Source organism: Pleurodeles waltl, chromosome 1_1, assembly GCF_031143425.1.
Source record: "Pleurodeles waltl isolate 20211129_DDA chromosome 1_1, aPleWal1.hap1.20221129, whole genome shotgun sequence".
Classification (NCBI taxonomy): Eukaryota; Metazoa; Chordata; class Amphibia; order Caudata; family Salamandridae; genus Pleurodeles; species Pleurodeles waltl.
In genome coordinates this window covers 535,127,544-535,271,722 of record NC_090436.1, presented here as the reverse complement: position 1 = coordinate 535,271,722, position 144,179 = coordinate 535,127,544, and the positions used below count along the sequence as shown (strand labels likewise).

General features: G+C 46.0%; 1 long non-coding RNA gene across 1 annotated transcript; it reads left to right on the top strand.

The window, feature by feature from the left end:
• Positions 1-48,070: 48,070 nt before the first annotated feature.
• On the top strand, positions 48,071-105,196 carry LOC138285589 (uncharacterized). The gene is made up of 3 exons (XR_011201619.1): positions 48,071-48,134; positions 93,627-93,812; positions 105,015-105,196. It is a non-coding gene; the product is annotated as an uncharacterized lncRNA (long non-coding RNA).
• The last annotated feature ends 38,983 nt before the right edge of the window (positions 105,197-144,179 follow it).

Sequence of the window (144,179 nt, the reverse complement as noted above, 5' to 3'; positions counted from 1 at the left end):
TTTAGACGTCTACCCCGGTCTAATATTTGTAGCTGATTTTCTCCCTTTACGTGCTTCAAATGCAGACACACCTGTGGTGGAATGAGGTGTGTTTCTGTAGAACCACAACATAGTTTGAACTGATACACTGAGCTCACATCAGTTTTTTAATGGCCATCTAATGCATTCTCCCAATACTCAATTAAAATGTTCTACTAATCCATTCATTTGAGGTTGATAAAGGGAGCACCTTAAGTATTTTACAGAACTTTCTTTCAGAAATGATTCAAATTCCTCAGACACAAATTGGACCATATTGTCAAATACAATTTAATCTGGAAAACTCTGGTTCATAAACATGTCTCTTAGAAATGCTACCAGTGATTTTGAATTAGATTCTTGTACAAACTTCACATAAGGACATTTTGAGTAATAATCAATCAGAACATATGCATAACATAGATTGCAATTGAGAGAATTAAACAGTCCCACCAGATCAACCCTAATTTCTTCCATGGACCCAACGGACATTCTATGGGACTGAGAGGTGGTGTTACTGTTTTAAGAGTTTTGTCACAATTAGAACAAACAGTAACGTTTCCTATTATCTGTTCAATTTAATTGTCCATATATGGCCACCAAAAACAATCTCGCATTCATTTTCTTGTTAATGTGGCACCCAAATGACCCTTGTGGGCTTTCTTGATAATGGTATCCTTCAGTTTATCAGGTGGAACAAATTTATAATTTCTCATGCGTGCATTATCCTCAATGGTCAATTCATCACTAACTTTACAAAACGGTTGAACATTGACTGTCATTGCTTTCTTATGAGGCCACCCCTCTCTGATATATCTCATAATTTCACATGTCTTTATCATTCTCCAATTCTGTCTTCCGTTCTCTCTCTGAAAATACACACACCTGCTCCATCTCAACCGCAGCAGACAAACAACTTCCATCATCAACATCTTCATCACAACTGTTATTATTTTCAATTGGGAATCTGGACAAGAAATCAGCTCTGACATTTTTGCCTCCCAAAATGTGTATAACTTCAAAATCATAATGCATTAACCTTGCCCCAAACCTTGCAATCCTGAGAGTCTTGTTGTTGGTTCCACTAAGAATTGAGACTAATGGCTTGTGATCTGTTCTCAATACAAAGTATCTATCCCGCAAATAGCTTCTAAATTTTTCAATCACCCACAAACAAGCCAGCAGCTTTCTCTATAACGGACTAAGAAGTTTCAGGTTCCTTTAACAGTCTTGATGTAAAACCAATGGTGTTTTCAACATTATTTTTGGTTTGTGTAATTACTGTCCCCACTACTATTTTACTTGCATCTACTGTCAGACAGCACTTGAGTTTTTGATCTTAGGGCTTTAATACACTTGCCATAGATGGTTGCAGTTTTATTTCTTTGAACTCAACTGAACACTCAGCATCCCATATCAAACAACTCTTATCTTTCAACATATTTGAAATTGGCCTGACCTTTGTTGCAGAATCTGGTATGAATTGTGAATAAAATTCACACGTTCCCAAAAATGATTTGACTCCTGCTTTGTCTTTGGGTGGGGTGTAGCTTTGATAGCATGAAATAATGCTGGTTTTCGGAGAATACCGTCAGCAGCAATAACATTACCTAAGTACTCTACAGAGGACTTCAGAAATTGGCATTTTTCTCTCTTGAGAACAATCCCATGTTTCACAAATATTTCTAGAACCTGTTTTAGAATTGTGTTGGGTTCTTGTTGGTTTGATGCATGGATCAAGACATCATCCTGAAAAACAGACACACTTGAAACATCTTTGAGCAATGTGGTCATTATCCTTTGGAAAACTGAAGCCGCAGATGCTATTCCAAATGGCATACAGCGATATTGGAATGTTCCCAAAGGTGGTACAAATGCTGTCAAATACCTGGATTCCTTAACCAATTCAAACTGACAGTATACAGTTGCTAAGTCTCCTGTGGTAAAGGGCAGCAATGGCAGAAATGCACCTCTCATAAGTGTCCCACAGTGCTCCAGTAAACTAGGTGTATATTCAAAATGTCTACCAGTGGTGCTGTATGGTTGACCACCCTGCCACCCACGGGTAGCGGTATGTATTCTTCAATACATAATACTTTTACACATTACAACCAATGCACTCAGTACAGATTGAATGATAGAAAGTCAAAAGTCATATATATTTCAAACAGGTCTGTCCTGCATTGACAATTATTCTATTATTTCGAAATCCCAATTCCATTTATGCTCTCTGTGCAATTCTTCAATGAAGTTGGTTCGTACTTGACAGCCAACACATGTTTCGTCACAGACTTTATCAAGGCCATATTTCAATAATGTCAAAGGTCACATCCGTATCCACTGAGTGTCAATTGCGTAAGTAGTGGTGGCTTGTGAGTCTACACAAGTATATATGGAGTGATCTGTTCCTATGAACTTCCCAATACTCGCAACCACCAAGGTGTAAACAATAGTAAATTAGGTACGGGTCATGATATGCCCAAAATCAGAAGTCCAGTGAGGTCAAGACGAAAGCATACTGCGTCTTCAGCATTCCGACCGTGTGCAGTCGGGAATCCATGTTGACAAGTCTAATTTAGTGCAGACCTTGTCATCTTTAATAGTAGACATTTCACATATCTTCAGCAGAGGGTGTGAGTCTACCCAGATCTCCTTATTAAGTGCTCTCAGATCGACACACACTCTCAGCTCCCCATTATATTTCTTTGTCACAACCAAAGGAGAGAGCTATAATGAAGACTCAAAAGGCTTGATGATACCTTTGTTATGCAAACATTCTAATTCCTTCTCTAATTCATCTCTAATACTAAATGGTATTTATGTTTAACTGGTGCCGTGTTTGCTTTTATTTTGATATTATGTTTGAACCCCTTCAGTTTGCCTAGTTCACCAGAAAACACTTTAGGAAATGTGTTTAACAGTTCTTCAAATTCATCAGAATCTCTAATTACCATTACTTGTTCACTAGTGTCTGGTTGCAAAATCATCCTGAAGAGCCCTTGGTGAAACCAACCTAAAATTTTCAGGCCTTATTCTGCTAAATATATATTTCCATATATACCTCTCCCCCAAAATCCAAAACTTCGTCAGAAAACCTTTGAAGTTCAATCCTTCTCCCTTCATAGGAGACAGGAGCACTGTCAGGTGGAAAAAGAGTACATCCATCCCAATTACGACAAAACAATTCTTGTGTGATCATAGTGATCCTAGCTCCTGAGTCAACTAACAGGCGTAACTGTTTTTCACCCACTTGTACACATACATAAGGGCATACGCAATTTTCAGGATACACAGTTTGTACTGCACCTTCATCTACCACCAGTACCATGTCTTGCACCTCTCCAATCAGACTCCCAACCAAGTCATCACTTTCTTCAACCACTAATGTTACATTATTGCTAATGTGCTTCCCTCTTTGGCACACTCTGGCAAAGTGACTGATTTTACCACAACTTTTTCATTGAACACTTAAAGCTGGGGAAGATTTCACCCCTCTTTGGTGTAAAACATTCCCACACCAAAAACACGCATTCTTTTGTTTAGAAAATGCATTTGGGTTGCTATACCTATTGCCCATAGAACACTCCATGAGGTTTTGTACTAATGTCTTGTCTGTTTTTCCTTTCTCATCTTTGCTTCTAACCACACTGACTTTACTTTCTACTGTCCTTTCTAGTTCTTTGGTCAATTTTATGGAGGATTCAATGCTTTTCACAATCTTAATTGTCTCTGTCAATGTCAGGTTGTCTAAAGAAAGTAACTTCTGTTTGACAGATCTGTCTAGACACTGGCAAATAAACTAGTCTTGAATCAGTTGATCACCCAAAGTTCCAAACTGACATTCAGCCGCCAAATACTCTATGAGCAGATATGTAAGTATCCACATCTTCGCCAGTTCCCTGATCTCTTTTAAAAAACTTGTGTCTAGCCACAACTAAACTAGGTGGTGCGTCAAACCTGTTGCCTGTTTTCTTTACAGTCGATTCATATTCGTCCAATTTTTCTTCTTCCAAATTTAGAATGTCAGGTAAATGTTTAAATATAGCTTTTTCTTCAAACCCTATCGAATGAAGAAGTAGATACTTCTTCCGTTCAGGTCTAAATTGTGCAGCTCCAATTGCTCCCAAATAGGTTTTCAAAGCATCATTCCATTGTCTCCTAGGTATGTGTTGTTTTCCAGGGCTTTCCAAAAAAGGTGGTGGTGGACTGACAAGCTGCATGCTTAAATATAGTTTTTGGATACTCTCTTTACCTTTGATCAAAATACATAAATAGTTTCTTATTTTTATTTCTTGCTTGTAAACTCACCTAGTGATAATACCCAGTGTGTTTAATATTTACAGTACATACAACTTCACTATATATTTCCTTTCTTCTTTTCTAAAAGTTATGAAAAATTGATCAATCTTTATCAACCAAAATATCACCTTGCTTGCGTCCATGTTTCTATGACTGATTGGTCTTGTTCTATGTTCTGTAGTACAGCCTAGAAAATGGCCTCTGTTTGTATTTGTTTTCTACAGTAAGTAGAGTGCATGTAGATTGTACACGCTCATACCCAATGTTTGTCGATGCACGCTCTTGTATAAATGCAGCTTTCCGAATGCTGAATGATGTCAGAGCTTCTTCTACCCTCCGTACTTCATTGAATGCCTTTTATCCGTCAAAAGGTCACCTCGATCACGTCATTGATCACAGAGTTCTTCTCTGTTGTAACATCAGGTGCAGGACACTTCGAACAATGGCTGTGGGTTCACTTACTCTGAGGTAACAACTCGTCACCAGATGAAGTAGGTTGAAATCACAAGTTGGAGAGATGTCGATGTAATATTTATTCCTTTGTACTTCACATACAATGTCATCTCTGAGAGCTCGGACATGCACGCATTCAGCCGGCTCTCCAGAATAATGAACATTCCCAACTCCAGGGGCATCATAAGACTCATCTCTCTCTCAGCAAAGTAAAACTGTGACTAGCCCCAGTTCTACCCAGTATCATGCCTAGTCCCAAATAGCTGAGAAGGGGATCTGAGACTACTAAGGAGGAGAAATATGGCTCACTAGAGTAGCAAGAAGGTATGCAATGTAGGTGCTGAAAGATACAAAGCACCAATGAAGAGACTACCATGATTGTAGGCAGTAGCACTTGGAGCAGAGCAGCGTACACAAGAAGAATGTATGTAGCAAGCAATGGAAGGATTCATGAGGTAAAATGGAGGTAACACAGGGGAAAAGGGCAAAGATCTATAGGGTAACTGAACTAAAGGGAAAAAGTAACTAAGGTGAGGGTATGGATAAGGCAGAACAATTGTGGTATGTTACCAGGCACTGACACAGTGTCTGGTTTTATAGCCAGTGTCTCCAAGGAACCCCATCCATCACAAGTAAATGTATCCGTCAAGCTAATCTGCAGTATCTGGATCCATGTATGCACTCATCTTGACCTCTTCCAAATTTGAATGAGGTCCTGAAGCCTGCATATCTGAGTATCAACACTTTGTTAGCAATATTTTTTACATTAATTCTAACAGCATCTCTTTAAGGTACTGCAGCCTGTGGCATCAGACACTTGTGCATGATTGGGGGAATCTTTAGGAACGGCCAACGGTTCTAAAGCTGCATTGAGGAAGAGCTGTTGACAGCTTTTAAAAAGCAAGTGAATGTGTTCTTTAAAAAAAGAGACCTACTTGCTTTCCTATTTCCTGTTTACGTTGCTGCATCTTTGACCAACCCTACTCCTAAAGAGGTCTTGCATGCTACTTCAGTGTTTTTTGAAGATACCTCCAAAACTTTATTATTCTTTAAGTAGTGTTTTATTGTTTGTTGCAGTTAAATCTTCTTTTCTGAACCTTTACATTCATTCAGATTCATTTTTCCACTTTCTCAATGTCGGTATACCATTGCACATCTATCATTGCAATCAGTGCATGGCCTAAAGGACTGGGTTTAGTTTGTGGCTTTCCGCCAGTTTGTACATGAGGGCACTTGGCATAAGTAATTTGTCTATTTTGGTGCAGGTTCTATGAACACATCACAGAAACGTGTACATTTCATTAATCGTCATAGGCCTGTTAGCACAATTGTTCCATGATATATTTGGAGGATCCCGCTGCCTCTGATTGTTTCTTGGTCAATGTGCCCAGCCTATAAAGTATTACCTCAGCCATCATGATTCAGGTTTTGTTGATTCTGGTTATTTAATGTCCTATCGCTGTCAGAGTTCTGGAAGAGAAGTGCATCCTTTTTGCATTAGATACAGGACTCTATTTTGGGAGTCACCCTTTACCTCGCAGTCAGAACAATGACCTGCCTTTACAACGCAGTCACTACCACAACTGCGAAGCTACCACTCAATACTTTACCGCTGGAGTTATTACAATGACTTGCCTTAGAAGGCGCATTGTTAGACTACTGTTGGATTTTTAAGTCCAACACATTCTCTACTGTTGCGTAGACTGGAGTGGTAGAGTAATGCATTAGAAAGGCATGCAGTGTAAATGGTTGCAAGGTTCTGTCATACTACCCTATATTACTCGTCTTTCTCTTTGGATGTTAGTCTTGGCAAATACAATTCTTTCATTCTAAACCTTCTTTCCCAATTTTAAAAGATATGTACTGTTGATTTGTGCAGCATTATCACTGCTCCTTTTCCTAGTTCTGTAATTGATATTTCAATTGTCTGTTTAACTGCTGTTGAAATTCTCCAGACAGTCTTTTCAGAGTTGTTTTACTTTTTGGCTGAATAGTCTTTTTCTGAAACCAGAGGATTTACTCAGTGATTTGAATAATGCATCACATGTTACTTTTTAGGGGATACGATTTTAATCCCTCCTTAATTTGTCTTTGAGTTGTTTGATTTCCAAGAGACATTTCTCCAGGTGCTGGCCTTATCCGTATAATTTTTAACCAGTTCTTGTAAAGGTTACTGAACCATGTATTTTATTTGAATACATGACACAACTGTTGTGTGTTTTTAATCTAGATTACTGTACGTGTTTTCTCTTTTTTTAATTTGTTTTTAGTCCTCATTTACCGATTGATGGTGTTCTCACATCATACCACCAGAGACGGTCCAATGTCCATCTTATAAATTCACAGGGACGGTTAGCTGTGACTCACTTGAGTTCTACCAGATTTGTATAATCACAGGGCTCACCACCAGATGTTACTGTCCATGAGGACTAGGTCATCACCTCAAGACATCAGACGACATCTCCAGAGACTTTGCTATGGGGTTAAGAACTACATTGAGTCTATTAGTCTTTTCGACTCCCGCTAACCAGTCTCAGCAGGTGGGGGTACAAGGTTGTATCCACCTCCTACATATTTTCCTCCTTCCTAAGAGTATAAAGAAGAACAGTAGTTTTGTTTTTGGTTTTGAGAGGGGCTTAGTAATTTTAAGATTCACGCCAAAAAATTTAAGGTACATGCTTACCTTAATTGTATGTCTCTTGACAGCTGATAGAATAGAACTTACTCCTTCCCAGCAGCGGTATAATACTAGGCATAGCAAGAACATATGGATGCCATTGGCATTCTCCTCACTACACCTTCTGCATCTTGGAGCCACCGCTCTTGTAAACTTACACATTTTGTTTGTCCTCATATAAATTCTGTGGACAGTATAGAAATGTTTCCTCTTAAGGTAGCATCTTCCACAGTGGACTAAAGAAGTTTCAATAATATTTGCCATAAATCTGATTGTTCTGACATCGGCAAGTGTTCTTTCCAATATTGCACCAGGGCCTTCACCCTTTAGCAGCTCCCAATACCATAACAGTACCTCCTTCCTTAAAGGTGCAGGATTTTGGACTCTTTCTTAATACTCCCACTCATTGTCAATTGCGCTTTTACTTTTACCCCGCCAAGCCATTAGCTGGTAATATCTTAATCAAGAGATTACCCCTCCTGTGATATTTACTAGCACCTCCCATGAGAATAATTGTGATTGATCTTTCAGTTGACCCAACATAACAATCCTGCCTCCTTCAGTGGGAGGCTGAGTTTATCTTTCAAGCAATCTGGGGTGTTTGGAGAGTCCCAAATGTGGACATACATTTTATAATTGATCCCTAGGATTTCCCTTATGCTATGCCATATCTTCAGGTCAGCTCTAAGAACCTCTAATAACACTTTTAAAAATAAACTCAGATCTCCAAATTTGTATAGAAACTCCTCTTGATCATCACTCTGTAATAAAGCTGAAAACATTTTACCTCTACATGAATTGTCAGGTCTGGAAAGCAGCGTTCTTCAATTTAGAAATTTGAGGGCTAAATTATATATCAGCAAATCAGAAAGGGCTACACTACCGTTATCCAATCTCCTTCGGAGCTTCTTCAAAATTAGTCTGATACTCTTACAGGCCCATAAGAAGGTGTTCAACATCCCCTGAATCTTTAATGAGATGTCTTTAAGAAGGATAGCAGTATATCATTGAACAAATATGTCAGCTCTGGGAGTATTCCCATTTTAATCAGATTTGTACGACCATATTTTGTTAAAGGGAGGTTTCTCTACCCATTAAGCACCCCTCTGATCTCACCCATCACCCTCCTAAGATTGGCACTAGGCAGATCCTCCAATTTCCCAGTGATTGTAACATCAAGGTACCTGATGCTAGACTCCACAGAGCCCCCATAGTTTGACAAGTTCCAAACCTTCACCTCTCTGTGTTTGACCCAAACTCTCCAGCTAACTCTTCCATCTAAGGTACAGTGAACCCAGGGTCTTTAGTAGAAAGAATAATATCAGTGCATAAAGCCAACTTTTTTCCGTAGCTCACTGATTGAAAAGGCACAATCCCTATATCCTTCCCAAAGGCTCTATGCCTAAACCAAACAGGAGTCGTGAAAGGAGACTGCCCTGTCATGTCCCTCTAGAAATGTTAATGCTGCCTCTTAGAATACTGTGAACCAGGATCCTGGCTGAAAGTTCTTTATATATCTTTTTAATCCCTTCAGTTAATAAGGAGGGAACCCCCAATACCTCTATTACCTCCCATAATTAAAAACAAACAGCAACTATCAAATGCTTTGGCAGCATCTAACATGACTTTTGACAATGGATCCCTAATTATAGTAACAAGATCAATGGTTTATATCAACTGATAAATTAGATCATGCATTTGTCTTCCACAAAGAAACCCCTTTTGGTCCGGATATATGACTACTGCTGCTGCCTTTACCAATCTATTTACTATTGTCACCAAGTATATCTTATAATCATTATCCAATAAAGATATTGGGCAGTATAATTCAACTTTTTCCAGGACTTTATTGGATTTTACTATCAAGGTAATGCTTGTTTCATTCCAACTCAGAGGCATTTCCAACCCATCTTTACGTATGGGATTTAACCTCATCAATAACACTGGAGCTATCACATCTTTAAAAATTTGATAAAATGCAGCCAGAAGAGCATACGGGCCAGCAGCTTTCCCATAACTCATTTAATTCACCTGTTCAAACGCTTCCTTTACTGTTATCTCCTCCATTACAAACTCTCTATCCTCCCGTTCCCAAATTAACAGCTGTTTGGCCATCAACTATTTCCCCATAACATGCTGGTCTGGCTTACAACTCTCTGCTTATAATGATTCAAAACCTTTCCTGATAATTTCTCCTATGACCAAAGCATCCTCCAAGGTGTTCCCCTGCTCAGTTGTCTTTAGCTTACTTATGTAATTTCTTGTTCTATCTACTTTTGCTTTCCAGGCAGCAGTTAACCACTCTTTCTCCATCTTCATTACTTGCTAATTGAGAGGCATGCCATTTTGATTTTGCCCTATCCTCCAATTAGTTTTTCAGCTATTCTTGACTTTCAATCAGTGTATTATTCACTTTGTAAACGTCCTCTCTACATTCTACTCCTGAAACCAACTTTACTAGTTCCATGATGCCTTCTTCTTTCCTTCTAACTTCTTCTTGTAATTGCTATTCTTGTTTGAGGCTATCTTACGTGTAATTCCCTGCATATAAGCCTTAAAGGTATAGCATATTATGACTGCAGATGCTGTATCAATATTTGTTTAAAAAAATAGCCTGCTTTGTCTATGAGATTGTTTACAACCATGTTATCACTCAATAGTGTTCTACCTACTGTCCATCAACTCTTCACTGACACCTCAGATAACCCCAGAAATAGTACAACAGCTGAGAGATCAGAACAATGAGCCGGGATATGGCTTATGTCTACCATTTTACTTCTCCAAATATTAACTTCAAGGATAAAAGCAATTTTGAGTAACTATGATACTGTTTGCTATTAAAGTTATATTCCCTCTCTGAACCCACCTATATTTTCTGTGCATCAAATATACCATAAGCTTGGACCAACCTCATTAATACCTTGGCTACCTTGATCAGGTGAACTCTCCATATCAAAGAGGTGTCTAAATCTTTATCTAAGATGACATTAAACACCTATTACCACTGGTGAAGGGAACTCTACTATCGCTAAATGGATTGTCTCCAAAGCGCCAGTGTCATCACAATTTGGACCATAAAACCCACACATGTAAAAACAATCCTATCACATCTAAACTTTCTGACCACCCATCAACCAGCTGTATGAGTTTTATGGTCCAACAACTCTATCCCAAAACTTTTCCTAATTAACAGAGCGACACCCATGGAATTGGTTGATTGGCCAGAGCATTCTGTCTGGTGTATTCATTGTTGCCTCCCAAATAATATTTAACTTTCTGCCAGGGTCAAGTGAGTCCCCTGCAAAATTAGGATCTGGGCCGAGCTATTTCAAAGATATTGCAATATAAATTTCTGTTAGTATTGTGTACTCAACCAATTGAAACAACTATACATGCTGGTGGTGAGGGTCACCCACGAGCTGCCTGATGCACTATTACTGCGACCTGTGATGCACTATTACTTTTACCTTGCCAAGCCATTGGTTGGTGACATTTAAATCAAGAGATTGCCCCTCTTGTGATATTTATTATCACCTCCCGTGAAAATAATTGTGACTGATCCTTCATTTGACCAAGCTGACTCCTTCAAAATCAAAACCGCTTAACTTCTCATTTTGATTGGTTCAATTGATTAGTGTTGAATTCACAAATATTTAACCGTTCAATTCAATGCTTTATCATCCAAATGTTTTGGGATCATTGGTTTCATTTTGACCATGTGTAAGTCATTATTACTTCACAGTGCAAACATTCACCAAACCGAATACATTTTGGATTGCACAACCCTTCTTCAGGTGTTTTTCCAAAATGGCCAATATCCCATCACCATGCATTGAGTTGTGCCCGTGCCCATTAAAAGTTCTTCCACGCAACCCATTGACATGCAAGGAGAGTATCTGGACCTGCCTCATCTACCCGCCCTGAAAGTTTGTAAACTCCCCATCTCTCACACCAGTACTAAAGAGGACTACATTTTCTGTCTTTTAACCCCAAAGCTCTCCACCCAGTGCACCCCTCCACCAATCCACCCTACACTCCCCCGGGGGAACCTCCTCAAACTAAGTGGCATGTTTCTATGTGCCTCTATAGATCACTATGGCCCTCATTATGACATTGGCGGTAAGTGCCACTTACCGCCATGCTGACTGCCGTCAACATACTGCGACCGCAGCAGTATACCGCTACCATATTATGACCCACACATAGAAATCCACCACTATACAGACACACACACAAGTCCGCCAGACCAAAGGTCAGCGTTAAACTGCCGGTACCAAAACCCACACTGTTACACCAACAGAACTACGCCCACAACATTGTGACCCACGAATCACCGCAGCAGACATTCAACCGCGGTAAACCATTGGCGGTACATACCGCCGGGCTCAAACTACACACACACTAACAAAACAACAACGCATTGGACAATTCAAACTACACATACCTGACACACATACACACACACCCCACCCAAAAACCACTATAAAATACACACCCACATTACCCACAACCCTTTACCACTACAAAAAATTTACAACAGAGAGAGAGAGAGGCACACACCAGGAGCACCCACAGAACCAGAGCCACAGAACACCATCACCCATACACCATCCACGCACCTCACAGCACACACCCCAACACATCATCCCACACACACTCACACACACCACACACACTATACCTATGGCACCACAAAGAAACCCAGGTTCTCAGAGAAGGAGCTAAGGGTCATGGTGGAGGAAATCATTCGGGTAGAGCCGGATCACAGGTGCAGCAGACATCCACTGCAAGGAAGATGGAGCTATGGTGGAGGATCGTGGACAGGGTCAACGCCGTGGGACAACACCCCAGAACAAGGGATGACATCAGGAATAGGTGGAACGACCTACAGGGAAGGTGCGTTCCATGGTTGCAAGACACCAGATAGCTGTACAGAGGACTGGAGGTGGACCCCCACCTCCTCCCCCACAGCTAACAACATGGGAGGAGCAAGCCTGGGCAATCATGCATCCTAAGGGCCTGGCAGGAGTAGCAGGAGGACTGGACTCTGGTAACTCAAATCTTTACTACTTTCACCCCCTACCTGCATGCCATCACATACCACCACCCCTTCCCTCAACCCCATCATCCCACCACCTCACATACACCCCACCATCACAACCCACCCATCCCAGTACCTAGCACTGCATGCAACAACAATGCATGGACACCACTCACAGCCCTGCATGGACACCCATCACCATAGGATGCACACCAGTGACAATCACTTAGCCAACCAAATAATATCTCACACAAGCCAAAGTTGCCTTGGTAATAACAACCATAGAGGGAAACATACCCATGCACAAGATGCACACGCAGAAACAATAACACTGCATTTACATCCCCACAGGACCTCCACACAATTTCACCGGAGAGGAGGTGCCAGCAACATCCAGTCCCCCCACAGAAGAGGCCCACAATGATGACAACAGCTCTACACGCCTGGATCAGGATGACCAACCTGGCCCATCAGGGACCTCTGGACAGTCCTTTACCCAGGCACAGTCCCATCCCACCACAGAGCCTCCCCACTCCAGAAACACCACCACAGCACCCACACAGAGGGCCCATACCACTGTCCCCAGGACACATCAATCAGCAGTGTGTACACCACTACAGGGACCCCAGGCAACTCCACAAACACAGGACGATCGGGGACCTGGGGTCAGTGACAGTGGGCACACAGTTGAGGGGACAGAGGCACAGAACAACAGGGAAGCTTTGAGGACTACTGTGCGCCAGGGGGAGGACAGGCCCAGGGAACCGACTCTCCACGAGGCACTCACCAACATCCTGGGAGCTTACCACCATTCCCAGGAGACCATGGGCCAGATACTGGCCAAGTTGCAGGAGACCCAGAGGCTGCAGGAGGGACAGTACCTGGGGATCAGGGAGGACCTGAGGGACATCCACACCACCCTGGCCACCATTGCAGGGGTGCTGACAGACATGGCCAACACCATGAGGGAGGCAGTGGCACACCAACGGGCCCCTGACACTAGCCACACCGATGAATAGCCTTCGACATCCGCTGACACTAGTGAATAGGAGACCCTGCCACAGGAACAACAGGCCACCAGCACCCCACTCCCTGCAGAAGCAGAACCACCCCGCAAATGGTCCCTGCGATCCATGCAGAAGCCAGAGAATATTGCCAACACCTCCACCAGGAAATAAGACTCTCCTGATTGTCAACCCTTGTGTCCCACTCTATCACCCTGTCCACCTTCAATTGACATTGCTTCCCTTCCTATGCCCCCTAGGACAATGCACCTGTGATACCAATAGACTGGACTCTATCCTGGACTTTCCTCCACCATCACCCAAGCCCATTGCACATCCCCATTTACTTCTCAGCACTGAAATAAACACCCTTGGAAAAAACAAGTATGGAGTATGTCAAATGATTTAAGGATGTAGTTGTTTAACAATCTGTATACATTGTAAATAGACAGTACAGTGATGTATACATAGTTGTGACCTATAATGTGCTGCAGTCAATACACCAAGAGCCACAGGAGTGGCACAAATATCTGCAAATAGACATGTTAAAGGGTACAATAAGTGGCCTTTGTAATGGGAACAGCAGCCAGCCAGAGAAAATTCACTTCACAAAACAGCAATGGAAGGTGAGGTTATAGTGTCTTACCTGTGTGTCACTAGAAGTACTGTTGTGTTATAGTTGCTCTGTTGTCCACATCCCTTCCTCTGCCTCCTCTTCGTCACTGTCCACAGGCTCCGCAGCTGCCACATGACCATGTCCAGCCTCATCCTCTTGCAGAAAGGGCACCTGCCGTCTCAAGGTTAGGTTGTGCAACATGCAACATGCAACGATGATCTGGCAGACATTCTTGGATGAGTAGCAAAGGGATCCACCTGTCAGATGGAGGCACCTGAACCTGGCCTTCAGGAGGCCAAAGGTGCGCTCAGTGATCCTCCCTGTTCACCCATGTGCCTCATTGTAACGTTCCTCTGCCCTTGTCCTGGCATTCCTCAATGGGGCCAGTAGCCATGAGAAATTGGGATAACCAGAGTCACCTGCAAATATCGAGGGATACCTGTTACCCAGACACTCACCCTTTGGGCCAACCCCACACCCATATACCAATATACACTTGGTGGGGACCATGGGCTCATCTATTAGCCACACCCGGTGCCTCTGGAGTTGAGCCATCACATATGGGATGCTGCTATTCCTCAAGATATAGGCATCATGCACAGACCCAGGATACTGTACATTCACATGTGAGAAGTACTAGACCGCAAGGCACACTATCTGCACATTCATAGAGTGAAAGCTCTTTCGATTTCTGTACACCTGTTCATTTCTCCGGGGGGAAAAAGGCAATGGGGGTCATTACAACATTGGCGGTAAAAGCCGCTTACCGCCGTGCAGAAGACCGGCAACACACCGCCACGCCTGTGGAATTCCGCCACAGCTATTATGACTGACATCACGGAACCCGCCAAAATTCAGACACGCGCACAAGTCTGCCACACCAAAGGTCAGTGATAAACTGGCGAAAACAAAACCGACACCTTCACGCCAACAGAAATACGCCCACACTATCAGGACACACGAATCCACGTGGCGGTCTTTCAACCGCGGTATTCCATTGGAGGTACACACCGCCGCGCTCAAAATACACACACTCTTACAAAACATAGCCACATTGGACAATTCGAAATACACACACCTGATACACATACACACACCACTCCCACACACCCAATACAATATAAAACACACACCCACATCACCCACAAACCTCTACTACCAAAAATCGAGAACGAAGCACAGAGAGACACCACCAGCAAGTACAACAGCATCCACAGGCACATAACACCATCACCCACACAACTTCCACGCACCTCACACAACACACCACCACATATCACCACACTTATCACCACACACACCACCCCACACATAACCTACACCACCCCATGGCACGGCAAAGACAGCCCGGGTTCTCGGAGGAGGAGCTCAGGGTCATGGTGGAGGAAATCGTCCGGGTAGAGCCACAGCTATTTGGATCACAGGTGCAGCAAACCTCAATTGCAAGGAAGATAGAGCTATGGCGAAGAATAGTGGACAGGGTCAACGCAGTGGGACAACACCCAATAAATCAGGAGGACATCAGGAAAAGGTGGAACGACCTACGGGGGAAGGTGCGTTCCGTGGTCTCAAGACACCACCAGGCGGTTCAGCGGACTTGCGGCTGACCCCCACCTCCTCACCCACAACTAACAACATGGGAGGAGCAGGTCTTGGCGATTCTGCATCCCGAGGGCCTCGCAGGAGTTGGTGGAGGAATGGACTCTGGTAAGTCAAATCTTAACTATTACATCCCCCACCCTACCTGCATGCTATCACATACCCCTACCCTCGCCCTCAACCCTATCACGCCAACTCCTCACAAATGTACCAATATCACAAACCACACATCCCAACACCAAGCCCTGCGTGCAACAACAAAGCATGGACACCCATCACTAAAGCATGCCCACTGCACATACCCATACACCCCCCTAAACCATCATCACACAAGCTCCCACACATGAATGCCAGCACTGGGGTACACGGTCACCCACCCATTGCACACCATGCCACACACAGATGCAATAATCATGCCTTTCCACCCCTGCAGGACCACTACCCAACATCACCAGACAGGAGGGTCCAGACATGACCACTCCAGCCACAGAAGAGGCCCACAGTGATGACAGCACCTCTGTCCAACTGGAACTAGGTGACCAGCCCGGACCATCGGGGGCTTCAGGACAGTCGGTTCCCCTCACACAGGCACAGGCCACCACAGACCTTACCCCCTCTGGAAACACCAGCACATCACCCACCCAGCGGGCCCATACCTCCGTACCCAGGACACGTCAATCAGCTGTGTGTCCACCACTACAGGGAACCCAGGATAACCCACCACCCCAACAACAACAGGGACCTGGGGGCAGTGGCAGTGGGCACACGGTCCAGGGGACGGAGGCCCAGGAACACAGGGGAACTGGGAGGGCTGCTGTGTGACAGGGGGCGGACAGGCCAAGGGAACCCACTCTCCACGAGGCCCTCTCCCCCATCATGGGAGCATACCACCACTCCCAGGAGACGACGGCCATGGTAATGGCCAAGTTTCAGGAGACCCAGCGCCTGCAAGAGGAACAGTATATGGGCTTCAGGAAGGAACTCAGAACCATCAGCTCCACCCTGGGCAACATCATAGGGGTGCTGAAGGAACTACTTAACACCAGGAGTGAGACTGTGGCACTCCAAGGGGCCCCTGACACTAGCATGGACGAGGAACTGCCCACCACCTCGGCTAGTGGACAGGACGCCCGCCACAGGACCACCACACCAGCACCCCACCCCCTGCAGAGGGAGGACCACCCCACAAACGGTCCCTGGGATCCAGGAACAAGACAGAGCATAATGTCAAGACCCCCGCCAAGAAATGAGACCACCCTGATTGTCATCCCACTGTCCCACTTTGTCACCCTGTCCATAATTAAACTGCCCCAGCTCCACTTCCTATGCCCATATGGGCAATGCACCTGTGAGACTAATAGACTGGAGTCTGCCATGGACAGTCCTCCGCCATCACGCCTCACCATTTAACTTCCCCCTCCAATATTTTGCATTTAAATAAACACACCTAAAGCCCAAAATAATCTGGAGTCTGTCTGTGATTTCGAAATAGTGAATTTGCAATTACAGTGACAAAATGTTCTTGAAATGCTAATGTCAACATATCTATGTCACACAGCTTTAGTCCATGAGGAATCTAAGCAGATGACACACGTTGGGACCCGCATCTGTGAAACCGTAAGGGAAAGTGACAACTCAGTGACCATACACTGGGTGAAAACGACAGACAGTAGAGAGTATAGAGGTAGTAGTGTAAAAGTACATGTAGTAGGCAGGAATGTATTCTCACCTGTGTTTCACTGGAAATATTGCTGGATCACTGAGTCCCTGTTCTGCATGTCTTCTTCCTCTGCTTCATCCTCATCACTGTCCACAGGCTCCACAGCTGCCAAAACACCACCATCTGGACCATCCTCCTGCAGAAAAGGCAGCTGTCGTCGCAAAGCCAAGTTGTGAAGCATACAGCAGGCCACGATGATCTGGCACACCTTCTTTGGTGAGTAGAATAGGGATCCACCTGTCATATGCAGGCACCTGAACCTGGCCTTCAGGAGGCCGAAGGTCCACTCGATCACCCTCCTAGTTTGCCCATGGGCCTCATTGTAGTATTCCTCTGCCCTGGTCCTGGGATTCCTCACTGGGGTCAGTAGCCATGACAGGTTGGGGTACCCAGAGTCACCTGCAAATGGCGAGGGAAAACTGTTAGACACACACTAACCTGTAGGGATAACCCCAGACAACCATTCCCACTGTCTTGCTTCCAGGGGCTCACCTAATAGCCACACACAGTGCCTCTGGAGTTGACCCATCACATAAGGGATGATGCTATTCCGCAGGATGTAGGCGTCATGCACTGAGCCAGGGAACATGGCATTCACATGGGAGATGTACTGGTCTGCCAAACATACCATCTGTACATTCATGGAATTATAACTCTTCCGGTTTCTGTACACCTGTTCACTCCTATGGGGGGGGACCAAAGCCACATGGGTCCCATCAATGGCACCTATGATGTTGGGGATATGTCCAAGGGCATAGAAGTCACCTTTCACTGTAGGCAAATCCTCCACCTGAGGGAAAACGATGTAGCTCTGCATGTGTTTCAGCAGGGCAGACAACACTCTGGACAAAACTATGGAAAACATAGGCTGGGACATTTCTGGTGCCATGGCCACAGTTGTTTGAAAAGACCCACTTGCAAGGAAATGGAGCACTGATAGCACCTGCACTTGAGGGGGGATTCCTGTGGGATGGCGGATTGCTGACATCAGGTCTGGCTCCAACTGGGTACACAGTTCCTGGATTGTGGCACGGTCAAACCTGTAGGTGATTATCAAATTTCTTTCCTTCATTGTTGACAGGTCCACCAGCGGTCGGTACACCGGAGGATTCCGCCATCTCCTCACATGTCCCAGCGGACGGTGCATATGAAGGAGAACAGCGACCACAGAGTCAAACAACTCAGAGGTACGTACCCACAGCTTACCCAGAGCACCAATCATGCACAATAGGTGGCCTGTATGTGTGTTGAGACTAGGCCTAGGTATGTGTGACGCAGTTAGAAATTAGGCCATGTGGGCCCCTGAAATGGCGGCTGCCTGACCTCTAAAGTGGGACAATGGGATGTGAGGTAATTGCGCTGCCGTTGTACACCGTTGCGGTAGGCGGTTGGAGACTGCTGCGCAATGCTGCATTGGTTAACATTGGACCCTATGGGTCCCAGGAGCCAATGACGATGTACGCCGGCGGTGATGGTACACACCGCCACAGACGTGACCACCGCGGACGTGACCGCCATTTTCTATCTGTTCAATTACTCGATACCTGATCTTCGACAGGAGAGGACCTACACTGCAAGTGCTGCTGAGACCTCGGTCTGGAAGAAACAATGGCTCGTGCGTCTGGGGAAAGAGCCCCTGCCTTCACATCGGAGGAGTTGGAGAAGCTTGTTGATGGGATCCTCCCCCAGTACACGCTACTCTACGGTCCTCCAGACAAACAGGTAAGTACACAGGGAGCATGTTGTATGGGCTATGCCTGTGTGGAGAGGGCTGGATGTAAGAAGGAAGGGGGCAGAGTTCTGCGTGCATGAAAGACGGTGGGTGCATGTGCCACATGGCAAGGGTAGGGATGCTGGCCACTCACTTTGACGGTGCAGTTGGTAATTACTTCTCTTCTTCCCCGGTACATTTCATGTAGGTCAGCGCCCACCAGAAGAAAGATATTTGGCGTGCCATCGCCAAGGACGTCCGGACCCTGGGGCTCTACCACAGACGGAGCACCCACTGTCGGAAAAGATAGGAGGACATTTGCCCCTGGAGCAAGAAGACGGCAGTGGCTCAGCTGGGGATGGCCTCACAACGTGGGAGGGGTGCCCATCGAACCATGACCCCCCTGATGTTCAGGATCCTGGCGGTGGCCTACCCGGAGTTGGATGGGCGCTTGAGGGCATTACAGCAGACACAAGGGGGTGAGTACACTCTCATTCAGCTGACTTTGCGCTCAGTGGAGTTGTCTGGGTGGGGGAGGAGGGCTGTGGGTTTCCATAGGCCAGGGCGAGTTCCGTAGGCAAGGCCCCTCCGTAAGGCATGGCCCTGTGGCCCCCCACCCCACCTCTGTAGAGTGCCAAGTACAGCGATTCATGCCCCTGTGTCATTTATGTGTGCAGATGTCATCCATAGCCTTGTAGGCCATTTCCCAGGAATTGCACTGTAGAGCCCAAGAGCGTGGCGTAGTGCAGGGGGCTTCTGTGTCTGTCTTGTCCAACAACGGTAGCGGTAATCCATGCACTCAACATGTCTTTATTCTGTTCCCCCCCCCTTTTTGTGGTTTCCCTGTTCTTTTGTGCATTAGCATCATCAGGCGGAGGAGCAGTGGCACCGGAGCACGAGGGAGCTGCATCCCACAGGGCCATGGAGGGCCACACTACGGACTCAGAATTCACCAGTGGGACGGAGGGCGAGGGGAGCTCCACGGCGGGGACAGAAGCTGACACCAGCGACACGGACTCGTCCTCTGATGGGAGCTCCTTTGTGGTGGTGGCAACATCTGTGCCCCCCCCGCATCTACAGGTACAGCCGCCACCCCCCCTACCAGCACAGCCCTCCCAGCAGCCCCTCAGCCTTTGCCCCGTGCCCGCTCATCCAGGAGGGTGGGCATCACCTTCGTCCCAGGCACCTCAGGCCCTGCCCCAGTCACCCCTGCTGCCCTCAGTGAGGAGGCCATTGACCTCCTCATGTCACTCACTGTTGGGCAGTCTACCATTTTGAATGCCATCCAGGGTGTAGAAAGGCAGTTGCAACAAACAAATGCATTCCTAGAGGGCATTCATTCTTGTCAGGCGGCCCTTCACCGAGCCTTTCAAACTCTGGCCTCAGCACTGATGGCAGCCATTGTCCCTGTGTCTAGCCTCCCCCCTCCAACTTCCTCCACCCAGACCCAATCCCCTGTCCCTCTGCCTATCCCAAGCACACCATCAGACCAGCCTGCACACACCTCACCACACAAGGGAAGCTCAGGCAAACATAAGCACCACATATCCCACAGGCACTCACGCAAGCATGACACACATGCAGACACAGCAGCATCCACTGCCTCCACTGTGTCCCCCTCCTCGTCATCTCCCTCCTCCCTCCCAGTCTCGTCTACACACACCTGCATGCACTACCTCTACAGCCACTACGTCCCTCACCAGCACACCCACCAGCACACCCCGCTCACGTGCAGTCACCACCCCCACTACCATTCACACGTCCCCTGTGTCCTCTCCCAGTGTGTCTGTGACGCTCCCTCCCAAGATACACAAACGCAGGCACACACCCACCCAACAGCCATCCACCTCACGACAGCCTCCAGCGCATGGACCTTCACCCAAAAGTCACCAAACGTACACCTCCTACTACCACCACCTCTTCCTCCACTCCCACACCCCCTCCAGCTACCCGTCCCAGTGTGTCCCAAAAACTTTTCCTGTCCAGCCTTGACCTTTTTCCAACACCTCCCCCACCCCGTCCATCTCATAGGTCCCGAACTAGCACATCATCCACAACATCTCCGGGACCAGTGGTGCCTGTAGTCACAGGTATGTGGAGTGCACCGGCCACCAGGACAGCCAGTGTGGCACGGAGCCACAGCACAGCCAGTCCCCCCCCTGTGAAGCATCAGAAGTTGGCCAGTGCCCGGCGGGAGAGGGGGAAGACTCCAGCCACCCAAGCCGCTCCCAGGGGTCCCGGTGGGAGTGTGGACTCAGCTGTGACACCTCCCAAGGTGGGCAAGGGCCACAAGAAACCCGGCAAGTCTGGGAAGAGCAGCACGGCGGAGAAGACCGCCATCATCTCCGCTGCCCAGGAGGCCACCGCCAGCCCCAGCCCAGCTGCCCAGGAGGCCACTGCCAGCCCCAGCCCAGCTGCCCAGGAGGCCACCGTCAGCCACTGCCAAGCTGCCCAGGAGGGCCCCGCCAGCCCCATTCCAGCTGCCCGGGAGGGCCCCCGCCAGCCCCAGCCCAGCTGCCCAGGAGGGCCCCGCCAGCCCCATCCCAGCTGCCCAGGAGGGCCCCGCCAGCCCCAGCCCAGATGGGCCATGAAGGACCGCCAGCACAAGACCCGCTGGGCCATGAAGGACGCCAACTCAAGCACCGCTGGGCCATGAGGGACCGCCAACTCAAGCACCGCTGAACAGGGCACCGCCAACTCAAGCACCACTGAACAGGGCACCGCCAACTCAAGCACCACTGAACAGGGCACCGCCAACTCAAGCACCGCTAAACAGGGCAAGCACCGCTGAACAGGGCACCGAAAACTCAAGCACCGCTGAGCAGGGCACCGCTAAATCAAGCACCGCTGAACAGGGCATTGCCAACTCAAGCACCGCTGAACAGGGCAAGCACCGCTGAACAGGGCACCGGCAACTCAAGCACCGCTGGACAGGGCACCGCCAACTCAAGTACCGCTGAACAGGGCACCGCCAACTCAAGCACTGCTGAACAGGGCACCGCCAACTCAAGCACCACTGAACAGGGCACCGCCAACTCAAGTACCGCTGAACAGGGCACCGCCAACTCAAGCACCGCCGAACAGGGCACCGCCAACTCAAGCACCGCTGAACAGGGCACCGCCAACTCAAGCACCACTGAACAGGGCAAGCACTGCTGAACAGGGCACCGCCAACTCAAGCACCACTGAACAGGGCACCGCCAACTCAAGCACCGCTGAACAGGGCACCGCCAACTCAAGCACTGCTATCCCATGGGCGGCAGGGGCACTGACGCAACTGGGTCCGTCACAGGGTGAGTGATGCACTCTGGGCACCTGTCCCCCTCCAGAACCAGTGGAGACATGCATCCACTACCTCTGTCCTTCACAGGATGAAGCACTCTGGACATCAGTCCCCCTCCAGAACCAGTGGAGACATGCATCCACTACCTCTGTCCTTCACAGGATGAAGCACTCTGGGCACCAGTCCCCCTCCAGAACCAGTGGAGACTGTTATCCACTTGAGAGACTGTGGCTTTGCACTCCCCAGGATATGGCAGTGGCCAAACCACCCACTGGAGAGACTTAAGAGACTGTGGCTTTGCACTCCCCAGAATAATGCAGTGGGCAAAACACCCACTGGAGAGACTTGAGAGACTGTGGCTTTGCACTCCCCAGGACTGAACAGTGGGCAACCCACCCACTGTAGAGGCTTGAGAGACTGTGGCTTTGCACTCCCCAGGATTGAACAGTGGGCATTGAGCTCCCTCGTGGAGCTGGCGTCGTGCACTCATCCGGCTGAGGTGCCCCCCTTTCCCTTCCCCCTGAGGTGCCTGTTGTATTTCTATCTGATGCCCCTGCAGTGTTCTCTCTGTTTTGATCTGGTATCGAGTGTGGGCCTCGCCCATGCATTTTGGGCCCAGTTGTCCACGGACTATAAATGGTGCAAATCCTGGACTACTTTTCTTGGTGTATATTTTGTTAATAGTGTATCTATGTATATTTTTGCGTATTGCATTTTAATAGATTACAATGGTTACACTCATTTCCTTTTGTCTTTGCATTCTTCTGGGGGGGTTGGGGGGTGTAACTATAATGTACAGATATGTATTAGTGTGTGTGTTATAGTGGGTGAGGGTGGGGGTGGGGGTGTTGCGTATGTGTGTCCCTGTTTTTTGCCTCCCCCCTCCCCTGTGTTGTAGGTGCAGTACTCATCGTGGTCTTCGCCGCCGGCATTCGTGCTCCTGGTACAGGAGCAGGAAGACTATCGCAGGTAGCATTTGGAGTTCCGGGTCCATGGTGTCCTCGTTCCTCGTGGAGTGTGTAGAGGTGAGCGTTTTTCCTTCGAAATTCCTGTTTCCGCTGTGTTTTTATCCGTGGTGAATCTGCCCTGGAAAAGGTGGTGGATTGGCCTGTCATAATACTGTGGCCAGTACATTGTCTTCCGCCTGTCTGTTGACAGTGACCGCCGCGTTGTTTGTTTGTACCGCCGTGGCGGTCGGAGTGTTAAAGTGGCTGTCTATGTTGGCGGTTTCCGCCACGGTCGTAATTCCAATTTTTTTACAGCTGGCCTGTTGGCGGTCTTACCACCGCTTTAACGGCGTCCGCCAGGGTTGTAATGACCCCCAATATGTGTACCATCAATAGCACCAATGATGTTGGGGATATGTCCGAGCGCATAGAAGTCAGCCTTCACTGTGTCCAAATCCTCCACCTGGGGGAAAATGCTGTAGCTGCGCATGTGTTTCATCAGGGCAGACAACAATCTGGTCAGTACTATTGAGAACATTGGCTGTGACATCCCTGCTGCCATGGCCATTGTCGCTTGGAAGGAGCCACTTGACAAGAAATGGAGCACTGACAGAACTTGCACAAGAGGGGGGATCCCAGTGTGGTGATGGATACCTGAGATTAGGTCTGGCTCCAATTGGGCACACAGCTTTGGATTGTGGCCCTATCAAGTCTGTAGGTGAGGATAATGTGCCTGTCCTCCATTGTTGCCAGGTCCACCAGGGGTCTGTACACTGGGATATGTCTCCATCTCCTATTCATCCTCAGCGGTTGAACTCTAGGGTGGAAAACGGTGAGCAGATGGTCATATTCAAACATATCCTCAGAGTAAAATGCCTTTCATGTTGTGACAGAAACAGTATGTTAACGTGTAGTCCGGTAAATGTGCCTATGTCTGCTGTGACGCAGTTAGGTGCCATGGCTTGTTCCCCCCTGAAATGGCGGCCGCCTGACCTGTGTGGAGGGACAAGTGGAAATGAGGTAATTCCGCTGACGTTGTGCGCCGTTGCAGGAGGCGGTCGAGGACCGCGGTGCAACACCTCATTTGTTATCACTTGGCCCTATGGGTTCCAATAGCCAATGGTGAAGTACGCCGGCAGTGACGGTACACACCGCCGCGGACGTGACTGCCATTTTCTATCTGTTCACTCACTTGCTACCTGACCTTCAACAGAAGAGGACCTACACTGCAAGTGCTGCTGTGACCTGTGTCTGGAAGCGGCCATGGCTCGAGTGTCTGGGGAAAGGGCCCCTGCCTTCACTTCGGAGGAGTTGGAGAGACTAGTGGATGGGGTCCTACCCCAGTACTGATTACTTTATGGTCCTCCATACCACCAGGTGAGTACACTGTGAGCATGATACATGGGGCATGAATGCATGGAGTGCTGTGTGTGTAAGCCTTGTGTAAGGGGGGTGGCTGAGGGGTCCTGGGCATAGTGCTGCATGTATGGTGGTCAATGTCTGTGCGTAAGGGGATGGGAGGGATATGGTGGGCCATGAGTGTAACAGGCCGGATGGTAGAGCTGATCCCATTTCCTATGTATCATTGTCTGCAGGTCAGCGCCCATCAGAAAAAGGGTATTTGGCGTGCCATCAGCAAGGACGTGCGGTCCCTGGGGGTCTTTGACAGGCGGACCACCCACTGTTGCAAACAATGGGATGACCTGCGCCGCTGGGCAAGGAATACGGCAGAGGTCCAGCTGGGGATGGCCTCCCAACGAGGAAGGGGTGCCCGTCGAACCCTGACCCCCTGATTTTACGCATCCTAGCAGTAGCCTATCTGGAGTTGGATGAGCGCTTGAAGGAATCACAGCAGCCACAAGGGGGTGAGTACAGTTTCAGAATCTGAAAATTGCGCGTGGTGAGGTGTTATCTGGGTGGGGGTTGTGGTCCTGTGGGTGCCCCTTGGCCAGGACGAACATGGCAGGGTAAGTCCAATGTTGGGCAGGCTCGGATGCACTCCAGCCCCAAATATGCTAGTGGGCATCTACTACTGGGCAGGGTCCTGTGGGCTTCAGGTGTGCTGCTATTGGTGTTAGGCTTTGTACTCCATGGCCTGGTGACTAACATTGTAACTGGTAGTGCATGGCCTAGTGCATAGGCTGTTCCCTGTGTGTTGTGTATGCCAACTGTGGTGTTGTTGCTGGCATTGACCAAGTGTATCCTCTGTCTCTCCCCCATTTTTGTTTTGTCACCCTGTCCTTGTGTGCATTAGCATCATTTGGCGGGGAGCAGAGGCACTGGCGACGGAGGGAGCTGCATCCCATATCTCCCATGAGGCCGAATCCACCGATGGTGAGGGCACCAGTGGGACGGAGGGCGAGAGGAGCACCACGGCGGAGACTGGAGGGGACAGTTTGGACAGTGACACCTCCTCCGATGGAAGCTCCCTGGTGGTGGCGGACACCTCTGGGACCACCCCAACTACAGGTACAGCCGCCACCCCCACACCAGCACTGCCCTCCCAGCAGCCCCTCAGCATGTTTCCCATGCCCGCTCACCCAGGATAGTGGCATCTCTTTTGCCCCAGGCCTCGGGCCCTGCCTCAGTTAGCCCTGCTGCCCTGAGTGACGAGGCTATTGACCTCCTGAGCTCCATCTCTGTTGGGCAGTCAACCATTGTGAATGCCATCCAGGGGTTGGCAGGGCATTTGCAACAAACGGATGCATTCCTGGAGGGATTCACTCTGGCATGACGGCCCAAGAGAGATCTTCCAAGCTCTGGCCAACTCCCTGATGGCAGCCATTGTCCCTGTCTCCAGCCTCCCCCCTCCAACTTCCTCTACCCAGTCCCATTCCACTCATGCCCAGCCTATCCCAAGTACACCATCAGACCAGTATGCACCCAAATCAACACACAGAAGTGGCTCTGGAAAATACAAGCACTACACTTCATCCCACAGGCACTCACACAAGCACCATCCAGATGCAGATACAACAACATCCACTGCCTCCACTGTGTCCCCCTCCTCCTCCTCGTCCACCTCCCTCTCAATAGCATCTCCACTCACACCTGCATGCACTACATTCTCATCCACTACCCCAATCACAATCACACCTCTCAGTACACAGCCCTTAATGGCAGTCACCACCCCCACATCCATGCACACGTCCCCTGTGTCCTCTCCCACTGTCTCTGTGCCCTCTCCTCCCAAAGTACACAAACACAAGCACTCAGACACCCAACAGCCATCAGTCCATGCACCTGCACCCAAACACAGCAGACAGACACCTCCTAGAACCACTTCCTCTTCCTCCACTCCCAAACCTTCACCCTCTTCCGGCCCCAGTGTCCCTAAAACATTTTCCTCTCCACCCTTGACCTATTCCCTGCCCCTCCCCCTGTCCTTCACTTCTGGCCAGGGTGGTCAGGACCCAGGCTAGCACCTCAGCCTCCCAGTCCTAGGCCACTGTCGTTTCTGCAGCCACTGCAGTTGTGAGAGGCTCAGAGAAGACACCCATCCACACAGCCAGTGTGCTTGCATCAGCTGCCAAGGGCAAAAAGGGAGCACCAGCTGGCAAAGCCAAAAAGGGAGCACTAGCTGGCAAAGGCAAGGAGGCACCACCAGCTCCCAAAAGCAAGGAGGCACCACCAGCTGCCAAAAGCATGTAGGCACCACCAGCTGGCAAAAGCAAGGAGGCACCACCAGCTGGCAAAGGCAAGAAGGGGCCACCAGCTACCAAGGCCAGGAAGGGACCACCAGCTGCCAAGGGCAATGACAAATGCACAGTCGCCGCAGGCAGGATGGATATGGAGCCTGGTGCTGGAGCAGCATCTGAGAAAACAACACCAGCCATGGCACTTCAGCCGTCAGAGGCTGCAGGGGATGGGCTGAAGCCTCCCCCCACCACCGGCATCACCGCCGGCAGCACCGCCACCAGCACCACTGCCAACAGCAGCAGCCCCAGTGGGCAGCCACCCGAGGCTGCAAGGGAAGGGCCGGAGTCTCCCCCCACCACCGGCAGCATCGCTGCCAGCACCACCCCCAGCACCACTGCCAGCAGCAGCAGCCCCAGTGGGCAGCTGTCCGAGGCTGCAGGGGAAGGGCTAGAGCCTACCCCCACCACAGGTAGCACCATCGCCAGCCGCGCCACTGCCACAACTGAGCAGCCATCACCGCTGGTGGGCAATGTGTAGTCGTGCCTCCATGGGCTGTAGTGTGTCCTGGCCCCTGCAAAAACTGAAGGTGTGACACCCAGGTGAGAGACTGTGACCTTGCACTCTCCAAGATCTGCATCACAGGGCGCAAAGCCCCCTCCAGAACCAGTGGAAGAAGGCATCCACTCACCCCCTCCTTGCCAGGATGAAGCACACTGGGCGCAAAGCCCCCTCCAAAACCAGTGGAAGAAGCAATCCACTCACCCCCTTCTTGCCAGGATGAAGCACACTGGGCACAAAGCCCCCTCCAGAACCAGTTGAGAAGCCATCCACTTGAGAGACTGTAGCCTTACACTCCCCAGGACCAAGCAGAGTGGGAAGACCACCCACTAGAGAGACTGTGGCTGTGCACTCCCAAGGACCTAGCAGTGGGCAGACCACCCACTAGAGAGCCTGTGGCTTTGCACTCCCCAGGACCAAGCAGTAAGCAGACCACCCACTAGAGAGACTGTGGCTTTGCACTCTCCAGGACAAAGCAGCGGGAGAGACTATGGCTTTGCACTCCCCAGGACCAATCAGTGGGCAGACCACCCACTTGAGAGACTGTGGCTTTGCACTCCCCAGGACCAAGCAGCAGGCAGACCACCCACTAGAGAGACTGTGGCTTTGCACTCCCCAGGACCAAGCTGCGGGCAGACCACCCACTAGAGAGACTGTGGCTTTGCAGTCCCCAGGATCAAGCAGCGGGCAGACCACCCACTTGTGAGACTGTGGCTTTGCACTCCCGAGGACCAAGCAGCGGGAGAGACTATGGCTTTGCACTCCCCAGGACCAATCAGTGGGCAGACCACCCACTTGAGAGATTGTGGCGTTGCACTTCCCAGGACCAAGCAGTGGGCAGACCACCCACTAGAGAGACTGTGGCTTTGCACTCCCCAGGACCAAGCAGTGGGAAGACCACCCACTTGAGAGACTGTGGCTTTGCACTCCCCAGGACCAAGCAGTGGGCATACCACCCACTAGACAGACTGTGGCTTTGCACTCCCAAGGACCAAGCAGTTGGCAAACCACCCACTTGAGAGACTGTGGCTTTGCACTCCCCAGGACCAAGCAGTGGGCAGACCACCCACTGGAGAGACTGTGGCTTAGCACTCCCCAGGACAGAATGCTGGGCATGTGGCCCCCTCCAGGAGCAGTGGTGTTATGCCATCTTCCCACTGAGGTGTCCCCCTTCCCCCTGAGATGCCTGTGTATTTTTGACCTGATGCCATAGCAGTGTTCTCTCCATATTGAGGCAGGAGTCAAGTGGGGCCTTGGACTCTGTGATATGGCCCTGTGGCCCATGGACATTATGACCTGTAGTTGGCTGCAGTCAACACACCAGGAGCTATAGTGGGGCACAAAAATCTGCAAATACAGATGCCAATGGGTACAGTGAGTGGCCATAGAAGTGGGAAAATCAGCCTGCCAGTGACAATGTCAAACACAAAACAGTCATTTAAATTTGAAGTTACACTGTCTTACCTGTGTGTCATTAGAAGTAATGTTGAATTATTGCACTTCTGTTGTCCTCATCCTCATCCTCTGCTTCCTCATCTTCACTGTCCACAATGCCCACTGCTGCCACACGGCCATCTCTTGCCTCCTCCTCCTGCAGAAAAGGCCCCTGGCGACACTAGACAAGGTTGTGCAACATACAGCATGCCACGACGATCTGGTAGACCTTCTAGGGTGAGTAGCACAGGGAACCTCCTGTCAGATGGAGGCAACAAAACCTGGCCTTCAGGAGGCTGAATGTCCTCTCTAGGATTCTTCTTGTTCACCCAGGTGCCTTATTGTAACGTTCCTCAGCCCTTGTCCTGGCATTCCTCACAGGGGTCAGTAGCTATGAGAGGTTGGGATAACCAGAGTCACCTGCAAATATCGAGGGACAACTGTCAGCCACACACTTACCCTTAGGGCCCACACCATACCCATACACCAACATCCACTGGGTGGGAACCAGGGCTCACCTATTAGCCACACCCTGCACCTCTGGAGTTGAGCCAACACATATGGGATGCTGCTATTCCTCAGGATAAAGGCATCATGCATCAACCCAGGATACGCCTGGCACACTATTTGCACATTCATAGAGTAAAAGCTCTTTCGATTTCTGAACACCTGTTCATTTCTCTGGGGGGGGGGGGCAAATGCAATATGTGTACCATGAATAGCCCCAATAATGTTGGGGTTATGTCCCATTGCATAGAAATCCCCTTTCACTGTGGCCAAATCCTCCACCTGGGGGAAAACGATGTAGCTGCCCATATGTTTAATCCGGACAGAAAACACTCTGGTCAGCACTACTGAGAACATTGGCTGTGACATTCCTGCTGCCAAGCCCACTGTCACTTGGAAAGAACCACTTGCCAAGAAATGGAGCACTGATAGCACTTGCACAAGAGGGGGGATCTTGGTGAGATGACGAATAGCAGATATCAGGTCAGACTCTAATTGGGCACACAGCTCTGTGATTGTGGCCCTGTCCAGTCTATAGGTGATGATAATGTGCCTGTACTCCATTGTTGCCAAGTCCATCAGTGGCCTGTACATGGGGGGATGTCTCCATCTCCTATTCATCCGCAGCGGGTGCAATCTAGGGTGCAAAACTGTGAGCAGCTGGTCAGTATCCCATATTTCCAAACACTACACTTCATTGCATGTTGTGACTGTAACAGCATATTGTTGGATAGGCCCAAATGGTGCTTATGTGTACTGTGATGCAGTTAGGTGCCATGGCCTGCCCTCCCCCTGAAATGGCATCCGCCTGTCCTGTTAGGAGGGACATGTGGAAATGAGGTAATTCCGCAGACGTTGTGAGCCGTTGCAGGAGGCAGTCGAAAACCACAGTGCAACTCCTTTTTGGTTAACATTGGGCCCTATGGGTCACAGTGGCCAATGGTGATGTACGCTGGCAGTGACGATACTCACCGCCGTGGACGTGACCACCATTTTCTATCTGTTCACTCACATGCTACCTGACCTTCAACAGGAGAGGACCTACACTGCATGTGCTGCTGTGACCTGTGTCTGGAACCTACCATGGCTCGTGTCACTGGGGAAAGGGCCCCTGCCTTCACCGCAGCGGAGTTGGAGCGACTGGTGGATGGGGTCCTACACCAGTACCAAATGCTGAATGGGCCTCCAGACCAACAGGTGAGTACACTGTGAGCCCAATGCATGGGGCATCAATGCATGGAGTGGTGTGTGTGAAGGCCTCATGTAAGGGTGGGTTGATGAAAGGGTACTGGGCAGGGTGCTGCATGTATGGTGGGCCATGTCTGTGCGTAAGGGGATGTGAGAGTTAAGGTGGGCCATGAGTGTAACAGGCAGGACTGTCTGATTAATACCTTTTCCTATGAGTATTTCTCTGCAGGTCAGCACCCATCAGAAAAAGGGTATATGGAGTGCCATCGAAAAGGATGTGCGGACCCTGGAGGTCTACGGCAGGTGGAGCACCCGCTGTCGGAAACTGTGGGAGGACCTGAGACGCTGGGCACGTAAGATGGCGGAGGCCCAGCTGGGGATGGACTCCCAATGAGGAAGGGGTGCCCGTTGAACCCTGACCCTCCTGATGGCCTGCATTCTGGCGATGGCCTATCCGGAGCTGGATCAGCTCTTGGGGTCATCACAGCAGACACAAGGGGGTGAGTACAGTGCCCCAGTTACTCCACCCACTAGAGCGACTGCGGCCTTGCACTCCCAGGACCAAGCAGTGGCGAACCACCAACTAGAGAGACTGTGGCCTTACACTCCCCAGGACCAAGCACTGGTCAAATCACCCACTCGAGAGACTGTGGCCTTGCACTCCCCAGGACAGAGTAATGGTCATGTTGCCCCCTCCAGGACCAGTGGCTTTGTACCATCTTCTGGCTGAGGTTCCCCCTATTCCCTGTCCCCCTGAGGTGCCTGTGTATTTTCGACCTGATGCCCCTGCAGTGTTCTCTCCGTGTTGTTGCAGGAGTAAAGTGGGGCTTTGGCCTATGTGATGTGGCCCTGTGGCCCATAGACATTGAGGACTGGGCAGTGTCCCTACATTTGTAAATATGTATAAACGTTTGGATTTTGATGCACTTATTCCTAGTATTTTTTCATATTACACTCACTTTCTTCAAATCATTTTAACCTTGCATTATTTCGGAGTGGTACGGGGTTAACATGCAATGGTACTGCAGCTGATTGTGTGTATGGTGTTGGGGGTGTTACGTGTTGCGTGTGTGTGTCACTCTCTTTTCCTTCCCTCCACCTTGTGTGTTAGGCGGCAGTACTCACCATGGTCGTCTTCGCCAGTGTTGATGTTCATAATGCAGCAGAAGGTAGACGAGCATGGGGAATATGTGCAACTCGGGCTCCGTGGCATCGTGGTTGTTCCCTGAGTCTCCATGGGTAAGTCCTTTGACTTCTGAGATCTGCTTCCGCCAGACTTTTTATGTCATTGGTATCACCCCGGAAAAGGTGGCAGATAGGCCTGTCATAATAGAGTAGGCGGTACATTGTCTTCTGCCTAGCTGTTGGCGGTTACCACTGTGGTGCTTGTTGATTCCGCCGTGTTGGTCGGTGTGTTAAAGTGGCTGATAGTCTGAGTGGTTTCCGCCGTGGTCATAATTCCATTTTTGTGACCGCCGGCCTGTTGGCGGTATTATTGCCGCTTTATCACCGACTTTCAGGGTTGTTATGAGGGCCTTAGTCTTTTCCTGGTGCAAGATATGACTACAGTAATGGCTTTCAATTAGTTCAGGTGTTAGGTGATTTCAGGGTTCAGGGATGTCTTACCCTGTTTCCCTGCTTTATCAGTCCCCTGTAGCTTCGCTATCCTGACCCATAAAGGGTATCTTTCCCCTGTAAGGCACCTACCTGTTCATCCCAGAAGGAGGGGGGATTTTTCGCTTCTTCCATGCAGCCCAGTTGCCTACATGTGTAACCTGCTGACCTAAAAAGAGAGCGTCTGTGGTAAAAGGACGGTAAGGCAACTAAAGTCCCCACAAAAAGAAGCAGGTGCCTTGTGCCCACTCGACTCAGCTCCAAGTTCAAGGAACACGCTGGCACCCCTGCACTGTGCTATTGCTACTGACGTTCGCTTTTAGGGCAGCGGTGTATTAATGACATCCCACAAGTCTGTGGCTAATATCAGTTTGCAAGTCCTGCACTCTTGTTTCACTCCCCTCTTAACATACAGATGTCCACAAAGTTCCCGAAACTATTGTTTCCCCACTCAGGAGAGAATGCAAAGGCATTTGGCCCCCGAGAGCACCGATCCACGGTGGCTCACTCAGTGTGCTGCCATGTTCTTCTCTGTACATGCTTTCTACAGATATGTTTCCATTCATATTTATATGTAATGAAAGGGGCTCTATGAATATATAATGGAGAAAAGCCAGCCTGTTAGATCTGTTACCCTTGGTGTAGTAGCCCTCAAACATTTTGCCTTCACCCCCTCTTTTTGTTAAATTTTTTTGTTGGCATTAGGACTTATCTCTGCTAATCATCAGTAAAGAGTCTATGCTGTCTCCCTAAAAGCATGGTAAATGTGGTTACACCTGATTGGTACATTTAATTTATTTATACATCCCTGTACTATTTTATTACATGTGCCCAGGGGCTGTAAATGAAATGCTACTCGTGAACTCCAGCACTTGTGCCACCTACTAAAGTATAAATGTAAAACATGTCTTATGCCTGCCACTATAGCCTTTGGTGCAGTTTTAAACCGCCATTTCAACCTGGCAAAAAAACTTTTGGCAGGCATAGACCTTCCTTTTTAATACTCATATGTGATCCCAAAAGTAGGCTCTGACCACTCCTTGGGCAGAGTGCATGGTATCTAAATGTAGGACATGTGTACTTAAGTTTTTCCTGTCCTGGCAATGAACACCTCGTAAAGTCGTGTTCCACTGTTGTAAGGCTATCTTTCCCATAGAGCAACACTGGGTTAAATTATTACACTTAACAAATTATAATTTCAGTTTGGGAACGAATAGAACAATATTGTTTCCACTCAAATGAACTGTAATTTAAAATCCTCTTTAGCGGTTGAGTCGCATTTTAAGTTAGTATTCTGCAAAAGCCACTATAAGAAAGTTGTCATTTTTCTGCCTCAACCAAATGTGCCTTTCTTCAAGTATCCAGAGTCATGTGACTGTGAATGGCTCTCTTGTGGTGTTTTATGTGTTGCTTCCAGACATAGGGACAAAAGGGCCTTTGGTATGGGGCAGGGTGTAGCTCTCCTGAGCATAATGTCCTGGAGTTTTTTACTTACCCCATCTTGAACTTCAAAGGGTAGCCTCAGGGCTTGCCCACCCTCTTCCTGACTTCTAAGGGCTGCCTGCCCTGACACTTAAAAATGCAGCTCACACCTATGCCTGCCTGTTGTTTGTTATGTTGTATAGTTTGGAGCCAAAACCAGGAAAGGGGCACGGTGTTGTATTAGAGGCAGGAGTCGTTCCGGTAGGAGTTAACAAGTATATTGATTTAAAGAAATTAAATATAAAAAGGCTGCCGCTGTTGTGTCTTCTAGCCTCCTTCCGCTCCCTTCAACCGTCCTGTCGGAATGCCCGAGGCACGAAGACGCGACCGCGGGCTGCACGCAACAGTTCGGGTTCGGCACGCAACACCGCGCGCCGAACCTACAAACACAACACACGGTTAGACAAAGGGTTGGCACTGGGGAAAAAAGTGGCAGCTTTAGAACCTCTCATCAGAACACTCAAACCTGTGGAAGATTCAGAAGAAGGACTGCCCTGTTTTCTGAAGAAAGAGATTGTGTCTGCTTGCTTTGAACCTGGGCTCCCCGGAAGTCACTCAATGGGTCAGATGGCTGTGCTCCTGTTTGAGCTACTGGGACACAACCAGTTTTCAGAGGCCTTCCCCTTAGCTGCGCTGCTGAACAGCACCAAGTAGATTTGCTTGGAACTGACTGAGACTTGCTGCTAGATTAAGTACTGCTATCCAAGATGGAGCCCCAGGTTTAGACCCTTTGCTGGCATCAGACAGCCCTCCTACCTTAAAAAACAAGTCCTGAGCTCCAGGTGAAGATCCAGAAGTTTCTTGGCTCTTTGCAACTGAGAACAGACTCCTTGTGTCACCTGACGAGCATCCACGAAGCCTGGCAATGTAAATCTTAAGCCACAATCTGCTCTTTGCATCCGCTAGGAGATCGAGCACCAATGGTAGTAGTTTGTGTCAACACTTAACGTAAAGCTCCTGTGACAAACAACTCTTCGTGCTGAACAGCGACCAACCTGGACTTTTGACCTGCTCCTTGAGCCAACTGTCTGTGCTAAGCTCTGCTACAGCTTCCCACGTGGACTTGGACTCAAAGAACGTAAAATAGTTTGTAGGACAAATCTGGTTTCTGTATCTGACATTGGCTCCTTTATGGTTGGCCTCAACGTTTGACTCCAGTGCAACCAGATAAGGGGGTCTGTGCTTTTTGGTGCAATTTTCACAAAACACATTCAGAACTCTGGTTCTTTCTAGTAATTTGATTTCTGTCATTTTAGTATCATTTTACTTATTAGATTTGACTCTGTATTTCTAAGTTGTGTTATGCTTTCAGTTTATTACAGTGTGAGTGCTGAATAAACACTTTACACATTGCCTCTAAGTTAAGCCTAAGGATTATGCACAGGATTTTTAGTGACTTTTGTGGTTCACCCTAACAAGGATTCTGTTTATTACTTGAGTGGGGCATCCAGTCCCTCGACTAATAACCCAATTTCTTACACAGGTCCATGCAAGATTTGTATTAAACCGGTGAAATCAAGGATTTCACAGCACAAAATATCACTGAAATTGTAGCCTTGTCAGAGACCAGTTAGAGCAGAAAATGTCTATTTGGAGACAATTTCTCCTCACACCATTTTCCTGCTGTAGTATTGCATAACTTTTAAGTGCTGGGCATGTCTTTGCATTCATTTTCAACGCAGGATTTTGGCAAGTTTCTTTGGAAGGATTTTGAGTAACATAGTTTTATGACATTTCACAAAAAAAGTTGATTTTGCCCACTCTTCACCAGCCAATAGGAAGGCACAGTAATACCTATCAAAGTAAATTCAAATACTGTTGTTTAATTTGAAACATCCTTGTACTGGTAATCCTATATCAGAAAGCACTAACCTTGTACTCTGGATCGAATGAGAGCAATGGACTCTTCCGGCCCCCACCTCCTACACCTAACTGCACACAATAGGACTATAGTGGCCAATAGCAGAAACTGAAAAAGGCAAAGAGAGAAAACAGATATACTGGATATCATCAGTCTGGCTCATCTATCTGCTGGGCATGGACATCTGCAGGTGGAAGTGGATATCTTAAGGCAAAACAAGATGCTTTATTACTCTGTCAAGAATGTTCTTTATCTAAACTAACCAGTAAAAAGGATATACCTTAAAAGTATTTCCATGTAACCGACACTCTGTGTTCTGGTATGAAGCTGATATTTCTGAAAATTAATCATGATAGCTTAAGGTAACTATGTGTTGGAAATTTCCAACTTTTTGTGGAATCCCCCATATTTGTGCATAAGCTGTTTTTGCTGCTCGTAGAACTCTGCACAACTTACCCTTGCTGACCAGTAGCAAAGTGCTTGTTCACCCTTTTTCAACATGATGATATAGGCATACCGCTAATTAGCACATCTAACTTACCTGTAAGTCCCTAGCATATGGTATCCAAAGTGGCAGTCATCATGGAATGCGAGTGCTTAGTGGATTCATGGGACATGCACATTGGGGACATGCTGCACCACTGAGCATCAAAAGTGAACTATTTTTTTCCAGTGGGCCACGGACTTTTGTGTATGATGGCAACCATCTTGTATATTTATGTAGAATTTCACTCATGGTGTTCGAAGGCATTCCTTGGCATATGGGCTACAATGTTGCTATAGCCAGATTTTGGTCCATAAATGTTGGTTTTTTAAACATCAAGGCTTCTATTTCCTGAAGGGTTAGATTACATATACTTTGATTTACAGAGAAGTATACTGAAGTTGTGTATGATTTGAAAACAAACTGAACAGTTTTGTGTATTCGTTTAGACTCTAAAAACTGGGGTTCTATACCTTGCTAAGACCTCTTGTGATACGAAATGGTACAATCTAATAGGATATTTCACAAGCATGAAAATGCTATTGCACCAAGTTTATAAGGTATTAGTATTCCAGTATGCATATGTATTTTACTAACTACAGGCAAACACAGGATGTTAATGATGCTACTTGTGTTCCAGTTCTACAGTAGCAAAGTATAAACTATACTCAACTTTCACGAACAGCGTATAGTGAACCAGCTTAAGGTAAGTATTCTAAACACTGGGAGATGTGTAACCGTATCAGCGTATCCATGTTAATAATAAGCTGTCAAATTCCACTATAATCTGAAGATCCTCCTTGACCCTAGAAGTGACAAAGTATGGTGTAGAATCCTGTGTCTCTTTTTTATCACTTATCACTTATCCCATTCCCCTTTTCCTGCTTCTACCATTGCCCCTCATGTTCTGTCATCCTTGGTCATTGGCGGGGATGAAAAGAGGTGGGAATCAGTGGACTATCGTAAAGGAGGACTGACCTATATAACTCCAGATCTGCATGAGCATGTAGATTAGCACTCACTTGTACAAGGACACAGCTTCCGGAGACCTCTGGGAGCACACCAATGCCATGAAAGAAGGGGAAGGTACTTGGTTAGCACAGGCACTCCAAGATTTGCTTCACGAAGAGAACAAATGTTGACGGATAGGTGGGTGGCAGATAATAGTTTAGAAGTCTAGGTTTACAGTAATTACCTTTTTCCCCTTTCTATTGGAAGGGTGGAGGGAAAAGGCATGTTGGCATGTTTCAAGAAGCAAGGTTGGTATTTGTTGTAATAGTGGGTGGTCATTACAGGGCAGGTGGTTGAAGTGGTCTTTCAGGAGTCATTTCAGGGACAAGGTGTCCAGGTAAAACCAGGAGCAATATTTTTACCCAATACTGCTTCACTGGGGCTGATCTCCAATTTGGATTAAGCTGAGCAGATGGCTGCACCTCAGTGAGGCTCCCGTGGCTTCACAGCCTTATCCCCCACCATCCGCTATAATATTAATTTCAATGCCAGAGGGCTAAATTTGCCGCATTGTGCTGTGGGAGGCCGAGGGGGTCATTTACTGGCACTTATTCTTCCAACTAGGCACCCAGTGAGAGCGCAGCCTACAGCAATAAGTTGAGCCAGGGCCTGCGCTATTGAGGCAGGCCAGGCTTCCAAAGAATTTGGGGCAGCGGAGGGATGCTGGGTGGCCCTGACCAGCGCGTATTCTGATCCGACCCCTGCTGCCTGACAGAGGGTCTTGGCAGTGAGAAACGGCCTGCAGAAGGACCACGGAAAGAAGACGTGAGGCGAGACGTGACCGAAACTGGGGACGTCCCCTCCAACGCTGAATGCCTCGGCCTGACAAACTCCACAGGGAGGAGCACCCAAGGGACCTGATGCTGGTGAAGGTTTCTCTGTTGCCAAAGGAAGAATACGGCCATTAAGGGTCGGGCTGCTCTGCAGGGAAAAGTGGTGCAGCCAGCAATGGGGAGCCAGGTCTGTGCCTGTGCACTCTGAGGTGGGCCCGGCTCATAACTGACACCCAATAGCAGAGGGTTGAGGGGTGGCATCGCACCCGAGCAAAGACGAGGCCTGGTCCCCACTGCCTGGCTGGTGACTGAGATGGGCTGGGACATCCTCCCCCCCAAATGTATCTGTGATGAGGGCCTACAGCACACCAAGGCAGGACCTGAAGCCACCTCTCCACTCTACTTACAACGGATGGTGGCCCTGAAAGCGGGAGCAGCACTTAAGACCCAAGAAAGGTGGCAGCTCTCTTGATAGCTGAGGGAGATACAACTATAACGGGAGCCATGCGGCAGGGGTGAGTCAACACTTTAGACTTTTGGATGCCCAGGCTTGTTGTAGATGCCTGGAGCCTGCAGTGGTGGCCAGCTTTAAAGATATGGAGTGCCCGAGTGCCGGCTGATCCAGAGAATACATCTGGGTGGAGAGTGTGAGGCTGCGGCTTGGTGCAGGTGAAGTCCTTCTTGTAAAGGCACTGGTAAATAGTGCATTATACTGAACAGTGCAGTGCACAACAGCACCCTGACTAATTGGCTGCTGGATACTTGGCGCTGACCCGACCCTACATTAGCGGTGTGGGGCTTATTCAACTGTGGTGGGGAGCAGCTGCTCTGAGAAGGATTGTTGAGGGAGACCTGCGCACATGGATCTCCTCGATGGTGGGGAGCCCTTCTCCCTTAATTTGCTTGCTGCGTTGAAGGTGCCAAACTGGATGATCTCGAGGATCTGAAACTGTGCGCATCCTGCCGGCCCCACTCCCCTGTTTTGTGACTGCCACAGACTTGGGGGGGCCTTGAAGACTTGTTGGTAAGCGACTGCTGCAACACACAGATTGGTGGACAGATATCTGCTACTTGACATCCATCGGGTGAGGTGCCTAGGTGGCACACCTGCTCTCAATATGGTACAGGACAAATCATTATCCACAACTGCACAACAAAAGACTGACAAACATGCCAAACAGGGCATCCCCAGGTGTGAAGGTGGAGTGGCTGGTGGGGCCCCTGCATTGGAGGATGTCACTTAGACAGCAGCTCTCCTTGCAGGCAATTAATGATTTACAGTCACAATAGAGGGAAAGATGGGATAAGGTGGACTTTGCCCTGATCAGACAGGATCTCCGCAACACCACGCATAGAGCCATGGAGGTGGAAGGCCGACTCCCAGAAACAGAGGATACAGTTAAATCCCATGAAGAATGCCTGGTGAAATTGCAATGACTGCTGAGTCAACTTGAGGCTATGGCTGAGGAAGCAGTAGGATGGTCCAGGCATGATAATCTGAAAGGGATGGGCATCCCTGAGGGAGCGAAAGGCAATACCCCTACAAAATTCATGTGGGACTGACTGCTAAGGTGGGTTCCTAAAGAAAAAGACTAGGCGTGCTTTACTGTGGAGTGCGTGCATAGAGCCCTAACAGCTAGGCCATCAGTGGGTGCCTAGCCAAGGCCATTTAGAGTGAGTGGACTCAACTACACAGACAGGAATGCTGTCTTCACGGCAGCAAGATGAGTGGAGCCCTTGATGTTCCAATCCACTCCTGCGATGATCTTCCTGGAATATACGGTGAAAGTTCAACAGCAGCGGTGTTCATTTTTGGAGGCCAAAACTAAGTTGATGATGATGGGTCTCATATACATGCTTCTATTCTCGACCCGCCTAAAGGCTCTATTACAAGGCAAATCCTTTTTTTGACACAGCAGAGGCGGTCTGGAGTTGGATTGAGGAATGGCCTCCCAGATTATCATCCTCCTAGTCCTTTGCGCAAGGTGATGGCAACAATGAGACACAGAGGGACCGTTGGAGAAAGGAAAGATGAGGCCACTTCATCGGATGGTCGGAGAACTCATGCAGAACTCAGGAAACAGGCACAGGGACACCTGCTGGACCCACAGCAGGAAGACTGAATGTGACATGGTCGGTATCTTGGGCTTAAATGTTTGGGGGAGATTTAGTGTACAAATATAATTAATAGGCAAATTCTCCTCTATGTTGGGGCTCAATGTTGTTGGGGGGTGGTTCAGTGCAGGTGGCAATGTTTATCACAGTTTAGCCCTGATGGCTAGGTCCCTAGACACACCATGACAGGTACTTCTGGTCTGGGAGATATGGGGGGAGTTGGGGTGGGGGAAGGTTTTTTGATTGACAGGGTTGTTTTTTTCTTTATGGGCTAGGAGGGAGACTGCAGCACAGAAATGCAGAATTTCTTTGACGGCGGCAAGCGCAATGTTTAGGCATATCTTCGCATGGAAGATACCATTGTGTTGAAGAGTGACAATTCAACCCGCACCAGGCTGCCTACCCTAAGGGTGCTATCATGAAGCGTACATGTACTTTTAAATAAATTCAAACGAGGAGCAGTTCTCAGGTCTGGGCTGAGGACTGAGGCAGACATTGTTCTCCTTCTGGAAACCCACTTGATGGGCAATAACTGTCCATTCCTAGCATGTTGAGGGTATTCCTAGGTCTATCATGCAGGTCTTCATAGGGGCTCCAGAGGCACTGCCATCCTAATCAGAAAGCTGCACCTCACTGGTAATCTCACAAACTTGGCAAGATGGTTTAGGACATTATGTAGCAGTCACCGGGATTCTTCAGAGCCTGCCTATCTCAATAATAAGCATCTATGCTCCACCCCCACCCCCATTCACAATGGGCTTTCTAGCTATGCTTGGAGAGTTGCTAAAAGAGATGCCAGAGGCCCCTTGGATCTTTAGGGGGATTTTAATGACATGTGTGATGTACGTATAGAACGCTCCACCATTGGGGCGGGCGAGAGGTGGACCCACAAATTTAGCAACCTTTGTATGCAATCTGAATCTAGTAGACTTGTGGAGAACACACAACCCAAGAAAGAGTGGCTAAACTTTCTACTCCTGCGCACAAAAGATATTTTGTAGAATAGATCACTTTTTCATGCTTGCCGGGGAGTGTCATAGGTTGATGGAGGTTAGACATCTTGCATGGGGTGTGTCTAATGATTTGATGGTGAAGCTTACTCTGTCCTGGGGTACGAAAGGGGCGAGAGCTGGGTGGATACCTGATAGATAGTACCTCTAACAAGATGATTTCAGGAAAATATGCCGGCAGAAATGTGAACAATTCTTCATGGACAATCAAGGTTCTGTGCCCTCACCGAGAGTGATCTGTGAAGCCCAGAAGGCCACCATGAGAGGTCAAATCTTTAGCTACTTCAAAAGTCATAAAGAGAAGAGTGAACAGAAAGTTCAGGATATGGAAGGGGACATCTTAGCCTTGGAAAGTTGCCTTGCTACCTTCGGTCAGGAGGAATTATTGTGTGACTCACTATACACACAGACACTGCTGTGTCAGGAATTAACACAGGAAGCATGGGTAGCTTGGAATGCTATGTGCAGTAGAATTTATCAATGGACTGATACGGCTAGCAGGAGTTTACATTGGCTATGCACACCCCGGTTGGGGCCGGCTCCCGTCCCATTCTTGCAGTTGCGGGATGGCTCGCGAGTGGTGGGTAGTGAGCAGACGGTTCAAGCTTTCGCCACCTATTATCAAGACCCATGCCGGGCGGACCTGAGTCGGCATGCAGACCAATCATAATTTGTATGGGACCTACCGATTCCTATTCTGTCATTGAAAGACAGGAAGTCCTAGGAAGCAGACCTCATTGCTGGGGAATTGACGTCAGCCCTGGCCCAGTTGCAACCGGGGAAAGCACTGAGACAGAATGGGTTTCCACCCAAGTTTTGGTGGTTAGTCCGGCCTCAGGCGAGCCAGTCAATGCTGGAAACGTTTCACTAGGCATTGAAGAAAGGAGAGTTACCCCAAGACCTTAGAATTGCAGACATTGTAGAACTACCTAAGTCGGATAGGTCTGGGATATGCTGCAAGGATTTCTGGCCCGTCTCATTATTGAACACCGAAATTAAGATGTGGGCTAAGGTGCTGGCAAATCGCCTGGGAATGATCCAGCCAGCTCAGTCTGGGTTTATGCCAAAAGGGGCCAGCCGACACAACCTACAGCACATACACAGTGCTATCACCTAAAGCGGTTTGGTAGGGGAGCATGGAGCCTTGCTGTCAAAAGATTTTCAGAAATCCTTTGATTCAGTCGACTGGGCATATATGCTTGCCCTGCTTCAGTGGATTGGGTGTGACCCCAGATTTCTCTGTTATACACAGACCTTAGAGCCAGGGTGAGCATGGAGGGGTGGTCTCTGACTGGTTTCCATTGAGGACGGGCACCCGTCAGGATTGTCCCCTATCCCCACTGTTATTTGCAGTTGTGATTGAGTCATTGGCTGCCTGGGAACGCATTGACACATTGTTTAGAGGCTTCCAGTGGGATGACGTGGTAAGCAACAGGATATCGCTCTACATGGTTGATGTGCTTCTATATCTGGAAGATCCAGACTTATCTGGGCCTCAGGCACTGCAAATATTGGATGTGTTCTGTACATACTCAGGATTTACCCTATAGCCTCCTGCCCAAATGATACAAAATGGGCATCCGAACTATTGATTCAACCTGATGGGTTTTGATAACTGGGCGTGTTTTTCACTGGAGGTGCAAGGTGCTCCTTTGAGAGGAACTTGGCTCCACAGCTGTAGAGACTGGCAAAAGACATTAAGTTTTGGATGGCTATTACTGCTGGCCATGCTGTATTGCTCAGCCATCTTTGAGATGGTGGCACTACTGCGGCTTCTGTAGCATCCACAAAATCTTCCCTTTCCAATTGTTAAACTCTTTTTTAAAAAGGTGAATGCACAATTGCAAACACTGCTTTAGGGTAATGGGGTCTCGCACATCTCCCTGGAGAAGTACTGTTGACTGGTGTTCGAAGAGGGTATAGCCACACCCGAAAGGAGCCTATACTATTGAGCCACACACTTTCTCATCATCAGTGACTGGTGGTTCAGGGGCTTCACAGACCCTGCTTACACTCTTGAAGGGAGAGCTATGGGACTGCAGGCCCTGCCACATTTGCTGAATGGGGGTACTCCACGAGGGGTTTTGCCTTTTATAACTGGGGTGGTGCTGGAGGCATGGGTGGAGGTTAGGAAAGCCACTGGCTGGATGAACAGGCTAACACTAGAAAAAACACATTGGCGTGGAACCTGCCTTCCATGGCTTGCGTCCCTACAGGGTTTGGCAGCATGGGATCTTATAGGGATTCCGACTTTGAAGGATGTTTTGGACAACGGGATATTGATATCTTTTCAGGAACTGCAGGAGGAGTATGCCCTCCACAGCAAATAGTTTTTTCAATACTTGCAACTTTGCCATGCACTGGCACCTTTTTGTCAGTGGAGGCTAAGCTCCTACTGACAAATAAGACAGGACACAATGATCCCAGATGTACAAAATGCTGCTAGGAATATGCCCGGTGAATGAGGGTGGTGCGCAGGGCCTGGGAGAGGGACTTCGGAGAGCTCGAGGACGATGATTGGAGGGAGTCATTGGAGGCACCCAGGGAGTCAGCCATAGCCTCACAGTTCAGAACATTCCAATGAAAATTACTTCACTTCACATACTACACCAAGGCTCAGCTCCACTGTGTGGTTTTCTTTCTGGATAGGGACTTCTTGTGATATGAGACATCCCCTGGGGACTTGGCACACATGTTTTGGCACTGCTCTGCCCCCTCTCATTTTTGGGTGGAGTCCTGGGGAGGTTAGAAAAAGTATTGGACTGGAGTGTCCCTAAGGACCCCAAATTAGTGCTCTTACATATCACAAATGATCTTGGAGGCACATAATACCAAAAGGCACTCATGTGACTGAGTCTTGTAATTGCTAAGATGGATATTGCAAAGGCATGGAAGGAGATGGCGCTCCTTTGGTAGAAGGTTGGGCCAAAGGCATTGATTTCTGTACGGGGCTGGAGCAATCCATATACAAGGCACAGAAGTGCCCCAAAAAGCATTTTAAAATATAGAAAGGCTGGGCGGATGCATGGGGAATACGCCTGGAGCCATGCCCAGACAAGCCATGGGTGACCGAAAATCTAAGGGGGGATCCATGGGGCATTAGATAATAATATATGCACTAGATGTCAGGGGGCGGGGCAGAAGGGAACTGTGGCCTAGACATGATGATTATGATATTCCTTGTTTCTAAGATATGCAATGTTGTTACACTGACTAATACTGCTGGTATGCCTACTCTCGAATGTTCTGAATGCAAGGGGCTATGTTGCCCCAATGTACTTGGAGAAAATTCAATAAGGAGTTTATATAAAAAAAGAAAAAAGACAGGAAAGGGGCAAAAAAAGTGGTTTGAGAGCACAATCTTAGCATCACCCATATGCTTATTGACTATGTGTTCTAGTTTTGAGAGGTCCTAATGATGGAGGAAGCCATGGCCAATCCCTACTCACAAGAGAGATAACAGGAACCTAAACAAGAGAAAAGAAACCCATGGGGACTGTGAATTACAGTACAAGACTCAGCTTAAAACTTCATATTCCCAGAGGTGAAGAAGTGAGAAATATTTATATTTATCCCTGTGAAAATAAAAGGCTGTGAAAGTGGTAAGATCTTTACTTTTGGTGTAGCTGTAAAGATTAAACCAATCGAGTCCAACCAGAATGCTCTTTTCATTGTAAGATTCTGAGTTAAATTTGTTCCAGAATCAAATGGAACATCAATAATGGTAGATCTAAATCTGAAAATGTATTGTAAAACAAACTTAAGTTTACCATATTGAGGAGAAATTGATTTGGTTAGGCTATGCTTGGATTGTAGCTGACGAAGAAGTAGAAAACCTTCATCTTGGAATAATTGGTGATCTAATAAAGATGTTTATCTTTCCACTAAAAAAAAAAAAGAAATCCTTAGTACTAATCTTAACATTATTCTCATTGTTATTGTTTATTGCAAAATCGTAAAAAAATCCTAGTGTTCCAAAACTCTTCTGGCTAAAAAAGATTTTTTATTGATAAATTGAAAGAGCGCCATGAATTATGTACCAGCTGTTACCTTCAAACTGGCTTTTGGCTGCTATCACGAAAGACTACTAACATGAATCTTAAAATAATGAAAAACAAAAATGGGGCAGATGTTCCTATGTAAAACCTTTGCCTATGAATTCTTTGTTTCAATTAATACCTCATATATTATATTAAGCAGTACCCTCCGGACATGATTTATGGTGCATAAGTATGGTGCGAAACAATTGCCCCCTACTACAAAAAATACTCGTTTTAATAGTGTCTGAATTGGAAACTCGCTTTAATTATGAGCAGTGGAATGCACGACGGGTGCTGCTGCACCTGACGCATTGCCATATTGCCGCCGGCTCGATTACGGGTCAGTTGCAATGTTAAGGCTCTGTTCACCGCAGGGCCGGCGCCCACCAGCCCTGCGATGAACTCCAAATAGGGCGAGCGGTGTATGGACCACACTGACGGTCTCTCGCCGGTTTGAGTTTGGAGGGCAGCCTTTGCCACCTACCAAACTCATAATGAGGGCCAAAGTCTCTGATTTATATATGTTAAGTTTATAATTAAATCACTTTAAAAAACTGTTATTATTTGAGCGCACAGACCTAAAAATGTATAAACAATTTGAATTAAAATGTAATCTGCATAAACTCAATACAGAATCTGTCTCTACACAAGAATAATCTTTCTTGAATGGATTTTGTGATATCTTGGATAAACACAGTTCAAATCATAGAATAACCAGAACTGGGGACAATGAACATCCCTGGTGTGTTCCTATTTGGCAATTAAGAAACGAAGAGTATGCCCCATTTCAATGCCTCAAGCATAAAATTTATCCTAGTTTATTGAATGCATTCTTGGAATCCAGGATAAGTGCAAAATAAGTAAATGTGAGTGTAGCGGCCTTAATGATGTCATTTAAAAAATACAAACATTAGTTAAAGAACATCTCCTCTTTAGAAACTCAGACTCCTCACTCTTAACACGTTGGGAAACAAATGATTCAAGTCTCATTGCTAGAATGTTTGTACTAATCCTGTCTTCAGTATTAATAAGGGAGATGGAGCAATACTTTTAAGATAAAGCAACATCCCTATCTGATTTGGGTATTACAGAGCATTCCTCCTGAAAAGTAACCCAAAGCCTTCTCTTTATTTTTCATTTTATTTTATTGCTGAAGTAGAAACACATTAGTAAATTAATATTGAATGAATATAATTAATTATTTCAATGTTGGTGCTTTAAACCAAGGAAAATGAATTAGCTAATTATACATTTATATGCTAGTACAATTAATGTATACTTAAACTACATGAATAGAGGCATTCAATGCATATCCAGCCAATTGGTAAAATGTCCCCAGAATTCCATACATTCTGCTGCTATGGCTTATCTCTTACAGTTTCTATTTTATATATATTACACATATTTACCCATCAGTATTCAAAGGGAAGACGTTTAAGGTCTACCCAGTGTTTTGCTATATTTAGGGTGGCTACTGCTAACTCTTTGTGAGATTGCCCTATGTTGGCATTAAGGCCGAACATTATAGTGCTGATGTTAAATTGAATGTTCTTTTTGGGCTACACATCTTTGTTTATAGGACATCTGGGATCAGTATGCATCAAATGTATTGCAAGATGCAAACACATGTAGATCATCCACTTTTACACCCGTGGGGCAGTGAAAATTTATTTTACTTTCCCATTTATGTAATCTAGCTGTTGCATAATATAACATTTACAAAGCTCAATAGGTCTGAGGTTGCAAATTAGTAGTCATAAGTGTCCCCAATTCCTACCAAATCTACCCTACAAATAATCAGCTGTCACCCTCATCTTCAATGTAAGTGCCCATTGAGCTGCCAGGTCTGCATTGCTCTTAAGCATGTATTCAGCAAGAAAAGGATATACATGTTTCATTGTAGCAGACTCAGGCCCCAATTGCAGTTTCTCCATGTATTTCTCATTTATGGGATCTTAGCTAAATTCAAGTCTACCTTGCTAATGTTCTGCAAAAGAAATCCCTTATTTTAAATACATAAAGAATCCCCTCTAGACAATGTAAATTCAGTTTGTTTCAAATGTGCATGGAACATCTGGCCCAATCTACAGTGGCCATGTTGTGCCCACATGTGATGAACAAGAAGTGACATCTCGAAGGATTTTCTTTTTTTTCTGTTGAAAATCTGTTGCTTGATCTGCTTTTTTAGTTGGGAGTATGTTCAGTACCTCTAGCTTTTCTGATATCACTTGTATTACTCTATTGTTACCGCTCACCAATTGTACCCATGAGACTGTGACTGATGTATATTTACTTTCTACTATTTAATGTATTTCTGTTGCTAACCACAAAAGGTGACCTGTGAGAATCCGTTACTTTTGTGAACCATCTACTAATACCCTGTTTTGTACATATAGGATTTACCATGCAAAACCACCTCTTTTCCTACTTTTATTTAGTAAACAAGTGGAATCCAAGACTAGTAATTACCGACCCGGTGACGCAATGTCACGTATGAACTATGTACATTATGTTACTCTTAATTTTACTCTACCATATCTCTGGGGGTTAGATAACAAACAATGGTTACCTAGATGCTTCATATCAATGGTTACTAAGATATTTTTTACACCACGGATAATTGCTTTTCGATTACATGTTACAACTACCAAAATGAATATTTTTTTTTACCTCTGGACAATACACTATCTCCACGATTTACTAATTATGTTATGGTACCAGGAACTGTGTACTAAGGTTGTGTTATACTGTGAAATTAATTCTAAAGCACTACTTCCCTCTCACTTGGGGTCCGCTTTTATCACACACTTTCCTACCAGGTGTCCTCTATACTTACCTGTTTCTGCCATACTTTTAATCTCTCCACTTGCTGTCCGCCATCCTTCCAACATGGCTGCCCTTTTGGCCCATCTTTGAATACTTCCAGATACGGAAGCCATCCGATTCTCTCTCACGGCGCCCTTGACGCCTGCTTGCTATTTAACCACCGCCCGATTCAGTTTCACTAGCTTCGCTCTTCATACTACAAGGTGCTATAACACTTGCTAATGGTAAGTTATTGGCTGTGAGGCTTTGTCTGCTTGATTACGCCTTCAATTCTAGCATGGTGTCCTTAGACTAGTGCTTTTTACCACGTTAACCTGACCCATTGACTCAGTGCTTAACGAGACTGGTTTTGGCTAAACGACGTTTAGTGCTTTTCACCGCGATAACCCAATCTAATGTCTCAGTCCTTTACTAGACTATTTTCGGCCACACGCCGTTCCCATGGATTTAATTAATTTAATCTTTTACACTCCTTATCATGTGTCTTAGTTCATGAACCTTGTGCCGCTATTATTTTTCACCTGCACTCCACAACACTTTTCCCCCACTTTGTCGGTTTGAATTTTTCACGCAGTCCGACTTCTTTTTACCTTATTAACCTTATCTACCATGATTATCTTACTCAGGCACACAGTCCTTTGTTGGGCCTGTTTGTCCATTAACACGCCCTTTTCCCAGTGCTGATGCTGCTTACTCTCGTCAGCCTGTTGCCCTAGCTGACGCTTTTTTGCCAGTGCAGACCATACTGACCATGCACTTTTTTCTAAGACTTACCAAGGTCCTCTTAACCTTCGGCGTGCCTAGGATTTACTTACCTGGTACTCTTGGATGATACTGTTTCGATTAAAATTAACGACTATTTATTGATCGACACACGCAATCAGACTCCCATTTCAACACCTGTTTGAACACAGGTAGCATTGTTCTACTCTCGAACTTACTACTTCCACTCCTTCCTTCTGTATATCAATCAGTACTTACCTTATTATTCCTTTCTTCTTTTCGCCTTCTCTCCCTCCTTCTTCTTTTTCCTTTCTCATTCCCTCAGGTTCCTCCCTTACATTCCCTATTAAGTACTCCTTCCATATACTGCCAACATAGGTAGGCATCTTTACCTTCTAAATTGCACTTTTTTCAAATGTTTTATCTCAATTACTGTATTACACACTGGGTAGCAACGTAACATTGGGACCACGGATGAATAGCACATTGTTCTTAGTCAGAATACACATATGTGTAGATATGATATACCCACATCCTTCTATCTGCCGGTTTGGGCTCCACTCTTTGTTTGTCACTATTTAAGTGAATCTCACGATCATTTGTTACACACTGTTACCTCACGTTTTTACACTGGTTCTGTTTGCCGTGTCTATACGCATACATTTGCTCTCTCAGAATTGTTTTACCTATTGTTCCAGTCTACATGTACATATCTTAAACTTGGCACTGTATATTTCCTACAGCCTTGATGAAGTCACAGTTGTGACGAAACACGTGTTGGCTGTTCCTGTTTGACTGTATTCTGGGATTTACGAATATTAATCCGAATAAAAGACCTACTGGAACACCAAGAGGAATACTGAATGTTTTACTAACAAAACTGCTACACACAAGCTGTTACTCATACTTTTCAAAGTTGTACGTTGTTGAGTGCTGTGGTCACTTCTTGTTCATTATATGCTGTGTATTTTTATACACTATACTGTGCCTTCAGGTAGTAGGGCACTTGGCCGCGTGCACCTATTCACACTATATTTTACCACTGCGGACACAAATCGGATGTGTGATTTTCTGCCATTTCCTACCTAGTTGTTTTTTAGTCTACATCTGTGCCCCCATGTGTCAGCAGCTATGTTGAAACATCTGTGCCCTGTCTGCCAGATACTCAGACCTGTCTTGTCTTCCTTACATTTTACTCGCTTAAAATAGTTTGGATCAGAGATTTTGCACGAAAATCCAATAGCATGGAAACCCAGACACAGCTGACAGATATAGCTAGAGAGCTGAGAGTGTCGTACCATGGGGTCCATATGACGAGAACAAGGGTTTACGCGTAGCAGCCCAAAGATAGAAGTGGAAGTGGATTTTTGGAATTGGCAAGACACCTTTGAAATTGCAAAATGTAATAATTTAATTGCTCAGGGTGCTCATTTATATTCCCATATGGAACTATACACCAAGGAATCAAGGCGACAAAAAGTGAATTTGTAAGACCAATTGGTAAGGATCTAAAAATGCAAAGAAGTTTTGGAAATCTAACCACGTTGATGGTATTGCAGCTTGTGGTCAGTAAACCTGCAACCTGTTCGGGATCCACTTAATGGCACAATATTTTTAAGATGAGATTCACAGTTATGTCTATCTGTCGCTTCTACTCTAGGAGAAATGTTAATTCTTAGCTATAATGCATATGGAATAATATGACAATCGAAGTAGTTTTATACTAATTATCCCTCTAGTCTTAGAAATCTTCAATTTATACCCCCGAAATGTACACAAATTGGGCTACAGTTATTTCTGTAACCGTGACAGCCGGTTCGATATTTTGCCTACAAATTGTAACACCGTCCCCTAGGCGTCTAATTTAATTTGTTTACCATTCTGCTCTACAGATATTCTATCCGGAGTGTTCGCTGTTGCGCGCAGACACAGCTCTGATTATAGGGAAAAGAATGGCGGAGATGCAGGACATCACTGCTCCATATCAGCCCAAGGGTCTGACGTGACATCTATACTTACGATCCTGGCTCTTGGAGACTTATATTGTGGATTAAAAATGCCATATGTTTGGGGTCAGAGCTCAGTTGTTTCATTGCTGTCCATAGATATTGCGACAATACTTCAGCAAATGCGTTTTCGGCGTTGAGGAGGTTCGAACAAGCTTCCTTTTCTAGCCCTTTAACTGCATCTAATGCTGTGATAGCCCTATTTTTACGTAGTAGTAACAGCTAGAATATTGCTTCGTGGAATATATCCCGTTTATTATTTTAGAGGCTGCAGGCAAACATTTTAGAATTTTAGGAAAACAATGATGCGTTCACGTAGTTTAAACAATATGATCCCTCTCCCATTGCTAGTTTAACTGTATTTAGAAACATACCAATATATACATACAGAGTTCCTCTATAAGTGGCACTAATTACTTCTAAAAGATCAGATATCAGAATATCTGAACAGGCCTCATAGAACTCGACTGGCATAAAATATTCCCCAGCAGATTTCTCCCTAAGCAAGTTGGTTATATGCATCATAATCTCCTTGGCTGTGATAGGTATTCTCGTATTAATATATTGTGTTAAACATTGACTAGTATTGATCGAAATACCTCAATAGTTTTTAAGCTTTTTATTCATTAATGGTGTGCCACTGACTATCGGATCATCGTTCCCCTGCAGCCCTTGATGTAATTTACCGAGCAGTTGTCTTAAATCATATATCGAAGAATGTGCCCATCGACTGATTATCGGCATTTACACGAGTTTGATAAGGAAGATATACAACGCTGCTTTCTCTTTTAACTGTTTATGTGATTGCGCAAAGAAGTTCAATATTTTTAGAGAAATTGTTACAGAATTGATTGATATTTCTGTAACAGCTTTGATGTGTTCATTTCCTCACAAGTGCATTTGCTTACAGAAATTGATGAATTCTGGCTTGACTTGAACCAAATCTCACCACTCGTGTTGGAGCGGAATTCATACTGGTAGCTACATATTTTTGATTAACTATATGCGCCTTAAATACAGTGTCTCGTAATAATATCTGTTGAAAAGTCTAGTGAGGTGTTTCGGATTGTTATGCTGGGGAAAATATCCATATTCGTTTATGGGAAAGCAACACATGATATTAAAACAAAGTCTACCCTGTAATACTGCTTATGAGGATGTGATTTATATAGAAATCCTGGTTTCCAACTTTGGAGAGCACTCCGCCATTCATTTAAACCTTCCAAATGCTGTTAGTGAGTCTGCAACACTCATTGTGCCACCCACCAAAGTGACCTTTTAAAACATGTCTCAGGCCTGCCACTGCAGCCTGGAGTGCAGTTTTAAACTGCCATGTCAACCTGACAAAATAAATCTTCTGTCAGGCCTAAACCTTCCTTTTTAATAGTTAATACATATGACACCACTAAGAAAGGGAAAGGTGGGCTATATCTAAAAAAGTTGGACATGTGGGCTTAAGTTTTACACGTTCTGTTAGTGAAACACTCCTAAAGCTGTTTTCCACTATTGCAAGACCTGTCTCTCTGATAGGCTAATATTAGGTTAACTTATTACACCTAATAAATGATAACATAAGATTAGGAGCAGATAAGAAAATTATATTAACATTCTACTTGATTGATAAGGTTGTATTTTAAGTCAGAATTCTGAAAATGTCACTTTTAGGAAGCTTGCATTTTCTTGTCATAACCATTTGTGCCTTTTACCAGTATCTTGGATCACATGACTGGGATTAGCTTAGTTGCTGACCTTTAGCCATTCCTCTCTGACAGTGAGACAAAGGGAAACTATGTGTTGGCAGGATGTGCTGTCCTGCTGGGAGGGTTGGGGTGGATCTGTTTGCTGCCCCACTTACATTTCGAATTGCTGCCTCAATCACACACACACAAAGGAACTTGACACCAGTCTTTTGTCACCATAGACTACTTGGAGCCTTGACAAGGGAAATTAAGAACTTTCCAGAAACAGAGGTGGAGGCAGTATAGGGAGTCACCTCAGTTCAAAGGCTGGAACCAGGTATAACTATTGGACCTTGTGAGCCACTCATCATATGACTTCTGAACCTGTGGAAGGCTTAGAGGGAAGACTGTTTTCTGCCCTGCTGCTAGAACGAATACCTGCTACACTGCTGGTGGAAAGACTGCCATGCTGCTCTGCTGTTTGTGGAAAGAAGCTTAGACCTGCTCCTGGAATCCAGGTCTAGCTCAGTGACACCAAGGGCTATATGGCTGGTCTCCTGTGCGAGCTACGGGGACAAAAAAAGCTTCAGAGACCTGCCCTGCATCTGCTCAGCTGACCAGAACCAACTGGATCTGCCTATTCCCTGCTGCTGGCCTATCCTTTAGGTAGTCCTGATCCTCAAGAGGTACCACCAGCTCCTGATCCCTTGGATGCTATCAAAATGTATTCCTCGTTGGCCAACTGAGGGTTTTCTAAAAAATGACACAACCTGACACAACTCGATTCAGAATCTTGTATTGCAGCACCCCGCAGCTCCTGATCAGTGGCCTCATTGGAACAGACACAGAGTGATGCAACTCAATGCAGGACTCCTCATTGCAGCATCTTGCAGCTCCCAATTGGCAGCCCCTTTGGAACTCATGGCAGTGTGATGAAGGACCTTGCATCTCAGCCCAAGTACAACCAGGAACACTGACCGGCAGACCAAACTTGGTCCTGTACCCAGCCGGCCCTCCCTCACATTCAGCCTGCACTTATGACGTTGTCCTGGTCTACAGCAACCAGATAACCACAGTTGATATTTTCTGCTTTTTGTTGCTCCTTTTATGTAAGACTTTTGACATATACCCAGTTCTATTGATTGGATTTTTTTCACTCTGATGTCATTTTATTCATTAAAATTGACTCCAATTTTCTAGATTCGTATGGGATTTTTCTTGTGTCATGTTTTCACTTTATTACTGTTTGTGTGCTGCTTAAATACTTTACACTTTTAAGCGTAGCCTAACTGCTTTTGTGCCAAGCTACCAGATGGTTAAGCATAGGTTAATTTAGAGACCTTCTTTGCAGGGGCATCGCCAGCGCCCCACTTTAGCAGCCACAGTGGGGAGTGGGGTTTTTCATGAGCCTCTTCCGTCAGCAACTCAGCAGACAAAGGCTCATGAGTAAAGCTAATGGATGAGAATGTGAGTGAGTGCGGGGATAAGTGAAATGGTGGATGAGTGGGTGAGAGAAAGGGTGGATGCATATATGCATGAATGAATGAGTGAAAGGATGTATGTAAGAATGGATAAGTGAAAAGGGAGGAAAGATATATGTATGGATAGATGGATGTGTGAAAGGTGGATGGATGATGAGTGAAAGGATGGATAGATAAGTGAGTGAAAGCATGGATGGAGCTAAAGGGTAAAAGGCTGGAAGGATGGATGAATGGATGGATGGCTGTATGGATGGATGGACAGGTTGAAAGGGTGAATGGATGGATTAGTGAAAGGAGGGATGTAAGGAGAGATGAGTGAAAGAACGGATGAATGAGGGAAATGGAGGATTTTTGGATGGCTGGATAAATGGGTGGACGGATGACGAGGGAAAGGGTGCATGGATGGATGAGTAACTGATAGAATGGATGTGTGAAAGGATAAATAAATGGATGGATGGATGTGTGAGTGAAATGGTGGATGGATGAGTGAAAAGGAAGCTGGATAGAGGTTTAATTAGTGACAGGATGGATGTAAGGACGGATGAGTGAAAGGAAGAAAGGATGGATTAATGAGTGAAGGGGTGGATGATGGATGAGTGATATGGTTGATGGATGGATGTTGAGAAAGGATGGATGGATTGAAATGGTAAATGGATAGTGAATGGATGGATGGAGTGAAAGGCTGAACAGATAGGCGGGTTGAAAGGGTGGATGGATGGAGAGTGAAAAGATGGATGAGTAAAAGAGAAGATGAATGGGTGGCTGGATGAAAGGGTGGCTGGATGGATGGATGAGGGAAAAGGTAAATGGATGAATAAGTAAGTGAAAGGACGGATGAGTGAATGGGTATTTGGATAAATGGATGTTTGAGTGAAATGGTGGATGAATGGGTGAGCAAAAATGTGGATTGATATAAGCATGGTGGAATGAATGTAAGTATGGATGAGTGGAAGGAAGGGTGGATAGATGAGTTAAAATGTGAATTGATGGATGGATGAGTGAAATAGTGGATTGGTGGATGAATCATGAGAGAAAGGATGGATGGGTAAATGAGTGAAAGGGTAGATGGATGAGTAAAAGGGAAAATGGTTGGATCGATGAGTTGATGGATGGACTGAGTGCAAGGGTGGATGGATGGGTGAGTGAATGAATGGATGAGTTAAATGATGGATGTAAAGATGGATGAGTGAAAGAATAGATGAATGAAAGGGAAGGTAGATGGATGGCTGGATGAAGGGGTGGACAAATAGATGAGTGAAAGAATGACTGAGTGGCAGAATGCAGGAAAGGGTGAATTGATAGGTGAGTGAAAGGAAGGGTGGATAGTTGAATGGAAGTGTAAATGGATGGATAAGTGAGTGAATGGTTGGGTCAAAGGGGGGATGGGTGAGTGAAAGGATGAATGGCTAAGTGAAAGGGTGGATGGATGGATGGATGAGTGAAAGTGAGAATGGATGGACGAATGGAGTGAAAGGATGAATGGATGAGTGAAAGGGTGGATGGATGAGTGAAATAATGGATAGATGAATGACTGAAAGGATGGATGCATGAATGGATGAAAGAGGTATAGAACACTGAAAAGATTGGTGATTGAATGAAAGGATGAAGAGTATTGAAAATAGATGGATATGTTTGGATATGGATGGACTGATGGATGAATGGAATGGTGACAGACTGAATGTTGGATGAGAGACTGAATGGATAACAAAATGCAAATGTGAAATGGTGGATATCAGCAGGTGGATGGAAAGATGAAAAGATGAATGGGTAGATGCTTGTGTGGATGTGACTAGTAAGCTCTTCTGGGGAGGGTAGTGATGTCTTGCTTTGCTTGCTTAGTGCCATAAGAGCTTTTGTTCTAAGTAAGGGGTATTTTAACTTTCTGGCTACTCTCGTGCTTCTGTGGTTCACCCTGTCAAGGATTGTGGCTATTATTTGAGAAGGGTTATATATATATATATATATAACCCTTCTCAAATAATAGCCATCTTCTCAAAGATATAGGCTATATATATATATATATATATGCTATATATATATATATATATATATATATATTCTCTCGTGCTTCTGTGGTTCACCCTGTCAAGGATTGTGGCTATTATTTGAGAAGGGTTATAACCCTTCTCAAATAATAGCCACAATCCTTGATTGACAGGGTGAACCACAGAAGCACGAGAGTATATATATATATAGCCTATATCTTTGGCACCATTTTAGGAATCTTTAATGTTTGATGAAAAAAGGAAAAGGGGCCAGGGTAGGGACATCCTGACCCTTAGCTCTGGTGGTGGGGCCCCAGAGGGACCCACCCAGGGATGAAAAGCATTTGTTTTATTAAACATTAAAAAACAAGTGTTGGCTCCCATGCTTGTTTCTGTGAGGCCCCTGGGTAGGTCAGGTCCTGGGGGCATTTACATTTTTCATGCGGAAGCCCTCTGGTCCCTCTGCAGCCCCGGGGACTGCCACCTCCCTGAGGCTTTGAAAAAGTGAAATGCGAGGGGCTGCCCGGGCCCCCCACAACCCTGGGGACCACCACCTCCCTTGGGCTTGAAGCAATTGTAATGGGGGTCCCCTCACACCTCCACCAGGCCCCGTGACCCACCACATCACCGGAGTTTAAATCAGTATAACACTGGGGCCATCCAGCCACCCACAGGACCGGAGACCGCCACTTCACTGGGGCTTTGCTGAATTTGTGCACAGGGCTGTGCAGCTCCCCTGTAGCCCAAAGGAGCAACATTTCCACACAGCATTTCTCAAATTGTATACAGAGGGGAGGCGCGTAGCCCCCTGCAGCCTCAGGGATCACCACCTCTACGGGACTTTTCTCAAAATATGTGCAGGGGTCACACCGCCCCAGCAGCCTCGGGACAACCACCTCCCCAGGGCAAATGTTAAAAAAATAAAAGGGGTCAGTTTTGGACCCCAGCAGACCCAGGGACCACCATCTCCCTGGGGCTATTTTAGTTAGAGGGGGCAACTATAACTTGTGCCCATGCCATGCACTGCTAATTACGCCACTCATGACATCTTTGATACCATCATTGATAATATCAATGTAACATTTGTAGTAACATTTTTGACGAAAAAGCTGCATGGCAGGGGAAGGGCAAGTTAAAACTATCTTAGGCTACAAGTTAAATTTACTTGAGATAATTCTCCCACATGAGCATGGACTCTCCAGTCACTGCCCAGCACACAAAGATCAGGAGTACAACGGCAATATCCAAGGGATGGATTGCGGTAGGATCTGTTCACGCCCACATCTCTCCTATTGTTATCAAACGCACATCATCAAGAGACTTTCATTAGGTGAAAGTCATGCTTTCATTGATATCGCCTTTTACAGGGACTCTTTGAATCTCAGCAGTTCTTCCTCGTTCGTTTTATAGTACATTCTGTTGCCAAATGTATGCAGTCGACAAGTGATGTATGCAGTTAGAGAAGGATAATATTTCTTTTTACAACGCAAAGCATATTTCAATGAATTTACAAAAGATATCTTTTGATTGAAAGCCTTCTTTACCTTAAAAGCAACTTTTATTTTACGTTTTCAAAATCTTATTCATTCTCCCATTTTTCAGACGAGGTTGCTTCAGCCATCCCACGCTTTGTAATGTTCTCATGGATTTAACGTGTTAAAATGCTGCCCTCTTGTGTTTACAAATAGAAACAAGAGCTCCGTTTTAGATCTGGAACTCGGCTGCGTTTCTTACACAGCACCTTAAATAGATTCCGTTTTCATTTATATTTCAAGGTTCTATTGTAAGCACTAATATGCAGTTAATCATGAAATCTCACTGTTGCTTTGTATCTGTAAAATCAACAAATTGTGAATGCATGGATACGTGTTTTTTTCTGGACCACTTAGGCAATAAATACTACGTATTTCACACTGGTTAATATCGGAATAGTTAATTTACGCTAATCATTATGTCTCTTTTGTTCAGTATCACAGTAGGCATTTATTATTGTTTACAAAATGTCTGTGCCACAAATTATAGATACTCTTGCGTTAGGATATCGTTCCAAGATATCAGTTACACCTTGCTGGGGTGAGGAACAGGGAGCTTTATCAAAGCTGTACACAAGTAGCTTGTAAGAACAGATAATGCTGCCCATTTCCGCCATACCTGGATGGTTGTGATAGGGTACTCTATGGCCAAGATTGATACTTTTTGACGTAAACCTGCGTTAGTGCAGGTTTGAGCCAAATAGTATAGTGCTGGCTAGCGCCATTCCAGGAAGCCAGCTGGGTGCCATATTTAAGGAATGGCGCAAGCCGGTGCTAAGGCCTGGTTAGCATCAAAATAAATGGCGCTGGGGAGGCGTAGGGAAAACTGGAGGTTGTATGGGAAAGAATGGCCCTAGTCAGGTTAGAGTAAAAAAAAATAATAATACTCTAACCTGACTAGTGTCATTTTTTTGATGCTCAACCCCCATTGCCATGAGTCCTGTCCTAGTAAAGACAGAAGTCATGTCCCCCAGCCCAATGGCCAGGCCCAGGGGACTTATGTCCCCTGAGCATGGCCATTGGGCACACTGCCATGTAAGGGGGCCCAAGTTAGGCCCCGCTATGACACTTTAAAAGAAAAATCAAAAACATACCTGGACTTACCTGGGATGGGTCCCCCATCCTTAGGTGTCCTCCAGGTGTGGGTGGGGGTGGGTGGGGTGTCCCTAGGTGTAGGGAAGGGCACCTGTGGGCTGTTTCCATGGTCTCTGACCATGGAAAATGGCCCACAGTCCCCTAACGCCTGCTCATTCCCAGGCGTTAAATAATGGCGCTAAGCAGGCTTAGCACCATTATTTAAGGCCCTCCTTCTCCCGTGCCTGATTTTTGCATGGGAGGATAAATAAGGCGCAAGGGTTTTGCCCGGAAACGCGTACCTTGCATCTCATTGACGCAAGGTAGTTTTCCGCAGGCAAAAAATTACATGAAATCCAATATTTTTACGCTAGACGGGTCAAAATATAAATATGGAGTTAAGTTTGCGCCGGATTTGCTTAAAAAAAAATTATGCAAATCTGGTGCAAACAGAGTATAAATATGAGCCTATGTGAACTCGTCCATGACAAAGTACCTCAACAGCTGTTTTGAAAGTCTGTGGTTGCATTTCTGTGCTACAAAATTGATAGTAAACTTCTTTGAAACTATTTACATGCATGTATACCCCAGCAAGAGCTTACACTAAAAAGCAATGTGAATCAGAAAGCATCATGTACTTCTGGTGTCATGATTAGGGGTGGGTGAAGAATTGCCCTCCGCCGGCAGAGTTTGCAGAGCTCTCCCCGATCCGCGCAGAGCTCTGAAAAACTACATGAAGTGACGCAGAGCGGAGTTTTTTCTCTTGTTCACGCTCACTAATGTTAAGTTGGTGAGTGCGAGCAAGAGAAGTTGCTAAGTTGGCAAGCAAGATTTCTGAATGCAAGGTATTGCGGTAGGCTGCAAACGTGTAATTAACTTGCAAAGAGGGCGTGACTAGCCAGGAAATGCTATTTTATTTCTGCTTAAGTAGGCTGCACGGAACCATTTGTTGCCTCTCACAGATGCCTCGTACTGGACCTCATTTAATACATTAACTAGTTGTCTTCTATAAGGATCCCTGCGTCATCAGCGTTATTCCTCTTCTGGGAGCCTCCAAGAAAACAGTTTTATTTCATCATCTTGTTTAAGTTAGACAGCCGCCATTGAATTGTCAACACTTTTTAATAAACTCAAATTTGTAAGCAGCCCGAGGAGCCACTCCACAGATACACCGCATTAGAATAGAAGTCGGTAGGTATATTAGTGAATGTGCCTCAACAAAACTGACCAATGCAAAATCGACTCCAGAAAACCCTCTCCCTGAACAGTAATGAGCAGTAGGATGATAGTCATTGATAACAGATACTGATTAGTCCTTCAAAGTCAGATTAGTACAGTAGGAACACAAAGGAATGGGCAGCAATTTCTGTCTCCTTACTTAAATAGGAAAAACAATGGCCCGAATTTAAGAAAAGTGGCACTGCATTATATGCAGTGCCACTTTTCTTGCGCCCATCAGCACCCCCCTAACATCATCATGTGTGTGCTGTATTAAACATACACTATGGCGCAGGTTAGGGACAATAGAGGCTTAATTTTTTACGCTATTGCAGTACATTGCAGGATTAGTGCCAAACATTTTGCCACTAATCCTGCAAGGCACATGGGGGCCCATTAGGAATAATGGTGTGCCCCTTTTAACGTCTGCTATGTGCAGGCATTAAAAATAGCTGCTAAAAATGCACAGTCAAATCTGATAGATTCCACTGCACCATTTTTGCGGTCCTCCTTATGGGGGAATGCCCCCCTTGCATAAATTATGCCTGGCGCAGCCATAATGTGACTTAAGGGGTTACAAAGTGGGGCAATGCATGCTGTGCACCACTTTGTAAATTTGATGCACCATATTTGGGCTTGTTGAGCCACATTACAGTCACAAAAAATGATGCTAATGTGGCGCAAAGAGGCGCTAGGCCTTCTTAAAGCTGGGAGAACTTATCTGGAACATAACAGCAATATGTATATCAATAAGATGTCCACCTCCCCCTAAGAAGTAAGGGCATCCAAACCTGGATGTTACTCTAAGATCCTGATAGGCTACAGCCTGAGAACACTTCCACAAACGTTTACATGGGTGTGTGATGCGATTGTGCCCGTTATGTGGTGAAGCAACGGCCTCCAGAAATAATATGGTGTCATTCCTTCAGAGACCAAAACAAAGAAATAATTAAGTCACTTTGTGGGATGTGTTTTGGTCAACCCTCGTCCCAGTGTGTTGGAATGCTCTAGAGAGTTTTCAACAACTTACACATGGGGTGCAACTGGATAAAGATTCTCCACTGAGTTGTATAACATTTACAGATCACAAGCATGCCTGCTTCTGGAAGCAACTGAGGATAATCAGAGTGCAAGGATGTGATGCACAAGATCCCACAATTCATGTGACTGCTATTGGGGATGGTCACAGGTTTGATAGATGCTGTCATGAAATGTCAGTTGGGCCGGAAGAACAGAGCGATGTAATAAAACCCGAGATTTTTTGAAGCAATAGGAACAGCACAGCCCGAACTGCAAGGTACGGTCCTCCATGAACTGGAACACAAGCAACCTAAGACCTAATTGGGGCTCTTCTGTCGGTTGTAGCTTGGCTCCAGTGCACTTTGCTACTTAAGACGTTAGGTCAGTCACACAAAAGGTGACGAAAGGAGTGTTTGCAATAAGATAACCACAATTGGTCAATCCAGGTGGTGTTCCAACCCATCAATAGCTGCAGAGTATTCCTGATGGCATGATTACTGTTGAAAAAATGACTTCCCAGTGCGGATCACAAACAATTTTGCCAATGATAACTGATGCATATGTCTGCTGGCTATTTTGATGCAAAATTTTGGCAGAGCGAGAGGTTGTTAAATCATCTCTCCTGAAGCTTTCAAATGTCTGAGGGTAGATCGCAACCTCCATAAGGATAGAAAATGAAGAGTTCCGTTTATTTTAATATGACTTGCTTATGTTTTGCAAACTCAATCTGGTCGATCGGTTTATAAGCCAGAACCTGTAGCCATTATTCCCAATTTAATCTGGTCTAATGTTTCATCACAACTTTAAAGGGTGGACCATGGGTACTTGCACCCCAGCCATGTACAGTTTTTTTAATCAAAAATGTCACTGCAAATATTGCAGTGATATTATCAATGATGCTATCAAAGATCATGAGTGCTGTAATTTAAGGGCTAATTAGCAGTTCTTGGCAACAGCGCAAGTTATAGTTACCTTAGGACACGAGTTATAGTTACTTGAGATGACTCTAACTATAAAAGATTAATTTCTATGGTTTTGTAGGTTTAAAATGTGAGCCTAACAATAACGTACCCTGTAACCTTTGTTTTTTAAGTGAATTTTTGTGTTTCTTTTAAATTCTATTTCCTACCTATAACTTTCTGGTAACCTACGTTTTTTTCCAGAGAATTTCTATGTTTTTTTTAACTTAAAGTAATTTTCATTACTATTCGCTATTCCAACCACTGCCGCGCATGGCCTTCAGCTGTGGGTAGTGGTGGTTGGCCATAGGGCCTGGCCGGCAGCCATACCCTGCAGCCAACCCAGTGACCACCCAACCCCCTTTTAGCTGTGTGTGGGGAGAGTTGGCTGTGGCCTGTCTCTCTGGGTGTGAGAATGTGTGTGATATGGTGTATCTGGGGGTGAGAGTGGCTGTGAAAGTGTCTGTCTGGGTGAGAGAATGGGTGCGACAGTGTTATAGTGGGTGCATCAGTGTCTGTGAGTGGGTGGGTGAGAGTCTGAATGGGTCTGTGAGTGGGTGCGTAACTATCTGAGTGGGTCTGTGAGTAGGTGATTGAGGGTCTGACTGGGGCTGTGAGTGGGTGCACAAGGCTCTGAGTCAGTCTGTGAGTGGGTGCATGAGTGTCTGAGTGGGTCATTAATAGAAGGGAAAATCTGCTTTATAGTAGTCTTTGGAGAGGCACATGAAGTAGCATACTGTTCTTTGAGCCAAAGCTGGTGATCATTTTCTTTTTTCAGGTTTTCAAATTGCCTAGCAGTAGTTTCCATCAGCTGCTCTGTTACCTCTTCTACCTTAAAAATAAACAGAATGTCTGGTTCTGGCAACAGTGAAATATGAATTGATGAAAAGAGCCCATATGCGAGATTTCTTGTGTATGTTACAACATATTCATCATAGAAGTCCGATATCTGCCTTTTAATCTGCCAAAACTGCTCTTTTAGTGTGTGTATGTCCATATTGTTATCAACCCCACTCACAATAGAAAAGGGTTTGGCAGAGCTTTTAGGGATTGAGACTGGAGTATTATCATCCAGGTTGGGAAGAGCACAAGCCTTTTGAGTTAAACTAAGGAATTCCACAGTCTTTACTGATCCCTTAGATACAGGTTCTATCCTGCTGACTTGAAAGCTCTGAGGGTAGGTCTTTATAAGAGTCAGCACTGCACTTTGAATTCTGAGAAACTGACCTAGATGGGCTAAAGCACGCGTCAGAAAACTAGGAGATCCGTAGGGTGGCTTCTTGGACAGAGTCAGGGTTCCTTGTTATAGCAGAGTCCTGGAAATGAACTTGAGATGCAATAGTCTGAGGCAAGGAATTAACCGTCTTTTCTTGAGTGCGAGTTTCTTGTGCAGAGGTAGCAAAAGCACTTCCACAGTTCCGAACATTCTCACTGGCTTCAGCTAATAGATACTGCAAAAACTCATTACGTCCTTGTAGTTCTTCTATGGACAGGGACTGGGGGGTCACAGCCACAAATAACATAATAGTCTATCATTGAAAGATTAGCAAGCCACTCAGTGTAGTACTGAACTTGCCAGTTATGGTTTTCTTTAACAAGTATATCCTTTTAACCAAGGTCTCTTTTAGAGGTTTTCAGAGAATGTATAGGTTTAGAAAGGGGTGTCTTAACATTATAGGAAAACATCTTATGTCTGTGTGTGCCTTTACTGCCTGGGGAGCTTGAACTTTTTGCTGCGTGCATTCTGTCACGGTTTCGGGCGGGTCTGATCAGGACTCTGGTTGGGACACTCCTTGAGGTCACCGAATATCCTAAAGAGGTAGTGTACTGGGGCAGAAGAGCAGCTAAAGGCATACACGGAAAGAACAGCTATGGACAGGCACAGGAAACAGGAAAGTAAAAGCAGAGCAACCCTTGTGTGAACAAACAGGAAACGGATTACTAATGGACAAACATGCTGGGGTTATACACAGAGTAGGGTGCAGAACCTCCCACGGTGATAGGGAATGTCAATGCCTCTGTGCAGTTTGCTCTTACAGCCAGTCACCCTGCCAGCCCCATAGAAAGGAGGCAGCAGAAGTGAAGGACAGGGGTGGAATACAGGGAGTAGGAATAAGCAGTAAACAGGACTGGGGAACAGAGAGCAGGTTCGGGCTGAAACAAGGCAGGAGGAGGACAGAGAAACAGAGAGCAGGCTCTGGAAGAAACAAACAGGTGCAAGGCTAAGAGATAGGGAGCAGACTCTGGCTGGAACAATCAGGAGCAGGGCGGAGAAACAGGAAACAGTTTCAAACTGGAACAGAACAGGAACAAGACTGGAACACCATCCAAAGTGGTCTGTAACACAAAGGAATCAAACTCTAATGCACAACGGGAATCTTGAGGAAATGGCTGCATATAAGCAGTTCCAAGCTGCAGAAAACCCCAGGTGGAATCACATGACTGGGCTGCACAGGAGAGGTCTCAGGTGTGTGTAGTTTCAGACACTCGCAAGTCCTGGAGGAGAGGATCCGGTGAAAATGAGCAACAGGACTTCTCCCATAGAAAACAATGGGAAACAGAATCCAGGCTTTCCTGACTACCAGGCTGTGCATTATGGGATTTGCAGTCCCAGGAAGCAAATGTAATACTACAAAAGCATTCCCTTGCAAAAAGAGAAACAAACAGGAGGCAGCAAGGGACTCTAGATAAGTGTTCAAGGTGATTCCCAGGCTTCCGACAGTCCCCTTACAGCGCCCCCCTAGAAATGGGACGACAGAGTCATAACAACCCTAGGTAGTCTACTTCTGTTTTATAGAATTCAGTATCTTCTAATTTGACATATAGTTGGTACTTACTCAGTTGTTGAAGTATGGTGTGTGCTTATTTTAGATTTCTGTTTCTGAGTATATAAGAATGTTGTCTATGTACATGATTCACTAGTCATCTTCTTTTTGTCCCCTTGTCTGACTTTCACTAAATGGTGTGCCCCTCTGAGATCTAACTTAGGATAGATGAAAGCATCTTTCATCTGATGGAGTAACTCTGGAATTAATGGGGATATCTGTTTTTAACAGTGATATCATTGGGAGCATGATAATCTATACAAGGGTGTAACTCATCCCCTTTTTGAGGGATGAAGAAGAGGGGTGAAGACACTGGAGATTTAGAATGACAGATGAAGTCATTCGCCACATACTCATCCAAATACTGATGGAGGTGTTCTTTTTCTTGTTATGTGAGAGCATATATTTCACTTCGCTCCTGGGACTAGGTCAATTCATCCATCAAACTCCTGATAGGAAGGCAAGGTTATAGCTTTCCTCTTATCAAAAACGTCAGCTAAGTAAGCATAATCATCTGGTAACCCATCAACTAAGGAGATACTCAACCCATTTGATAGAGTATCTTTGGCTTGAATATTATGAATGCCTCATACTATAGATGCATAACAGTGTTGTCTACAGAAGAGAGACCCAGGAGTTATGAATTGAATAAACCAATCAATGTGTGAGTTGTGTTTAACCAACCACGGTAAGCCCAAGATCAGTCAAAACTATGGTGTGATGGTAATATCAAAATAAATTTGTTCATCATGATTGCTGTCACAGATCATGGTCAGCATCTCAGTAATAGACTGTATAGGACCGGAGGTTAGTTCTTTAGCATTGACTGCTCAGATGGTTTCAGGTCTACCTTTAGCTAGGATTAACATACCCAGGGTTTATGTGAATTGGGTGTCAACAAAATTTCCTGTAGCCCAACAATCAACTAATGCTTCCACTTTCCAAGAAGGTCCAGAGACTGAGTGCAACAAGACTGAAATGGTTAAATGATGGTATGCAAAGCAAGGGTGAGAAAATTAGGTCTTCCTTGATACTGAACTCAATAGGTTCAATTACCAAGACCTCTTCAATTACCAAGTCATCTAGTTTCCATTGGTTCTGGGGACTGGATTACTGCTGCAGACGAAACTCCTGAGGTCACTTTAGGTTTCTGTGGCCGGGTTGGGCATTCTTTAACAAAGTGCCCGGTCTTCCCACAGTATAAACATTGATTTAACTTCCTATGCCTATCCTTCTCCTCTTTTGATAATGGTCCCCTGACTGACCCAATTTGCATGGGTTCTCCTAAATCTGGCGACTCTTTAACATGAGCATCCTTTCTGGTACAGTTTGGAAGATGATAACTTTATGCACAGAACCCTTCCCTTTTTCAATCTTTCATTCAGAAAATCTCTGGTTGAATTCTACCACTAAATCAATGAATTCTGTGCAGTCTTCGGGACGCTCCAACAACTGACAGAGTAAATCCTTTAGCTCATCTCTGATTCCTCACTAGAAAAGAGATTCACATTTTTTCTTCTGGCCAGTTTGCTTTGATGACTAGACTGTTAAAGGTGGTGATATAATGAAATATAATGAAATAAATCTGAAGATCCCTGTCTTAAACTCAGTAATTAGTTATCAGAATTCTGTAAAAAGGCACGAGGAGCAAAGGACTTTCTCATGAACTCTTTAAAACATCTGAAATTATACAACATTGGGTTGTCTCTGTCTACAAATGGTATGGACCACAAGGCAGTGTTACCCCCTAAGCATGAAATAACAAACAACACCTTCCATACACCATCTGGGAATGCCATTGACTTTGTCATAACAAGTAAATGGCATTGCTTATTAAAAATTCCAAATCTTTTATCATCTCTATAAAAGCACTTGGGGGAGCTAATGGAATGGGAACTGGAGGTACTACCTGGATTTATGTAGGAGCAGGAGCTGCTGCTCCATGAGATGTTGAGATTCCACCTGAATCAGTGAATCTAGGGGACTGAATGAATAATATATTTGTATCCTGGGAATACTTATTTTGAGTTAACTGAGACTGGATGGAGTCCATTTCCTGTTTCATAGCAGCATTTTCCGCTTGAATAGAGGATAGTACAATAGCCAAGTCTTGCAGCATGACTTGTGGGTCCAAATTGTCTAGGCAATGTGTTGTTATCATGGGCTTTGTGTTCTGTCAAGAGTTCTGTGGCATGCTCTTATCTGCAGCATACAAGGACGTTATACAGATGATTGGGACCCACTTCCTATCTCCCTACCTATTGTTCGGGATTCTGATATACTCCAGAAGGTAAAGTAAGGTTCCAGAAGGAAGGCCTTCCAGGATGATGTTCTCATAGCCTTGGCTCCCATTGTTGACCTTAAATAAAAGACAAATTATTACTTGCTTTACTCTTAAAACCCCCCATCCCTTCTATCATTCCTGTCTTAAATTTATCATAATTACTTCTTGTTTACTTTATAATTTGTACCTGTCAACATCAGGACAGTGCGCGCTGTACGGGTGACAAAAATGCAAAAACACAGTCTTTATGCAAGAGCATAATTCATGCATTGTGTTTATATGCAGTATGTTAACCTTTTGCATTGCAGAGTTTAACCTTGAAAAACACTATTAATGATGTTTGCAATAACTGTTCATTTGCAAGGTATTTCTGCAGGCTTACTGAGTGTGTTAGGGTGTGGTCCCTTTCTAGGGCCCTCTAGAAGCTTTCCCTGCAGCACGACTGGGTGTGGTTTGTGGGCTGGGCTTGACTCTATGTAAGGGAGCCAGCCCAGCTCCACATGCTCACTATTCAGAGGTCCAGATGCAGAGCAGCAGCAACTTCCTGAGCTCCTGCCTCGGGGGCCTACCTTGATATTCCAGGCCTGCCCTCATTATATTGGTGATCCTTGAGCAGGGCGGTAAGGCAGAGGTCGGGCTGGGCCCCCGACGCCCGTTCTCAAAGACATTCGAGTTTTGGGCCTAGTTGTGAAACTCTCTTTGTGCGTGAGTGTGATTTTCTGGCAATCGCATATTCATGTTAGAATCAGCAGAGTGCACAATTCATTTCTATCATATAAACCTTGGCATTCAGATCGCCAACAGTGTGCGTGATAATTTCATGGCATTTGCATATTCTTGTTCGAACCGGCAGTGTGCGCGATTCATTCCTAGCATGTAAACCTTGGCATTCTGATCGGCAACAGTGTGCGCGATCATTTCATAGCATTTGCATATTCTTGTTCGAATCGGCAGAGTGCGCGATTCATTTCTATCATGTAAACCTTGGCATTCAGATCGGCAACAGTGTGCGCGATCATTTCATGGCATTTGCATATTCTTGATTGAATTGGCAACAGTGTGCGTGATTCAACCCTGGCATAAAATGCTTGGCTTTTAGATCGGCAGTGTGCGTGATCATTTCATGACTTTGAAAACTTTGGTGTGCCGTATTTGTTGAGGTGCACACATTTATCCCGAGCTTTTGGATTAATTTGAAAATGCTTAATTCAAAGTGCGACATTCTTTGTGCATATAAAGTTCCTAATACAGTTTCTGTTGTTAACAGGGAATGTCCAGATAGCCTTTGTCCTCATGTAAAAATGAAATGTTTATTCTGAAACATTATTCAAGAAGGTTCTTGTATTCTAGACAGTATGTGGTATTTCATGAAAAGCTCATATGAAACATTGTATTAACCCATTCTTGATTTTTCCAGGTACCTAGATTTCTTGAGGTCTAGTTATAGTAATTTCTTAGGGTATCCATGATTACAGTATAAGAACTCTTAGATACCATAGTCTATTGAAAGTCAATGTGATTATATCTTGATATTGTGTTGTTTAACCTCTTGCTTTCTACAGGTCTCCTTCCCAGCTGTTCCCTACCTAATCCCCTTTTCCCCCACTTGGACTCTCTCAGGCTCTGTGATATATCTATCTGAGCTTTGGAGCTGTCTAGTGGTGGACATGTTGGGAGCGTGTGCAGGCCCTGAGGATCTGGTCTCCCTGACAGTACCTGTGAACAACTAGAAGGCTGCATTGAAAGTAGTAGAAGGCTTGATTTAAATTGTCACCAGAAAGCTTCCTGTCTTGGAGGAGTGTGTTAACAACTTGAGATGGCTACTGGTATCTAAAGAATGCAATACATAAATATAGATAAGCATACATGCATTCAAGTCTCTTATCTAACAAATGGTAGTTTGTATCTTATTTAAAGGGATAGAAAATCACATACTCATCATCCTGGATTCTATTATTCTTGCAGAGATATGCAAAGTTAAGTAACTGCTGCACAAACTTTTTTATTTTATACAGCTATACAAGTTTTAATAATTTCCTACAATTCTTAGGGGCAGATTTATGGATTTATTTCCCTGCGCCACTTAGCACCCCCCCTACCGCCACCATGTGTGCACTGTATTTAAAATATGGAGCACCATGGCACAGGGAAGGGGGCAATAGCATCATTTTTCATGACGCAGTTGATGTACTCTACAGGAGAAGCGCCAAAATGTTGGTGCTACTCCTGCAGAGCACATAGGGGCGCCTTTAACAACTGCTCTTGAGCTGTAAACCACAGTCTGAAAACAAAAGTTAATTGACAAAATCTGTTTGCAACGGAATTTGTTAACAATGTTCAAGGTAAGGATGAAAATTTAGAATACAATTTGACTAATTTGATGGCTTGTTAACATAGTACTAATGAGTATTGGGAACGTCGTCATGAAGAGCTTGAATGTATGTTGTAAAACGTAGGTGCATCTACTTGGTTTGTGACATTCATTTGTGCAGAGTGCCCATGGGATGACTTACTTGACTTTTTAAGACAAGCAAACTCAATATTAAGCGCATCAAATTGCATACAGTAGGACATCTTTGCTGTTTGGATCGTGCTAATGTTTGTAGATATTTCAATCACAGGTTGCAAGCAAAGCTTTCTTTCAACCTCTTGGTGAAGTTACATATTTCTATTGATGTAAAGTGTACCAAGCAAGAGGTGCTCCTCATTTTCACATGCTGTTATGGCTAAAAGATGCACCACAATTTGGAACAGAAAGAGATGATTATGTGCTGTCTTTCATAAAACAGTATATGACATGCGCCATTGCAAAAGACAATGGTGAAAGAAATCAAATACATTAAGTTATGTGGTTTCAGACACATAGATGTGGCAAGTATTATCATAAAAAATACAGGTGTAAAGGAAGATTTTACACATGGTGTCATTTTGATTTTCCAAGACCTGTCATTTCCAAAGGAAGACTGAACTGCTTTTTATCTGCAGTCAGGCATGCACTGACATGAAAATCACAAAAAATCACTTATGATCTCAGAAGAACAGAGGCTTCCAAGTATATGAATGACTCTAATCCTGTAATTCTGAAAATGTGGAATGCAAATATAGATATACAATTTGTTGCAGATAACTCCATTGCTGTTGCTAGTTATGCCAATTCATATAATACAAAATCAGGGAAGACAGAGAAAAAAGCGATGTCGTCAGAGATTTCTGCTGAAAAGTCTCTAACCAAGACATTTTACAGCTTCAGCTTGAAAATGCTTTCTCATAGATGAGATAAGCTCCAATGAATGCTGTGATCGGTTGTGCTCGAAGTTAAGGGGCATTGTTTGGGTAAGTCTCTTCCTTGCAAGCATAGAAAACAGAGTCTTTCTAGGAAATTCAGTAGGAAGCAGAGTGCGACCTTTCTATCCAAGAAGAAATCCACACCTTGCAAACCTATGTCTTTATGAAAAACTTCAACACACAGATATTGAAATAATGTAACAGAAAATGTAAATCAAGGGAAACATGCTATATTTGGTTGCAACAGCTGTTTAGTTTGGCACACAAAAGGAAGTTTAATAAACCTCAGAAAACGTAGTTGCCAAACTCCTGATAAAAGAGAATGTATCTATTTGGAACTTCTGCAACTGTTCAAGTGTTGGCATTCTGGGTTAGAGTTACTCAGACATTTTTACTGCTATTAAGATTTGTTCAACACTGTGTTAGACAACGTTTAGTGTTCAGTCTTTTCCTACATGAAAATGTTAATAGATGAGATTGAATGAGGGAAACAATTACTGGTGACATAGCTAAGGACAGTTCACAAAGCAGCCAAAGTTCAGGACCTCTAAGTCAAGATCCTATTGGGCAACCAATTATCAAAAATCAAACTGCCATAGCCATGAATGAGGTGGAGACTGCTATGCAACAAGCAAGACAAGAAAGTGTTGATTTGGAACAGTTGGTTGGACAACTGAACAAATAGCAGAAAGACATACACATGGGCATAAAGAAAAAAATAGAGCATTAGTTTCACCACAAGAAGAATGAATATAAATACTCATCATTTAAGCCAATACTACTATATATCAGTGTAGTAACAGCACCATCTGGATTACATGCACACAAAATTAAAGGAATAGTTTTACATTGACTGCTTATGCTACCTGTAGAATATGACAACAAACTGAAGTACCAAAAGTAGTTATCTAGTGAACGTTGTCATTAAGGTGGTCATTATGAGTATGGCATAGTTGGACCACCCCGCCGGCTGTGGCAGTGCGGCCACCGTATTATGAATGCGGCTGTGAACGGTGAGCAATTCAGCCACCCCCGCCGACAGCGGGGACCATCTTCAGACCTGCGAAAAGGCCCATCCCGCCCACCGTATTCCGATTCACCACACCATCACAATTTCCAGGGACGAACCACCGCCACACAAAGCCTGGCAGAAAGGAGCAGTAAAAAAGGAAGTACTCACCGTAGGGACACAGACGAGGCCGACGATGACATGGAGCATGAATTCGAGATCTTCCCAGGGCTAATCCTCGCAATTCATCTCCAGGACCTTGACCACAGACGAAGACGGCAACGGTGAGTACAGGTGCCTAGGACACAATGGAGGGAAGGGGACAATTACACACCACTACCACCGACACCGACATTCATGCACAGCAACACCCATAGACACACACCCTCCCCTCCAACACCCAAATGCACACACACACACAGAGGCCAAACAAGGTACTCACTCAGCACAGATATATACATACCTGACACATGCATAGAAATAAATAAGTGGATGCAAATACCTCCCATATTAAAATGCAGGACTATAGAATATCATTGCACCAACATGCCTGTTGGCCAGATATATTAAATGACTCTTGAAAAGTGAAACAAACTATGTACAAACAAGGCCATGGGCCAGTCCATAGAAAATGTCACAGTGTGCCAACAAGGCACATACTTGACTCCTACCACGACCATGGCCTCCACAGGGCAGGGGCATCAATGGGGCATCAATGGGGCAGGCACCTCAGGGGGCACGGGAGCGGGGTGGGGACTCAGGTTTGGAAGGGGGGACTTTGGCTTAGGAGTCAGAGGGGGTGGGTGTTTTGGCTCGCCCTTAAAAGGAGTGGGAGTGGGCTTGGACCGGGGGTGGGAGAGGGATCAGGCATCTTACAAATTTTCTTAGTGGCTGGGGAAGGGGCAGAGGACTGGGAAGAGAGGACTGTGGAGGAGCTTGAAGGGGAAGGACTGGATCTGGGGAGGCCACGGGAATGTTTGGTGACAAGATTGGATGGGCAAGTGGGTTCAAATAGGTCAACACCGGAAAGGCAAAGCTTTTTAGGTGCAGGTGGGGGGGCTTTGGAGACAGGTTTGGGAGTGGAGGTTGAGGGAGTGGTTGTAGGTGGTGTAGGTTTGCTGCGATTGGATGCAGGTGCATACTGAGTCAGCTTATGTTTGGTGGATGAATGCTGTGTGGATGAGTATGAGTGTCTGTATGTATTGGTAGGCGTGGGTGTAGAATGAGTGGGAGAAGGCAGGCAGCCAATGTAGACGGATGTTGTGGTGGTGTCTGTTGGTGTGGTGAGTGTGCTGCAAGTGTCTGTATTGGTTGTTGTGATGAGTGCAGGTGTGGTGTCCGGGGTGCATGTGTGGATGACTACTGTTGTGGTGACTCTGCTAATGGGGCAGGAGCAGTGACTGAGGGTGCAGTGCATGTGGTTGTGTGTGGTGAGGTGACAGACAGGGAGGAGGAGGGGGTGGGGGATACAGTGGGGGAAGTGGATGCTGTCGTTTTTGCAGTTGTATGTGGAGTGTGTGCATGCTTGTCATGGGATGTGTGTTGCTTGTGTGTCACATGGAGTTTCTTGTGTGTTGTCTTGGGTGTATGCTTGTCTGCATGTGTGCATGGGATGGGTGAGGGGAGAGGTAGAGGGAGGGGGGGACAGAAAGACCAGAGACACTGGCTGCCGTCAGAGAGGAGGCCAGAGCCTGAAAAGATCTCTGTAGGCCAGACATGGCACTGTGAAAGCCTTCCAGGTAGGCATTGCATTGCTGCATCTGGGACGCCAGCCCCTGGACTGCATTCATGATGGGTGTCTGCCCTACAAAGATGGATTTCAGAAGGTCAACAGTCTCCTCAGTGAGGGCAACAGGGCTGACTGGGGCAGAGCCTCAAGTGCCTAAGGCCAAGGAGGCGCCCACCCTCCTGGTTGAGCGGGCACAGGTAACTCAAAGGGAAGCTACTGGTAGGGCCGACCTGGTACAGGGGTGGCGGAAGATGGCAAAGATTTAGTGGTTCCAGAAGGATCCGCCACCACCCGGGAGCTGCCCTTCAGAGGAGGTATTAGAGTTGCTAACAGCAGAGGTAGTCACCTCCCCGTGGTGCTCCTCTTGCCCTCCAAACCACTGGTCCCCTCAGCATGGGTGGTCTCTGCATCCTGGGTCCCATGGGTTGCAGTATCCACACTCACTGGTGCCCCTTCTCCTTCGCCTGATGATGCTAATGCACACAAGGAGACAAGTTGACAGATAGGGTTGGGTGGAAAAAGAAAGGGATGAAGGCTGTCAATTACAGTACACATATGATGTAGGCACAAATGCGGTCTTGCACATCCCAAAAACTATCCCTCAACGCTACCAACTCCATGAAGGTAAGTACCTATGAAAGGAAATTCAGCTCCCACACTACACTGACACACTGATGCTATACTGGCCAACCACTTCACCATCCAGTCCCTACATCCTCTTCCAGGTAGACCATGGCAATCTGGGAGTGATCCAGTTCCACTACAATGTGACAAATCGATGATGTGGTGCATCAGATCCACAGGCTAACCCATAGGACCCAATACATGGCCACATTCCCACCCATATGCAGATAACTGCACAATCCCAGTGACTCAGGGGGCTAGTTGCATGCCCTCAACTGTCCATGACCCTGATACTACCTGCAACCCACCCTATTGCACCCAGCTACAAGTACAAAGTAAAAACAGAACAGTGGTGGTACCCACCCCCTAGTGGCTGCTGAGCTGCCTTCAAGCACCCATCCATCTCCGGATTGGCCACTGCCAGAATGTGGGTCATTAGGGGGGTCAGGGTTCGACGTGCACCCCTTCCTCGTTGGGAGGCTGTCCCCAGCTGGGCCTCTGCGGTCTTCAGGGGCCCAGCATCCCAGGTCCTCCCACCGCTTCCTGCAGTGGATGCTCCACCGGCTGTAGACCCCTAGGGTCCGCACTTCCTTGGCGATGGCTTTCCACATCCCCTATTCTGATGGGCACTAACCTGCATAGGAGACACATAGAACAAAATGCTTTAGGTCAAGCCTCCAAAATCAGATATGGGATAAAACACCACATGTATCTGCACCTCAAACAATGACTCCCAATCATGCCCCTGGACACATACATTCTGTCACACTTCACCCATCCATTGGAACATCCAACAGTAACACACACATGCATGCATCCACAGCTTTGGCACACAAGCCTAGGACGCTATAATGCCACTCACCTGGTCCCCTGGTCGGCCAAAAAGCTTGCCATACAGGGGTAAGACCCCGTCCACAAGCTTCTCCAACTCCTGAAGGCCAGGGCCCGTTCCCCTGTATCACGTGACATTTCTGCAACCAGAGGCAGGACACAGCAGCACACGTAGTGGAATAGTGGCCGTCTCAAGGTACAGGAGTCAAGTGGCAAGGGCTACACAAAATGGCAGTGAGGACTGCCGCGGTGTGCATCGTCACCGCTGATGTAGATCATGATTGCCCCCTGTTCCCCATGGACACCAATGATAACCAGTGAACAGTTGCACGGTTGTTCTGACCGCCTACCGCCATGGAGACTAATGCCAGCGGAATGATGTCTCTTCCACCTGTCCTCCACATGTGGGACAGGCGGCTGCCAGTTTACGAGGGCAACTTGTTTATACACAGTACAGGGGCAGTGTTTGTGGCGGAACAGTAATACCTATGAGAAACAAAATGCAATGTCCAATAGCATGGTAGCATCCAAGCCTACAGGTGTATATGTCCCTGGCACACCAATCTCAACACGTCATTAATGTGTACAATGGCTGCCCACAACATTTGACAGTAATGTGTGTGCAGAGTTGTGTATGAATGTATGTGATACCTGTATATAGACAGTTGACATTTGCACATCATTGTGTTTTTCTCCACCATAGCCATCAATCCATGTGGAGAGGGAAGGCTACATGAGTATACAGACCCCTTGTTGACCTGGCTACCATGGAAGAGCACCACATTATCTATCATCAGCTCTCATCTGAACTGTGCCAGAATTCGTGAGCTGTGTTCCCAATTGGAGTCTGCTGTACTGCCTGCCAACTGAAACCACTTTGCTATCCCTCCAACAGTACAGGTCCTATCTGTCCTACATTTTCTGGCTACTGGTTCCTTTCAGGCGACTGTGGGCTTGGCATCCAGTGTGTCACAACCAATGTTTAGCAACATCTTGTAAATGTCCTAAATGCCTTCTTGCAACACCTCCAGAGTTACAAACAATTTCCTCAAAAGACAGATTTTACCACAGTGAAGACTGATTTTTATGCGATTGCCAACATCCCTCATGTGATTGGTGCCACACATATTCCCCTTATACTCCCCAGAGCCACTGAGCAAGTGTTTCAGAACTGCAAAAACTTCCATTCCATAAATTGTGCAGGTGGTGTGTCTTGCAGATCCATACATCTCACAGGTGGCAGCAAGATTCCCTGGATCAGTCAATGATGCCTACATTTTGAGGAACAGCAGTGTCCCGCAAATCATGGCACAACTACAGGGAGAGAGAGTCTGGCTAGTTGATGGTTGTCACATGCACCCACTGTGCATGTGACATTTTTGCAGTGCTACCTGACTAAACACTTGGCATTGTACGACTGTGTGTCATGTGCTATCTTTCTCCCATCTTCCCAGGTGATTCTGGCTATCCTAACATGCAGTTGCTGCTGACACCTATGAAGAATACCAGGACAGGGGGGAAACCCGGTACAATGATGCCCATGGTTGTACTAGAAGGGTGATTGAGAGGATCTTTGGGTTCCTGAAGGCCAGATTTTAGATGCCTGCATTTGTCTGGAGGGGCCCAGTGCTACTCCCCAGACAAGGTGTGTCAGATCATTGTAGCCTGCTGTATGCTGCACAATTTGGCCCTCAGAAGACATGATCCACTACTAGAAGTAGAGGATTGAGCACTGCCATCCATGGGACCCCAGGGGATGGAGGATAGTGATGAAGAAGGAGATGGGGAAGATGTGGACTCCAGGAATCAGCTGATCAGCTTTTCTCCCAATGAGTCTCATGTCACTGTTCCACTGTGAATCTGACTACCCTGGGTAGGATTTAAGTTGAAGTGTTGCGTGGCTGCCTGCCCCTTTGCTATTGCTACATCATGGTGGAAGAGGTGATGTTTGTGGACAATACTGGCCAAAGTTGCATCATGAACTTGGCCTACCCCTCTCAGTACATTGGATCATTTCTACATTTACATGTATCTGTACATATATGCTTATGAATGATGGCTTACAATAGCATGTATTTTGAATAAATAACAACATCTGTTGGTGTGCTCAAACAGTGATTATTGAAGGACTGAGAAAATGGATTGTATAGTGCAAGGGAGTGGGTAGATGGTGAACAATATTCTCAGTGCAATGTCCACAGCTGCTGGTAGCACAGGGGCAGTGTCCATGGGGCCATAGGTGAATACAGATATGGCACTGAACAGTCTCCAAGGTGGCTCAGTGGCACACAAGGTAGACAGACAGTTCAGGGCAGAGCCACTTCCTGGCGGTGGGCTTGGTCTTGGCAACAGTGTCACTGGGGTGTCTGGGTCTCCAGCCATGGTTGCAAGGGAGTTACTGGGCTACAAGGGAAGGGGTGCTGGTGGCCTGTGAGTGCTCTGACAGGGCCACCATTCCACTGGCTGCTGCTGAGGTTGAGGGCTGGGCTGTATCCTGGTAGGTGGAAGGGGCCTGCTGATGGGTGGAGGACTCAGGCATGAAGTTGTGCGTCCTCAGCAGCATCCCTGCAATGGTGGTCATGCTGGCATTCAGTGGTTTTCATTGCTCCATGGCTGCCTGCTCGTGTGCCACCTGCCACCTCTGGTTCTCCTGCAGCGTGGCCACGATCTGGCCCATCCTGTCCTGGGACAGTTGGTATGCCCCCAGGACCTCTGAGATGGCCTCATGGGCTGCAGAGTCCGTCCTTGACCCACCCCCCTGGACCACTGATACCCTCCCAGTGGCCCTGGCTCCATGTGCCTGTGTCCCCAGCACAGGTCACCCAGTCCCACTTGTACTGTGACCTTCATCGTCCTGCCTGGCGGTGGGTGGTAACTCCACTCTCTGTACAGGTGGGCAGACAGTAAGTGGTCTGGTGACACTGGTGCGGGGTGCTGGACCACAGCTGATGGTGGTAGCTGAGTGGTGGGGTAGTCAATGGTGTCCTCGGTGGGGCTTCTGGGGGGTGAGTGTCCAGGGCAGTGGGATGGGCCAGGGTAGTCATCTAGTTCCAGACATCCAGCTGGACTGTTGTCACTGGGATCTTCTTCTGCTGGTGGACTGGCACTTCTTCGCACCTCTGGCCGGGAGCATGGGCAATGGCACCTGTGTGGTAGTTCAAATATTGTTTTGTGATACCTGAAATGTATGGGTATTTTGGCTTATGGATGATGGTGTAGTTGTAGTGTGTGCTGTGATGTGTTAGTGAATGCATGAGTGTGTATGTCAGTGTGTCAGTGCATGCATCAGTGTGTGCATGGTTGTGTAGGTGTATGGATCATTGTGGCATCTCAAGCGGTGGGTCATCAGGTGTTCAGTGATCGTGGCTGAGGTGGATGGGGCTGGCAAAGTGGCTGCAGATGGTGAAGCACCGCCAGTAGTTTCTCTTTTTTGTACCAGCCTCAGATATTCTCTTTCATGAACTGTTTAAAGATGTTTCCACATTGAGGTTGTACCGTGGCTACCGTGTCACGAGATAACTCTTTCCCGTAAAACATGCATTTTATGATTTTTACCTTAACTTCTTTCCCACTGAGGGGATAGTAAGAATTTACCACACCCCACTCTGTCTTTTGTTTAGACGATTCTGTGATTCCTCATCTTCCATAACCAGGACAGAATCCTCTTGTTCAGCAGATGGATTAGATGCAGCCATAATTTTCAAAATCTGCAGTTGTAACTAGTTAGAAGTCTCAAAACCAGGAATCTAATACCAATCAGTATAGCTGTCTGCACTGTTCTATAGAAAATAACAGGTTTTGGGTAGGGTTGATTTAAAGAAAGGGTGTGATGCTTAACAGAACAATCAAAAGAGAACGTTTGCATATGTCATCGTGCAAATTCACAAATCCAGTCTGTAGATATGCCAAGTCGTGAAAAATATAAACCACTCAACTATTGACTCAAATATGTCCACACTGACCTCCTTCATTACATTATTATACTATATATATTTATACATATATATATATATATATATATATATATATATATGATGCTTTTTGGAAATTCATCAGTGTCAGCTGTGCAGCCACTGAGCAAACTATCTTGTACTACCTGAGGAAGGCAGAAGCTGAAATGCTGTACTGGAAATATATTTTTGTTCTTTGGTGAGACCATCTGTTTGATAGGTATGTGTGTGAGTATATATATATATATATATATATATATATATATATATATATATTTTTTAAAATTTTGGCAAATGTGTGAACCCAAGTTTGCGAAAACATTTTGATCACATGGTTGGAATGAGAAACCACAGAGTTCTTGTAGGCCTGTCTCAGTCTGGTCCCGTGTAGGATCTGCGGAACCCAAGAATATTGAAAATAAATATATTCAAATCACTTTAATGAATTTACTACATGTGAGAGAACAGGGCTGATTGCAGAGGCCCCCTAACTTTTTGCCCCCATTTTCCACTTTTTGCTGGTGTTTTCCTGACTCTGATGGTGCCCTGGGTACTGCTAACCAGTCCCAGGGCCTGTGCTCTGTGTAAACTCAGTATGCAAATTAGGCTAATAATAAGTGGCTAAGTCATCCTACCTATAAGTCCCTAGTATATGGTAGGGCATGTAGGTTTAGGGACCCCAGCATAGGTAGTGCACCCATAGGTGCACCCCTGAGGTTCCCAGTGTCATTTTAAAGGCAGGCCTGCCTTGCTGGCTGCTTTTAAATTAAAGCTACATGCAAATCAAATTCGACTTTGGAATTAAAAGTAGTTCCAAAGTCTTAAACTACCTTATGTTTACATATAAGTCACCCCTAAGGTGTGCCCTATGTGCCCCTAGGGCTGGGTGCCATGTAACTATAAACAGGGAGCTTATAAAAATAGTTTTATAAGCCCTGGTGAGGTAAAACAGCCAAATTCGTTTTTCCCTCGTAGTAAATGGCCTCCATAGGCTAGAATGGGGAGACTTTATTTTAATTTTAAAAGTCCCCTTAAGTAGCAGATACCAGATGTTTGGTATCAAATTAATTGTTGTAATAAATCCCACAACTTCCAGTTGTTGGATTTAATATAACTTGTTCAGGTAAAGAGTTTTAAACTTTACCTGAAAAGTTGCCAACTTCAGCTCTGCAGTGTTTTTGCTGCTGTGCTCTGATTGACCAGCCTCTGGCAGCCTGGCTAGGCTGCCTTGATGAGGTGTGAAGTGGCCTGGCTCCACACAAAGAGAAGTGCCTTGGGGAGGAGATCTCCCCTCAGCAGATGGAGAAGCAGGAAGTGGGAGGGCTGCTAAACTGGTCTTCAAAGGTAGAGAAGGATATTTGGAGCAACCCAGCAACACCCTCACATCCTGCAAACCCAGACAATTAGGTGCCCCCTTGATTAGATTAGGAGAGGGCCGGAGAGGGGTGTGTTTAGGATTTTTAGCCACACCAGTGGGTGGGCTCAGCCAGATGTAACCTCCAAAAATCACTTTCAGCCATGATGGAGTTTTGAGGAATGTTGCTCCCTGGTATTGATTTTTGCCACACTTCCCAGGAAGTGGTCATCACAGGGGGAAGGACCCTGCACCTGATTGGAGAACCAGGACCCCCATGTTTTTCACCCAGGAGCAGAGATAAAACCGGCAGATCTGCACCCACACCTCAGATCCCTATCAGATTCCAACAAAGAAGAACTACAGGAGAAGAAGGACTGCCCTGCTGGACCCCTGACCTGCACCTGGACCCTGCACTCTGGAGGACTGCACCAGCTGCACACTTGGGCTTCACCACTAAAATGACTTTACCTGTCTTCTACTGCTACAAGAGGGGACTCCCTGTTTGCTACAGGTACAAAGGAGCTGCCCAGAGTCCCCTGCATCAAGTCCTGCAAGCAGAGCCCAGCTGACCAGCGTCCAGTGGCCATTTGAGGATTCTGACCGGGTGCATTTTAGGAATTGTAGTCCCAACTCCCAAGGAGCAACTCAGAGCTTCTGGAACCTTGGATCATGTTGTGGACACTTCAAGGACACAAAAAGGACCTCTGGAAGAAGATCCAGACATTTGGAGCAACTCCATAAGTTGATGAGGTGCATTGTGGGAGTTGTAGTCCCAGACCCCAAGAGACACACCAGAGTCTCTGAACCCTTGGCTGGTGCTGTGGACCACTTTCCTGAATCAAACACTTCTGAAAATAAGTGTGACAGTGTTACCTCATGGGTGCCCTGAACTCTGGACTCTGTTCCTTTCCAGTGTGACCTTTTTTTACCTTTTGAGCGCTAGTTGCTTCTATGCGGTAGAAAGCATTAATTCTTTAAAAAATTCATATCTCTGGTTCCCCTTATCCGATTTTATTAATTTTGTGTCATTTTAAAGCTAAAAATATTTCCTATTTTTATAAATTGATTTTGGATTTTTAAACTGTTTCCTGTGTTTTATTTAATTACTGTTTTGTGATATTTGAATGCTTTACGCTTTGTCTCCTAAGTTAAGCCTTGTCGCTCGTTGCCAAGCTACCAAGGGTTGAGCTAGGTTTAATTTACTGAGACCTAACTGGACCTAAGTGGAGGTTAGTGGCCTATTGCTAAGTGTAGGTACTTACCTGCCCTTACCAATAACTTAATTTCCAACACTACATAGTTTTCTTAAAACATTTTTTATAATATTGTTACTTAAACAAATGCAATTATTATTTAAAAAATGTAAATAAAACAAAACATTGTACCACAGATAAAAAACGTCATGAAAAAGTTGAAAACTTATAAAACAAAAAAATTCAACGAAAAAGGTAAAATATTTAAACATCTTAAAAATTCTACAAAAAGTTTCATTTTTTGAAAAACAAATCACTAAAAAAATACAAATAAAATTTTATAATTACATCAGATACATTTCAAAAGCCTTTCAAATTAAGTTGAAAAACAAAAGGTTACAAGGATCCTACAGTTAGGAAAATAAAATAAAACATAAAAATTTACTAAACCACCAAAGGTTACATAGACATTATAATTAGGAAAACAGGATTGAAAAAAACACTTAGAAATTCACTGGAAAACCATATGTTACAGGGATGTGACAGAAAAGTGAACTAAAAAAAACTAAGAAATTAACTGAAAAAACAAAGGTTACATGGACGTTATAGTTAGGAAAATAGAATTTTAAAAAACTTACAAATTCACTGATAAACCATAGGTTTCAGGAACATTATAGTTAGGCTCATATTTCAAATGTACAAAACCATAGAACTTCTGCAGTTATAATTACCTCACCCAATTATAACGTACACCCGACGTATTCTGCTTATGACCTCATGTATTACATCCCTTATGACATGGTAAGTGATGTCACTGATGACGTCTCAAATGATATCACTAATGACATCAGCCATATAACCACTCAGACACCCAGTCACACAACCACATAACCAATCGCACACACAATGATATAACTATACAGCCACTGAAAAATGCACACAACCACTCACTTACCCACTCACATACCCATACAGCCACTCACACACACCCATTATACACCCACTCAAGCACTCACACACCCAATAAAAGACCCATACAACCACTCTCACACCCACTCACAGAGCCACACATGCACTCACACACTGACACGCCCACTTACAACCACTTATACATCCACTCACATACTCACATAACTTGTCATACACCCACTCACACACTCAAATAACCACTGACACACCCATAAAACCTCCAGAATACCCACTTACATACTCATACAACCACTTACACACCCACTCACACACCTACACAGCTACCACACACTCACACAATGATACCGCTACTTATATACCCACTCATACACCAATATAGAACTCACAAACCCATTTGCATTCCAATACACTCACACACTCATTGAACTACTGACACATCCACTCACAAACCTCAAAAAAACACTGACACACACACTCACACACCTAGACAGGCACTTACACACCCTCTGAGAGACCTATCCAACAATCACAAACCCACTGACACATCCATACAGTCAGAGATATCAAGTCACATACCCATACAGCCACTCAGACACCCACTCACACACTCATGCAGACAGTCACACAGCCACCCAGATGACATTTGTTACAATTCATTTATTAGTACTATAGAACAAATAGTAATTGTATAGCAGCTTATTATAAATCTTAAAGTCTCAGAAACATTTACATAACAATAACACTAGCTGGGTGATGTCATCTGAGACGTCATCAGTGATGTAATTTGAGACATTATCAGTGATATCACTGGCCATCCATGGGTGATGTAATATGTGAGGTCGTAAGCGATGTATTGTGGGGTAACCATAACTGCTGAATTTCTATGGTTTTGCACATTGTCTACATTTTAAAAAAATCTACTTCCCAACTATAACCTTTAAAATATATATATATTAAAACAAATAGGCATAAATCAGAAGCAGTGCACTCAAGCTGCTGGTGCTAGTGGTAGGAGGTAGACCAATCCTCCTCAAATTATGATTCCAAAACAAGAAAAACCATTGCACTCCGTTTCTCCTGAAAATGAACAGTGTTTAATCCATGCCAACAAGCCAACAAACACATGTTTTATTTATATATATATATATATATATAAATATATATATATATACATACATATATATATAGATATGCCGCAAACATCCTACAGTTCTTCTGACCTCATCCACCAGCCAGACAGGGTGGTGCATGGCAGGGGGTGCAGGAACCCCTAAATATAATCAACAAATCTCTTTTCTCAATATCGAGAAAGGAAATGCCAGCACTCCAGACGGAATGATCTACATAGTTTTATTCGGCTCGACTAATGCGTTTCGACCTATATGGTCTTTCTCATAGCCAGTATCATTACCACCCTAAGGTAACTATAACTCGCGCCCCTGCCGTGCACTGCTAATTACCCCACAAATTACAGCACTCATGACATCTGTGATAAAATCATTGATAATATCAAGGTAATATTTGCAGTAAAATCTATGACAAAAAACTGTGCAATGCGAAGGCATGAGTTATAGTTACCCGACACGAGTTATAGTTACTTGAGATAACTCTAACTGGTGAATTTCTATGGTTTTGTACGTTATTGGTAGCCTACCTATAACGCTCCTTTAGCCATAGTTTTTTTTTAAGTGAAGATAGATAGATAGATAGATAGATAGATAGATAGATAGATAGATAGATAGATACTCATGCATGCATACACACAGACATAAACATAGATACATATAATATATACACAGCAGTTTGTAAGTTTCGAAATAGCAAAAGATAGTGAGTGAAACAGTGTCTACTGTTCCTCTGAGTAACATTTAGGAAATTAAGAACACCAGTAGGTGGCAGCGCAGTACAAGATAAACTTAATGACTCACTGTACATTCCTTCCACACACATATTTGATAGTTGACTTCATAAATACAAATATTGCCAATGAAGTTAGTGTTGGGTTACCTTTTACCAGCAAGCTGTAAATTCAGCCTCATAAACATCCGAAACTTGTAGGATAAACTTTAGCCTTAAGCGTTTCCTCATGTTTTTTCTGTACAAATTGGAGAAACGTGTTACGGGATTTCTTTTTTTTTTTTTTTTTTTTTAATATCAACCATTTATTAAGTGCGTTAGTCAGATACAGTTCTCTATGTAGATATCAGCCAACGTCACCATCTGCAGTTTCAGCTCTGGCATCCAACATCGAGGTCCAATATATTTTTGCATTTTCCATAGCAACACTGCCTGTTTCAGCAATTTGAAAAGACACAAAAGCAAGACTGAGATGGCGTGGTGTGTGGTGCACAATGTGCGTGCAGTCAAACCTTTTGCTTCGTGGTAGACAGGTATGCCTTACTTGAGTGTAACACTCTTTAAAGTGTGTGAAACTAAAAACATCACACAAGTTCAACAGTTTCTAACAGACCTTTAGCCTTCAGTTTGCTTTTAATGCATTATTAGGTCGAGCGCGCAAGCGCTTTGACCTGTTGCAGTCTATCTGTGGACTTTTAACAATGCCCACTGCACACCCATCACTATCACTCGCTCATTGACTTGCCTTTAAAAAATCCTTTGTTATCATTGGTGAATGTTTTACGTTTGTCCCTCCTTGGGGCAGTTTTGTTACCGCCTTGGGGACCGACCCTGTTACATGGTTAATTGAACTTTTGCCGATAGGTATGACTGTGAGCAAACTTCTTATTCCTTTTGTGTCTCTCCTTCAAACTCATGTGCATGGCAGCCATGGCGCTTTGGATTGACTTGTTTATGACAACTGTTTTACTTTTCATTTTCAATTTATGTGGCAAGAAAATTGCAGTTAGGAATTTACAACTCTAATAGTTCTAACTCGAGCAAATGCGAGACCCAGAGCATTGCAAATGCTTGCATATATTCTAACTAGTCAAGTTCTATCTTGAAATAACCAGTGAACTGATTCATGAATACAGCCTTCTCAAATTCCCCTGGGTTTATACGGCTCGATTTTGCATGACATTAGAGATTTTTACCCAGAATTATTAAGCCCTTGTGCTGTTGCAAAGTGTGCAAAGTGACGCAACACACTGCTATTTTATTCACTTTCCAGGTCAAAAGTTTTTTTTCAATGGAAATGTGTCCTTTTCTCAGTGAAAAAAATTGATATGTGCTGCCTTGTGTCACTCTCGATCAAGGTAGCATTAATGGGGCATGATTTAGGCATACCAGCACAAACGCCCATAGGTTTTGCCACAAACCCCAATCAACTAAGAAAGGTATACCAGGCATTTTAGACTGAAATTCAAATACAATTTGGCAGCATGCAGGCTCTTTCTAACCTCCAAAATATGATACAAAATTGTCATGCAAGCATACGTCTTTTAAAGTTGATTTAGTCTCTGTACTCTTCTTCAAACAAGGGTGTAATATAATTTGAAAGTGAGCCTAAAGTTATTAGTGACTTATGGGTGGGGTGCAAAGGCGAATGTGAATTAAGTCTGCAGATAAAACAAAAAATGTGTTGCTTAAAGGTCAGGGTTTGGCTGGTGTTTCATTGCACGGACAGTGATCGTCTTTCTTCTTCATATTACTATGGCAGTAATGTAGTATGGTGGCGCTAGGTCCATCACACTCTGGCGCTGAATTTAAAGTGCTTACCTAATGAGGAAGGAGGCATACGCACAATGAGTTGATAAAGGTATTAGACGAGTTTGGGGAGATCACAGGTCTTAGAATTAATACAGCTATGCCCTGTTTGTCCCTCTCTGTTATTTGCCACGTGACAACAATGGGGACTGACTATGCACAAGACTAGATTTGAAATTTGGGGCCTCATTTACAAGGCACAGGATGGGGCAGTAAGTGCCTTTCTGTGCTGCCCTGCACCACTGGGAAAGGGAAGAAATGTGCTATATCGACAAGATACAGCACATTTCTGTCACAAATTGCTGCCTAGCACCAATGCAGGCACCCTTGCACCATGGTGCAAAAGGATGCCTGCGTTGCAGGGATGATTGTGCTTGTGTAGAAAAGGGCGCCTTTCTGCACAAAAACAATCACAAGAGGTGTTTTCCTCTTTCTAAGTGTTGATATCCTAAAATGACATGAATGCTTATCATGCAGAAGATAAAATGATTGACAATAATTTGGGCCAGGTTCTGTTGACATTCTGCCGGACCTCTATCTTCTGGAACATTTTGCCTTTGTCCCCAAAAGGTTACTGTGACTGCGTTTTTTGTACTTATTTTTGGCCTTACGGGTGACCACCAAGAAGACATTTTTTGTAGAACTGCGTAGTCTATTATTTGATTTAATATGGAGCAATAGTAGGAAAAGAGTGGCGCTGGGTAAAGTACAGCATCCCCTGATGGAAAGAGGCCTATTATTATGCTGCTGCCCAACTGCAATAGTCAATGCAATGGCTGGTTGACACGCTTAACTCAGAGGGAACAGCTTTGCAGCAGGCAATGCAGGGGATCTCAATCATCAACTTGCTGTTGGATCCTGCTCACTCACCTCTGAGGTTGAGCAGGCTTGCAACCATGGCAGAGGCTAGTTGGCACAAATGCTTGCAAATACATGGACATTGTTTTCCGTATGCCCCACGGTTTCTTTTGTGTTGGTTGCCCTCACTTAAAGAAGTTGTCACAACATGACCACAGGCTGTGTTTAGATGATATGCTGGAATGCTCCCTATGGCAAACTCGTACACCGAGAATGGGCTCAGCATTTTTTCAGACCTCCAAGTGACTTACGAACTGGGAGCAGGTCTCTTACTGACCTATAACGCTTTTGCAGCTGTTCTCCATTGAGTGTGGAATTAGGAGTTGTGAGACCTGACACTGCGGTAGTGGTTCCCTAAACTTTTTTGCTTTTTTTTAGGATGTTTTCCTGATTCTCTGCAAGTGACCCCTGGCCTGGCGCACTTTTCTCCTGTAAAGTACACTGTGAAAGTGCACCCGCCCTTCCTGCATCCAGTAGGAAGTAGCACTAGCCAAGATGTGAACACTTGCACAAGGGAATTTTCAGACATACTGAGCCTGGCACAACTTTCCACAGTATGCACATTTATACACTGGTGTTTTTATTTATGCTTGACCTGTCACAGCAGGAGTGTATGGGTGCACTTGCAGGGTGCTCCTAAACTTGTGTCCAACCTGCCCCTGTAGTCCTGTGCATGCTGCAGGGCACATTTGCCCAGGGAGAGTAGAATCCAATGTGTTCTTACTGCCCATCAGAGCTGCTCTGCCCATGGGGTTGCATGGCAGGAAGTTTATAATTAATCCTGGCTGCAAACGTGGAATAGAGTGGAGCAGCCCCATAATGTTTACTATCATTGGATTCACACTGGCAAACCCCTTCTCATGGTAAAGGTAGTTGTGTGAATAATACCCTAGAAAGGCCACTTCTAGAGAGTGGGTGTTTCTATGTTCTAAAAACTCTTTTTTGTGTGTCTTTTGATTAAGCCTCATTTCACTGGAGGCAGGGGAAAAGCACATACATGAATTCCCCAGCAACAGCTATAAAACTTTGGTAACTGGAACAATAGATCTCTGCCATTTGAGGGCCTGGCTGGATAGACTGGAGGGACACTGTTCTGACACTTGGCCTCTTGGAGCCAGATCATGGCAACACTAAAGATAAAGCTCTGCATTCCACAGCCCCATGGCAGACAAGATTGCAATTTATGGGAGACATCTGTGGTTTAAAGGGGACCCCTTTGAATTCCCCCCCAACTTCAAAGGCACACTTGAGTATTAATACAAGTACCACACTTCAACAACTCAGAGATACCTGGACCGATACTGCTGGGCCGCATGGTGCACACTGCCAGAGGAATCTATTGTGCACAGGAGTATTTATTGAACTTGGAAGGTATATGCGCACCTTTCCTGCATCATGACTGGCCTGGGCAGATTGCCTGCTTCTGTGCGGCACTCTGAAGTGTGCTCTCCAAGGGCTTGTTGACCTGACCCCTGTTCTGTGGAGGTCTCAGGGACATCAAAGACCTCCTTTGAGGGATCAACACCATCTACTGGTGCCATCTGGAGAGCTTTTCCCTCCTCTGCACCTACATCATCTGCTGGACTCCACCTGGTAGCAACGTTGTGAGAGTAGAATAAGTATTGGGCCTGGAGACCGGAACTACCTAGTGTGGAGCCTTCAAAGTACTGCCCGCCATTAAGGAGTGTGGCCCTTCATCGTGGGGCGACTGCATGCATCAACGTCTTGTTTGGTGTGAGCAAGTTCACGGTTGTGGGACGCTGCATGGCCTGCTTTTGTCGAGTGTGTCACATTTCTCTTGTGGGACACCTGACTGCATGCTCATTGTGTGTGGTGCCAGAATGATAGGTTTTGACCCTCAGAGGTGGTGGTGCATCTCGAGCAGTGCTGCATTCTACCTAGTGTGGCACCGCTGAACTTGTGTCTTTGTGTGTGACTGTATTGTCTAGCGCGACTCAAGACATTGCACCACCAGACATTGTGCTTCATTCCAGTGAGGTACAGAATTGAAGTTCCTTGTGTGTGACTTGATTGTCTGGTGTCACTCAAGTCATTGCGCACCAGACATTGTGCCTCATTTAAGGGAGGTGCAGTATTGGAGTTTCTTTTGTGTGACCAGATTGTCTGGTGCAACTCAAGTCATTGTGCACCAGGTGTTGTTCTTTGTGTGGTTGTGTGGAATTGCCTGGTTTGACCCAAGTCATTGTACACCAGACCAGAGCCTCATTCCAGGGAGGTACTGCTTTGGAAACCTTTTCATGTGTGATCAAATTGTCTGGGGAGGCTCAAGTCATCTTGCTCCAGACATTGTGCCTCATTCCAAGACGAAACGGCATTTAGCACTTTACATGTGGGATCAGAATCATCTGATGCGACTCAAGCATAAGTTACTGTGCACCAGACGATATGACTCCTTCCCCTGAGGTACGGACCTGGTAACTCTTTGTGTACAACCAGAATTGTTGGGGCGGCTCAAGTCATCACGCCCCAGGCTTGTGCCTCCTTCCCTGGAGGTGCAGATTTGGTAATTCTTTGGGCATATGAGTGCCTGTTTGGGTGCCCCTGTGACTAATGTGTGGCCCCAGCGACCCCCCCATGATTTGCAGATCTCTGAGTGAACCTGCCAAATGGTGCCCAAACCTCTATATGTTAACTGTTGCCTGATCAGTTGTTACCTTTGTCTTCCCCCACCTTGTTCCTGAGAAGTGTTACTTCGGCCGCAAGAGGCCTTGTATTCCGACAGAAGGTTGCTTCATCTCCAGCTCATGGTGGGCGCCATAAGAGAAACCGGTTGGTTGGTGGGTGGAGTGAGGAGTGAGTGCAGTTGATTGCTAGAACAACACAGTGGTTTTGCCATATATGTTATTTTTTGCCAGAGGCCTCTCACGGTTGACATTGAGTTTTATTTGTGTAGCCCAGGCCACTGATCTAAGTAAAAGTGCTGCAAGTCTCAGTATGTACATATTTCTGCTAATAACGTGAACTGGGGTGCACCCTGCAACAGTGTGTTATTGAATTCGGGTAATCTCTAAAGTGATGATAATGTTTGGCACCGCAAGTTAGTGTTGGGAGGGAAAGTATTGTTTCTTCTCACGGGTACATACTGTTTATGATGTTTAACACAGTTGGGCCTAGTACTGTGAGTAATAATTCTAAATGTGATTTATGACCTGATTTACATGATGATCATGCTGTGTTAATAATGTGTGTATTGGCTACATATTTCATTTATATACACCTTGTGTGAAGTCTCTTCTGTGACACTCAGTATAATTATTGTGTGGAAGTGCTGTGCCACAGGTTTGCACATTGCCCCTTGATAAGCCTGATTGCTCTATGCCAAGCTACCAAAGGGTGAGCGCAGGTTATACAGTGAGTTTAATCATTCAACCCTGATGGAAGTGGTAGGTTCTGCATGGATAGGGCCTAACTTCAGCCAACCAGAACGTGCTGCCTCCAGCAGAAGCGGTCTTCTTCTAGCACATCCAGTGTGCTGCAATGCTTGTTAACTCACTGATGGGGTGATTGTACGACGGAACACCGACTTCCGAAACAACTAGTGCCTTAACAACGAGGTCGGAACACCGACCTCGTTGTTACTACTAATGCCTTTACCATGAATGCCTTAACAACGATATTTAGTTATAAAGACAATCCAGATAAAAGCATTAGTAATAGGCACCATAGATCCTGCATCCCTCACCCCAACCCCCCAACCCCACCCCAAAACCTAAAACCCCCTGACCCCCCACCCCTCCCCAAAACCAAAAACGCCCCACCCCCCCAACCCCGCCCCAAAACCTAAAACCCCCTGACCCCCCACCCCCTCCCCAAAACCTAAAATGCCCCACCCCCCCAACCCCACCCCAAAACCTAAAACCCCCTGACCCCCCACCCCCTCCCCAAAATCAAAAACGCCCCACCCCCAACCCCACCCCAAAACCTAAAACCCCCTGACCCCCCACCCCTCCCCAAAACCTAAAACGCCCCACCCCCCAACCCCACCCCAAAACCTAAAACCCCCTGAACCCCCACCCCCTCTCCAACACCTAAAACCCCCCACTTACCTTAATCGTCCCCTCGTCACCTGCGTCGTCCTCCTTAGCCGACCACCTTCTCTGTACCTTAACCACACATGTTCGTTGTTCAGAACATGCGTAGATAAGGCACAAAATAACGGAGTTGTGGTTAAAGAAAGCGTTGTTCCTCTTTCGTTAACCACGACTTCGTTATTAAAACTTCGGCATAAAGGACATTTCCCGATGGGGTAGAAATCAGTTGCTGTCTTACTCTGCACTACTAGTGCAGCATTCCACTGCCATCTTAGACACAAAAGTTAAGTGGCAACTATGACTGGGCCTGGAGCTCATCGAGCAAACAATGGGTGACAAACGTGGCATGTGTTAACCAAGTATCACTGAACCCCAGTCTTAAATATATGCACTTTAGTTATTTACACCAAGCTTTTCTCACACCTCAGTGAATAAATCCACACCCAGTGCTCAGCCTTTTTCATGACGTTTTGAGCATTAAACGCTTAGGCCTTCATAACTTTTTTCCTCAAAAGGAATCCAGGCAACTTTGTGTCCTTCTTTTAAACATCCTAGTGATACTAAAGGTACCAACAGTTTGTGAATTCTCCTAGAGGGAATTATGATAGTAGTCAATATATAGGTAATCAGAGAGGTTTGTTGCAAAAAATGGTAAAAAATGCTGTGTAAGATTGCTCGTGTTTTTTTCTGAAAATTACATAAGTGAAAATTTGTGGCGTCCTTGCAAGGTACACCACCCCGGACTTTCTCTGTTATCTAGTTTTAAAAAATGTCTGGGTTTGGTAGGTTTCCCTTGGTGGCAGCTGAGCCAATGCCCAAATACCACAACTACTGCTATTACTGATATCTACTTGTTACATTTTGAGACCTTTTGTGTCTCAAGCTCTAGGCCAGACCAAGCAAGTGGGGTCGCATTTTTATCAGGAGATGTGTAGGAATGCTGGGTGGTAAGAATTTTGTGGATTGCTGCATATTCCAGAAGTTTACCTTATAGAAATGTAAGGAAAATGTGTGATCCAATGCAAAGATTGAGGTTATTCAAAGCACTGTATATTAGAAAACTTTGTGGGAAATTTCTAGGTTTAGTAAGTTTTCCTGGGTGATGCTGCGTCAAGGTCCAAATAGTGAAACTATTCAGCGTAGCAAATAAGAAGAAATTTGGACTTACTACCACTCTTCTGGTCCACATGTCAAAACTATGCCCAAAAGAATCCACATTCTATCTTGCTTGCCATGGTGATGGGGTTGCTCTGCATATAGAGTCCTGGGGCTTTATGGTTGGGGGATAGGTGACAAAAGAATTAAGGTAAAGCCCTGGGGGAGATTGTAAAGCCTATTCCGGGGTAGTGGCACAACCCAATACTTGGGTGGGCTACCCCCACCCCTTCTTGTTTTTTAGATCTGGTAAACTCTCCTAGTCTGCATCATTGGGGGTTGGGGATTGTTGGGCCCATTCTGAAGTGGGGGAACAGAGATGTGCATGGTTGGCTCATCACTAACCCTACTTTTTCAACCTTTTGACCCTGGTGTCTATTGGGCTTTCTGCTCCATTAGAGGGTAGAATGGGATTAAAAACCCTCTGTCTGCCTCCAGGAGGGCTGAAATACTTTTGTGGAGAAGGAGCACCAGCCCATTCCCTCACCTCTAGAGGGCTTTCTGTTCTCAGGGGCAAAATTGGTATAAACCCCCTTTTTCTGGTCTCCAAGATGCAGAAACAATGTAATGCCTGGTGTGGGCACTCCACACAAAATAAGCAGTACAACTACCATCACCTGGTGCCTAGTGGGATTTGTGCCCAATCGAGGTGCAGATCAGGGTAAACACCCCCTATCTTCCTACTGGTTGGAGCAGAGAGACAGTTGTATCCATGTTGGGGGAAGTATAGGCCTATGCCCGTGGGTGCCACTCCCTCCCAAAAAACAATGCCTTGCACACCCCTCGGTGCCTAGTGTGCTTTCTGCCTCCCAGGAGAGTGAACTGGAAGTAAACACCTCCCATCCACCCCTTAAGGGATTAGAAAAACTGTTACACCCTTGCTGGGGAGGAGCACAAGCCCTTGCTCAGGATGTCTGCACTCCCCCTAAAAAAGGAGTCTTCCAGGTCTCATATTGCCTAGTGAGCTTTCTACCCCGAGGGGTAGATTTAGGGTAATCAAATTCTACCTATTGCGACAAAGAGTGATAGTCCTAGGAGTCTCTGGTAGTGCAGCTGAGTGGATCCCTGCTTGCGGATTGCATATACAGTGCTATCCGCATGCAGGTATCCCCTAGGGAAGACAGCGCTGGAAAGGGGGCTTTGTCCCCTTTCCAACATTGCCTCTCCTGTGTAGATCAGTTCTCATGTGGCAGAGTTATGGTCCCCAAACCAATCAGGAGTGAAAGAGGGTGACACCATTAATTAGGTCTTTTCTCTTTCATTTTGTCTGGATGTCACTGCATTATGCGTGCTAGCATTACAGCAAAATAAAAATAAAATCTAACTCAGGACACATGGGAAGCTCTTCTCTGATGTCCTGAGTTTGATTTCTGGGAAGAAAATGATTTTGGCTTTTTACCTGAAGCATCTTCATTAGTACAGAGTAGTATCCGTTGATGTTTTCTGCATACTTGCAGAGGGTGTCAGGACGTTGTCCTCCTCACGTAAGCAGTTGATTAATATAGACCATGTATTTAATATGAACTACGTTATTGGCTTAAATGATTCCTTATTGTTAATAATAATCTTGATTTATGATCACTTGCAAAGCACTACTACTCTTGAAGTTGAAGTTTTATTCAAACACAGAAATCACGGTTGAGCCATATGTCAAGTATGACCTCTAGTATGTCAATGTCAGTGTTTAGTCACAGGTTCCTGTCATGCTGTGACACAGCGCTTTACCGCAGCGTCCCTTTTACAAACTGCGGTCGGGCTGCCATTCCGAGTATTCGGAGCGCCAGCATTACCGTGGCCCTCATTTTTGTATTTCCTTTATGGCGGCGCGTTCCAGAAAGCACATTTCGTGCTCCCAGTCACGGCGCCATTCTAGCCATTTTTCTGAAATGTTTCTTTTCTTTACCTGGTGGGGAGGCCTCCTCTTCTTTTCTTCTCTTGTATTATTTTTCTCTTTTCACTTTGCCTTTTCTTTCTTCTGGTCTCCATATTGTCTTTCTTAGTGTTCTTTTTCCCGGCATGCCCTTCTCTTTTATACTGCTACTTTTCTCCTATTCTTTTCTATTAGGCCTTTCCCAATCCAAGATGGTGTCGCTCTTTTTCCCTGTTTTGTCACTTCCTGCCTCCTGGTATATAAGTTCTTCAGTTCTGGTCTTCTTTGCATTGCAAACACTTCCGCTTGGTGGTGATCCTCGCTCCTGTTTCTTCGTGCTTTCTCTCCAGTTTCAGTTGCTGTTTTCGAGTTATTCCATTTTTCCCTTTTTTTTAAATTATTTGTTTTTCCTCTTTTTCAGGAGTTCCTGTGTAGAGGTTTTTTCCCGCATTTTTTTTTTTCCCTCTGGGAATCCTTCTGGAGGGTACGGTCTGTTTAGGCGTTTTCCTGTCAAGCAGCACTGTGGCTACTAGAAAGTGTCAGCCTTATCTTGGTCAGTCCAGAACCAGCAGAAGACCAGATGCCCTTTCAAGTGCTCCAGCCAAAGGTGAGAAGCGACGTGCAGACCGTGATACATGCTCAATACAGTATGCAAGGGCCAGCATTATGTCAAGGATGACTCTATAAACCTTTGGTATTCAAGGGTCAACTTCATGCTGCCAAGCACAATACTTGCAAAAGAACAGTTGGTGGACGGAAGGTAGACCAAATCAAACATTCACCCCCAGTCACAGATCTGGGTTTAATCCATCAGTTTTTTTGCTCACCATGCCATTCCAGTTTGGACCCAGCCATATGCTGGGAGACACCACAGCATACAGTGACTGCTCAAGACACACATTAAGTCAACCACATCCCATTTTTCTCTATAAGTCGCCTGCATCAGTTGCACCAAAAAAGAAAACAATTTAGGCCACCCAATGGCACATTTATACAATGGGAAGCTGGCTAAAATGTTGGCCCTGGACCCCCTACGTTTTTCTTTTGTGGAAGGAGTGGGATTTTTAGAATTTGTGGCAGTCATTTGCTCAAAATGGAAATTTCCCAGTCGTATCTATTTTGCCAGAGTTGCTGTTGCAGTGCTCCATCACGATGTGCTGTATTTGGTTGGATAAGCTTTTCGGCAAAGTGCTGTTTATACTACCCACCTGATGACAGACATATGGACCAGTTGTCAAGCAACTGATTACATGTGTATCACTGCACATTGGATCTCTTTTGCGAGGGTTAGGAAACAGCTATCTGTAGGTCTCAGCATTGAAGACACTTTTAAGGGTGTTCAGCGGCATGTAATAGTAGCCAAGTTTACCAAGGAGAAATCCCATAGAGCTGCAAACATCTTGGAAGACTTTAACAGCAAGGTGTTTGAATGGCTGTTAACCAGAGGTCTTACAATTGGGTTTGTTGCCATGGACAATGGCAGTAACATAATCAAGGTCATGGCAGATGGTGGCTATTTTAGGGTCCTGATTTTGCTTCATTGCATCAACCTAATTGTGCAAGACTTTCTAAAAAAAGATGACTTAGGTGGTCATTACAAACCTGGCGGTCGGTGTTAAAGCGGCGGTAAAACCACGAACAGGCCGGCGGTAAAAAAAATGTAATTACGACCGTGGTGGAAACTGCCAACATAGAAAGCCACTTTAACACTCCGACCGCCATGGCGGTACAAACAAACACAGCGGCGGTAACCGCCAACAGACAGGCGGGAGACAATGTACTGCCCACAGTATCACAACCCACCAATCCGCCACCTTTTCCGGGGCGGATGCACTGCGAACAAAAACACGGCAGAAACAGGACTTCGAAGGGAAAACGCTCACCTCTACACACCCCACGAGGAACCAGGACGCCATGGAACCGGAACTCCAGATTCTGCCAGCCTTTATCTTCCTGCTCCTCTACCAGGAGCACGAACGCTGGCGGCGATGACAACGGTGAGTACTGCACCTACTACATGGGGGGGAACGGAAAAAACTGTGACACACACACGCAACACCCCCACCCCCACCCTCACCCACTACAACACACACACACTGATACATCATGATACATTACAGTTACACCCCCCAACCCCTCTTGAAGAATGCAAAGACAAAAGGAAATGATTTGAACGTTTGTAATCTATTAAAATACAGTAGTCAAAATATATATACACTATAAACAAATATATATACCAAGAATACAAGTCCAGGTATTGCACCATTAAAGTCTGTGGACTACTGGGCCCAAAATGCATGGGCGAGGCCCACACTCGATACCCGAACAAGACGGAGAGAACACTGCAGGGGCATCAGATAGAAATAAAACAGGCACCTCAGGGGGAAGGGAATGGGGCACCTCAGCCGGTTGAGTGCACAACACCAAATCCACGAGGGGGCCCCATGCCCACTGTTCAATCCTGGGGAGTGCAAAGCCACAGTCTCTCAAGTCTCTACAGTGGGTGGTTTGCCCACTGTTCAATCCTGGGGAGTGCAAAGCCACAGACTCTCAAGTCTCTACAGTGGGTGGTTTGCCCACTGTTCAATCCTAGGGAGTTCAAAGCGACAGTCTCTTAAGTCTCTACAGTGGGTAGGTTGCCCACTCTTCAATCCTGGGGAGTGCAAAGCCACAGTCTCTCAAGTCTCTACAGTGGGTGGTTTGCCCACTTTTCAATCCTGGGGAGTGCAAAGCCACAGTCTCACAAGTGGATGTCAATTTCCACTGGTTCTGGAGGGGGCCTTGTGCCCAGAGTGCTTCATCCTGCCAAGGACTGAGGTAGTGGATGTCAATCTCCACTGGTTCTGGAGGGGGCCTTGTGCCCAGAGTGCTTCAACCTGCCAAGGACTGAGGTAGTGGATGTCAATCTCCACTGGTTCTGGAGGGGGCCTTGTGCCCAGAGTGCTTCATCCTGCCAAGGACTGAGGTAGTGGATGTATCTCTCCACTGGTTCTGGAGGGGGCCTTGTGCCCAGAGTGCTTCATCCTGCCAAGGACTGAGGTAGTGGATGTCAATCTCCACTGGTTCTGGAGGGGGCCTTGTGCCCAGAGTGCTTCATCCCACCAAGGACTGAGGTAGTGGATGTATCTCTCCACTGGTTCTGGAGGGGGCCTTGTGCCCAGAGTGCTTCATCCTGCTCATGGCGGCCTCAGTAGCATCAGAGCTTTTGGCGTTCATGGGCCTGCGGTGCTTGTGGCGGCGGTGTCTTTGGCAGCGGTGCTTGAGGCAGCGGTGTCCTTGGCAGCGGTGCTTGTGGCGGCGGTGTCCTTGGCAGCGGTGCTAGTGGCGGCAGTGTCTTTGGCAGCGGTGCTTGTGGCGGCGGTATCCTTGGCAGCGGTGTCCTTGGCAGCGGTTCAGCTGCTGGCGGTCCTGTCTAGGGCAGTGTGGCTGCTCGCGGTCAACTCCTGGGCAGCGGGGCTGCTGCTGGCGGTCCTGTCTGGGACAGTGTGGCTTCTGGCGGACACCTCCTGGGCAGCGGGGCTGATGGTGGTTTTCTCCGCCATGCTGATCTTCCCAGACTTGCCGGTTTTCTTGGGCCCCTTCCCCACCTTGGATGGTGTCGCAGCTGTCTCCACAATCCCAACTGTACCCCTGGGAACAGCTTTAGTGGCAGGTGTCTTTCCCCTCTCCCGCTGGGCACTGGCCAACGTTTGATGCTTGACAGGTGGGGGACTGTCCGTGCTGTGGCTCCTTGCCACACTGCCTGCCCTGCTGCCTGGTGCACTCCATAATCCGGTGACTACGGACACCACTGGTCCGGCCGATGTTGTGGCTGAGGTGCTAGGTTGGGACCTGGAGAGTCGGGCACTAGGAGACTGACGGGGTTGGGGAGGTGAGGGAAAAAGGTCAAGGGTGGCCAGGAAAAGTTTCTTAGGAACACTGGGACGGGTAGCTGGAGGGGGTTTGGGAGTGGAGGACGAGGTTGTGGTCATAGGAGGTGTACGTTTGGTCACTTTGGGTGAAGGTGCATGGGCTGGAGGCTGTCGTGAGGTGGATGGCTGTTGGGTGTGTGTGGCTGCGTTTGTGTACCTTGGGAGGTGGGCTCACAGACACACTGGGAGAGGACACAGGGGATGTGTGAATGGTAGTGGGTGTGGCGAGTGCACGTGAGCGGGGTGTGGTGGTGGGTGTGCTGATGATGGACGTAGTGGCTGAAGATGTAGTGCATACAGGTGTGAGTGGAGACGAGATAGGGAGGGAGGAGGGAGACAAGGAGGAGGGAGACACAGTGGAGGCAGTGGATGTTGGTGTGTCTGCATGTGTCTGATGCTTGTGTGAGTGCCTGTGGGATGTGTGGTGCTTATGTTTGCCTGAGCTTCCTTTGTGTGTTGAGGTATGTGCATGCTGGTCTGATGGTGTGCTTGGGATAGGCTGAGGTACAGGGGTGTGGGTCTGGGTGGAGGAAGTTGGAGGGGGGAGGCTAGAGACAGGGACGATGGCTGTCTTCAGTGCTGAGGCCAGAGTCTGAAAATCTCACTGAAGGGCTGCCAGAATGAATGCCCTCCAGGAATGCATTGGTTTGTTGCAACTGCCTCTCTACACCCTGGATGGCATTCAAAATGGTAGACTGCCCAACAGTGAGGGACCTGAGGAGGTCAATGGCCTCCTCACTGAGGGCAGCAGGGGTGACTGGGGCAGGGGCTGAGGTGTCTGGGCGAAGGTGATGCCCACCCTTCTGGGTGAGCGGGCACGGGGCAAAGCCTGAGGGGCTGCTGGGAGGGCGGTGCTGGTAGGGGGGTCGCAGCTGTACCTGTAGATGCGGGGGCACAGATGGGGCCACCACCAGAAGGGAGCTCCCATCACAGGAGGAGTCCGTATCGCTGGTGTCAGCTCCTGTCCCCGCCGTGGAGCTCCCCTTTCCCTCCGTCCCACTGGTGAATTCGGAGTCCATAGTGTCACCCTCCAGGGCCATGTGGGATGCAGCTCCCTCCTGCTCCGGTGCCACTGCTCCTCCGCCTGATGATGCTAATGCACACAAGTACAGGGAGACCACAAGAAGGGGGGAGGAGACAGAAGAAAGACATATTGAGTGCATGCAATACCGCTACCATTGACGGACACGACAGACACAGAAGCCCCTTGCACTACGCCCCGTACTTGGGGACCACTATTCAATCCCTGGGACATGGCTTACAAGGCTATGGCTGATTTCTGCACACATGGATGTCACAGGAGCCTGACTAGGTGTAGGTGGCACTGTACCCAGGTGGGGTGGGGTGCCACAGGGACTGCCTGAAAAAGGGGACTTAACTAGCAAACTCGCCTTGGCCTAGGGGAACCCACAGCCCACCTCCCCCACCCAGACACCTACAATGCGCACTGAATCAGCTGAATGAGAGTGTACTCACCCCCTTGTTGCTGCTGTGATGCCCTCAAGCGCCCATCCAACTCCGGGTACGCCACCGCCAGGATCCTGAACATCATGGGGGTCATGGTGCGACGGGCACCCCTCCCACGTTGGGAGGCCATCCCCAGCTGGACCTCCGCCGTCTTCTTTCTCCAGCGGCGAATGTCCTCCCATCTTTTCCGGCAGTGGGTGCTCTGTCTGTGGAAGACCCCCAGGGTCCGGACTTCCTTGGCGATGGCACGCCAAATATCCTTCTTCTGGTGGGCTCGGATCTACAGGAATTGTACTGGGGAAAAAGAGAAGTAATTACCAGCTGCACCATCACAGTCATTGGCCCGCATCCCTACCCTTGCCATGTGGCACATGCACTCACCCGCCGTTTCATGCATGCCTCAATCTCACCCCCCTATCTTTCATCCACCCCACTCCACACAGGCATTGCCCATATAGCATGGTAACGGTGTACTTACCTGTTTGTCTGGAGGACCGTAGAGTAGTGTGTACTGGGGGAGGACCCCATCCACGAGTTTCTCCAACTCCTCTGTGCTGAAGGCAGGGGCCCTTTCCCCAGACGCTCGAGCCATTGTCTCTTCCAGACTGAGGTCACAGCAGCACTTGCAGTGTAGGACCTGTTCTATCGAAGATCGGGTATCGAGTGATTGAACAGTGAGAAAATAGTGGTCACGTCCCCGGCGGTGCGTACCGTCACCGCCGGCGTACATCATCATTGGCTCCTGGGACCCATAGGGTCCAATGTTAACCAATGCTGAATTGCGCCGCGGTCTTTGACCGCCTACCGCAACGGTGTACAACGCCAGCGCAATTACCTCATATCCCATTGTCCCACTTTACAGGTCAGGCAGCTGCCATTTCAGGGGCCCACATGGCTTTATTTTTGACTGCATCACACATACCTAGGCCTTGGCTCAACACTCATACAGGCAAATTTCTGTTTATGAATAGTTTAGAGTAAGCTGTGTTTACGTACCTCAGAGTTGGTTGACTCTGTGCTCGCTCTTCTCCTCCATAGGCACCTTCTGCTGGGGCATGTGAGGAGATGGCGGCACCCTCCGGTGTACAGACCACTGGTGGACCTGTCGACAATGGAGGAAAGACATGTGATCATCACCTACAGGCTTGATCGTGCCACAATCCAGGAACTGTGTGCCCAGTTGGAGCCAGACCTGATGTCAGCTATCCACCATCCCACAGGAATCCCCCCTCAAGTGCAGGTGCTGTCAGTACTCCATTTCCTTGCAAGTGGATCATTTCAAACAACAGTGGCCATAGCATCAGGGATGTCCCAACCTATGTTTTCCAACGTGTTGTCCAGTGTTGTCTGCCCTGCTGAAACACATGCGGAGCTACATCGTTTTCCCTCAGGTATAGGATTTCCCTACAGTGAAAGGTGACTTTTATGCCCTGGGACATATCCCCAACTTCATAGGTGCCATTGATGGGACACATGTGGCCTTGATCCCCCCACGCAGGAGTGAACAGGTGTACAGAAACCGGAAGAGTTACCATTCGATGAATGTGCAGATGGTGTGTTTGGCGGACCAGTACATCTCCCATGTTAATGCAAAATTCCCTGGCTCAGTGCATGAAACTTACATCCTGTGGAATAGCAGCATCCCTTATGTGATGGGGCAACTACAGAGGCACCGGGTGCGGCTATCAGGTGAGCACCTGGAACCAAATCAGTGTGAATAGTTGTCTGAGTCTGGGGATATCCCTAAGAGTTAGTGTGTGTCCAACAGTTGTCCCTTGCCATTTGCAGGTGACTCTGGTTACCCCAATCTGTCATGGCTACTGACCCCAGTGAGGAATCCCAGGACAAGGGCAGAGGAACGCTACAATGAGGCCCATGGGCGAACTAGGAGGATTATAGAGCGGACCTTCGGCCTCCTGAAGGCCAGGTTCAGGTGCCTCCATATGACAGGTGGTTCCCTATTCTACTCACCAAAGAAGGTGTGCCAGATCATCTTGGCCTGCTGCATGCTTCACAACTTGGCTTTGTGACGACAGGTGCCTTTTCTGCAGGAGGATGGTCCAGATGGAGGTATTTTGGCAGCTGTGGAGCCTTTGGACAGTGAAGATGAGGAAGCAGAAGAAGAGGACATCGACAACAGGAACTCGGTGATCCTGCAATACTTCCAGTGAGACACAGGTAAGAAGACAAACCTGCCTGCTACAGGTACTTTAAAACTACTACTTCTCTACTATCTGTCCTTTTCACCCAGTGTATAGTCACTGAGTTGTCACTTTCCCTTACGATTTTACAGATGTGAGTCCCACTGTGTGACATCTGTTTAGTTTCCTCATGGACTAGAGCTGTGTGACATAGGTATGTTGACATTACATTTGAAAGTGCATTTTGTTACTGTATTTGCTAATACACTAATACACAGACTCCAGATTGTTTTGTACTTTAAGGGTGTTTATTTAAGTGCTCAATATTGGAGGGGGTTGTAAAATGGTGAGGGTTGATGGTGGAGGAATGTCCATGGCAGAGTCCAAGCTATTGGTCTCACAGGTGCATTGTCCAAGGGGGCATTGGAAGTGGAGCTGGGGCAGTTTAAGTATGGACAGGGTGACAATGTGGGACAAATGGATGACAATCAGGGTGGTCTCATTTCTTGGCGGGGTCAAGGCATCGTTCTCTGTCTTTGTTCTGGATCTCAGGGACCGTTTGCGGGGTGGTTCTCCCTCTGCAGGGGGTGGGGTGCTGGTGTCGTGGTCCTGTGGCGGTGTCTCCTGTCCACTAGCGCCGGTGGAGGGAAGTTCATCGTCCGGGCTAGTGTCAGGGGCCCATTATTGTGCCACAGTGTCCCTCCTGGTGTTGAGGAGTTCCTTCAGCACCCCTACGATGGTGCCCAGGGTGGAATTGATGGATTTGAGTTCATCCCTGAAGCCCAAATACTGTTCCTCCTGCAGCCGCTGGATCTCCTGAAACTTGGCTAGTACCGTTGCCATTGTCTCCTGGGAATGGTGGTAGGCTCCCATGATGTTGGAGAGGGCTTCGTGGAGAGTGGGTTCCCTGGGCCTGTCCTCCCCTTGTCGCACAGCAGCCCTCCCAGTTCCCCTGTGTTCTTGTGCCTCTGTCCCCTGAACCGTGTGCCCACTGCCACTGCCACTGCCCCCAGGTCCCTGTTGTTGTTGGGGTGGGCTGGGTTCCCTGTAGTGGTGGACACACTGCTGATTGACATGTCCTGGGGACAGACGTATGGGCCTGCTGGGTGGGCGCTGTGCTGGTGTTTCTAGAGGGGGGTAGCTCTGTGTTGGCCTGTGCCAGTGTGAGGGGAACCGACTGTCCCGAGGTCCCAGATGGGCCGGGCTGGTCATCTTGATCCAGTTGGACAGAGCTGCTGTCATCACTGTGGGCCTCTTCTGTGGGTGGTGTGGACATTTCTGGACCCTCTTGTCCGGTGACGTTGGGTAGGGGTCCTGTAGGGGTGTAAAAGCATGATTATTGCATCTGTGTGTGCCATGGTGTGCAATAGGTGGGTGATTGTGTACCCCAGTGCTTGCATTCCTGTGTGGGACCTTGTGTGATGATGGTTTAAGGGGGTGTATGGGTATGTGCAGTGGCCATGCTTTGGTGATGGGTGCCCATGCTTTGGTGTTGCATGCAGGGCTTGGTGTTGGGATGGGTGGTTTGTGATATTGGGACATTTGTGAGGAGTAGGAGTGATGGGGGTGAGGGCAAGGGTGGGGGTATGTGATGGCATGCAGGTAGGGTGAGGGAAGTAATAGTAAAGACTTACCAGAGTTCATTCCTCCAGCTACTCCTGTGAGGCCCTCAGGATGCAGAATAGCCAAGACCTGCTCCTCCAATGTTGTTAGTTGTGGGGGAGGAGGTGGGCGTCCGCCGCAAGTCCTCTGTACCGCGATGTGGTATCTTGAGACCACGGAACGCACCTTCCCCTGTAGGTCGTTCCACCTCTTCCTGATGTCATCCCTATTTCTTGGGTGCTGTCCCACTGCATTGACCCTGTCCAAGATTCTTCGCCATAGCTCCATCTTCCTAGCTATGGAGGTGTGCTGCACCTGTGGCGGTTTGCCGCTCGGCGTATTATGACCGTTGGCTGCCCTCTGTCGTTTTTCCGACAGAGAGCCGCCAACAGACATACTTGCGGCGGCGGGGAAGTGGAGGTTGCTCCACCTCCACCGCCACGCCAACAGAACACCGCCGAGCTAATCACGTCCTGTGATTCTGCGCGGCGGTGTTCTGTTGGCGGTGTGGTGTTGGCGGTGCTGTCCACATGGCTCCCGTCCCCTCCCGGCAGATCGACGGAACAGGTAAGTCGATCGTCCGTTAGGGGAGGGGGGTGGAGGGGTGTTGTGTGGGTGCATGGGGGTATGCGTCTGTGTATGTAGGGGGGTGTGTGAGTGCGTGTATGCTTGCAGGGGTGTTGCGTGTTTCAGAAATGTGTGCGTGTCTGTCTGTATGTATGTCTGTATGGATGTGTGCGTGAATGTGTGAATGTGAGTGTACGTGTCTGAATGTGTGTGTGGGTGTTGGCATGTATGTCGGTGTGTGTGCGTGTATGTGTGTTGGCGGTGCCTGCGTGCGTGTCGTGTGTGTATGTGTAAGGTAATGTTGGGGGTCGGGGTGGGGGGGCTCTGCCACCTTTGGGGGGTGGCAGGGGTGGTTGGGGGTGTAGGGGATGGAGTCGGGGTGGGGGTTGGGGGAGACCCTTATCAGTGCCAGGGAAGGAATTCCCTGGCACTGATAGTGCTTACCGCCATGGATTTCATAGCGGTTCCTACTGCTGGAAATCCACGTTGGTAAGCCGGGTCACAATACCAGCTGCGGTATTGTGACGGCCGCCGGGCTGGAGACCCAGGTCTCCAGCCCAGCGGTCGTCTCCACGGATGACCATGGCGGTAACCGCCATGGTCATGATACTAAAAAAAAGACAGCCAGCCTGTTGGCGGTCTTACCACCGCTTTAACGCCGTCCGCCAAGGTTGTAATGACCCCCATTGTGTCCTCCAAAGAGTACATCTGTGCCACAATACTTGATCCATGATACAAATAAATAGTGCCTACTTTCATTCCTTTTTCAGAAAGGGATGTTTCACTATACAAGTTGTGGATTGTCCAACAATCGAAAGACCTGGGAGAGGAATGGATGGAAATTAAAGTCTCAGGCAGAAGTTCTGGCATGCAGCCTTTAACCTCCAAAGAGAGTAGTGCTGTTGTCTCACAGCAGCCAACACCAGCAACAAGAACACTGGCACAACAGAAAAATCAGATCCAACCTTTATAATGGCTTGGTTTCAAGGGGCAGGGCTTAAGTCAAGTGCAGAGGCAAAGGCAAAAGAGGGCGTGCAAGAGGCAGCATTAATGACTATTCAGAGAATGTTGCAGGACTCTATGGATAACCCAAAAGAGGCCTATGTGGGTCCAAACCCACTGGTCCATTGGTATGGGAAGATGTGCCAACGGCCAGAGCTCAGCTGGCTGGCAAAAATGTAACTGGCTTCTCCTGTAGCCAGTATGATTGCTAAGTGCAACTGAGGCAGTTGCAAGTCTCTTGCCTCAAAACATGGAGAGATTGATAATGATTAAAATGACCCAACACTTTATACCACATGACTACACTGTGCCTGAAACACGACAGGAGGAAGATGAGAGCAATTGGTCAGACACAAATGTGTTAGTTGACCAACTTCCGGGTGAACCCATTGAGGTTGAGGACAGACTCGGCTTTACTAACTGAGTAGACCATGATAGAACCTTCAGAATTCTGTTGAACGTTTTTGCCCAAAAACAAGAAATAAAATGACTATGGTTAGAGGAATATTATATATTTTGTTTGCGTCTGATTTATGCACCCCCACCACTTTAGGCACATGTATAACTGGATTGGAGTTGGACCAGTGTGCAGTGAAGATGCCTCCCCATTATTTTCAAGGACATTGGAGACAATGCCTGCCTCTGTGGCATGCCTATCCTTCTGTTTGTAGTTTTATTCCATAGCAGGTGTGCCCCAGTAGAGATCATTTGTTTTACAAGACTGACAAATTGGTAATGTGTTTCTTCCACCAAAAGAGAGCATACAACTGTGTGCAACTGTGCTTGGATTGAAACAAGTAACTATTGCACCAACAAGTGATATATTATTGAGTGATTGTGAGTGACGACTGATGATTCATGTGGTGGCAGTCAGTGAAGGAGAGTGTTCAACTAAGTAATTTGTAAACTTCATTTTCAATTGTTTGTTATGTTTGGGAGCTGATGGGTGATTTTGACTAAAGGTAATTGGCCCTCTCACACTTAGCTAGATTTACTTGGATGGTCTACTCCTTGCTGTACTTTGTTTCTGTTTTTCTGAAACCAGAACAGTCATCTTAATTAATCAATACAAATTTGCAGAAAATGTTCAAATTCTTTTGCTCTTCTTGTCATCAACAGCAGTGCACTACGAGTCTATCTCTCTGAATCTCATTTGGTCGGGAGTTGGTCTGACTAATTTGTTACAGCAAGTACTTAGGACAACACTACCTCAACAGCCAGAAGAAGGGAGTTATCTATTGTTACGCGAAAACGTACCAAGCAACATGATGATGACACTAAGCCCTGTGGACTGCAGAGAGGTGCTTTAATTTGGGAAATGCTGAGTAATATGCTGGCTCAAATAAATATCAAACTCCTTTATTATGTGATTGTGGTCGGGGGCTGTAACTGGAGACAGACATATGATGACTGATGTCACATCATCCATATCACATGATGGTACACTCGGCTAAATGTTATGACAGTTGTGAGACTGATCAGCCAGGTATATGCAGTTACTTGTCTGGGATTGATTGTAAAATTGCCTACACTTCTCAATTAATCACACATGATGAGGCATCACCATAACTGATTGCAGCAGCCTGGCCTATATCCTTCCTCTGCCCCTTGGTCCACTTCTCATGAAGCTTATCTTCTGTCCCTCTCCTTGACAGAATCATTACTATTTTACAATCCACAGGCCTTTTGTTTCCATATTCATGTTTATATTACCTTACTGGACCTGTTCAGCCATGCAACCAAAATGAACATTCATGATGCTCCAAGAAGAATGCAGATACACCACATAATTTGGTTTATATACAGTTTCATTTTTCTTTTAACAATCATAATTTTAGCAACTGTGTGTATTCACTCTTCTATACTTTTGTATTTTTTTAAACCTAGATGACAGAACATTTAGAATAACTTGGATCTCTGGGACTGAAGGACTGTCTACAATGCATTTACTTGACCTGTCATTCCTCCATTTCTTTCCACAACAAATATTATGATGACGTGCTGCTTATTGCCCTAATTAATATTGTTATTGTGTAGTGTTTGTCTTTGTCACACCTTTCCCATCTCCCTTTTCCCACCCATTAATCAAACCCCTAACTCTTTTCCTCCAGGCTGTGTAATTTATTGAGGTGTGACTTAATTTACATCATGAATGGGTCACACACTTGGTGGAGCGGATGTGGTGAAACTTACTGCGGGATCTTCTATTAGCTGAGCAATAGGCCACAACAGCCTCACTTACCCACCCGCGTATAAAATGGATCTATAATTTAGATACATAACATAATTTGTCAACAACATCATTCAGCTCTTGTGTTGTGTAAATACATAGCCTTGGCCACTCTAGACCCTGAATATCTTCTTCTGACTCCCAGATTTTGTAAGTTTAATTTTATTTAAATACTAGCTCCCCCTTGCTCAGAAGAAGTTACTCTTGCTATTTTTTGTGATAATATCAGGTATTTGTGTCAAGGTGGTATTCAGGTCTCAGACAATATTTGTAAAGTGATGTAAATTAATAACTTACTACCTCTGTGTTGTCTTTCAATCTAGTTGTGTGTGATGGATAATCCTTCTGATTAATCCTACAGTTGAGTTCACATAGATGGGAGTGGGACCTCAATTGTGATGGCTTCCCTGTTAGAGTGTTAGCCTGCTAATACTACCACCACCATTAGGCAGGCACTTTGGGAAACCCTGCAGTAAGGTTTTGGGAGATTAACAGAGGTGGCAGACATTGCTTCATATGTGCAGCTAAGAGAACTATAGAGTGAAGTGAACTAGTTTAGATTGTAACTAACCTCTGTTCTAATGAAGATTATTGTTTATCTAGCTTATTGTGGACAATATAGGCAATGGCATATGGTCAATATAGTTACAGAGGGTAGTAGGGCAAAGGTATAATATAACTAACTGGTATACACTTTGATAAGTGGATTAAAAAACTAAAGGCATTAAAAGGCAACAGTGCAAAGTAAGCTATTTCAGGCATAAAGTAAAAGACAAATTACCCTTTAATTTTTAATAGAAGTTAACTCACTGTCATCACCAGCAGCAGGCCCAGCTCTCTCCCCAAACAACTCCGTCCTCAACCAATGCTCAAAAATGTCCAAAATGTCCAAAGACAACTAGAAAAGTCTAACGTTCCCTTCCCAATGCCCACCCTCTCCACTCGCAACAAAGTCCCTCCCTGAAAATAAAAAAAATAAAAGCGAGCATCAGAGGGCTTCTTAGATGTGGGATTGGAGGCTTTCTTACCTCTTGACAAAGGTTTGCCACCTCATGGCATAGCAGTGCTAGCTGCCGAAGCATGCAACATTCAAACTGGTCCTAGCAGGAAGGGGGACAGCAGTGGTGGTTTGGTAGTGGCGCTGGTGATGTTGCTGCCATGATAGAGGCATTGGGAGCTGGTCAGAGGTACTGGGGCACTGGCAGTTGCTTCCTTCTGTTCCTTCTCTAGAGCTACCAGTCAGTGACATCCAGTCCAGATGGCCTCCATCCATTGCTGCCACAACCAGGCTGCTAACTCCTGCCGAGATGGTGGACCAGGAGGAGTAGCTATATTGAGAAGGAAAAAATTCTAAATAATAGTGGCACTGTAGCAGTACATTGCTGGTTCCCTAGGGCTATTGTAATTTTTTATATAATTAGTCATGGGGGTAGGGTGAAGTTTTCCTCATGCATGCCTTGCATAAAAGCACTGACTAACTGCAAGGAACTAAGCAGAAAAACACCAGATTAAAACTAAATATTTGTTTTTCTTTTAAAGGATTTCATAGTAAATAAAATCTAAGTAGACAATGTGTGTGTAGAAAGAACAATAAATTATATATTATTAATGAGGGAGGTAATATGCACTATACAGCACAACTATTCACGTTGTGCTAAATTAATGGTGGCATGCTAGTGGTTTGGGTACTTTGATATTCTCTGCAGCCTGCATCTGGGGCAGCTGTAACGGACAACTTATTATCTTACTTTAATTCCAAGGGTCCTGCTCTTCCCTGACTGCCTTTCTATTCTACCCTGACACCAAAGAAGCCAATGAATAATAATAACATTATTTAACAAGAGTTTCAACCTGGAAAGAAAGAATAAATAAATTATACAAAGCAAGACATGAGTAATGCAATGACCAATCACAAAAGTCAATAACGATCCTTCAGGGCAAGACAGTATGATTCAATAGCTTACAAAAAATAGTATATTTTGAAGACCAAACAGATAGGTGTTCCAAGTGACGGCACAGTGAAAATTTGATCTAAAGTGAACAATCATATCAACACATATACGTACAATATAATGCAGTGCACCAAATGCCCATTCCTCAATAGGTTACCGGATTCCATGTTTAGAGCTAAAAAATGCATGTACTATACAAGTCCAGTTTCGTGAGAATGCATTCTTGGATGGACGATAAGTAAAGTTGACGTTCTGATCCCTAATTCAGTATGAATCTATCAGGGTCATCATCAGGACAAACAAAGGTAGACACCTGCATGAAGCATAGACAACAAAGGAAGAGAAAAGAAAAAAAAGGGGAAGAAAGCCAAAACGTTCAGCTCAAGCCCACTGGAGAAATATACCAGCCATACAAAACATCTAGAAGGTAATTTCTCACCAGTCCAGACACAGTTATGAAGACATACTCCTTAAAAGACTTCCATTCAAGTTTCCTTCAATGGAAAAAAGGAAACATTACCATGCTGGATCAAAAGGGGACCAAATACCAACACAAAAAGAAAGAAAGGGAGAACAAAATAACAGAAACTGAGTCAAGTGATCTAGAAATGAATCTAGGAAGGAATAGGGTAGGTGAACAACTCATGCCACTAAGACGCCCCTCACCCCCACTGTAAGTGGAGTGAACAACCCTAGACTATTGCGCCTCAAGCTAAGCGACCACTTAAAGGTAAGTACCCAGTTTAAGGACCCTCATGCCCCAAGCCATTCCTCCAAGCTCTATCAGGGCGGATCTTGTGTCCAAAAAATAAATAAAAATGCATAGTACTGGGATTAGCAAATAAATCTTATCCAGTTAGAGAATGCATTGAACAACAATGGATGTAGGGTCCCAAAAAGAGGCTCACCATATATCTGCTGTATGGCAGAATAAGTGTATGGCGCGTCAGCACACTGGCCCCATACTTGGCAAACAAATCCGCGTCACAATGTGCGAAGGCAGGAGGGGAGCCGAACCCCTTTCCACAGGCATCCCATTCACCAAGACCGCTGACAAACCAATCTGTGGGAACTGTATGGTTCCAAAAATTAGGGGTGTGAGAGTTGGCAGGCCTGGAGAAGTTTCAGCCGATCCAGGCTAAAAGCACTCTAAACCCAGGAGCTCAGGTAGCATCTCCCTCCCGCTTAGGATTAGATCACTGCTCTCATTGCACCGACTCCTGATATCCTGTGGCAACAAGGGAATGCAGCGGAATCATCCCAGGAAGTCAAACATACGTGTCCCACAGATGAACAACTAGACCACTGCTGTCCAAAGATGACTAAATAATCCCATGCAGGGAGAGTCATAAAACTGTCTATAACTAGGAGCACTGGGCTCCTACCTTTATTGTGTGGAACTTGTCTGCTTTCTGCCTTTTTCTATTCTAGTTGCTCTCTTTTATGTGGGGCATTCTGTGGTTGGTTATGGGTTAGTGGATACGTTGGGTACAGTTCTAGGCACACAGTGCAAAAGAAAAACATTTTTTCCAAGTACTCTACCGGTCTGTGTTAGAGAGGGTAGTTATCCCTTTCCTTTTTTTTTTATTCCCGGGCCGAGCACTTTAACTTTATTGTACCCAGAATAGGGAATGACGTGGCCTTGGAGTTTCCAGGTCCTCTTCCACATCCAGCGGCCCCATTATAAGTACAGTTCTGCTCCCATTTATCAGGGTGGATACCTATGGTACAAAACGCGTGTAAAATGCAATGCACTAGCACAGCAACCAGAAGGACCCAGTTAATGTAATCACATAACAATACATAAAATAGTTTCTTGGTTTCAGACTGCTACTTTTGATGTAACATATGACTTGGAATAAGACGAGCATTAAACTGAAAGGACTTTCAAATAAAATACTGTTCCTCTAAAGATTAATGACCAGTCGTGCATTTCTTTGCTGATCAGGGCTTTGGCTTGTGATCAGAATGAAGAAAACTGTAAAACTCGTGCCAGATAACACGAGGAACAAAAAGAACTGCCTGAAGCGAAAATGACAAGAAGACAGTGCCAAGATAGAGATGTGTCTGAACCCAGGCACACAGCAATGGGACTGAAAATCAGAGCTGTGAGGACCCATAAAGGAAACATGTAACATTCTTACCTTCCTTCTGATGGTCTTCATTTCGAAATGAAACATTGTCAGTGGGGCAACCATGAAGGCTTTCTGTTGGTATAGCTAAAGCAGTACATTGTGATAGGTAGATACATTTGTAAGTGCAATAAAAAATTAGAAACTATGCTCATGTGTTAATAATATGGGGAAAAACAAAGAGAGGCAGAAGTGGGAGATGAGAGGCAATGGCTTAGAAAAAAATTCATGTCTTTCATATACCTTCTATGCAAAGAAACTTGACCTATATCGCCTGGTTTGGTAGTTGGAACGCGAGAAAGGGAAAGAACAAAATAGAGCGAGGAAGAGGGGTTCAAAGAACAAGAGTGGCAGAGAACAAGATAAAGAGAGAGGATGGGAGAAATAAAGAGATGAAGGGGGATATTAACAAACATTTTGCTTTGGGTTAGCATCAGAAAACTGACGCTAACCAGCGCAAAATGTATTTTTTGTCAATTGCTTTCCAGCGCAAAACTTGTTTTTCACTTTAAAGTACCTTAAAAGTAACGCAAAGCTGCTTTGCATTACTTAGCGCCGAGGGGACGTTACATAGGTGGTATATGGGCATTCCCAGGGAACTACTCATGCCTTTTGATGCAAAAACGTATCTACAAACAATAATAGACAGGGTTTTGCACCATTTGAAAGCAGGCATTAACAAGAGAAATGTTTTCATTTCTCCTTTCTTTCCGACTTTGCACACGTGCTGTACTGTGCAGCAGACAAACAATGTAAGGCAAGTTTTAAAGTGTGTCTACACATAGTATTTTACATTGAAAGGGTACCCTTCCAGTACAAAGCCTGTGCTAGACTTACACCTGCACCCTTGTACTATAGTGCAAAAGTGTGTGCATGGCTCACAGTTGCTGAAATCCGTGCCTGCGCTACGGAGAGGGGAGGAGACAGCCACATCTATGTAGAATGGCACTCTCCTGCTTCCTCACTGTCACGTAATTCAGCACAGAATTTGTGGCTGCTCCACTGTGTTCTGTGCATTGTTGGTAAATATGGGCCGAATTGTGAAAAGCAGTATGATAAAGTAAAAGAGAGGAGTAGTGGTTTGAGTGAGAAAGAAAAGGAGATTGTGGGAGATTGAAACAGAGATAAAGAGGTGCAAAGTTTAAGAGACATAAAGAGAGATAAAAGATTAAAAAGACAGTGGAAGAGAACAGCTGTTTTGACGATGCCCTGCAAAATAGTGATGCACAAGATTAATGTGAAGTGCTATATTTAATGCTCTATTAATTAAGTCGAAAATACGCAGCACAATACATTTTTCTCAACAATGATACAGAAATTATTAATTAATTTGAAAAACATGCAGCACAATTCATTTTTCTCAATGATGATACAGAAATAGAGTGTTCAAACTGTTTACTTGATTTTTGGGGGCTTTGAATTGACTAATCTCTACATGTAAATCCAATCACCCATACAACTACTGCAAACATATTTGATAGTATAATTCTGTCAATTTTATCATCCAGGAATAAATGAACCAAACATACCAACTGGGGTGGGTCAGAAAACCTGCAGAAAGGCTTCCTTCGCTCAACCTTTAAAACAGACTTCTTTCTTCTGACCACTCAGAAAAAAATCACTTCCTAAAAGAAATCTGACCTTATCACTATTTCCTCCTTTCAATCCATTCAGCTGAAAGTCCTCAGAGACTTCAACATAAAATTCATGAAGGAAGCCTTCTACAAACTTCACAACACATTAGCAATAAAGTAACACTTCAATAACCCACCCCACCCCAAAGGCACTGGAACCTATACTATCAGTATCCCTTGTTGTCCACTGCTGGGCATCTATAAACCTATCCTCTCCAGAACCCACAGTCCCTGCTTTAGATTAAAAATACAAAGCTATCAACCACTTATTCACTAAGAAGATCAGAAAATCAGATACAGCATCATTACACTTTCTACAGTCTCCTCACATCCAGCCATTCCCCATCAATTCATCACTCCATCAACTGTGTCTTTTCCAATCCAATCCTGCATGTGGACCTCTCTAATTTTTTAACTGTCCCAAGGCAACCTCCTGTGAAGCTGACACCTTTCCGTCTTCCATCTTCAAAGTACTCCAAAGAGAGTCCCTTACACACGTTTTGCACATTATCAATGCCTCCTTAAGCAAAAGAACATTCCTAGATACCCCTAAGATAGGTCAAATCTTTCTCCCGCTAAATAAATCATACAGGGCCAGCTGACCCCACAAACATCTGCCCTCCTACCCACCTTCCATTCAATGGAAAAATCACTGATAAAACAGTCACCACCCAACTACTGAAGCACGTTAACAAGATAAATCATCTATAGGCCTACCAGCCAAGCTTCAGACCATGCTAGGGCACTGAGATAGTCAAATTTCAAGGAGTCAACTACATACTCGTCCTCAATGACAGGAACGGCAACTGCCTTCAGGTTCTGCTTGACCTCTCTGCAGCCATCAGCACAGTCAACCACCCAGCTTTGGCCAATACCCTGAAAGCATTCATGGTATTTGCAGGCAATATCTCATCTTGCATTATCAGCCAGAACTAGTTTGTGAAAATACAATCCATAAAATCACAAACATTCCCTGTCTAATGCAGAGTACCCCCTGGCACCATCCTTTCTACCATCATCCTTATTTCTTGCATAGAAACTCTCAGATCCATTCTTGCAGAGAGCAACTTAACTATCCATCAATACACTCCAATACCATTCAACTCTGCCTAAAAACATTTTCACCCAAAGACATATAGATGTCAACTGACTTCCTGAACCAAAGGCCCATAGCAAATGTATTTTTTAGGTTTGCCAATAACACAAACAGCCTGAGTCTCCAACTTAAATTGAGTAGAGTACACCCGGTAACTGAAAGTCCATGCAAAAATAATCTGGGATTCACCTTCAACACAGAACTCACATTCAAGCAACACATTACGAAGAAGAGCCAGACAGTTTGGTCCCAACTCTACTTCTTGCAGAAAGGGAAGCTGTCTCTCACAGAAAATGAACTCAGAACAACAATACAATAATTGTATTTTACCATCTGAATGAAGGTAATGGCCTACTCAGGGATCTCCCTGCTTCCACACTAGCACCCTTAAAAGGCACATTTCATGCAGAAGCACAGCTCACTAAGGGTTTGACAAAATTCAACACTATCGCCCCCATATTAAAAGCCCTACATCTTCAAGATGAGCTGCACTTTAGAAACAAGGCACCAGCTCACCTGATAAATAAAGTAGGCATATCTGCAGGACAATGTCTTAGCAGGAGCCTGGACATGTATATGCTGTAGTCACTGCATTGCAAAAAGGTAAAAAAACAAGAAGGCAAGTCTTCTCTGTTCACATTCCCTGGATCTAGAATAGCATCCCTGTTGACATCAAATCGGCAATAACTCTCCTACAATTCAGAAAACAATTGAAGGCACACCTCTTCAACAAACACTATCCTTGACTGCACAGTCTACCTTTGACCTTCACGGAATAGTTGGAAGAGGGTCATTCCCACAGTTCAGTGGTACTCTGTTGCTAGGTTACCTCTCTACCAATACCAAGGCATACATACATACATACATACATGTAGGAGAACACATGTAGGCAAGATGTAAACAGGAAATCACCACCTGATAGTTACACTGCAGAACGAGTCAGGTTTCCTTTGTTTTAAGCCTCCAGGTGTGGAAGATCGATACAGGCTGAACAAGGGAAACATAGGAAGGGCAAATTGTGCACCTATTGTAGCAGAAGTTCGATAGATGTGATGATCTGATTTATTCGTTACCGAAGATGTAAACAACAAGTTAAACTCGCTTTTTGAAATTCTCTGGAAGAAAACACTTCCAAAGAAAATCTGAAACAGAAATGTTTTTCTTTATTCTACACATATGAGGAAATTCATCACTTTTTGACACAGAGCAGCAATCAATACATTGTGTGAAAGGGGGAGAGCAGAACAGGTGATATGGCACTGCTACTCTCTCAAAAAGTATTCGTATACTCACTAGCTGCCTAGAGCCATGCACAGACCTTTGCATCACTACCAAATTCTATGCTCAGACTTACTTTTAAACATTTAACAATTTCTTTGTCTGCTGTACAGTACAGCACACCTGCAAAGTAAGAAACGCTTGGAGAGGAAACAAAGCGTGTCTTCTACTTTGTGCCTAGCTCAAGGGGTAATCTTTTGGTGTAAAGCACTGTCTTGAAATTTTTGTGGATATGGCTTTGCATCAAAAACTATGGGTAGTACAGCAGTAATGCACTTGCACCACCCATAAGACGTTCTCTTGACACAAAGTAGTAGAAAGCAGAGCATACCACTACTTTGTATCACTTTTAGGCAACTTTCCAGCGCAAGCAAGTTTTGCGCTGGGAAGTAAGTCCCAACTCAACATTTTACATTGGCTTGCATCACTGTTAGTGAGTTAGCACTGGCAAAAAGTGTTGGTGCAGAGAACAAATAAATACCCTGTGGTACGTTACAGCCTATCATCAGGCTGCACAAGAAATATAATCCACTGATTATGTGTGTGTGTATCTGCACTAAAATGGAATTATGGTCATATATCGATGTCTCAGTTTGACAATAGAGCATGTGCCGGTATATTAACACTTACATAGCTTGACTTGTTATTCATGTGACGTGTCCTTGAAACTTAGGGGCTGATTTAAGAGCCCCTAGCACCTCCTTGTGCCACATTAGTGTCATTTGTTTATGCTAACGTGGCCAAAAGAGGCCAAAATTGCTGCACCAAATTTACAAAGTGGTGCAATGCATGAATTGTGCCAGGCATAATGTATGCAAAGGGGATGTTCCCCCGGTAGGAGGGCTGAAAAAATGGCTCGAAGAAATCTAAAAGATTTCTTTGCATCATTTATTTTGGCACTTTAGTGCCTGCTCAGAGCAATGGCCCTCAATCGGCTATGCAAGATTAGCGTCAATATTTGTGACGCTAATCCTGCAAAGCTCTGAACTAGCATCAAAAGTTTGATGCTAGTTCCCCTAACTACTGCCATGGTATGCCGTATCTTAGATATGGCGCACACATGGTGGCATTAGGCGGTGTTAAGGGGCACAGGAAACGTGGCGCTGCACTGGGTGCAGCACCACTCTTCTTAAATCAGGGCCTTAGAGAAATAAAGAGAGATGGAGAGAGAAAGAGAGAGAAGGGGAGGGGCCCATATCACAAGTAAGCACCTCATACTAATTCTCGTGGAAACATATGTTTCCGGTCAAATAGGTGTTTGGAGGCATGCTGCATACTGCATGAAGCATTACAACATGCAGAATTATCAGGGTGAAATTTTCAAAGTCATACATCAAGGAATACACCGGGACCTCAATGCCTACAGTTACCGGCTAACATGTGGAACTCAGGCCCATATTTATACTTTTTTAGCGCCGCATTTGCGTCATTTTTTTACGCAAAAGGGGCGCAAACTTGCAAAGTACAATTGTATTTTGTAAGTTTGTGCAGTTTTTGCATAAAAAAGCGGCGCAAATGCGGCGCTAAAAAAGTATAAATATGGGCCACAGTGTCCTAACACGAATGTCTCCATGCCATTCCCCATTTCCTAAAGCCTCTACATAGGGTTTATTATAATCCCCAGTAATTCTGCATTTCAGTATTATTGATATCAGTCATTTTAAGAGCCCGACACAATAATCTTTTATTGGCAATAACTATCAGCTCCTTCCGTTTGGGAATGCAGCAAATAGTAACTTGTTTAAGTAATTCTCGTAATCTGGAGACAGTCCTAGGTGCCTTTTGTATGATTTTGGCAGTATAGAAATAAGCGTCAAAGTGATTGATTGATTGAAAACAAGACGATATCCAAATCAAACTGGCAATAGACTGTGATGTCGGTTGTTTGTCAAGTTTGGTATATGTATATGTAAAACAAGAAAACCCATTCTACCAGTGGCTCTCAAAGTGACCAAAGGTATGTACACAGTGTATTTAGATTTGCTGTTAACAGCGTGTGCGTATACAATGCCCTGTGTGATACGCAGTGAGGCAATTTGGAAATCCTGGACGACTCCAAATAGTCCATTCACTCAAGTTTTACTATCAGCAGTTAGATATTGCGATATGTTTTTTTCACATGTCAAAATCTGGCAATCGCAGCTCACAGTGTATTATAGCACTCATTAGTAGCTCCTATTTAATTTTCAAAACTTTCCATGGACAGTTTGGCCCATGTTTATACTTTTTTAGTGCCGCATGTGCGTAATTTTTTTTACGCAAAAACGGCGCAAACTTACAAAATAATTGTATTTTGTAAGTTTGCGCCGCTTTTGCATCAAAAAATTGATGCAAATGCGACGCTAAAAAGTATAAATATGGGCCTCTGGGCCATATGTACGAACACTTTTTCCCATAGGCACAGAATGGGTAAAAACCTTTGCTATATCTGGCCCTTTGTGTCTTGCAAACAATGACAGTGTCTATCGGAGATGCGATTTGGGAAGCCATAATCATGAGAAGTTGTCATGCTGGGTGTTAAATTCTCGCATTACTCTTTCCCTCAATCAGCCACCTTTTTTTAACTCGCCTCCCTCACCCAAGACCAATTACCCACCCTCTAATACCTTACACCACCCCCCTTGATCTTTGAGCACCAGCCCCACGCTTTTGGCAGACAGCCATCAAAGGGGCATATTTAAGAAAAATGGTGCTGCATACAGTGAAGCTCCACTTTTCTTGCTCCTCTTAGCACCCTCCCTAACGCCACCATGTGTGCGCACTATTTTAAATACAGCACACGATGGCAGTAATTAGGGGAACTAGCGTCAAACTTTGGACGCTAGTTTGGAGCTTAGTAGGATTAGCATAAAAAATATTGACACTAATCCTGCAAAGCTGATTGAGGCCCATTGCTCTGAGCAAGCATTAAAAGTGCCGAAATAAATGACGCAAATAAATCTTTTAAATTTCTTTGAGCCATTTTTTCAGCGGAACACCCCAATTGCATACAGTATGCCTGGCGCAGGCATAATGCAGTGCAAAGGGTTACAAACTGGCACAATGTGTGCATTGTGACACTTTGTAAATATGGCGCAGAGTTTTTGATCTTCTAACATCACACTAGCTTAAAAAAAATGACGCTAATGTGTCATTAGAATGGTGCTAGTGCCCTCTTAAATCTGGACCTAAATGTATTTTTTTATTTTTAGCCATTCCAAGATAACTGCCTGTAAATGCACATACATGTGCTCCTAATATATGTGAATGCATGTTGTTATTTTTACAAAAAAAATCCCATTGAAAGGTGAGTAATTCAGATGCTTGTGTATCCACGGCAGCCGTCTTTGATTGGAAATATAGGAAAAGGCGCTGAAATATGACTTCCATGGATGTATTGTGGGTAATGAAATTGTCTTGGAGCTTGTCCCTATTTAAATCTTTAGTAAACTTTGTACTAAGGCTGTGACCTGGAAAATGTCCACTTTTAATTTGTGAATTACTTCTTGCAGTAAAAGCAAAACTGGTCAAAGTACTACACATTCCACCGTTCTCAATGTGAAGACAATTTGCCTTTTGCTTGCCTGGCATACTGTGAATCAGCCTTCAAGGCTTTGCTACACAGATAACATACTTACTTATAAGAAGTGTTTCAACATAACTTCACACACAGTTTGACATTTGTTGAGATCATTGATACCAGAGACATAATGGTGGGTCCCATTGAAACAGCAGCCACGTAAAATAGAGAAGCCTTTCCTGAGTACAATGGGTGTGTGGTTGTTTCACACTGTGAGACCCTTAACCTTGAATTATTACTATTCACACCCCAACCAATCCGACTTTATCGTTGCTTTCTCATTCACCAACTGCTGTGTCCCATCCTCCTTGTTCCAAAACCCACAATGTTTCTGGTTGTCTCGTGATGCGCCACATGCATGTTCATGAGGACACCACACTAATGAGAGTGTCAGAACATGTCTTGTGACTTGAGGGGCACACCAAGCATACCCTCATAGTGTTTCTGTCCTGGGTGTAGCACAGAAAGTGGTGGTGGCAGTGTATCATGTTATGTGAAACATTAGTATGAACAAACCTTTATAATCTGAATCAATGAATGTGTCGTCTATTGGCTCCTCTTGTGTAAAGATCCACTGTTATGTGAACCCTTCACCAGCATGCTATGTGTATGTCAAGTGAATGTGAATCTATAGTACACATGCAATACATACTTGGTATTAAGTCTGTGTAGGTGAATTAGTCTGAGGTTTGAAGCCAAAGGGAACAATTTTTGATACACCTGGTTTAGCATGGCACCAGAGGGAGGGTGAGGACAGCATCCAGACTCTGAAGTGAGAAGGACAAAGAAAAGGCTACCCCTAGAAATTCCATATAAACTTTGTTAGCAAGTGGCTACTGTTTAGTTCTTTCTCAGTACTGATAGTTTGTAGACATAGGAATAAAAGGAGGAACTGCAGTTTCTGTTGTTCAATGCAAGGTAAGTTTTCTGGGCTAAGTCTTCCCTTTTGTTTGTTCCTGGCTACTGTACTACTTTAGAAAGGCTGATGACAGCCATGGGTGGAGATCCCAGATTTTTTAGTTTCCATATGGTGGGTGCTCCTGCCTGGAGACAGCTACAGTGCTACCTGCTGTGAGAGGAATCACGTTACACAAACACTTTGTCTCAAGAACATCCTGAAAAGGACATTGGAAAGAACAGCCAACCCAAACCACTTCTGGAGTTTGAGACAGAGTTACCATGTCCCTGTCTGAAGATGTGTCTAAATGTGGGATCAAAAACACATACTGTGTTCTAATCCTAAGTACTTTTTGACCAAGGAAGGGAGTGGTCTGCAGGGTACTCAAAGAGCTGCTGTGTAATAAGGGCTGGTATCTTCCTGACAGCCAGTATCCCTGACGTGAGGGGACATCCCTTGACATCTGCAGTTTCTACTGAAGGAGTTGAGGCTCTGCCTGGGGCCTAGAAGCCTGCCTGCTGAGAGTAGGAAGGAGTATGCCTGGCTCTGCAGAAGGAGAGACTGTGAAGAAGTTTAAGCCCAGAATGTTTCTGGGGTGTGGAGCATCCAGCGATAACAGACAGTATTAGAGAGTGCAGCCAGTAGTAACCTGTATAATGAGCGGATTCACAGTCCTCTCTCTGCATGGATCCACCTGAGAACTGACCTAAGGACTGCATAAAATCACTGGTGGGCATCGTCCAAGATAGATCCTGAACTAGTATTACAGCTCCTCATGCCAGAAAATCAAGGAAACACCTTCAGTGTGCGCCTAATCTACCTGTGAGGCAATAACTGCACCCCACTGCTATGAGATTTATCTGCCTGGAGGCTGTAACTCCACCTAACTCCAGTGGCATGGTGAAACTTCAGGGGACCCCCCCTGCGAAGTACATGGAGCGACCCCTCTCTCCCCCTCCAGACTTACTCAGGAGCTCCCAGGCCCAGGTACTGTGCTGAGGGTGCCCCCTGGAGTTCGGACCCCCCGCACCATGGGGGATACAAGGGCCTTTGTTTGCCACTGTCTGACTCCTGTGAGCCTGATCAGCCTTTGGAGGCTGCAACAGCATGTTAATATTGTGAACCTGAGCAGCCTTAGAGGTCCTAACTGCATGTCATCACTGTGAGCCTGATCGGCCTAAGAGGCCACAACTGCTGGAGTATCTGTACAATGGACTTGACCAGTATGTCAGCTCCATAGTGAATTTACTGCAAAGACAGGAGGCTTGGGCTGCTTTCCCTCGCCATTCGACATGCGAGAACCTGCATTCAGGCATCCTAGGTCTTCACTATGACTCCAGCTAAAGGACTGAGATACTCTCTAATGGAGATGAGTGCTGGGAAATGAGCTTCAAATTGAGTTATTGTGCCTGCTGGTTGATTGTTAACTTCTGAGCGCTTGCTCCCCAGAGTACCTCCGTGAGAAGTCAGTGACTTCCCATCCTCACATATCTGAGAGTCAAATTTGGAAAGGATTGTACTTAGCCCAGTTTGTGGATACACAGAAGGACAGACCAAGGGACATCAGTGGCAAACGACCTCAACGAACACGGTCGAAACTGTAGACCTCCCCCATGAATGGAGTCTGAGAGATAAATAAAATCTGTCATTGTTAATTCCTTATTAATTAATTCATTTTGCCCATGTGAATTGTTCGGAAATCCGCTGGAATCATTACATTCTGCTGTGTAGTAATCACTTCATTTAGCTAGATATTTATTATGCAGAAAACCTATAGGTTTGCAGCTTTATCGAAGAGAACAACAGCAATTTCAGCCCATGCACCCATGATCTAGTATTCAATAAAGCGTTGATGTATTTTATAGTCGAGCTGGAGAGGTCTAGATAGGTTTCTTTGCAGTTTCTATTTTGTATCGAATAATCAGTGCCAGATGAAGTTCTTCTATGTAATTAAGAGTAATTCTATTTTTTGAACTCCTAAGCAAGTGACATATGAAAAGATTGTGGTACAAGGAGAGGAACGGGAAAATGTAATTCCGTAATCCCGCCACATAGTTCATAAACCACAAAATCCACAGATGTTCTGAAAACTCATCTTGTATCCCGTTCAAAATGTAAACATTGCTATTTACTAAAATAAAAGGAACAAGCCAATTAGAAGTGCATTACAAACCTAGCTTTAGACTTACAAAGATTGCAGAATCAATATGATGTGTGCTTCGCAGGTATATACTGGGTAACGCATGATTATTCGAAATGTATCTACAAAACGATATTCTTTTGATTAATATTGGTAGGTTTTGCCTATATTTCTGAGGGACATGGGAAAATAATCTTTTAAATTCAAAAGAAGTTACGAGTTTAGGACATCTTGGACTGCCAACATGTTTCTAATTACCCCAAAAAAAAAACATTTGGCACTGTATATATGGAATTGGGAAATAAATCTACAAGTTCCTTGTGGTAAGCTAAAATATATTTTCGTTATTTAGCCTCTTAAGTATTCTTTTTTTAAATACATTCGAGACTTGCAGTATTTGCAGATCATTTTTATCAGCCATTAGCTAAATTCGCAGAGAAAACCACGAAACATACATCCGAAATGAGTGATTCGCATGATTTCCAAAAACAGAATGCTAGAGCTGTGCATTCTCTCTGGAAGTTCATAATCCTTAAATATTTCTTTTTTTAGCCTGATTTGATTTCATTTGTGGTCTTGAAACAGGACTCTTAACCCAACCACTAAAAGCGTCACTAGTGGAGATGAATGTCATTAGGTTTGCGGAGACTTCATTAGAGTTCCCTTAGACAAAGGCCCATATTTATACTTTTTTAGCGCCGCATTTGCGTCATGTTTTGACGCAAAAACGGCGCAAACTTGCAAAATACAATTGTATTTTGTAAGTTTGCACCGTTTTTGTGTCAAAAAGCGGCGCAAATGCGGCGCTAAAAAAGTATAAATATGGGCCCAAATGTTTTCTATACAGAGACGGGCAACGACCTCAGCCATTGGTTGTTCTGTCACACATCACATTGTTTAGCCATTGGCCGATAATGAATGTCCTTCACATATGACATTTTCTTTTCTGCCAAAACAGCTTGAATTTATCTCAACCACTGGTGATCGCTCGGGACTGCAGACCAAACCATTGTTTTTCACCAACCATGATACCTTAGTTTATTTTATTTTTATCTATGATGATAATGTGAGTGACCCCTTAGGCAAGGGTTGCTCCCGGGGGGGGAGAGGCAAACTGTTTTCAGGCCTTTTCTGCACCCCTATTTCTATTAGCCCGACCTGCCCACAGGGGGGGCAGAAACCACTTAGGCACCCAGGATTGGTGTGTGTATGTATGTGTTTTGTTTGGGGGGGCAGCCACTTGGGCAAGGGGCACATTACTGTTGGCCATATCTCTCCCCCTTGGGGAAAGATCAGCATATTTTTGGAAGGCCCATCTGCCATCAAAGGGGGCAGAAAGCCCACCAGAGACCAGGAACATTTTTTTTCAAAATAAGAGGATGGGGATATGGCCATACCCTCACCCCAAATAAATGGGGCCAAAGTTGTTCTGTCCACCAGTGGGCAGATGGGGCAATTATCCCTGATCCACACACAGGGGCAGAAAGTCTACTAGGTGCCCGGGAATTTCAAAAATAAAAAAATAGCAGGGTTGTGGCTACCAATCAGTATGGGCATGGTTATGCCCCCACCCCAATTGAGTGGGATGACAGTCTTTCAGCTCTCCCCCAGCACACTAAAACATCTTATCCCACGGCAAGCAAGAGGACATTTGATTATTTTGGGTTTTGGTTTTACATTTGGGCCATGAGAGCTTGGCTAACTCTCAAAGTTGACCCACTTGGAATGGTGAGGGCTGCACCTTTTGGACTTTGGGATGCTGCCATGTAGAAAAATCCACAAGACCTAAACACATCTGAAAACTAAACATCTGGGTGAGTCAAGGGTGGTGTGCACCCGCACCATTTTCTTACCAACAATGCTCTGCAAACCTCCAACTTTGCTGGAAATAACAACTTTTTTCCACATTTTTGTGATGGAACCTTCCGGAATCTGCAGGAATCCACAAAATTCCTACCACCCAGCATTGTCTCATCTATACCGATAAAAATCTGCCCCACTTGTGAGCCTAAAAATGTTTTTTTCAAACTGCCCTGTTGTACCCGCTTTGGTTCGCCCTCAATTTCGACATGTTTTTGGCTCTTGCCTGTCACAGGCACTTGGCTCACCTACACAAGTGTGGTATCATTTTTACCGGGGGACTAAGGGGAACATTGGGTGGTGGGAAATGTGTCCCGGTGAGGTGATCTCACACAGAAATGTGGGAAAAAATTGTTTTTTAGCTAAATTTGAGGTTTGCTGAGGATTCTGGGTAAGAAAACATTGGGGGATCCACGCAAGTCACACCTCTCGAGATTGCCTCGGGTGTCTAGTTTTCAGAAAGGTTTGGGTTTGGTAAGTTTCCCTATATGACTGCTGAGCCCAGGACCAAAAACGCAAGTCACCCCACGGCAAACCCGGTAGTTTAGTATTTGATAATTTTGATGTGTCCAGATAGTGTTTTGGGGCATTTCTTTTCTCAGGCACTAGGCCTACCTACACAAGTGAAGTACTATTGTTATCAGGAGACTTGAGGGAACACTGGGTGGAAGGAAATTTGTGGCTCCTCTCAGATTCCAGAACTTTCTGACACTGAAATGTGAGCAAAAAATGTTTTTATGGCCATATTTTGAGGTTTGCAAAGGATTCTGGGTAACAGAACTAGTGAGAGCCCCACATGTCACCCCATCTTTGATTCCCTAGGTGTCGGCTGAGCTCGAGGCCGAAATCCACAGCTTGGCACTTTGAAAAAAACAGCTGTTTTCTTTGGGAAAATGTGATGTGTCTGCGTTGTGTTTTGGGGCATTTCCTGTCACAGGCGCTAGGCCTACCCACACAAGTGAGGTACCATTTTTATCGGGAGACTTGGGGGAATGCTGGGTGGAAGGACCTTTGTGGCTCCTCTCAGATTCCAGAGCCCCACAAGTCACCCCATCCTGGATTCCCCTAGGTGTCTAGGTTTCAGAAATGCACAGGTTTGGTTAGTTTCCCTATGTGCCGGCTGAGCTAGAGGCCAAAATCTACAGCTAAGCACTTTGTAAAAAACACATCAGATTTCAATGTAAAAATGTGATGTATCCATGTTGTGTTTCCTGTCGCGAGCATTAGGCCTACCCAAGCAAGTGAAGTGCCATTTTTATAGGGAGACTTAGGGAAACACAGAATAGTAAAACAAGTGTTATTGCCACTTGTCTTTCTTAACATTTTTTCCTTCCAAATGTAAGACAGTGTGTAAAAAAGACATCTATTTGAGAAATGCCCTGTAATTCACATACTAGTATGGGCTCCCCAGAATTCAGAGATGTGCAAATAACCACTGCATCTCAACACCTTATCTTGTGCCTATTTTGGAAATACAAAGGTTTTCTTGATACCTATTTTTCACTCGTTATATTTCAGCAAATGAATTTTTGTATACCAGGTGTAGAATGAAAACCCATTGCGAGGTGCAGCTCATTTATTGTCTCAGGGTACCTGGGGTTCTTGATGAACCTACAAGCCCTATACATCCCCACAACCAGAAGAATCAAGCAGACGCAACGGTATATTGCTTTTAAAAATCTGATATTGCATGAAAAAGTTACAGAGTAAAATGTTGAGAAAAATTGCTGTTTTTTCACCTCAATTTCAATGTTTTTTTATTTCAGCTATTATTTTCTGTAGGAAAACCTTGTAGGATCTACACAAATTACCTCTTGCTGAATTTAGAATTTTGTCTACTTTTCAGAAATGATTAGCTTTCTGGGACCCAGCATTGGTTTCACACACATTTCTGTCATTAAGTGGACGTAGGCTAAAAGCACAAAAAGTTGTAAAAATGGGGCATGTCCCAGTAAAATGCCAAAATTGTGTTGAAAAATGGGTCTTTCTCATTCAAGTCTTCCTGTTCCTGAAGGCTGGGAGCTGGCGATTTTAGCACCGCAAACTATTTGTTGATGATTCAGGGAAAAAAACACAAGCCTTCTTCTGTAGCCCTTTTTCCCATTATTTTTTTTAAAAAACGAACTCTTTGCTGTATTTTGGCTAATTCCTTGGTCTCCTTCAGGGGAACCCACAAAGTCTGGATACCTCTAGAATCCCTAGGATGTTGGAAAAAAAGGACACTAATTTGGCAAGGCTAGCTTATTTGGACAAAAAGTTATGAGGGCCTAAGCGCAAACTGTCCCAAATAGCCAAAAAAAGGCTTGGCACCTAGAGGTTTCTGCCCCCCCGGCCTAATAACAATAGGCCGATCTGCCCCCAGGGGGGCAGAAATGGCCTAAAATAAATTTGCCCCCCCAACACCCCCCCCCGGGAGCGACCCTAGCCTACGGGGTCGCTTCCCCTGCTTGACATTGGCGCCAAAAAAAAAATCCCCGGTGCCTAGTGGTTTCTGCTGCCCTTGGGGGCAGATTGGCGTAGCAAAAAACGGCCGATCTGCAAATGGCCTAAATACAATTTTCCCCTCCAGGGGAGCGACCCTTGTCCAAGGGGTCGCTCCCCATCTGTAAAACAAATGGCCTAAATATAATTTGCCCCCTAGGGGAGCGACCCTTGCCTAAGGGGTCGCTCCCCACCTAAAAAAACAAAAACAAAAAACAAATAGAAAAAAAAAAAAAAGATCCCTGGTGCACTAGAGGTTTCTGCCCCCCCTGGGGGCAGATCGGCCTAATAATAGGGGGGGCAGAAAAGGCCTTCCTAAAAAATGCCCCCCATTGGGAGCGACCCTTGCCCAAGGGGTCGTTCCCTTATTTCTATTTTTAAAAAAAACAAAATCCCTGGTGTCTAGTGGGCTTTTCAAAAGCCGGATTGCAAGCAATCTGGCTTTTGAAACGCTTGGAGAGACTTCAAAGGGAAGGAAATACATTTCCTTCCCTTTGAAGCCTCTCCTTGCCTCCCCCACGTGATCGAAAGAGAAATGCTTTGCATTTCTCTTTCGATCGCGTTGGAAGCTCAGGGAGGCCCTGTGACAAATCAGCGCGCGCTCGCGCGCTGACGTCACAGGGTGGGTGGCGGGGGGGTTCGGGGGTGGAAGGGGAAGGGCTTCCCCTTCCATCCCTGCCTTGGGGGGGTGGGATGAGGTGCACAGGGGGGTGCGCTAGCGCTCCCCCCAGTTCCTGTGTCTTGGACGAGGTGACCTCATCCAAGGCACACGGGAACTGTAGCCTTGGACGAGGTCACCTCGTCCAAGGCAGAGAACCGGTTAACCCTTTATCTACTGCGGAAGTAAACAAAGACGTAGACAGTGGTAAAGTGCTTTCTCCTGGCACTGGACTTTCAGAGAGAAGCTGAAGGTGAGCCCCAAGTGTTTTCAAGAAGAGACGTGACACTAATGGGTATCAGGGGCAAATTATTCTTAACTTCCCTTTCAACATGAACAACAGAAATTCTTTATTTGAATTAGTTGGTGATGATCTCAAGATGAAGATTCACAAGCTCACGGTTATTAACCCTATGCTGAAACTTATATCTGTGTTGATATTTTGCGGTAGTGGCTCTTTCCAAGAAGTTGTTGCCTCCGGATTAGGGTTTTCCTAGCCTTCATTTTCGAAAATCCTTTACCATGAACTCTTTGATTGACCGTGTACACAAACATCTTTTTGCAAGAGCAAGGTAATGCTGTCAAGAGGGCATAATATACACAAGTTCTCAGTTTGCCAATATAATTGGTGCTAGTGCCTGTACACACACCCAACATTAGGGATCACATTTTTCATTATAGAAAGTTTATGTACTCCATTAATGTGCGGACAGCGTTTACAGCCAATCTACACACATACATATATGCTCAATTTCCGGGAATTACTCATGATTCGATAATCCTACACTCCAGTCGGTTCCTGGGGATATTGAAAGAATTTCATCCAACCTATACGTGGCTCCTCGGTATGTATTTCTAACATTTTTATCTAATGAGATTCAAAAACATATGTAGAGTGAAATCTGTTTATATAAATGTATATTTTCTTATCTTTGCATTATATATATATATGCATCTGTTGATGTGTTTCATTGCTGTAGATCACAGTGCCTGTGGCACATCACTGACATTTGTTTGTGTCATACCACTAGATGCAATGGATTGTAATGACCCTGTGATCAGAAACTGCTGAACTGCCATCTGTTTGAGTCTTACATCACATGATGTTGGATTGCTTTTGTGAGGTATGCGATACGGCTTTAGCTGATGACATCAACCAATTTCATGTTTGCTTACTCTACAGGACACTGTGTGATATACCCCTTCTTTCCATGGTCTGGAGGTCTGTACCTGTACATTTTGATAATTAACCCAGTATGATTCAATCATGTATGATTTGCTAAGTGTCAGACATAATGACAGCCTATGAGCTGAACAATGTAATAACATTTCTTCTTTGACGAGACACTTGTATGTGTATGTGTTTGTGTGGAATAGTTACAATCCTGAGGTGGACACTGTGTACGTGAAACATATCCCAGCTTCAACAAGTAGCCTGTTTTTTCATTGTATGGTATACATGTTCTTTCATATCTACTGTTAGAAATGGGGTAATTGGTCAGCAGTCCGGTTACCCCCTGTCCAAGCAAGGACCCTCACTCTAGTCAGGGTAAAGGAGAATCACCCTCAGCTAACCCCCGCTCACCCCCATGGTAGCTTGGCACAAGCAGGCAGGCTTAACTTCAGAAGCAATGTGTAAAGTATGTGTACCAACACACATAGTAACTCAATGAAAACACTACAAAATGACACAAAACAGGTTTAGAAGAATAGGTAATATTGACCAAAATGACAAACATCCAACATACACAAGTCAAGTTATGAATTTTCAAAAGAATAAGGGGCATATTTATACTCTGTTTGCACTGAATTAGCGTCATTTTCATCTAACGCTAATTTAGCGCAAACTTAACGCCATATTTATATTTTGACTCTAGACCCATCTAGCGTAAAAACATTGCAGTTAACTTCATTTTTTGGATGCGTGAAACCTCCTTGTATCAATGAGATGCAAGTTAGGCGTTCCCGTCCCAAAAATGACTCTAAGGCCCTAGCGCCATATTAATCCACCTGGGCAAAAAAGACGCATGGGTTGGAGGCGGACCCAAAAATTGACATTAACTCCAATTTGTGTCCAATTTCAATGCCTGGGTCAGACCAAGTGTTAAAATGAGGCAAACTCATCACTACTTAAGGAAAACACACGGAATCAACATTACCAACCAACAGGAGAAGATGGAGGTGCTACTGATCAAGCTTGCGAGATGACGCAGAGGGCAGCAACAACTACAGCACTCACCACCACCACAACACGTCCCATAAAGGCAATGCAGAAGGCAAGAGAGGGTCTTCAGAACCAGTATCAACCCTCTTTGACCTCAGGAACCAGGACATCATAAGGACCTACAGCCTGAACCGGCAAGCCATACTACACCTGCTGCACCACATTGAGCCACTAATCACAGCCAGCCTGGAGACCCCACACAACATACCACCTGTGATAAAGCTGCTAGTTGTCCTGCACATGCTGGCAAGTGGCTAATTCCAAACAATGGGTGCCCTGGTTGCTGGTGTCTCACAGGCATCATTCTCTATGTTCCTGCCAAAGGTATTAGATGCTATATTCTTACTGACACCCCACCACATCAGCTTCCCCAACATCCATCAAAAGCAGCAGGAGACAAAACATGGGTTCTACCAAATCCATGGCTTCCTGCATGTGCTCAGTGCAATTGACTGCACCCATGTCTGGCTTGTTCCACCTGCAGCAACAGAGCACTTATACCGGAATCGCAAGCACACACATTCCATTAATGTGCAGGGCATAGTGGAGCACCGGGGACTATTCATAAACATTTTGGCCAAGTATCCTGGAAGTGTCCATGACGCCTTCATATTCCGGCACAGCAGGAACACTTCGATGATGGACAATATGGAAATGGCCTACTTGTGGGTAAGTCGACAAACCTAGCAATATACACACAACACACCAACCCGGTAGGACACACAAGACATTCACCACTGCATAAACACATGGCCAGGGTAACACAGATGTGCAGGTAACAACACATATGCACCATGCTACAGTACAGCACAATCAGTGCAATCCACAAATACATGTATGTAACACACCCACAACTTGATAAGCACACCACATGAAGGACAGGTGCAGATATGTACCCTTTGCTAACAAAAGAACTACACAGACCACTACAAATGCCCACAGGTTGCCTAGTATGTACACTTCACACACAGTACACCAAACAAAGAATAGCACAGCCATGTCAATGGCATACACCATGCTCATGTTGCGTAAGTCTCACATAGGCACAGATCCCTCAAATCATGCCGTGCAAGTCACTGCCAGAACAAACATCAAATGCCAGACAACTGCTGCCAATACCAACTACATCTCATCAACACATACCTGAATTACCTGTAGTGTGCATTGACATCTGCCTGACGCATTGGGTCACACACATAGGATTACAAAATCAATGCCCATCACATACCATGTGCCAGATTTGTGAGAAGTGGCACCACTCATACTGTAGTGCCACCTCACATGCACCACTTACTGTTCCACAACACCATCATGTCAGTACCATAAATAATAAATGACCCACCATGGGGCATAGTCACTCTTAGACAGTGCAGATCATGGATGCCATAGTGGGACCCTGTATGAGAATACAGGACATCACTGACCTCATATGCACTGTGCCAAGGGACAGATTTGCTAAGTAGCTGAGCTCCATCCCATGGCCTGCACTGTGCATGTGTTGACAGTATAAATGCTGAATCATGTGTTGGAAGATTGGAGAGACACTGGTAGTAATGTTGGTCACCCTGAAACAATGGGATACACACCCTTGGACACCTGATGGCTGCCACAAACATTAGCTGCCATTCAGGATCACCAAGGGATCTATGTAAAAGACCGCCGTGCCATTGTCATGGCCTGCACTGTATGTACAACTTGGCAGATGACCACTTTTTTGTGATTTGAAATCACATTGCAAATTGGCCACCCTCCCATGCAGTATGTAGCGCGGAAGGATCGTGTAATGTGTGTTGCTGCAGGTCAGTCACCACAGATACATAGCGTGATGATGCTGACAGATGTAGGTGTCACCTAAAATCTGAAGCAGTGCCAACATCAAACATCACCTCACGGGTGACGTTTGCATATTGCAATAAGGAAGCAGACTGTGCTTTGAACTCAGCGGAATGTGCCACCAATGCATGCTGCATACTGCTGCACACAGAGAAAGAGCTAATTGTCCATCAAAACAGCATAGATATAGGGCAGTGTCCCTTCCTGCACAAATACATCCACCTCCACAGCTAGCCAAGCACCCTGGTGCAAGTTTGGTAGTGTAGGTGCACAGCTGCATTTTAGCCACTGGTGCAGGGGACAACAAAGGGTTGCCTAGTAACATGTCACGCATGGGGCATTCTTGCATAGTCAAAATCTTGCAGGACAGTGCTGCCAATATTGGGTATGTGATGTGCATTGTCAGTTCCTCATTTCAATGGGCCTAAGTGTCGCACATCATCTGCACACACACGTCTGTAGAATGCACATCAGTATGGATGAGAGCATATGCAGCTAGGGCTGCAGGTCCACCACACAAAAACAACAATCAGTGCTAAATGTAATGAGTTTAATCAAACATTTGTGGCCAAAACATTATCCGGGTGGAATTTAGGCAGAGTGTGTCATACACAGCATGTACCAAAGATGTATACATGTCAGACATATGTGTAGGCCACTCACAAGTCACCATAAACTCCAAATCTACATACGGAGACAGTTGTTGGGTAACATTTCCTAGGTAGCATTGTTCAGCCATCATCAACAATGCCTGAGCTGTGTATATCATCTTGAATATTATGCTCTGTAAGACAACTTCACACATCACATAAGAAAACACAATTCACAATCACAAACCAGAACTACTGCATTGTACTGACTGCCATACATATGTGGATACACTGTTGTCGCACATGCATACATATGCATGACGTGCAACTATTTGAATGATGTGGACTCTTTAACACACACATTGGTGTAACAGACCAATCACACTCTCATCACAGTGTTGCATGGATTACCACATGTGGCCATACACAATATGCCACACTGCAACACAGCCCATGTCATTTATATGTTGATACAGGGTACATTTAGAGATAATGGAAAAAAATCAGGAATTGAGTCAAAGAAATTTACGCAAATGCGTCTAAAACATCTGCAAACGCAAAGTATATGACACATGGGCCCTTAGCGTGAATTCCACATTCGCACTCTTCTCAATGCTGATTTTCAGTGAAATCAACACATAAAGGTAATGCGTCAATAAAAAGGAAATCCTGTTTACAAGCATGGTACAGTGGGTGTACTTTCACTTTCTTTGTACACTCTGTGGCCCTCATTACAACCCTGCAGTTGGTGTAAAAGTGGCGGTAATACGGCCAACAAGCTGGCGGTAATTACCCCCAAATTATGCGCATGGCGGATAGATCTCCGATAGGTAGCCACTTCACCACACCGACCGCCAGGGTGGAAACAACAGGCACCACAGTGGTAGCCACCTACAGCCAGACAGAAATCAATGTACCACCCACTATATTATGACACGCCAATCCGCCACCTTTTCTGGGGCGGTATCAACGACATCAAAAGCCTGGCAGAAACACTGCACCGAAGTGAAAGGACTCACCATTGGAGACACAGGGAACAACCACGCCACCATGGAGCCCAAGCTGGATGTCATCCTCATGGTCTTCTACGAGCTGCTCCACCACAAACACCAACGATGGCGAAGATGACGACGGTGGTGAGTACAGCTGCCTAGCATACAAGAAAGGGTTGTGGAAAATGACAGTGGCACACACACGCACCATACACATTACTAAAGTGAGTGTAATAAGATCAACACAGTATAAATTATAATTTAGTCAATGTAACAGATATTTACAAAAAGGGACACTGCCCAACCCTCAGTTTGCGTGGGCCACATGGCCACAGGTCAAAGTCCAAGGCCCCACTTGTCACTTGCATCAACACGGAGAGAACACTGAAGGGGCATCAGTTGGGAAATAGGCAGGCACCTCAGGGGGATGGGAGATGGGGGGGCACCTGAGCCAGCAGATGGAACAACACCACTGGTTCTGGAGGGGGCAACATGCCCTGTGCATGGGCCTGGGGAGTGCAAGGCCACAGTCTCTCAAGTGGGTTGTTTGCCCACATGCTCTGGAGGGGTCTACATGCCCTGTGCATGGTCCTGGGGAGTGCAAGGCCACAGTCTCTCAAGTAGGTTGTTTGCCCACATGCTCTGGAAGGGGCAACATGCCCTGTGCATGGTCCTGGGGAGTGCAAGGTCACAGTCTCTCAAGTAGATGTCTTACCCACTGGTTCTGGAGGGGGCGTCGTGCCCTGTGCTCTTGATCCTGGGGAGGCTGGAGTAGGTGGGTGTCTTACCCACTGGTTCAGGAGGGGCATCGTGCCCTGTGCTCTTGATCCTGGGGAGGCTGGGATAGGTGGGTGTCTTACCCACTGGTTCTGGAGGGGGCATTGTGCCCTCTGCTCTTGATCCTGGGGAGTGCAAGGTCACAGTCTCTCAGGTGGGTGTCATACCCACTGGATTAGCAGGGGGCAGGCTGTTCAGCAGCCCATCGTGGCAGGATTACTTACAGTCCACCAGCAGTGATGGCTGATCAATGGTGGTGGTGGTGCTGCTGGTGGGGGGAGGCTCCTGCCCATCCTCTGCAGCCTTGGATGGATGCCCACTGGAGGTGGCGATGCTGCTGGTGGGGGGAGGCTCCTGCCTATCCCCTGCAGCCTCGGACAGCTGCACAACCATGGTTGGTGGTGGGGGCCCCGTCACAGTTCCTGCCCCAGGACCCTTGCCCATTCTGCCTGATGGTGCTGGCTCCTTGCTCTTCCTGGCAGCAGCTGGGCAGGCTCCTTAGTCTTCCTGGCAGCAGCTGTGGCAGGCTCCTTAACCCTCGGGACATGTGCCCTGGATCCTTTCTCACCGAGTGGGTATGGTGATGACTGGGCCCATGGACTGAGTGGCTGAGGTGCTTGGCTGGGTTTTTGCCACCCTGGCCAGACGTGCAGAATGGGGGGGAAGGGTAGGGAAGAGGTCAATGGTGTTTAGGAACACTGGGGTGGGAAGAGGGAGAACGATGGAGTGGAGGAAGAGGGAGTGATTGTAGGAGGTGTTTATCTGCTATTCTTGGGTGCAGAGGCATGGGTTGGATGCTGTTGTGAAGTGGATGGCTGTTGGGTGTCTGAGTGCTTGCGTTTGTGCACGTTGGGCGGGGGGACAGACACACTGGGAGAGGACACAGGGGAGGTATGCATGTCTGTTGTGGAGGTGTCTGCCAGTGAGGTGTGTGTTCTGCTAGGAATGGTGGTGATGCTGGTCGTGGATGATGGTGTAGTGCATGCAGGTGTGAGTTTAGACGGGACTGGGAGGTAGGTGGAGGAGGAGGAGGGGGACACAGTGGAAATTGTGGATGTTGGTATGTCTGTATCTGGATGGTGTTTGTGTGAGTGCCTGTGGGATGAAGTGTGGTGCTTGTGTTTGCCTGAACCACTCTTGTGTTTTGTCTGGTGTACATGCTCATCTGCCTGTGTGCTTGGGATAGGTTGGGGTTGAGGAGAATGGGATTGGGAAGAGGAAGTTGGAGGTGGGAGTGTGGAAACAGGGACAATGGCTGCCATCAGAGAGGAGGCCAGAGCCTGGATTGATCTCTGTTCGGCCATCAATACAGTGTGAATGCCCTCCAGGAATGCATTATTATGTTGCATATGGGCTGCCAGCCCCTGGATGGCATTCACAATGGTTGACTGCCCTACAGAGATGGATCGCAGGAGGTCAATAGCCTCCTCACTAAGGGCAGCAGGGCTAACTGGGGAGGGCCTGAAGTGCCTGGGGTGAGTGGGCACAGGAAACTCACCGAGGGGCTGCTGGGAGGGTGGTGATGGTATGGGGTGTGGCGGCTGTAGCTGGGGTGGTCACAGAAGTGTCCGCCACCAACAGGGAGCATCCACCGGAGGAAGGTATCCTTGTCTGAACTGTCCCCTCCAGTCTCCACCGTGGTGCTCCCCTCACCCTCCATCCCACTGGTGCCCTCAGTGTCGGTGGACTCTGCCTCCTGGGTCCTGTGGGATGCAGCTTCCTCCGTCGCCACTGCCTCTGCTCCTCTGCCAGATGATGCTAATGCACATAAGGACAGGGTGACAAAAACAAGAAGGGGGGAAGAGACAAAGTATACACTTGGTCAATGGCTGCACCAACACTACAGTTGGCGTACACAGCACCCTCACACACAGGGAGCAGGCCTAGACAACATGCATTGCACTACCAGTGATATTGCTAGCCACGAGGCATGGGGAGGGGCACACACCGGCAAATCCAGCACACCTCGGACCCATGCAGCCCTGACCAGTAGTGGATACCTACAAGCTAGGTAGCTAAATTTGCCCTTCTGCACCTTAGCCACCAGGGGACCTACGCTGCAATGTCAGGCCTGGCCGAGGTACACCCACTGACACACATACACCACCCAGATACCTCCCCACCAGGCGTTAGTAGTAATGATGGGCACTGTACTCACCCCCTTGTGGCTACTGTGATGCCGCCCTCAAGCGCCCATCTAGCTCTGGATAGGACACTGCCAGTATGCGTGCCATCAGGGGGGTCAGGGTTCGACGGGCACCCCTTCCTCGTTCGGAGGCCATCCCCAGCTGGGCCTCCACTGTCTTCCGTGCCCAGCGTCTCAGGTCCTCCCACCGTTTCCGACAGTGGGTGCTCCACCTACCATAGACCCCCAGGGTCTGCACGTCCTTGGTCATGGCATGCCATATACCCTTCGTTTGATGGGCGCTTACCTGCAGAGGCAATACAAACAGGAAAATAGTATTAGTCAGACAGTCCTGCCTGTTACACTTATGGCCCACCATACCCCTTCACATCACCATTTGCACACACATGGCCCAGCACACAACCAATACGCTGCCCAGAGGACATCCACCCTCCCCCTTACACGAGGCCTTCACACACACCACCCCATGCATGCATGCCTCATGCATCGTGCTCACAGTGTACTCACCTGTTGGTCTGCAGGCCCATACAGCAGTCCGTACTGGTGTAGGACCCCATCCACCGGTCTCTCCAACTCTGCCGAAGTGAAGGCAGGGGCCCTTTCCCCAGTCACACGGGCCATGGTAGGTTACAGACACAGGTCACAGCAGCACATGCAGTGTAGGTCCTCTCCTGTAGAAGGTCAGGTAGCAAGTGAGGAATCAGATAGAAAATGGCGGTCACGTCCGCCGCAGTGCATACCGTCAATGCCGGCATAGATCACAATTGGCCTCTGTAACCCTTAGAGCCCAATGTTACCGAATGAGGAGGTGCACAGCTGTTGCCGACCGCCTCCCGCAACAGCGCACGACGTCAGTGGAATTACCTCACTTCCACCTGTCCCTCTACACAGAACAGACGGATGCCATTTCAGGGGTGGAGGGACAAGTCCTGGATAATTGCTGCATCACTGTTTACATTTTGGAAATACTGGACAATTCACACTTACCCATTACAAATTAACAGTATGGAATGTTCTGTTGTAGCCCGATTGTTCAGTTTGTGACAGCCTCCTCACTGTTTTGCCCCATAGATTGCTCCTGCTGCGGATGAATAGGAGATGGAGACATACCCCTGTGTACAGACCCCTGATGGACTTTGCAACACAGGAACATTATCCTCGCCTCTAGACTGGACAGGGCTCCAATCACAGAGCTGTGTGCCCAATTGGAGCCTCACCTGAGATCTGCTATCCATCACCCGACTTGGATCCCCCCTCTTGTGCAAGTTCTATCAGCGCTCCATTTCCTGGCAACTGGTTCTTTCCAAGTGACAGTGGGCTTGGCAGCAGGAATCTCACAGCCAATGTTCTCAATTGTGCTGACAAGAATGCTGTCTGCCCTGAATAAACACATGTGCAGCTACATTGTATTTCCCCAGGTGAAAGATTTGGCCACAGTGAAGGCCGAGTTCTATGCAATGGAACATATCCCCAACATAATAGGGGCGATTGATGAAACACATATTGCATTTGTACCCCCGTCAAAATGAACAGGTGTACAGAAATCGTAAGAGTTTCAACTCTATGAATGTACAGATGGTGTGCTTGATGGACCAGTACATCTCCCATGCAGTTCTTAATTTGTAATAAAAACGTGCCGGTGCCCAAAGCCCTCCTCTTAAACACCAGCTGCTGAAATTAAACGTGGGAACACAGAATACTGAGGCAGCGTAATCCTGAAGCCATCTCGGGCCTCTTCAATCCATTTAAAGCCACTCTCTGCCCCTTCAGCTCACTCTAGCAGATTTCTGCTTTCTCCCTTTGTGTTGCTTTTTCATTTTTCACTTCCTCTGTCTTTCCCATATGTGTCTTTTGCTTGCAGTAAACGTTTGAGGCAGAAGAATAAGCGCCGGCCTTCATAAATAAGTGCCGGTGTTCAGCACCGGAAACAACAAGAACAAATTAAGCACGGCTCCAACGTCAATGCAAAGTATCCTAGTTCGGTGCATGATGCCTTTGTCCTGAGGAATAGCAGCATTCCACATGTGTTTGGGCCAACTACAGAGGCACAGGGTGTGGCTAATAGTTGAATCCTGGTCCCCACCCAGTATAGGTTGGTGTATCGTTATGGTGTGGGCCATATGGGATTAACGTGTGGCTAAATGTTGTCCTTCAATATTTGCCGGTGACTCTGGTTACCCCAACCTATCTTGGCTGCTGACTCCTGTGAGAAATGCCAGGACGAGGGCAGAAGAACGTTACAATGAGGCACATGGTCGAACCAGAAGGATTATAGAACAGACCTTTGGCCTCCTGAAGGCCAGGTTCCGGTGCCTTCATCTAACAGGTGGATTCCTGTGCTACTCACCCAAGAAGGTCTGCCAAATAGTAGTGGAATCCTGCATGTTACACAACCTTGCCCTGAGACACCATGTGCCTTTTCTGCAGGAGGAGGAAGCTGGAGATTCCCGTGTGGGAGCAGTGGACCCTGTGGTCAGCGAGGATGAGGAGGCAGAGGATTAGAATGAAGACAACAGAACAGCAGTCATCAGACAGTACTTCCAATGACACACAGGTAAGACAGTGTTACTTCACATTTCATTGTAATTATTTTTAATATCTGTGGCACTGGCATGCTGTTATTTCCCACCTCTATGCCCACTTACTGTAATCTTCAGCAATTCATTTTAAAGATGTTGGTGTCTCACAATAGTTCCTGGTCTGAACACTGCAGCCAGCTACAAGTCATTAACACATGCTCATTTAATGTAAAGTTGAATTGCATTGTTTGAACCTGGTTAAATTAATGCATATTTGAAGATTTTGACATACTCCATACATCTATTTTTTCAAGGGTGTTTATTGAAGTGCTAAGAAAAAGAGGGGCAAGTGTAATGGGCTGGGTGATAATGGAGGAAAGTCCAGGGTATTGTTCCAGTCTATTTGTAGCACAGATACATTGTCCAAAGGGACATAGGAAGGGAGCAATGGCAGTTCAAGGTGGACAGTGTGACTGTGTGGGACACAAGGGTGACAATCAGCAGTCTCATTTCCCGGTGGGGGTCTTTGCAATAGTCTCCAGCTTCAATTTGGATCACAGGGAACGTTTGCGGGATGATTCTCCTTCTGCAGGGGGAGTGGTGCTGGTGGCCTGTTGGTCCAGTGGTGGGGCCTCCTGTCCACTAGCAGCAGCGGAGGTGGAAGGCAGTTCAGATGTCTGGTTAGTTGCAGGGGCCCGCTGTTGTGAGACTGCCTCCCTCAAAATATTGGATATGTCTGCCAGCACCCCTTCTATGGAGACCAGGCTGATGTTGATGGCCTGCAAGTCCTCCCTGATCCCCTGGTACTGTCCCTCCTGCAGCAGCCTGTTCTCCTGCACATTGTCCAGGATCTGGCCCATCGTGTCCTGGTAATGTTGACATGCTCCCAGGATCTCTGTAAGTGCCTCCTGGAGAGTCGGTTACCTGGGCCTGTCCTCCCCCTGGTACACAGTAGTCCTCCCAGTTTCCCTGTTGTCCTGTGCCTCTGTCCTCTGAACCATGTGGCCACTGCCACTGACCCCAGGTCCTGATTGTCTTGGGTATGAGGGGTTCCCTGGGTCCCTGTAGAGGTGGACACACTGCTGATTGATGTGTCCTGGGGACAGCGGTATGGGTACGCTGGGTGGGTGCTGTGGTAGTGTTTCCTGATGGGGGAGGCTCTGTGGTGGTGTGGGACTGTGCCTGGTTAACCAGGTTGGTCATCCAGATCCTGAAGTCCAGAGTTGCTGTCATCACTGTGGGCCTCTTCTGTAGGGGAACTGGATATTGCTGGCACCTCCTCTCCAGTGACATTGGCTGGGGTACTTGTGGGGATGTAAATGCTGTGTTATTGTTTATGTGTCTGATGTATTGTGCATCCATGGCTTACCCTCTTTGGCTGTATTTGCCCTGGCAGTTTTCACTTGTGTACGTTGGTATGTGGTGGGATAACTGGTTCCCTCTAGTGTGCATGCTTTAGAGATAGGTGTCCATGCAGGGCTGTGAGTGGTGTCCATGGTACAGCATGCATTGGGGTGAGTGAGATGTGATGGTGGGCTGTGTGGGATGGAGTGGAGTGATGGGAGTGAGGTGGGGTATGTGATGGCATGCAGGGAGGGGGGTAGTAGTAGTAGTATACAGTTGACTTGCCAGAGTCCAGTCCTCCTCCTACTCCCGCCAGGCTCTAAGAATGCATGATTGCCAAAACTTGCTCCTCCCATGTTGTTAGTTGTGGGGAAGAAAGTGCGGGTCCACCGCCAGTCCTCTGTAGAGAGAGTTGGTGTCTTGCTGCAATGGAATGTACCTTCCCCCATAGGTCGTTCCACCTCTTCCTGATGTCATCCCTGGTTCTTGGGTGCTGTACCACGGCGTTGACCCTGTCCACAATTCTCCGCCCAGCTATCGATATCTGTTGCACACGTGCTCCAAATAGCTGTGGCTCTACCCTGATGATTTCCTCCACCATGACCCTTAGCTCCTCCTCTGAGAATCAGGGGTGTCTTTGTGGTGCCATGGGTGTTGTGTGAGTTGTGTAGGTGAGGGTGTGTAGGGTGATGTGTTGGGGTGTGTGATGTTGGGTGCGTGGGTGGTGTATAAGTGTAGGTAGTGTGTGGCTCTGGTTTTGTCTGTGGTCGTGGTGTCTGTCTCGCGCCAATGGTTTGTAATGGTAAAGGGTTGTGGATAATGTGGGTGTGTGTTTTATAGTGGTGTGGGTGTGTGGGTGTGGTGTGTGTATGGGTGTCAGGTGGGTGTCGTTTGAATTGTCCAATGTGGTGTTGTTTTGTTTGTGTGTGTGTATTTTGAGCGCAGCGGTATGTACCGCCATTGAATGTCCGCCATGGTGATACGTGGGGCATAATGTGATGGGCGTAGTTCTGTTGACATAGCGGTGTGGGTTTTGATATGGGCAGTTTATTACTGACCTTTGGGCTGGCGGAATTGTGTATGTGGCTGAATGGTGACGGATTGGTGTGTGTCATAATATGGTGAACGGATATCTGCCGTGGCGGCGGTATGTTGGCAGCAGTCAGCGTAGCGGTAAGTGGGATTTACCGCCAATGTCATAATTGACTATGTGGTTGTGTTCTTGGGTTTGTGGTGTGATTATCTACTTATTGTACCTTGTGGTGTCCCTCCTGTCCTGTTTTGTCAATTACTGTCTGTACTTTGCCCCAGTGTTTGTAAATTTGTGTGTTTTTGTATATAATTGTACTTGTACTGTGGGTTGTCTGTCCGGATTAATTTCCTTTTTTTTTTCAAAGTAGTTGTGGTCAGCCATTACTGTCATAATATGTCTGGTAGGGGGAGGTTGACCAGGCGGGAGAGGAAGAGGTGGGTGGCTTTATGTGGCTGGTAGCCCACTACCTGCCTTTGATGTTGGAGATGGGGAGCTGGGTCATACAAGGTTACCGGACCGAGGCAAGGCTGCTGCGGTGGGGCAAGTTGCTCCACTACCAGAAGAGAGTATTTCAGAGCACCAGGAATGAGCAGCAGCTGAAGCATCGCTGGGCAGATCTGGTGGCAAGCAAGCAGGATCTGCTTGATCATCTTGGTGTGGAGATCGGTGGCCCTGTTGGTGAGCCTCCCAATGGCATACTATTTACTGTTCACCGCTCTTGAATGACAGTAGCAGATGTGTTGGAGTGCTGCATGCAATGCTTGTGGGCAGGTTGCATGCAACCAGAATGAAGTGTAACTGCACCAGTCTAGACATGGAGTTCACGTGTCCTACCATTATACCAATGCAGGTCAGATGTCTGATGAGTCATGCGTAACCATCACTAAGTCACATATTTCAGGGGCCAAGCAACACCCGTGCCCTGGCATAGTTTCATGTATGATACATCAAGACACTGCCAGCCTACCATATTTACCTGGATTGTGTCAACAAAGTCGGGCGATGCATGCAAAGTGCTACTTTGTCATTATTTCACCCACATGATACCTGCCATTATGTTAGCAAAGGGGGCTTACCCACCTTAGGAGCCTATGTAAATGGGGCATTTGATACCATCAGACAACTTTGCCACATCAGTCATGGATTACTCAACGCATGATCATTGTAGATAAATAATTGAGCCTCATGTCCATCACAAAGTGCTTCTGGGTGCCTTGCAGGACAAGCTTGAATACCTGAGTCAATTGTCTTGCAAAGCACCAGTGTAGTGTCATGTATTTGTTATACAACTCCCCCTTATTCCATGGCATTCCATCCTCTATAGATTGCCCACATATGGTTGTTTCGGGGTGTAGCACTACATGAGTCTCAGGCCCAGGGTAAGTGTGCAGATGTGCGTCATTCCCTCACCTGAGTGTCAGTGTCATCGTGTGTTTGTAGTGGTGTGTCTGTTGCACTGTTTTACACCAGGATAACTAGCTCACTCTTCTAAAATAGTACACACTGTAATTTGTTGTCCACTAGTAGTGACAGTGATATTACATATCTTACAGGTAGACCTGCCCCCTACACAATCAGCAAAAATGTGAGATTTGAGGACCCAGATGTACTCAGTAAGTGTGATAATGTGTTTCTGATGAAGTAATCCAGGGTTTGGTGTGAGTGAGTCATGTTTGTTGCACACAATTCTAGATGTGATAAGCTGTCAAATGATCAAATGTCAAAATAGGCTGGATGGTGACATTGTGTTCTATTTAAAGGTTCCCCATGCACCACTAGAAGGTCATATCTTGTGAGGCTCGTGGTGCTCAATGGACAGCATCGTGTAAACAAGGTGATGACAAGCCACATGTAGAGCCATATGTGACTAGGAAGTGCAACACTGTGAGAATATTGGCACTGGGGCACTCTGTCATTCTCACAACACAGGGATGCACCATTTTGAACCCAATTATGTGCATCCCTGTATTGTAATGAATATGAAGGACTGGGCGGGCAAATGTCCCCCAGCATGGCACTCCATATTTTGCACTCCATGTATGCAACACTTATGTGAAATGTAATAGACGTGCATGCAGGTCAATTCCAAACGTGTGCAGGCCTGGATATGGGGTGTAAGGAATTGTATTGGCAGATCAGGTATTGATGGGTGTCTACACCTGGATACATGAATGTAGATATGATAGACCTATGGATACCAGCTTTCTAGTTGGCAGCCCTCCTAACATATGGTCCACTCCCTGACTCCATGTTGAGTGGGAATGCCTTGGTGGATGGCTAGGTCAGTGGAGATGATGGATTGCATGGCCATCCCCCCTTAGGTACAGGGGGAGAGGATACCAAAATAATTTGTTGGTAGATGTGATGCTCACAGTATAGGTGACAGTCATATTGATCAGGCTTGCATGTGTACCCATCAGGACTGACCCCTTATGTTTACCAACTGCATCCCATCCTCCCAATAACATATTCAAGTAACCGGTGATGTATGGTAGAAAATTAACAGAGATGATGAGGAAATTTGGGCCTGATCTATGTGAAGTTTACGCTGCCTTTGCATCATTACATTTAGCACAAAAGCAATGCACACCTCATTTGGTTTGGTTCCTAATCTTGTTGTGCGTCTATTTGATGTCAATGAAAGGATACTAAGGCAGCATTGTCGTTGCATTTATCAGGGCCATTGTCTTTTCGGGAAGGTGAGTTGGAGTGCATGTGTAATTAGATGTAGAGTGTAAGCCAATTATCTGTACATACTCTACACAATGCTGACACTGATGGTTGCCTGTCTCAATTTAACAGCTTCTAACATGAGCAATGAGGAACTGCGAGCATTCTAGAAGAGGGAAGTCTGCTACAGACATATCCTGGCAGTGAAATCTGGGATCCAGAGGATGGCACACCGCTATCTCACAGAGAGATCAACTGGGGAATGGCGGGCATTCACCCAAGGGGGCCCCAGACTGGCAGTGGCCACACAAAGGAGACCAAACTCCACAGCTGTGCAGGGGGGACAGCTGCCACCACTACTTAAGCCCCAGCTGCAACACTCCCCACATCAGTTCCACAGCCCACATCACCTGCTGCCATGGACCAAAAAATGCTCCAAGGTCTGCAGAGGTACGTGACACTTATTTTGAAAAGGTTGGACAGTTTGGAAAAGGAGGTGGCAGCAAATACAAAAAGACTAAAGCACATCAAAAAAGCCCTCAAGAGGGCAAATCTGTGATTGGCTTTGTATTGTCACCCCCAGTCCTGTCCCCACCCTCCTCTTTTGTATTAATGTTTTATAGTGGGTGTAAAGGGGTTCTTTATCCCGAAACAAATAAAAGGGATATTGGAATAATGTGACAGGCGCAGAAGGTGAGGGTTTAGTTAATTTATTTGTGCTTCGGTTTTAAGGATGTCGCTTTTTATCCTATGTTCCTGGCTCACAAGGATAAAGCCCCTGTAGTCCAAAAGAAAATTAACAAAGTTCCCTTTTTCTTTTCTTTCTGGGTTTTAAGTGATAGTCCATAAGTGGCCGGGTCCAGCTTTGGGAAGGTCTCCGATCTTCCTCTACGTCAGTGGGCCAGGCTCTCCGAAACAAAAATAGAAGAAGGACAAAAGAAAACAGGTAAGTGGGATATTTATATTGTAAGGATATAAGGTTAGTAGGGTGGTGGGGGAATAGGCATAAGTGAAGGGAGGTGAGGGTACAACAGTCCTCTAGTTTGTGGTTCTATTTATAGGTGTTCTCAGGCATTCCTTTCTGTCTAGAAATCTTCCGACTGTCGGTATCTTGGTGAGGTTAGGTTTACTTTTAGGATCTTCTGCTAGATGGTCTCCCCTTCCCTGCAGGATCTCCCTCTCTTTCCCTTGTCCCCCCCTATTCCTAACAGCCACCCTCTCGTAAAACCCCAGCTGTGGTACGAACGTACCTGAGTTGGCCACGCCCCTCCGGGGACGCGGCCGGCGCTTTCGCAGTCTCCCGGCTTCTCACTGACGGGGGCGGGAGGGCCCCTGTGGTTTTCCTTCTCTTTCCGATCCTCCGCTCCTTCGACGGTGTCCTTCCTCTCGGTCTCTGACGTCCGGGCTTCCTTTTCTCCTGGTCGCGTTCGGCGAGAGTCTTCTTCCGTCTCTCTCTCCCCGTTTCCTCTTGGTTCGTCTTTTCTTTCTGTCTTCGTCCAGACGCCGAAGGCGTCTGACGTCATAGGGTGGCGTCCCCCTCGAGTGGGTCGCGGGCCGTCAATCGCGGCCGTCGTAATATTTTGAATATCGGCGACCGGAACCGTCCGGTTACACATCCCCTCCCTTGAATGGGGCTGTTCGAGCCCCAAAGGTCCCGGGAACCGGGATAAATAGTCAGCTTGTCCCATAAGATCACCAGGGAGATGGCAAACCTGGAAGGAGAAAGGTTGAAGCTCCATAAACCATCTCAATATGCGACTGTTAGTATCTTTATATCTTGAGAGCCAGGTGAGGGGGGCGTGATCCGTATATAATAGAAAGGACCTTCCTAGGAGGTAGTATTGGAGGCTTTCAATCGCCCACTTGATGGCCAGACATTCTCGCTCTATAATGGGATATTTTTGCTCCCTGGGAAAAAGTTTACGACTAATAAAGACCACGGGGTGACTAATATCTCTCTCATCTTTCTGAAAAAGTACGGCCCCCAGGCCCACGTCTGAGGCATCCGTTTGGAGGTGAAAGGGGACAGTGAAGTCAGGACATTTTAAAATTGGTTGGGTAGTGAGATATTTTTGTAGGGTATGGTAACTAAGGGATTGTACTGGGTTTAAATTCGTGATATTTTTGGGCTGGCCTTTCCTCAAGAGATCGGTTAGGGGAGCGGCCACGGTGGAATAATGGGGTATAAATCTTCGATAATACCCTACCAAACCTAAGAATGACCGTACCTCCTTTTTC